We start from the raw sequence: 142,869 nt of genomic DNA on the forward strand, positions 1-142,869 counted from the left end.
ATTATTTCAAGTGATGGACAAACTCTCCATGTTCTGATTTTTCTCTTTTTATACACTCAGAAACAAGTCCAAGAGATATTGCTGACCATATACCATTTATAAGATGAAAATTTAAAACCTGACTACACATCATATCTTCATTCTGTATCTTCTATTTAAAGTTCAAGATTGCTTTGAATTTCAAAATTGATTTTGAATAGAGTTTGGGATCATGCTTATCATCCATACACTGGTTTATAAGGAAATATGTGGTCCTCAGTCACATTATTTTGGAAGGAATTGGAAGTATATCCATTTCTAATCTAAGTATCTTGGCTTTGACATATCTTGTTATGAAAGGATGTGATCTCAAACTTACATTGTGCAATCCTAAAGAAGTCTATCCCTGTTCTGTTCATATCTATTTAATGGGGTTTTCTCTAGGGAAAGCGTTTTTAGGATTGTACTGATAGTTTCAGTAAGATCTGAGTCTCGTAGTAACTGAAAGACCAAACATACTTTCAGATACATTTCTGGAGAATGGAGCTTTGACTTTTAAAACCTTATACTCTGAAAATCTGGGTGGTATTTAAGGTGCTACTGGACTCAGATCTTGCTGTTCTACTGCAGATCAACAAGGCTACCGACCTGAAACTACTGATATTTTGTGGCTTCTTTGCCTGACAGGTTCTTAATATCATCCAATATTTCTGGAATGTAGAGTAAAGTTTTGGCTTCAAAAATATTACAAACGACACTGGGCAGTCAATGAAAAGTATACTTTTAAAAGAAATAAAAAACATATATCCTCTAAAGGAAGTAGTGTTCATTTAACGTTAAGCCTGCATTGCAATGTTATGCATACATGAAGTGTGACTGTTCAACTTATTGATTTGTTCTCAGTTCCTATTGTTAGAATATGTTACAGAAAGAAGTCAGTTTTCTTACGTGGGTTTATCTGTCGACCACTGTGTGGGCTGCTCCCTAAAAGAGGGTGTTTCATGAAAGAAGAAGATGTGTGATGCAATCCCTCCAATGATAAAGTCACCTGGCTGAGAAAATTCATGAGGAATAGGAAGAGGATCTTCAGGTGTGGTGCACTGCAGAGTATGTATCTTGCATACAGTATGATCACACAGCAGCAGCAGCAGCAAAACAATCACAACCAGCATCTCTGAGCAAGGGTTGGGCCTTAGATTTAACAATGACTCCTTTGGCTACCACTTCTTCATCAGTATCTCTTAAAGATATATTCCCTCTATTTACTCACGTTGATCAACCTGAATGGGCTGCTTATTTGGATAGGGTAAGCTTCTTTAAAAAACATAGATCACACTATATAACTCACTGCATTAGGTGCAAAAAAAGGTATGCATTTTTGAGTTACAAAGGGCAAAAGAGAGTGAACTTGAAGGAATATACCTGAAAATATTAAGGGGGAAAATCACATAAAAAATCAATAACACCCTGCCGAGCTTTAAACCCACTTCTGAAAAACATGTGGGGTTTTTATAGCATCTTTCAGATATTGTTGGTCTTGCTAATAACTCCTGTCAATCTTTTTCGGAAAACAGTAATTGTGTCAATGATAGGGGAGCCAATGAACTCCCAAGCTGTTTGGCCTCTATCGTAGCAGATAATGAATGCGTTTGGAAAAAGTATTTTTTCTGATGCCAAATCATAATGTTTTTATCTCATTTGATACACAGCATGAATGAAAGTTATCAGACATACACACTGCCTGGAAATCTGGTTCTAGGAGGGTCCTGGAAAGACCAAAAACAGCCACTTAGAAGAATCTTGGTTTGTATAAACATTTGGAGAATAGATTTGACAGTGCTGCTGATATGTCTCCCCTGCAATGCTCAGCGTAATAAGGGAGGTAGTAGCTGTATATTAAAATATACTCTCTGAATAATAAGAAAAGAAACAGTGGTACTTTATAAAAACTCTTCCTTTACACTTTTTGCTCCCCATGTCTAGTGCTAAAATGAGTCTCTTCTGGACTTTTAAATTTGATGCTCTTAAACTCTACTACCCCAAAATTAAATCTGTTTTTCTCCTTTCAGAAAGAATATCCTACTGAGGAAAGGTTTGATTTCTGTTTGTCATTTTACAAAGAGAGAGCTGGACAATTGCAGACAGACAGAGCACCCAGAACAGTAAAGGGGAATGGTTTCCTTCTGATGGATATAAATGAACCTATATACAGTTTGATACTTGTTGCTGTTGCCAAAGTACCAACTCTGGCTTTGGAAATTCCTGGAGATTTGGGGGCATGGCCTGAGGGAAGCAGAACTAGGAGAGAGGAGGGAGCTCAGCTGTTAGCGGTCAGATCTGCCCTCATGATATTAAGAAGGCTTATGAATATTGGCAATATCCCCTCTTTGTATGTGTTTTAAACACAGAAATGCTGCCTAGGCAGCCAGAAAATTGAGGCCAGATCCCAGCCCGGAGCTGGAAAATTGCTAGAACGTGAGGTACCAGGCAAGACCAGCTTCTACCCCATGCCTGGCATATGTGCAAAGATCCTACAACAATAGGGTCTTCCTGGAGTTTGTGAACTGATCCCCTTAATATGCTCTATCAATCTTCTCTTAGGCCTTCTCCCATTCTGGGCTATTCAGGGCTCTGATAGTCTCACCAATTAAGTCATTGCAGGTCATCAATCAGCACTGATAACTTTAGTTTCACCCAGGAAGACTTTATCAAACCTTCCTAGTTTTACTGCCTCACCTCAGAGACAGCTTTCCAGCTTATTCTTACACCTCAGAGACAGCTCTCCAAGTCTTTGTCTCACCCTGGAGTTGACCATTAAGTTGTTGTTTTGGAGGGCAAAAGATGTAATCATGCCCCTGTATAATTGTACTGCCCTTCCACCATAGCTGTGTGCATGCCTTTGGATCCAGCATCCACCCTCAGACCTCCATCTGAGCTCCTCCTGCATTGGTGTACTGGTTGCTCAATGCTCTCTCTCATGAATGCCCTCTTTTGGATTGGTAACTATCACCCAATCCCGCAGTTTCCTCTCTGCTTTCTTGTTAACTCTGTATGTGTATGATGTGCTTTGTCTGCAACTGATCTTTTAATTTTAAATAAAAATTCCTTTTGATTGAAATCTACTTTATTGAAAGAGTTCTCTAGAGGGACAAGCTTCATATACATAGATGGAGATCTCGCTAAGTTGCCTGTCTCTTGCTGCCTCTCCTTGCATGCTAATTCCCCAACTCACATGAACCACGAACCATGAAGTTTCACAAACCTGCCTTGGTTTGTGAACTGGTTCATTTGGTTCATGAAAACGTCACTTCTGGGCCAGAAAATCACCACTTCCGGGTCAGCAGAAGGTCACTTCTGGGTCAGCAGAAGTTCTGCAGAAAGCCCATCTCCCGTTTCCTAGGAAACTGATTGATCAGTGGCAAGCTGTCTTCAGTGACGAACCGAAAAATGAACTAAATGAACCAGCCTGAAGTTCGTGGCAGTTCATCAGAAATGGGCTCTGACGAACTGCTGGTTTGCCAACCATGAACCGGCCCGGTTCGTGCTGACCTCTGGTTCATATTTCAGTTCATGCCCATCTCTAATTAATACTCAGAGTCTTTGTTATTTGTGGAGTTAGGGTTGCTATGGGATGGGAAATTCCCTCCCCCCATCCCTTTTTTTTAGCTACAGCCATTGATTCACCTTATTCCTTTTTTCCTCTTTAAGAGCAGGATTTCATTTTTATTTCTCTTTAAAGAGAAATCAAGACACCCTTTTGTAACTTCAGCCCTTGCTGTTGTTTTATGTTATATGACCCAGGGTGGTGCTCTGGCAGGAAAAAAGGAAGAGTTGGGAAGACATAGCTTGCCTCTGAACACCTATAGAGTGAAATTCTGAAATTCTGCAGAATTTCCCCTCCTGCCCCTCCTCTCTTTAAATTTCCCTTTGGTTAAAAAGGAATTGATCTGAAACTGACTCCATAATTCCTAAAAGGAGGAAAAGAGGAAGATTGTTGATTTTCTGGGAGAAACTGGGTAAAGAGGAATTAAGAGAATTTCTCTTAACAACCCTATATGTAGTGCAGCAGTGTCCCTGTTAGGCAATTGGATCTTGCTTCTAGCCTGCCCAATGGGTGAGAACTGCAGAAAAATAATAACTGAACCATTCACCATTGGGTTGTTTATCTGAGATAGTAAATTTTACTTAGGAAAGGCTGTAGCTTACTCATAGTGCATGTCCTTTGTTGAGATGTCTCCAGAATTATTTCTTGTATTTAGCAAGATATTGAGATGCTTTTTTCTTCACATTCCCTATTATTTACAAGGTAGGTAGGAGAAACATTATGTAGCTCAACTTTTCTGAATCAGAGCACGAGAGATCGTTGTCTCTGGATCATCCCAGACAGGACAACACTAAGCAAGTAATATCATCAAGAAAAGAAAGCAGGTGTTCCTTTGATTTCCAAAGCAGCTTATTAATGTGTCAGAGGCAGGAATGCTTCAACAAACTGAGAAGGGGAAAGCAGCTATCTATCTGGTGTTGCTTTATTAACATGAACCATCATTCCAGTGAAACTTGCCATGTGTTTATAGGTGAAAATCTTAATCTAGTGTAGGAGTTCAACAGCCAGGCCCGGCGCGCCCATTGAGGCCAGGTAGGTGGTGGCCTCAGGGCGCAAGGGCACCAGAGGGGCACTGGAGGAGACGGAGGAGCACGCAGCAGAGCATGCAGTGGAGCTGGCGTGACTGGGCTGAAGCTGCTGCTGCAGCAGCCAGCCAGCCCCGTGCTGCTGCCACCGCCACATGCCCCAGCCGGGTGCAGAAGCCGCAAGCCGCTGCTGGGGTGGCGTGCGGAGCATGGAGCAGCCTCCACGCACCACCCAGCAGCGGCTCACAGCTTCTGCACCCGGTTGGGGCATGTGGCGGCAGTGGCAGCAGCATGGGGCTGGCTGGCTGTAGCAGCAGCAGCTGCAGCCAGCCACGCCAGCTCCTCTGCGTGCTCCTCCGCCCCCACACGCCCCAGCCGGGTGCAGAAGCCACAAGCTGCTGCTGGGGTGGAGCATGGAGCAGCCTCACGCGCCACCCCAGCCATCCTGCGCTGCATGATGATGTCATCGCATGAAACTCTGGCACCGGCAGTGTCAACAGCTGGGAAGGATACACATTTGGCTGCAAGTACACAAGAACATTCTCAATGTTTATTAATCTATCTATACCAGGCTGGAGGCATTTTTGCTTATGATAAATCCCAGTCTGGAGTTTTAGAATGAATAGGCCTCTGATGGTGTTATTATACCCTTCCCAGCATATTAAAGTTACACAATTAATGTCTAAGTGTAAGAGAGAAATTTGTTTTATTATTTCTCCTTATCAAATGTTCCTTGTTGTTCAGTTCAGGCTTCAAAATAATGATGTAGCATTTGGGGAAAAAAATGCACCCCAGTAAACCAGCACTGGAGGCTAAGATGGAGAAGATTTCCACCGCCACCATAGATTTCCCCTTGGTGCTCAGATAGGTTGGAATAAAGCACAGCCAAACACTGCAAAAGACCAACATGCTGAAAGTGATAAACTTGGTTTCATTGAAACTGTCAGGCAACTTCCGGGCAAGAAAGGCCACCGTGAAGCTGACAATGGCCAGGAAGCCCATAAAGCCCAGGACACAGTAAAACATGGTAGCTGAGCCTTCATTACATTCCAGTATGATTTCCCCAGTCTGTGAATGCATATCCATATCTGGGAATGGAGGGAATGTACATAACCAAAAACTGCAAATACTTGCTTGAATAAAAGTGCAGGAAATGATAATTCCATTTGCCATTCTTTTCCCTAACCATTTTCTCATGCTGGATCCTGGTTTGGTAGCCATAAATGCCAGAACGACAGTGATGGTTTTAGCCAACACACTAGAAATGGCTACTGAGAAGATAAGGCCGAAAGCAGTTTGTCGGAGGAGGCAGGTCACTCTTCCAGGCTGTCCAATGAAAAGCAAGGAGCAGAGAAAGCAAAGTAGGAGGGAAGCCAGGAGAATGTAGGTGAGGCTCTGGTTGTTGGCTCTGACAATGGGAGTGTTCTGGTGTTGCACAAATATTGTAAGAATGAAAATTGTGATTAGAAAGAACGAAGAAGCCAGAAGAGCTAAGACAATCCCTAAAGGTTCTTTGTATGAGAGATAGCTTAGTCTCTTGGGCATGCACTTATTTTGATCTTGGTTGGGATATAGTTCTTCTAGACAGTTGACACAGGAATCCATATCTGGAGAAAGGAAAATCAGTTAAACAGTTTAAGACATGAATTTTGGGCTGCAAACTACTCCTATCATTTGGAGCGGCCACTAGGAATTTCAGCCTAGAATATTTAAATTTAAATTCAATAGGCTTAGACTGGAGTAACTCTGCTTACGATTGCTCTGTGTATCACTATCCTTAGCTGCCAATTCTAATATAACCATCATATTTTAACATAGTCATCATATTAGTGACCAACCTTATAGGGTCATTGCACTAGATATAGTGAAAATGCGTTTTGGATTTTCATATACTTCTAAATAAATACGAAGTATTAAAAGGGTTGTAGACAAAAATGTGATTTCTTTAATTTCAGGCCACCACGTCATATGAGATACTTATGCAAGATATACTTGTGAGAAGAGTCTTGAAGAGTATCTTTGTGTGAGGCAAATCATAGGAGGTAAACCATCAAGTTTCACAGGCCTGAGTGAGGGGTGCTATATCTTGGAGTCAGAAGATAGCCACAACTGCAGCTGGGACCTATAACACCCTCTGCCATGGAGCTTACCTCCTCATCTGCTAGCACTTCTGTTTGCACAAGGGTTCACTAAAAATAATTTATCTTTCCAAACGGAAGTGCTAATGGAAGAAGAGCACACTGTGGCAGGGGCTATGTAGCTCATGCAGAATTCATTAATTGGATCTAAAACTTTCTAGGTTATACTTCAGAACTTCATTAATGAAAGATGGGAACCAAGGAAAGAAGGTGTTTTCATCCCCACCCCAATCATAGGGTCAAGCTACACATGACGAATGACACTTGAACGGCAAGTGTATTTCTCCCTGTTCACTTGCCCTCCACTCAATCCACTTGCTGTTCAAGTGTCATTCGTCATGTGTAGCTTGGCCCATAGATTGTGTAAAATATTTTTATTACAGTTGCTGAATAGGGTATAAAGCATTTTTCTTTATGCTACATCTCCTACCCTGCTGGTCAGAGATCATTGCTTCTGGACATGGCTCACAATCATAGCAGCAAAATTTCTCTCCTTCCTTCCTTTTTCTGCTGAAGCCAGGATAGCAGTTGTCGTTGCATGCAGAACGGGGCACCGCCTGTCATAAACAAGAAAAAGTGCTTGCACCCCAGAGTGAAGACAGAAGATAGCACCAGATGGGGCAGGCTTTATTTTATGACTGATATGCATAAACAGCAAACATTCTCCTCTCTTTCACTGAGGGCCAAGCTACAAGTGACGAATGGCACTTGAACAGCAAGTGGATTGAGTGGAGCGCAAGTGAACAAGGAGAAATACACTTGCTGTTCAAGTGTCATTCGTCACTTGTAGCTTCGCCCTGAGAGAGACCACTAACAGATATCCTTAGCTGGCTATGATCATTTAATCAATGTTGGATTAGCACAGGGGAGACCATAGGGCCAAGCTACACATGATGAATGACACTTGAACGGCAAGTGGATTGAGTGGAGGGCAAGTGAACAGGGAGAAATACACTTGCTGTTCAAGTGTCATTCGTCATGTGTAGCTTGGCCCATAGTCAAGTCTCCACCTGTAATATAATTTACTGGATGACTTTTGTCCCCTCATTCTCTCTCAGCCTAACATTCCTCACAACATTTTTGTGAGAATCAAATGGATGAAGGGAGGTTAACCTGACTTTTGATAACTCTATAAAGACTCTGGACTCTGGGCCAAGCTACACATGATGAAAGACACTTGCCCGGCAAGTGGATTGAGTGGAGGGCAAGTGAACAGGGAGAAATACACTTGCCATTCAAGTGTCATTTGTCATGTGTAGCTTGGCCCTCAGTCAGTATTATTGAAACAATGAATGCAGTGTAAAAACTATTTTCTCTCAATGTTGTTTAGCCTGGAAGATAGCCTCCTATCTTGTCATGGACAACTTGACTACCTGAATCCATGCTTCACTAACATGGAGACTAGATAACAGTAAAGTATTATAAATAGGTCTGCCCTCAGAGTCAAATGGAAGACCTCAGTTGGTATAGAATGCCACAATTCATTTATTATCAAGAGTTAAGTGGAACATGCATATTATATCCATTCTGCAGTCATACCTTTGTCTACCCAACAGTTCCCATGTTAAATTCAAAGTACTGGCTATCACATACAAAGCCCTTCATGGGTTTGAACCCACAGATCTGTAGGACTACCCCTCCTCCTATGCTCTGTCACAAAAGTTTTGCTCATAGGACAAAAATCGAAAATGGCATAAATAGCCTCTGAAAGGCTGGGTGACTTAAAGTCCTTTCCCAGCACTGTCCCACGGAGAGAGACTGAAATGGGACCAAACATGTCACCCACTCCGATTGGCTGAGGAACAGAATTACCACCAATAAACCATATTGTGAGAAAGACTGATGTACAAGACATTGGCTGTTGATGTGATATGGTGATGTCATAGAGCTAGTTGTGTTGTGTTTAATACTTTCTTTTCAAAAAGTGTTCATTCTCCGGCTGTGAAAGCCTTCGACAATATGCTTTCTTTTCAGATTATTGCCTAAGAAATAAGTGCATATGCCATTAAATTACTAATGTGCTCAGAAAGGAGCCATGGGCCCACTTTGGCCTCAGAAATCAATATGTTAATTTTGTTTTTTAAAAAGGTGCAGTGACATTTTAGCAAAATTAAAGCTTGAACAAAACAAAGGTTTGGGATTTGGGGGGCAAACTTAGTCATAATAAATCAAGAAGCGAAAATTGTTACTAAGATATTTTTAAGAGGCCCAGGAACAAGGAGATCAAAAACATATTACACATGCAAATTTGGACTAGCAGAACAAAACTTTGATCTCATTTGTTTTCTTTACCCACAAGAAAAGGAGATGTGGCTTTTAAGATAATTTTATGCAGCAAAATGGAAAGCTAGGCAGAATTCTGAAATGTGTAAAATGGATCTTTTCTCCTTATATTTCATCAACTCAGATTTTTTTTCTCTGTTACCTGGTTAAAGCTTCTATGCCACACAATCTGGTCATCGTTAAGGGTTAATTCTTGGCCTTGGGGAGCCTGAGGATCCAGTCTTCCAACTTTTAGTCTTACAAAAGAGCCATTTGAGAAAGTGACCCAGTTTGTTACATCAAAACTTGAAACTAATGCTCCATTTTCATCAAAATTTACACTATCTCCAGCTGTGTTGTTGAATGAGATGCTCCTTAAGAAGCGATGGAGCTAGGTTGCAAGCAAAATATATGGAAGTGATGGCAATAATTGAAATAGTTACAATGAAATTTACAGGGGCTTCTCAGATCTTGATAAGGATTATTCTTGTTCCAGAATATACATTACACCAGTTTTATTCGGCTTAAACTGTTTCATTTCCCTTCTCTTAACTTTTTATATGAGAAACTGTTAGCAAAACCTCCAAGTTATATTACAATGGCACTCTTTATCCAGGCACACTTTATAAAGCAGAGTGAGGGCCCGATTTTAGTGGAACTGTTGAGCTCTTGCTGCACGCATCCTGTACATAAACATTTAGATTTTATCTTTGTTATATACTGCTTTCAATGAATGTATCAGTGAAATAAATCAAAACAATAAATGGGTTGCAGACAGTGACCCAAATGTCTGATTTTGGTGTTCATTTGTGTGGAGTGTTTCTTTTCATGTTTGTTGTGCTTTTAGAGCACTCAGATGAAGATAACTATTCTTGTGCTTGGGGTATGCAATGCCACGTCCATCATCAGTGATGATGTACCATAGCATGACAATTGACACAGGAAGCAGATGCTTTTTCCACATGATTTGTTCAATTCTTTAGAGCCAGTTTGGTGTAGTGGTTAAGAGCAACAAGACTCTAATCTAGAGGCCCGAGTTTTTCCCCACTCCTCTTCTTGAAGCCAGCTGGGTGACCTTGGGTCAGACTCACAGCTCTTCCAGAGCTCTCTCAGCCCCACCCACCTCACAGGGTGATTGTTGGGGGGATAATAACTGCTCTGAGTTGGTGTTAAGTTGTCCTATAAATTGAATGTTGTTGTTGTTATTATTTAATATGCTGCAATGATTAGTAAAATAGAAGAGTTCATCAGGGTAGGACGTAGTATTTTTAAGAGAAGTGATTAAAATGGGTCCGTCTTGCAGACAGTTCCTGTGAAATTAGGAAACTGAAATCTACCCGTCTCAAACCCATAAGCCATGTCAAACAACACAAATTACATGTTCCAAATCTTTGTCTAACTCATTTTTGGTTCAAACAGTATACTATATGCACAGACACAGTATCAGTATGTGTTTAAAGCTGTTATAATGAAAAGGTGTAGAAATGACAGAGAAATATTCCTCAACAACTGAGTATTTAATCTTTACTAAGCAAAGTTCCGTTGAAATAGAATCCTAAGCATGGTTACACCCTTCAAAGCCTATTGACTTCATTGGTCTTTAAAGGGTCTAACTCTATTTAGGGTTACATTGTAAGGATGATGGGATTTTTGAAAAAATGGAATTGAGTCGAGAGATGTAATTACCTTCCAGGGCTGAACATTGTGAATTTCCTGCCTCTCTCCTCCTTCTAATCTTCTGTATTTGGACTGGAAAATGTACATGGCATGCAAAGCATGTGCCAGAGCATAGGCGGCATTGTAGACATTGTAGCTGTGATCAAACATGTCCATTTCAAAAAAAATCCCAGGCAGGGTCTCCAACTTCTCCTCCCCTGTGCAGGGTTCCTTGCTCTCCTCTCGCTGCTCTGAAAATTTCAATGAACAGTTGAATGCCTTTTCCCAAAATTCTTGGATAAAATGATCTCCTTTGGCCCAGGATGGTCTTACATGTTGAAGGAATTTTTGAAATCCAGGTGGCTGACGAAAGTGCAGCGTGAAAGACAAAGCACCATGAAAGGTCTGTACATTCAAGTTTGTATGAGCCGACAGAGATTCAAAATTCCATTGAGATGTAACAAACCACACTTTACCCAAAGGTTGTGATGAAGCCATTTCTGCTACTAAAATTAACAGTCTCAAAAGGTGCAGGGCTACAGGATCGCCATATGCAAAATATACATTGGCTTTGCTCTCCAGAAGAACAGGATATTGTTCCTGAAACCTTAACAGCTCTTGCATTATTTCTTCCATGTACACCCTTTTCCCGGTTTTGAATATGAACGAATAACATATTCTATTCTGCGAAAGCAAAGGAATCACTGCCTGCAAAAATCTGTCTCCATTGTCATCATCCATAGCCACGAGTCCAATCCATGACCACCTGAAATGTTGAAATAAACGGATAGCTCCCATGTACTCATAAGCTACATTCGGGATCATCTGATAAACAGAAGGAAATTGTATTTTGTCACTCTGCTCTGGAGAAAATGATCCATAAGTAAGCTGAAAGGAAGCATGTAGGCATTTTCAGATAGTTTACAACAAAATGATTGATTTTGTGTGTAAGTGTGAAATTCTCATATATGACCATGTATATTGTTTACCTGTGGAATGTTGTAGGTGTGTAATATGGTGGCTACATTGGCAGATGTTTCAGAGCAGCAACCTCCAATGACAGATATGATACGATTTTGACTTTCACATTTGAAATTGGGGAGGAACGGCATGGAGAGGAGGCTCAAAGTGGCCTTATAATTCATCTTTGCCGTATAGTAACCAGTGAGGACATGAAATCCCAAAGTAATGTTTGGTAAGAGGTTGGGATTTTCATTTATCTCTTTTACAGCAAAAGCCAAAGCCAAAATATATTGATAGTGCTTTGGAATTGATCTGCAATAAGAATGTATCATAATTGAATAACACAAAGCAAAGCGCTTTTGTACCATTCATTCTAACACAAAACATAATCTTCATTTTTTTTCTTTTGACCATTTATCTCCTTTGTATATGATTATTATATTGAGCTGTGCTAAAATATAGCATTCAAATCATGTAACAATATTGACAGCAATTATTTCTAGTGATGGGCAACCTCCTTCTGGCCTGATTTTTGACTTCATAATCTGAAGTCTCAGCTTTAAGCATATGACAATAAACAAACAAAAAGTCACTTGTTAACATTAGTTTTAGATGGCTAGCTATCAGAAAAAAGTGTCTGTAACTTAGATTTTTGATCTAAGTTTCTGACAGATCTACACATATGTTCCAAAGAGGAAATCTTCATACTCTATACTACAATGGATGATCTTGGTTTGGCAAATACATTTTCATTAATTCCCCATGCTGCTCCAGTTAATGCCTGAATACATTTGTGTTTTAACTGTTACATATGACATTTCTGAAAAAGATTAGCCATTTAGACTAACTAGAAAAAAAGTCATTCCTTTTCACACAGAGACTGACTCATTTTATATGTGCTAAATAACAAAGGGACAATGTACAGATTTTGATTCATGCTGCTAGAGGTCTGACTGAGGTTTATGAAAAGACCACCAGAGGACATGTGCTCTTATACTTGGAGACAAATTTCAACTGTGGATGCTGGGTTATATCCATCCAACTATTTTTGCTAAGTCTTACCCAGTTCCCTCTTTAGTAACATCGTTTCTGTTCACGCAGGTCCCACAATCCCACAGTCAGTGGCCAAAGGGGACTCTCTTCTCCATGCTGCATCAGTGGAAAAGCTGGCTGGATCCAACCCAACGTCTTTCAATATCAGCAAATATGGTGGACAGAACAAGAAAGGCTCGGTTTTCTTTCTTTCTTACATGTTCTTTGAATACAGTAATTAACTGTATTGTTAAATATATCTTTCCAGTCTATATCCTTGCCAGCATTTCTGCTGGTATGGAATTTTCCCAAGTCCATTTTTCCAGTTTATTTAATAAATGGCAAATGTATAATTGGGTAAAAATAAGAACAAAGGGATTGTGTGGAACTATGGACTGCATATATCTCTGTTTTTATATCAACTTACTTTTATACATGAGTGACTGACATATATAGGATTAGTTGTGATTTGGTCTGAAGTGAAGAAGATAATTTTACTTAAGTTTATCAGTCAATCGTTCTGTCAGTTGTGCCGCGAAAGAGGGAGTATCATGAAAGAAGATGTGAGATGTTGGCAATCTCTGGAATGATAGGGTCATTCATCTGATGAAAATCTCAAGGAACTGGAAGGACATCTTCAGGTGCTGTGTAATTCATAGTATTTTTCTGGCACATAATCTGACCAGGCAATGGAGATCGCAAGACCATCCTGAGTACCAACTCTGCAGAAGGGCCCTATCTACCAGTTAACAATTGCTTCTCCTTTTTAACCTATCCAGCAACCCTGTTCTCCCACTATGAACACATGTTTTAACAGAAATAATTGGTGACTTGTACTTTTTAAAAATGAAATGAGATATATAACCTTGCAACTAAACAATATCAAAAACTTTAGGTGCAGGGGAATATGAGAATTCTCAATCAAGTTTTGCTTCAGGCTTTGTTACAAGTTCACTTCAAATTGTATGTATATTGCAACCGAAGTTAAATAATTTTTTTAAAAAAGTTTTGCTTTTTAAAATTATCAAAATAACAGATGATAATGGAGGAAGCAGAAACATTGCTTGTATGAAGCACCTGGCAAACATTTCTGCATAAGGAACATAGGGCCATATGTGTTTGTTTTTGATAGCAAGAAACAGAAAAAAAGAAAGAGACAGGGTCTGTGTACATTACTTAATACCTCTTTTATTAAAGTCTGTCTAAATTACTTTATTACTTAATAATTTGTTCCTACCTATTGTCAGAATGTGTTACAAAAAGAACGTTTCTTACATGGGTTCTTGAGTCAACTTCTGCTTTGGTTGTTCCCGAAATGTGGAAGGGTTGCGAAAGATGAAGATGTGAGAGGTCATCCCACCAATGAAAAGATCACCCAACTGATAAAATTCATGGTCGATAGGATGGAGATCTTCAGGTGCGGTGCAATGCATAGTATGAATTTTGCATACAGAACGACAAAGCAATAGAATTAGCAAGACCATAATTAGCATCATATCTTCACAAGGGCCCTGCCTTATAGTTAACAATGGATCATATTTGGTAACTGCTTGTTCATTAGTGTGCCTTAAGGATGTAGTTTATCTATGAATTCACTTTCTCCTTTAAGTAAGAATGGGCTGGTTGTCAAGCTATGTTTAATAAAATACAATACATAATTTGATGCTAATAACATCAATAACTTTGTGTGTGAGGACAAATGAGAATTCTCTATCAGATTTTGCTTGTATGAATAGTGTCACAAAACATTTGCATAAAAGAAAAATAAAGGAATATACTGAAGCTGTGTGTGAGGGGTCAGAAGGATTTGTATGGCTGTATTAGTTAATATCTCCTTCAGAGTGTACAATTTTTTATTCTAACATATGTAGACAGGGCAAGTTATCAGAAAAGAAAAATAGGTTCAGAGTTATTAAGAAGTATGCATTTGTGTTAATTTGGAATAAGCATGAGGAAACATATCCAAAAAAAGTGAGGGGGAAAATGATTGTATAAAAGACCCATAAAGTCCTCCCTATCCCTTGACCTTGGGGAAAAAATAGTTGCCGTTTTTATAGCATCTTGCAGATATAGATATTGTTGGTCTAATAGTGCCTGGAAATCCACTGCATAATAAGAAGGAAAACAATAATTGTGACAATGATAGGGGAGACCATCTTCTCCCTAATAGGTTGGTGTCTCCTGTGGTAGGTGATGAAATAATTTAGAAGGAGATTTTTCTATGAAAAAAACAGAAGTGGGGGTGTCTCCTTTGAGGGATAACATGAATAACAGTGCCATAGGGCTGAATAAGGTGAAAAAGTTATGCTGCACGCACATACGCCAGTTAACATGTTAAATAAATTTTACTATAATGGACAGTGCTTGGGATTTTTAAATAGCTGAATGCAGTACCGTACACATGGCAAATTACTTGCATTTTGGTCCTAATCTACTTCATAGTAGCTGATTCCCCACTATTTATGTATTTCTTTAAAACATTTATGTCCCACTTTTCTGCCCAGTTAGGGCTCTCAAGGAAAAAAAATTAAAAACATGAAAAACAACTTATATATATATATATATATATATATATATATATATATATATATATATATATATATATATATATATATAAACTAGCTTGATGCCCGTGCTTCACTACGGTATTTAACTACTTTAAATCGTTATAATATTTATGGGTAAGTAACATTTTTGGTTTGGGGGGGGGGTTGAGGTGGTTTTGTAGTATAATAGCATAATACCCGAACTTCACAAAAGTGTTTGAATAAAGCAAAGCATGTCGATGCCTAAAACTGATGAAGTGAATTTCAAAATGTAACATTCATTGAAGAGATTTTTAAAACGAAAAGATTGTAGTGCAGTAAATAAAGTGAAAAATACATACTGTCAGGTTCGGAATGCTCTCATGTATGTTCTTGCCTAACCGACTCCATCTTTAATCCTTTCAGTGTTTAAGTGCTCTATTCACAGGTGCCAAGGTTCCCAGGCAGCTATCTCACAGAGAAGGATTGTTTTGGCTACCGCTGTTCCACCAAGAACCGGCCTTGAGAGACTTTCGCTTTCCTAGCTTCAAAGGGGTTGTTTTGAGAACTATGGGGGGAGGTTGGGCCTGCTGGGATCTGTTACTTTGTACCTCATGCTTTGCCTGTCATTGGTAACAATGCATATGTACCATCCTGAATATTGTATTCAGGCCAGTGGACTATAATGAACTAATTTTCCAGTAAAAACCTTTTGGAAACAATGGACTGTTGTCTGATTGCAGAGGGTAGTCTGGAATAAGGACATTATCTAGCCACAGCTCTGACACATACAACCTTATTTTTCTACTGACGGACCTCTTTGTAGACCTCATTGGTGGTTCCCCCCCCCCACTTTGGAGCCCCCACTTTGTGAAGAAGCTTGTGGGTTTGGAAGCCAGGAGGGTGGAGCATGTTGAGGAACTCCACAGGGTAGTGGACCACATCATCCATTTGCACCACTGAGTCCACAGATCTGTACTCTATTTCTGCCCCTTCGAGGGAGTTAAGTTGTGTTTAATTAATGATGGCAGCCTTGTCTTCCTTGGAGGTCAGAGTGGCACACTTGCACAGCCCGTCCATGGACTTCTTCATGATAGTGATGATATCAGGGTATATCGTGGCTTTTAGGTCTGCTAGGCTTGTCACTACTGTGCTCAGGCCTACAGGGATGGTCACCTTTCCCTTGGACTCAGGACTTACTGGTACTTGGCCACCACTGCTAGGTGCACTGTAGGAGTACGATGTGCATATTTATTTGCCGCATCTCTAAGTTGCTTCCTCCTTTTAGCATCGGTGTATCTTGCACAATGTCTGCCAGGAGGTTTCTTGGCGGCAGTATGAGGTGATGGCTGCAAGACATGTGAGGTGGAGTTGGACTGAGGAAGGGGTGGTGTGGTGAGCCCTTCGGCAGGTCCATGTGAGAGGTTCGCATTGAAATTACCCCTAGAAAGGTGATGCACCATCTCCCCATGAACATTTGAAAAAACAGCTGCCATACTGACTTTTATATAAAATCCCTTTTCAGGAGTCTTGTACTGTCTTTCTTCAACTGTCTGCAGTTTCCTTGACATAATTTTTACCTCAGAACACAGTTCCACAGCTGACCCATCAGCCTACCAGCCACACAGATAAGCCAAGCCTCACAGGGAGATTGGCAACCCTAGAGGGGAAGTGCATTTTTTTACCTCAGGACACGTTCGGTGATTGGGACATCATTGACTGTGTCCTGAGTACTGTATGTGTCCTGCCTGCTGTTTAGAATGTTGTGCTGATGGCCAATCAAGGCTGCATATGCAAATAACCTCAGGGCAGAGTGGCTGAATGGGCAGTTGGTGGGGGGAGGGGGATGAGCAGCCTCCCAGCCACACAGGGCAGCTGTATCCCTATGGGAAAACACATTTGACCTGTTTTTACCCCCTTAGGGGGCGAATTTCTTAAAATCCCTTCTTAGTGAGCCTCTACACAACAAAAAGAATATCCTCCCCAAATTTCACACTTCTAGGTCCAGGGGTTTGGGCTGGGCATTGATGCGTCATTCAGGACACTTGTCTTTATATATATAGATTAAAGCAAGGAAGCAACAAGCAGCAAGGAAGGTTAGTAAAGGAATGCCAAAGATAACAAAATAGTCTTTAGTCACTAGGGGAAGATAACAATTGAGGGGGGCATATGAATCTCCCTTGGAAGGGATCTCCACAGTTTCTCTGGCCATTCATTTAGCACCCAAAGAAAGGCCCAGAAAATGACTGTAATGATTAGGCTGTTTCATATGGAAGTATGTGGTCCTTAAGGTATGCTGGTTGCAAGTAGACATGGGTCCGAACCAAAAAAAAATCAGACCATGAGGTCCATGGTTCGTGGATTTTCACGAACCAGGAACCACAAACTGGCACAGAACTGGGGCCAGTTACAAACCAGTTCGTGGATCGTCGTTCATGGGGTTTAAATGCCTCTTTCCAGCCACTTAGCAGCAGCAGGGAAAGGGGCATTTAACAGTTTAAAGGACCCTTCCTGCCTTGCAAGTGGCAGGTCCCTTTAAACTATCAGCTGGCAGGCGGGATTACCCCCCTCGCCGCTTGCCAGATGATAGTTTAAAGGGATCTGCTGGTGGCAAAGCCCTTTAAACTGCCCAAGCCCCAGCCCCCCCCAGCTCCAATCCCAGCCCCAGCCCCACACTTACCTTCCCCTGTGGCACGTGGCATCCTCCCTGTCCTCCTGTGAGGGGCAGGAAGGCCGTTTTCAGCCTCCTCCTTCCCCGTGTGGGCCCTCAGGGCAGCAGAGGAGGCCGAAAATGGCCTTGCCACCCCTCAAATGGCCATGCAGTGGCCATTTGAGGGGTAGCAAGGCTGTTTTCAGCCTCCTCCATCCCTCTGTGGGCCTGCGTAGGGACGGAGGAGGCCAAAAATGGCCTTGCTGCCCCTTGCAGGATGAAGAAGAGGAGGCTGCAGGCCACAGGAGTCATCAAGGTAAGTGTGGGGCTGGGGCTGGGGGGGTGGAGGGCTGGGGCTGGGGTTTGTGGGCTGTTTAAAGGGGCCTGCTGCTTGCAAATGGCAGGTCCCTTTATACTTTCAGCTGGCAGACGGCAAGGGGGGAATCCCCCCCTGCCACAAGCCAGCTGATAGTTTAAAGGGGCCTGCCACTTGCAAGCAGCATGGAAAAGTTTAAATGGCCATTTCCTCGGGGAAATGGCCATTTAAATTGTCCCTTTTCCAATTCGACCCAAATGAACCTGAACCAGTAATCAGTTTGTGGAAGTTCATAGAAAGGAGCTTCTACGAACCACAGTTCATGAACCACAAACCGGCCTGGTTTGTGTGTTTTTTTGGGTCGTAATTGGATTCGTGCCCATCTCTAGTCCCAAACTGTATAGGGTTTTCTAGATTAAAACCAGCACCTTGAATTGGGTCAAGATGAATGGCAGTGTAGATGAAAGAAGGTGCAGTAATATGGTCCCTGTCAATCAAAATTCTTGCTGCAGCTTTCTTTACAATTGCAGTTTCTTTCATGGCTCAGCAAGTTGAAGATTCTCCCAGTAAGAACTGGGAAGAAAAGCAGAGGGAGAGCAGAAGAATGCTTCTCAAGTGTATTGAGAGAATCCTTGGGTGGTTGTACCTTTCTTCTTGCTCAAAAGAAAGAGATACAGTCTAGTCCCTAGTCCCTGCATGACATTTTAGTAAAGATGGTAAAACTTTTGTTACACTTTGGCCCAAAGTCACCCACCATGGCAGAGTGGAAATTTGAACCTTGGTGTTGCAGATTCTAGCTTGAAACTTTTAACTACTACACCACATGCTGAGCCCTCCTTCAGAGGCCAAAAGAGCCCTGGAAAGGTCAACTGGAGCAGTTATTCTGCTCAGCTCTCTCTATATCCCAAATGACTACCCTTTCAAAGGTTTCTATAATTGCATAGTTACATGTGACACAAAGGTGGACTTAGATCTAAATTTTCCTTCAAAATTATCCATTCTATTGCTATTACCAAAGAACTTTCGCAGCTATTATGAAAGATCATTTGTGTATATAGAATAATGATGAGAAAGTCTTTTAATGAATATGGATATTTATTGCACACTAGCATTTTAAAATAGTTCGTTCATCCACTCTAGATTATAGACATTGAAATATCCATTCATTGTTCATTGATTATTATTTAAGAATCAGTCATGGGAGGGACGGAGGCCCTTTGTAGTATCCTCCAGGGGGCACCTGAAGTTTTCCTGGAATTATGACTGATTTCCAAACCACAGAAATAAAATCTCCTGGAAAAAATGGCAGCTTCAGAGGCTGAATGCTATGGAATCACATCCTTACTAAGTCCCCTTCCTTAACCTCCACCTTCCCCAGGCTCTGTCCCCAAATCTCCAGAAATATCCCTACCCAGAGCTGGAAATTCTAAATAGGTGTACCAGTCCAGCAACAAGTGGAAGTAGTATTCCTTAGGCACAGTTCATGTTTTAAGGTTGCTAAAGTGTTTGGTCAACCACATATCAGTGTTCATACAACATACGATGAATAGCCAGTTATGATTTTGGTGATAATTAAGGACCTTAACTTCTTTCACATCACTGGTTCTGGATCACCATGGAAATCTCTTTGGACATCGTGAGTCTTGTGTGTCAGAATGTTATATGCCAGAGGATTAAGGATTTATTTCATAGAGTGATGCTTGAGACATTTAAACCCCTTCCAATCTTATTTATTGTTGAAAGCTTCCTTGAAGGGCTTAACTATACTTTGGACTCCATTAACATATCCAAGAAGATAGAATAGGGACAGCATACAAAGGCAAACTTAAATTCTTTCATTCTGTTTCCTTAATAAATGTTCCTTGTTGTTCAGCTGTGGCTTCAGAACAATGATATAGCATTTTGGGAAAAAAATACAACTGAGCAAGCCAGCACTGGAGGATAAGATGGAGAAGATCTCCACAGCCACCATATATTTCCCCTTAGAGCTCAAGTACGTTGGAACAAAAGACATCCAAACACTGCAAAAGACCAACATGCTGAAAGTGATGAACTTGGCTTCATTGAAACTGTCAGGTAACTTCCTGGCCAGGAAAGCTACAGTGAAGCTGGCAATTGCCAAGAAGCCCAGATAGCCCAAGACACAGTAAAACATGGTGGATGAACCTTCATTACATGCCACTGTAATTTTTGCATTAACTGAGTGCATGTCCTTGTCTGGAAATGGAGGAAATGTAGCTGACCAAAGCATACAAATACCAGCTTGAATAAAGGAACAAGATAGGACAATAGCATTTGTGAGTCTTTTCCCTATCCATGTTTTAACCTTGGATCCTGGTTTTGAAGCCATGAAAGCCAGAACCACAGTGATGGTTTTGGCTAGCACACTGGAAAGGGCCACAGAGAAGACAATGCCAAAAGTTGTTTGGCGGAGAAGGCAGGTCAGATTTACAGGCTGTCCAATGAAGAACAAGGGGCAGATGAAGCAAAGAAGAAGGGAGATGAGGAGAATGTAGGTGAGGCTCCTGTTATTAGCTTTGACTATGGGAGTGTCTTTGTGCTTCACAAAAATTGCAAACACTAAGACTGTGAACACACAGCAAGAAATGATTAATGTCACTAAGATAATACCTAAAGGTTCGTCATAGGAGAGGTAGCTTATAATCTTTGGAATGCACTGGTTTTGTTGTTTGTTTGGATATTGATCTTCTGGACATTTGAAACAGCTATCCATGTCTGAAAAAAAAATACATGTTAAATGTACAGAGTTTCACCAGCATATATGGGAAAGGTATCTGGTTTTGTCATTGTTGCTCTTGCTCTTGTTGGTTGAAATGTATTTGCAAATTGAACTGAGCTGGTGCAGATGAATGTCTAGCAGAGTTGGCTGTGAGCCCAGTAACAATATTAAATGACAAAGTTTTAGATGCTGTGAATCCTGCAGGGCCAGCACATCAATGGAGGCAGGTCTGGCAATCGCCTCGGGTGCAGAGGCGCCGGAGGGGGTGCAGGGACACGTGCCGCAAAGCAACTGAGCAGGAGGGCTGGGAGATTGGACGCACGCCAAGCATTCCCCCCATCTCCTGTCTGTCACCTCACAAACTGGAAAGGACTGGAGGAAAAATTATAAGCTTGTTTTTGGGGACTGGGGATGGGGATGGGACAGAATAATGACAGAAGAAAGCAAAGGGGAAGGGAAAGGAGAAAGCAGGAAGGATGTAGAGAAAAAGCTGCACCTCAGGGTGTGCACTTTGAATGAGCTGCTGAAGACTCAAATCCTTCTTCCAGACACAAGCCTGCTGGACATGAGGGGACCCAAAGACCATTCCAGGGTGAGCTGCTGCTGCTCTCTCCCAAGATGCGCTCACATCGGGGGTTGGGAGTGGGGTTTGTGCCCTTTGCTTTCTTCTGTCATTATTCTGTCCCATCCCTCCAAGAAAACTTGTGCGACCCTCATCTCGTTTGGTCTGGCTCTAAGGGCGAAGCTACAAGTGATGAATGACACTTGAACAGCAAGTGTATTTCTCCATGTTCACTTGCCCTCCACTCAATCCATTTGCTGTTCAAGTGTCATTCGTCACTTGTAGCTTGGCCCTCAGTTGCCCCATGCTGCTGCCACTGCTGCTAGCACACAGCTGTGGACCAGGCGTGGCAGGTGGCCAGGGCAGTGCGGGGCAACTGAGCAGTCTGGGTGTGGGTGGCAACAGCCCTGAAGCTGCCCCCCAGCCTCAGACACCAGAAACTCTGGCACCGGCCCTGGAGTCCTGTATGCACTGTTTTCATTGGTGTAGCATTTTCTTAGGTTATAGTTCACTGAGATACTATTGCACATCATAATCTATTATAATGTACTATTTTTTCTTTGACATTTATTTTAGTCAAGACTTCAAAGGTATATAATATTATATATTGATTTTTGTATCAATCCCTTTTAATAATTTGTACAAAATCAGTGGTCTTAAGGTGGGAGGCATATCATCTCCTGCTGGATAGTTGGTTGCTACTTTTGCATTGCCTTTTGAAAAAACCTGTTGCATAGAGAGCAAGAATGCTATGTATGGCAAAATCAAATATTAGTGTTTACTCAGCTGGCCCAGGTCTTCTTTTTAGGCCATGGTAAAGACTTTGTATTGCTAGCAGTTCCTGACCTCTTTCAACTATGTCTTGACCAGTCTTCCTCTACAAGTTCTTTCCCAGTCTTCAAATTATCTCTCATATGTGCAGAGTGGTAAGCTGCAGTACTGCAGTCCAAGCTCTGTTCATGAGTGACCTGAGTTCGATCCTGGCAGAAGCTGGGTTCAAGGTTGACCCAGGGCCAAGCTACAAGTGACGAATGACACTTGAACGGCAAGTGTATTCGTCCCTGTTCACTTGTGCTCCACTCGATCCACTTGCCATTCAAGTGTCATTCGTCACTTGTAGCTTGGCCCTCAGCCTTTCATCCTTCCGAGGTTGGTAAAATGAGTACCCAGTTTTCTGGGGGTAAAATGTAGATGACTGGGGAAGGCAATGGCAAACCACCCCGTGAAAAGTCTGCCAAGAAAACGTTGTGATGTGACGTCCCCCCATGGGTCAGTAATGACTCGGTGCTTGCACAAGGGACTACCTTTACCTTTTATACCTCAAAAACTAGCAAAAATATTTCATCAAAACATCATTTTTTAAAAAACAAAGATCTCTCATATATAATTATCATAACTTCCCCGTTCTCTCTGATGGAAACTGACTTGCTACTAGGCACCAAATGCTTCCTAGAGGCAAGTATTGCTGATGAAGAAAAGGTTCCTTTAATACCTTGGTTATCTCACACCAACTTGTGAACTGCACATTGCTGAGCTGGCAAATGGGGGGGGGGGGGAAACTAGATATATAACATTATATGCAAACTTTTATCTACCTAAGAAGGCAGTTTTAGGATAACCTCTGAGGATGCACTGACTCCAAGTTGCATACTTTATATACCGTTGAAAAGTCACTTTTCACCAGTTAATGCTTCATGCTCCTCTCCTTGTATGCCCCAAACATCATCAGCTCAGTTATGTCGCATAGTTTGGTATGATCAAAAATTGCTGTACAAACTAAACTGTTGTGCTAACTTAAGTTTTAACAAAGTTTTTTTTAAAAAAAAATCTTCCATAAAGGCATTAATAAAATGGGAAAACTAGGAAAGAACCTGAACAGATTTTTAATATATAAAATCTATCTATCTATCTATCTATCTATCTATCTATCTATCTATCTATCTATCTATCTATCTATCTATCTATCTATCTATCTATCTATCCAATAATCACACAACATAGATGAACAGAAAACTGTGCTTCGGAATGACATTATGCCTTTGTCGAATGAAGGGGGTTAGTGTGTTTGGCTCCAAATGCTTGAAGAGATGGAGAATGAGGTTAGAGTTGTTTAGGTTAGGTTGCCTCAGAGACATAAACATGTCTGATTAAGAGGAGCACATATCCAGTAACAGCAGGTCCCAAGATACTGCAGCAGCAAGAGAAACGTTGTCGAGGCGGGGCTAACATGAGTATTGGTGGCACTGAGAAGAAACAGCCAGGTCAATACGAGAGACAAAATGGTGGCTGCAGATCTACCAGCATGACTATCCACAACTGAGGAAAAATAAGGTAGGACATGACTGTGGATAGATGCAGGCTGATGTTCTAAGGCCAAGTTCATTTAATTTTGACTCATGTGGTCATTATGGAGTACAACTGATGTAGTTCTACATTATATCTCCTACCATTCTTCTCCGATATCATCCCCTCTGGACATGGGGTACAATCATAGCAGCAAAATTTCTCCCCTTCCTTCTTTCTCTTGCTGTAGCCAGGATGACAGTGGTCATTGCAGACAGAAAGGGGCAGCACCTGACAATAAACAGAAAGACAGTTACCATCAAGGCATTCTGTTGTAACAAATACTGGTCAACAATAAGTGGAAGCTGTTGACATGAAGTGATTATATATCAGAGGACCCATCTAGTTTAACAGAAATCCACTCACAGAAAAATAGGAATGAAGGGACTGAGATTCAGCTAGTTGGATTCAGAAGAGTTATAATTTACTTATATATTGGTCATCATAACCCAAGAAATGTAAGGATCCAATGTGAACTTTTAATGTGATCTCCTGTGAAATACTGAAGTTGTGTATGTGATAAATACTGGTTTGGTCTAAAAAATTATCTTATTTCCTTAGAACAAGGGAAGATTGGTTCCTGTGGTCACCAGGAGCTATTTTGTCCAATAGGGAAGACACTGAGCTACTGAGTGTGACACTACCCTGCCAGTTGATAGACACTAGAGGCTGGCTTTTTAAACTCAGTACTCTCTAATTTCCTGCCTTTTTGTTGGAAGGGCTGCCCCACCATCCTTCCCTTTAATTACAGAATGAGATTATTTGGTTGATTTGGGGCCAAGATGGAATTTTCTGAGAGCCAAGCTACAAGTGACGCCTTACACAGGTTGGACACTTGTCAGTTTACCTCAAGTTTTGATGGGAAATGTAGGCGTCCTGGTTTTACAGCTTGGCTCTCCATTACAGCTGCAAGACCAGGATGCCTACATTTCCCATCAAAACTTGAGGGAAGCTGACAGGTGTCCAACCTGTGTCAGGCGTCACTTGTGGCTTGGCTCTGAGAGCGTCTCCAGTTGGCCTTAGGCCAGTCCTTTTTTCATCTGCTTCATTACAGCATATTGGGGAGGAGGTTAGAATGAAACACTCCTGGTCAGAGTAGACTGGTAAGGCTCTAAGTAAGGTGAAAGGTTTAGTATGAGCTCATTGTTACTTTATTAGATAAGAAAACACCCTCAGATGTCTTAGGGCCAAGCTACAAGTGACAAATGACACTTGAACAGCAAGTGTATTCCTCCCTGTTCATTTGCCCTCCACTCGATCCACTTGCTGTTCAAGTGTCATTCATCACTTGAAGCTTGGCCCTTAGGAGAGGTAGAGGTAATCAAATCAGCCACTTCAGGCTGACTGATCCACGTGTTTGGGAAGGGAAATCACTTGTGCTTCTGGTTAATATCCAAACCTTCATGCTGAGGAGAGATGGGGAATTGCTTTGAAAGCATCTGTCTGTACAGCTTACAGTAAGGGTGATATTGCCCAGATACTGGTGAACACATCAGATAGCTTGTTTGGGTGCCTGAACTAATAGGGTAAATAGTTGCAGATCAAGCTTTTAAATAATGAAAAAAGTTTATAGTTAATCCAACCTTGGTGTCAGTGCCTTCCTCTTCAGGTGGGGGACTGAGGAACTGATACTTTTAAAATGCATTGCTGCCCATTACAATCTAGTTGCTGAAAGGCAGGCAGATCTTTAAATTGCCTACAAAGGAAAAATTCCCAGTAATTTCAGAGGATCAAGCACCTGCAGCGACTTCTCACCTGGTTAAAGCTTCTATGCCACACAATTTGATCATCATTCAGAGTTAGCTGTTTGTCTGGAAGGTCCTGAGGATTCAGTCTTCCTACTTTTACTCTAGCAAAAGACCCATTTGAGAAGGTAACCCAGTTGGTAATATCAAAACTTGCAACTATTTCTCCATATTTATCAAAATGCACAGTGTCTCCAGCACTGTTATTGAAGAAGATTCTCTTTATATAATTGTGGAACTGGGTTGAAAATGAAAATAAGACAGAAGGCGCTATTAAGACATTTAAATCTTAGGATCCAGGCTTACAAAATCCCACTTTACCTAGATCTAGAATTATCTAGAATATATCTAGATCTAGAATATATAGACACATGTTTAAAAAGGCAACAGTTTTTGTTATGTAGCTAGAAGAATTGAATACTGTAGGCCCATGATTTTGGGCCATTTGTTTGAATGCACTAACAAAGATGTGTCATGTCCCTATGGATGACATGATGACCGGTTTGTTTTTTTATTAAGATATGTGTAACTCCCCCCCCCCCCCAGTAGGGACAAAAATCAGCTTAAAATGCTGTTTTTCCATCCTCCATTTTTTTCCTCACAGGTAAGTTAAGCCCAGTAGATGATTGACTATTAATATCAGCAATGAGCCCCTCAGAGGCCCCCATCCCTATTTCCCTTGCCTCCATGTTGCCCTTTTCAGATCTACAGTACCCACCCCTGGCAGTTTCTTGTGCACTTCATGGGCCATAGGTGACGGTCTATATTTAATAGCAGTGGAGGAATAAGGAAGTAGACAATGCAGCTGGTAAGCAGTAGACACAGTGCTTCAACGTGGTGGTATAGAGCGAGCAGGGCAATTCCAGCTAGGTACTACAGCTGCAGGTTCAGTGACCACGCTTTGTGGGCTGAGGAAGTCTGCTACAGCTCAACAGGAAGGAGAAAGACAGGTTGAGGAAGCTTTGTGAGTGGTCCCTGTTACCAAAAAGTGTCCCATGGAAGGAATAGAGTCAGTGCTTCTGGAAGACATGGGTTGTACAAAGTGGATGGGTAACATTTCTATGGGGTGGTATGTCTGGGGCCACTGTGACACTTTTCCCCCTGTCCCTTTCAGACAGCCAGTTTGCTGTTGTTAGGAAAAGACACAGTGACTAGGCAAGGTGGCCTATGATGCTTCAATGGCAGAGTCAGGACAGAGACTTTGGATTCCCATTTCCTAATTCAGTACTCTTACTACTACATGATACTTCCTCTCAATTTTTAAGAACTTGCATGTAAATACCTGCCATGGTTGTATGTTTGGGAAATCCAACTTCCTTCCTTCTATGAATATTCTGTGTTTGCTTCTAGCTCTCTGGATGTCATGTAAAGCATGTGCCACAGCATAGACAGCATTATAGACATTATAGCTGTGTCCAATTATACTCATTTCAAACAAACTGTCAGGAAGGCTCTCCAACTTTTCTTCCCCAGTGCACTTCTTCTTACTCCCCATCTGCTCATTAGACATTTTCAATGAGCAGCTGAATGCCTGCTCCCAGAAATCCTCAATAAAGCCATCTTCTTCTCCAACCCAGGAGGGTTTGATGGTCTGAAGGAATTGTTGGAATCCTGGTGGCTGATTGGAATGAACTGTAAAAGATAGGGCACCATGTAGTGTTTGAATGTCCCAATCAGTCTGAACGGAAAATGATTCAAAATCCCAGTGAGATGTAACAATCCACACTTTATTTAGTGGGGGTAATGATAAAATGTGTGCCTGAAACAACATTATTCTTAAAACCATCATAGCAGGTGGTTCTCCATATACGTAATATACATTGGTTTTTCTGTCCATGAGAACTGCGTATTTTTCCACCTGAATTAAATATGAGTCTGCCATCTCTTCTACATAAGCCCGTTTTGCTAATCTGAACATGAATGCAAAACAAATGTTATTCTCTGAGAGTATTGGTATTATTGTCTGCAAAAACCTGTCTCCATTGTCATCATCCATAGCAAGTAGTCCAATCCAATTCCATCCAAAATGGTGAAGTAAACATACAACTCCTCTGTGTTGATAGGCTTCACTAGGGACCATCTGATACAAGAAAGGGTATAGGGTTTTTTCACCCTGTGCTGGGGAAAACACTCCGTAAGGAAGCTGGAAGAAAATGGAAATTTATTTTTCAAATGGATTAAATGTGAGATTAAATTATGTGCCAGAGTTAAGAAGTCTCAGGTATACAGCATACCTGAGGAGTTTTGTAGATGTTCAATATGGTGGCCATATCCGCAGAGGTTTCAGAGAAAAGCCCTCCAATGACTGCTATAATTTTTTCCTGGTGAATGCAACTGAAGTTGGGGACCAGTTTCTGCTGAGTAGAAACCAAGTTGAGGGTGGCCTTGTAAGTCATCTTTCCAAGGCCGTAGCTGTTTAGGATATAGATACCGAATGTGATATTTGGAAGGATGCTCGAATTCTCATTTATCTCTTTTATTGCAAATGCCAAGGCCAAAATGCACTGGTAATATTTTGTGAGAAAACTGCAAAGACAGTTACAGGAAGTTTAATAAAACAGCAAAAAAGTACATTTGCAACCTATTTTTTTAAGTTCTCATTGCCATCCAGTTTGGTTCATAACATTTTCATTGTTGTTGTAGATGATTCTTCATTTTCTTGATCCCTTTCAGGCTATTCACTATTCATGTGTACCCACATTATTTATTTACTCCCCTTTGTGATTCAGATGCTATTTTCACAAAAACATGTAATTTTAAATCCTATTTATACAAAACTGATTGACAAACGTTATTGAAAAAATATATTGTTATCAGGAAATTTCAGTGGGAGGAAAGAAAAACTGATGTCAACAGAAAGATTCATACATTGAGTTTTCTACAGCAAAGTAGAGAAAACAAAAAGGGAATATCAAAAATCAAACCAGCAAGTTTACAAGATGGGGATCTCATCTCCATTGGTGATCTGACATCACCGCTCTGCATATTTTTAAGAGACACCTGCATTTATAACATCCTTGGGAAAGCAGAGGGAAGCTACTTCAGGAGACCACAGAATGGTGCAGATCTAACATCAACCCATCATTTGACACAGTATGAGTAAGATCTAAGCTTCGCCTTCTCTTATACCTTCCTCCTCAATGCAGGCAAGGTCTATCAAAATAAATGACAAGCACAGTTTCTCTTAAGCCATGAACATTGCAACTAGCCCATCTCAGGAAGACTGATTGGAACAAGTTAAAGGAAAGGATTCTTACGCAGGTTCATCAATCAGCGTATGTGTGGGGTGTTCCATGAACCAAGGAAGGTTATTCATTAAAATGACTGGAGAGGCAATCCCACCAATAAGAAGGTCCCCATGCTGATAAAATTTATGAGGAATAGGAAAGAGATCATTGTATATGGTACAATTAATAGCATGCATCTGACATACGATACGACATGACAGCACGATCAACAGCATCAATGTCAGCAGCATCCTGAAGACAAAACTTCCCTTCCAGATCCAGATTCTCATGTTTCCATCCACCATGTTACAAGCCATCAGTTTTGTCACAGTCTTCCTCTTATGGCAGGTGACTCTTCGTCCATTAACTTAAGAACTGACATAGAAGGAAACATCTTTTTGTTGTTCCTGTCTTCAAGCTTATAAAATATTTGCTCATCTGCATCTCTGTGCAACATTATCGAAATCTACTCAACTATATATATCAAAATAATTGCAATAGGGTGCAAAACCCATCAGTATATGAAAACAAAAACATTTCCAGTCAATTTGTCATTTCATTTAGAAGAAGAAGAAAACTCAGGAGTGAAGGAGACTTGATGATGGATAATACATGAAATTTTGCACATTTTTTATTCAAGAGATAATAGATTTGTTTCAGCATAAGGCTGAGTGGGGAAAAAAGAGATCTATCAGCTTATGGTAATAAATCTTTAAATGCAATGTGAAAGGAATAGATCGACACTAAGTCCTGGCTTTCCCTAGATGGAGTTCCAGTGAAAGAGCTTAGTTTTTTATATTATTTGTCAAATGCTGTTATTATTGATCTTGTTGTTAGTGACTCCGGTACTCTCATTCTGAAAAAGGAAGAAACCAGTAATTTTTAGTGTTATTATGAAGGTGATAATTAACTTCCCCTTTGAGAGCTACCTTTGCATCCATCAACAGCCAACCAGCAAACATAGTGCATGTGTATTAACTGAAGATTACAGCAGGCTTGTTTAAGGCCTAGTTCTCACTAAAGTAGACTCTAGGTGGGGCTCACATAACTGATTTCTTCCATGTAGAAAAATATTTTTAACATAGTTTAGCCATAATATTAGATCCAGAATTTCCACAGTTTCCCCTTCCTACTGCAGACTCCCTTATGATGCTCCTCAGGGTCCCCTCTATCCAGGACCAGGGCCATTTCCACATGGCTTACCTTCCCTTGGAATGACCCGGAACATAGCGCAAAAAACACAGAAGATCACCTTTTCTCGTGCGAGATTTGTGTGACGTTGTGCAAATCTCGTGCGAGAAAACGTGATCTTCCGCATTTTTTGTGCGATGTTCCAGGTCGTTCTGAGGGAAGGTAAGCTGTGTGGAAACAGCCCAGCATTTTGGGAAGGTCAGTGAGTTGTAGTTTTTTTTGGGGGGGGGGGTCAATTTCTGTTCCCATGATGGAAAATTTAGTGTAGACCCAATACCTAGACTGCACTTTTTAATGAGAAGGGGTTTTTGGGGAGGTGGGGGGGATGACCATTAATTATGTGACAAACAAGGTGGTAGAGCCCAGATAGAAAGTTACTGCCACAGTGAGAACTAGGTCTAAAGGTAGGGGTACAGGCCTATAACCTTTTGTGTTCATTCTCAAAGTGACCCTCCAGAAAAAGTAATGGCTGACTAGATGACTGGATTGCATAAAGTGGTCTTCATTATCCATTTTCACCTCCCAGTATCTCCATCACCAGGCTGACCTGAAAAATTGGTGTGCACAAATGCATCCCCTTGCCCTGATGAATGATTCCCTTAATAACGTTCACTTTGTAAACACTGTATATACAAACAATTCTTCAATTTTTTTCACCACACTACACCCATTAAAGAAAATTACAACAGTTTGGCTTTTCAAGGGAAAAGAACCCCAACCTGATTCCTGGGTAAAAGTCAGGTGGGGTGGGGACTGTGAAGGCACTGTAGCAATCCCGGTTGCATTGAAGATTAATGAAAGAGAAGCTATTTGGTTGGTCATACTCAAGGAGGAAAATCAACCCTAAAATCAGTGTAAATCACATAGTACTAAACCAGACTTCAGGCATATCATCCAGTTGTCCTATTTCAGACATGCTCTGATCTTCTCTCCACCTCTCTTTAGGCCATAGGGGGGCCTAGCCAGTCCTCAACCATATACCTAGCAGAACATCTCTGTCTTACAAGACTGGCAAAAGGATAATAAATCCTGCCAGGCCCTGGTCTCATTGGACAGAGAGTTCTACCAGGTTGGAGCCAAGACCGTAAAGGCCCTGGCTCTGGCCGAGGCCAGGTGGGCCTCCTTGGGGCTGGGGACCACCAATAGTTGTTTTCCTCCTGACCAGAGCATCCTCTGGGGTACATACGAGGAAAGGCAGTCCCGCAGATACGTTGATCCCGGTCCACATAGGGCTTTATAGGTTAGTACAGAACCTTGAATCTGATTCTGTACTCCACTGGCAGCCAATGCAGCTGGTGTAATAATGGTGTTATATGTGCATCACTCGGCACTCCGGTGATAACTGGAGCTGCTGCATTTTTAACCAGTTCTCTAGTTACATCTAGATTAGATTACTGCAATGCACCCTGCGTAGGGCAATGCTTGAAATGTGCTTGGGAACTTCAGTTGTTGCAGTATGGTGCAGTTAGGATGTTGACTGAAGTTGCTCATAGGGATCATCTCTCTCCAGTCTTGGCCCACCTACACTGGGTCTCAATTTGTTTCTGGACACAACCTATGGTGCTGGTGTTGATCTTTAAAGCCTTATATGGCTTGAGATCAGTATTCCTACCTACCACTACAGTCATCTTCTGACACCTGCTTCAGGTGCCTCTGCCTTCTGTGATTAGGAGGGTGTCAACCTGGGAGACAGCCTTCTCAGGGCCAAGCTACACATGACGAATGACACTTGAACAGCAAGTGTATTTCTCCCTGTTCACTTGCCCTCCAATCAATCCACTTGCCGTTCAAGTGTCATTCGTCATGTGTAGCTTGGCCCTATGTCATGGCACCAAAACTCTGGATCTTTCTTCCCTTGAAAACTTGTCTGTCCCCTTCTGTTGCCATCTTCTACTTGAGGGTGAAGACTTTTTTATTTATCCAGCTTCTATTTTTTCCTATTTTTTTCTGTTTTCTATGCTGCTTTTATGATTTTGTATATATGCATTTTTGTTTGGGTTTTGATTTTTCTTGTTTGGTTTTAATGGCTTCCAAGATTTTTTTTTAATCTGCTGACTGCCCTTGTTGCTCTGATGAGCTGATGCCAGCTCTTTCACTGTCAATAGACTCTTGGACTTAGCCAAATTAAGTTGGAAGGAGATAGAAGAGCTTGACTACAGAAAGTAAAGGGTAACTATGGAGGGGGAGAAAGCCTAGGAGTCAATGGTGAAGAGAAAATATATTATTTTGTAGATATGAAGAGAAAGTATATGCTCAAGTAGTTTGCTGCTGTTGTAGAGTCAATTTCTAAAATGATTACTTTCTAAAGAGAGAGAGAGAGTGAATTGAAAGGTGATGTACAAAAGTGTAAGAGATTAAGAACTTTATTTCATACATGCTCCTCCCCCAAATAAGACATGAGACAACAAAGCTGGATTAAAATATTTTATTGAATGGTTGATCAACACCATAGGCTAACTTTAATTTAAGTGGATAGGCTGAGCTTGGCAAATATTCACTGCTACTTTTATTTGGGACAGATCCACCCTGGCTCCAAACTCAGTTAGTAAATAATTACTGGCATTGCTCATCCTTAACAGCACAAGAAATAGGCTCATAGGTGCTGTGCTTCATTGCTCTCTATCCCAAGTTATATTACAACTAAGGTTTTGGTTGATGCTGCTTGATTCCAGGGCATTCCTTCCTACCCCTGTATGACAGTTCAGAAAACAACCATTCATTATAATATGATGCATCCAGGCCCTTGCCAATTCTTCCTGCTGATCATGAGCAATCTACCCTCTTCCTGCTAAACAAGGTATGGCCTGAATAATCAACCAAATTGTTCTTGTTATGAAACCCCAAACCTGCAGTAGTAGAATAGCCCAGGTAAAAAGAAGAAACCCTAAAAGGCCACTCATAGGGAACCCTCAAAATTCTTGCTCAGCCCCTAAGCAACTAGCTAACCCCATGTGGCATTTTCTTATCTACTTATTTACTTACTTAATTACTTCATTTATACCCCCACCCAAATTGGCACCCTAAGTGACTTACATTGTTCTCTTCTTTTTTTCCTCGCAACAGCCCTGTGAGGTAGGTTAGGTTGAGAGAGTGTGACTGGCCCAAGGTCACCAGTGAGCTTCTATGGTGGAACAGGATTTGAACTTGGGCCTCCTAGATCCTAGTCTGATATTCTAACTGGTACACCACACTGTATACTGACGTAGGGAGGATGGGTCATGATAAATAGGATGAGGAGGTAGGAAGCCACTTATATGCTTCTCTAGCGCAATCCCAGACCAGACGGATGCCATAACAGCTAGGAAAGAACTTCTTGAGATTTTTAAACCACTTCCAATCTTGTTTAATGGCAATAGCTTCTTTCAAGGAGGCTTTCCTTGGGGTTTAATCACACCTTAAACTCACTGGAGTTCAGCTCCAGTTTTATTTTCTTGAAGGTATTAATGATCTCCAAGAAAATAAAATTCCAGCTGAACACAATGAGAAACTTACATTCTTTTATTTTGTGTCCTTAACAAATGTTTCCTGCTGTTCAGCTGTGGCTTCAGAACAATTATATAACATTTAGGGAAAAATATACAACCCAGTAAGCCAGCACTGGAAGATAAGATAGAGAAGGTTTCCACAGCTACCATGTATTTCCCTTTAGAGCACAAGTAGGATGGAATAAAAGATAGCCAAACACTGCAAAAGACCAACATGCTGAAGGTGATGAACTTGGCTTCATTGAAACTGCCCGGCAACTTCCTTGTTAGGAAAGCCACAGTGAAGCTGACAATTGCCAAGAAGCCCAAATAGCCCAAGACACAGTAAAACATGGTAGTCGATCCCTCATTGCATGCCACAATGATCTTCCCATCCACTGCATGCATGTTCATTTGTGGGAATGGAGGGAACATAGCTAGCCAAAGAGTACAAATACCAGACTGAATAAAAGAACAAGATATGACAATACAATTTGTCATTCTTTTCCCTATCCATCTCTTAACCCTTGAGCCTGGCTTTGTAGCCATGAAGGCCAGAATTACAGTGGTAGTTTTGGCCAGCACACAGGAAAGGGCCACAGAGAAGACAATGCCAAAAACTGTTTGGCGGAGAAGGCATGTTGTTTTTACAGGTTGGCCGATGAACAGGAATGAGCAGAGGAAACACAGAAGAAGGGAACCAAGGAGAATGTAGGAAAGGCTCCTGTTGTTGGCTTTAACTATGGGAGTATCCTGGTGCTTCACAAATGTTGCAAACACTAAAAGAGCAAACAGACAGTAAGAAATGGCTAATGTCACTAAGCTAATACCTAAAGGTTCTTCATAAGAGAGGTAAGTTATAACCTTTGGAATGCATTTCTCTTGTTGGTTGTTGGGATACTGATCTTCTGGACATTTGACACAGGTATCCATATCTGAAAAAAAGATGTGTCAAAAATGTCAGGCTTTGACCCACATATATTGCAACAGAGCTTCATATTTTGAAAAAAATTTGTTCTTGATGTTTGAAATATGGTTGTGTGTTTTACTAAGATGGTGCACCATAGCAGATAGGAATGTTGACTGTGAATCAAATACTAGTAGTATGAAACAATGTGAGACTGTATATGTTGTTTTCACAAGTGCAGCATTTTTAGTTGTAATTTATTTATTTTTTATCATTCACTAAAGTAGCTACTTCCATTCTATTGTAATGAGCTACTTTTTTTTCTTTTTTAATGAATTTTACTCAGTTGTCCCAGATCCTAAGCAAAAAACAGTTGAAATCCCCATTCTGCTATGGAAGCTTGCTAGTGACTTTCAGCAGTCACTCTCTGGGTGAAGCTACAAGTGACGAATGACACTTGAACGGCAAGTGTATTTCTCCCTGTTCACTTGTGCTCCACTCAATCCACTTACCGTTCAAGTGTCATTCGTCACTTGTAGCTTGGCCCTCTCTCAACCTAATCTATCTCACAGCTTTGTTTTTACAGGGAGAAAATGGAGAAGGGCAGGATGATGTTGCAACTTGCAAGTCACTTTGTGTCTCTGCTTGAGAGAAGAATGAGATGCATGCTTGAAGCTAGAATACCTTAAGACTGCCTAATTCCATATGAATTTACCTAATCACTCTGGTCATCTTCTGAGGCCCTGTTTTGGATGACCCCATTATCTACAGTTAGATGGTTAGAAAGAACATTTCCAGTCATGTGCCCAAACTCTGGAACACCCTCCCTAAGGAGATTATTCTGTCTTCCACGATCATTGTCTTCCACCAGTGGGTGAAGACAACTTAGTTTTGTTTGGGGTTTCCTTACTAACTCTCATCAGCCTTCCTCCCTGTCTTGTGATTTGTATGTACACGTATCTGGTATTGACCTTTAAAGCTCTGTATGACTTGGGACCAGCATATCTTAAGGATTGACTTAAGATATTAAAATTATTTTAAAATGTTAGTGTTAGTGTTTTAATGTTCACTACCTTGGGAACCTATTTTGGTTAGAAAGGTGGCATACAAATGTTTTAAATAAATAAATAAATAATGCATCTGTGTTTGCATGGTTTATTTAATTCTTAGAAATAGTTTTTTAAAAATATTTATTCATTGCATTTTAGATTGTTCACTGCTAGGGGGACCCTGAGCTGGGTGGAAAGATAGCATACAAATGTTTTAAATAAAATGAATGAACAAATGAATGAACGCATTTAATTAAATACACAGAGCCTAATGAGGAGGTACAAGCTCTCCCTTCAACACATGTAGGATTTCTTTTCACAGCCACCACTTGTATATGGATTAGCGTTTTAGTAATCCTGTGTTCTGGATTCTAGCACATAGACACCATCTACAGAGGCACCAAGTTCTTAACCTCTTCAGTACCAAAAGGAATGCTATCATGGCCTGGCTAATCTAAGTACTGGTGCCACAGAAAAAAGGAAGCGGGGCTAATATGACAGAACAGTGCCTACAGACATTGGACCAATTGAGGAAGGGTAAGACAGCACAGGACTGTAGCTAAGTGCAGGCTAATAGTTAAAAGGGAAGCTTAATTCAGTTGTGATAAATCTGGTTGTTATGCAGCATGATAGATTTGTGTATTATGTCTCCTACCCTTCTGCTCAGAGATCATCCCTTTCGGACATGAAGCACAAATGTAGCAGCAAAATGTCTTTTCATTTGTCTTTTTCTTGCTGTAGCCAGGATGGCAGGGGTCATTGCACACAGAAAAGGGTATTACCTGTGCATAAACAGAAAGGCAATTACCATCAGGGAGCCTTATGGTAATAATTCCAACGCCCACTCTGAATGGTAGCAGGGAGCATTTTTGGCTGTAGCTGCCTCTCAAGAGGAATGAAGGAGATGAGGTCTGAAGCATGATGGGGGATTTGGTCTTTGAGTGTCTTGTGCACCTTGCCCAATGATGAGGGGGCAAAGGAGTGCATATTTTAAAATGCTCTTTCTCCTTAGCCAGATTTTTGTTTGGCATTACCCTCCCACCCACTTAGGGACTTAGTCCAGTGGGAATATTTTGGCTTTCCATCCGATGGGTTGGATTGGACTTTTGGGATAGCTTTTTAGATTTATTAGGCCTAGATTCAACTGATAAGGTCCTAATAAATTTGGCATCAAGTGAATGAAAAATAGGTAGGAACATTTGGAAACCACCATTAGGCACCTGAGGGTGAAGGGAATTCACCCAAGACAACAGCTTGTCTGCAATATGCTAGGTCATATGAGAAGAGGATACCATTATGTTGTACCACATCAGAAGGAAATTGGGGGCTCAGTCATGGCTTGGGACAGGCATAAAGAAGACGAAAAGTGAGACACAGTAGTTATGGTGAGCCAGGGTGCAGTTGCCATTACTCAAGAAACTTTCAGTGAGAGTCTTGAGGCTTGACCTGTTAAATTTGGGGAGCATGAGTAAACTGGGATTAATATTTTGCTGTAGATCAGTTTTAATAAACCTAGTGTCTCCAGTCTGGGTTATATAGTAACAATTACCGGTCAACAAGAATTGGGGGATGTTGACATGAAATAAGAACATCACAGAGCTCAAAGTTTGTTCTCTTCTGGAGCTCAATGTTGACACTCTCTTGGCTAATAATTGTCAGAAAAATACATTGCACATGTCAGAACTGAATAAGGTACAAAACTGTTAATGGTCAAAATGCCGTTATTGTATTATTATTCAGTGGGATGAGAAAGACTGGTAAGCTTGGCCCAGTTTGTTTATTGGAAATCAACTCATAGAAAAACAAGCAGTATAACTGGGATTTAGTTGGATGGCTTCATAAGGGTTATCATTTACCGTATTAATTATAAAGCAAGAAGTGGAATTATTGGAGAGGTAGTATCAGGGCTTTTTTTCATCTGGAACGCGGTGGAACGGAGTTCCGGAACCTCTTGAAAATGGTCACATGGGTGGTGGCCCTGCCCCCGATCTCCAGACAGAGGGGAGTTTAGATTGCCCTCGGCGCCATGGCACCGAGGGCAATCTAAACACCCCTCTGTCTGGAGACCAGGGGGTGGGGCCACCAGCCATGTGACCATTCTCTCTGAGGGCAACCCACTGAGTTCTACCACCTCTTTTCCCAGAAAAAAAGCCCTGGGTAGTATAGTTTTTGATTGCCTGATCTGAAAACCTTCCTGGAATATTGGGTTCCTGTGGGTGATGAATACAAGTTAGATCTCAATATTTTTTCCAGATTCCTTACAAACAAGGTAAAGAACTAATCTTTAATTAAAAGTGTGATGCTTCCCATCACAATTCAGTAGCTGGAAGGCAGGAAAAGGAGTGACTAAAGTGGTACAATGCAACTTTCTCAAATAATTTTAGAGATCTATGCATGTGAAGCTATGTCTTACCTGTTTGAAGCTTCTATGCCACACAATTTGATCATCATGAATTGTTAACTCTTTGCCTGAAGGGGCCCGAAGATCCAATCTTCCAACTTTTACTCTAACAATAGAGCCATTTGGAAAAGTTACCCAGTTTGTAACATCAAAACCTACAACTAATTCTCCATTTTCATCAAAATGGACAGTTTCTCCAGCAGTGTTATTGAATACGATGTTGCCTAGAAAATGATGGAGCTAGTTGAAAGAGAATATGACATAAACAGGAATAAGAAGTTGTTGAAATCATTACCCAGCGTCCTCCTGAATTACTAAAATAGTAGTATTCTTGTTTCCAATTCTATATGCAGTGATTGTTTAATTCTGTAACAGCAGCAGCAACAACAAAACTCTACCATTATTTTAAGCTGTTGTTGACATTATGAAATCATATGGATTTACAATGCTAACAGTGCAGTTCTAAGAATATTTTCATGGGAGTACTTCCAATTAAATAGACCTGACTAGGATTCTGTATTAGAATTGCTCTCTGATGGACCACAGTTTAGATGAGATAGCTTTAGAAAGAGTTGTGCTTTGCCTTTTGAGTTCTAATCAGCCCTAGATAACACGTAACTCTCCTTTAAAAAACGTATCTCAATGGTGTAACCACCTGCCACGGCTGCACATTCTGAATCTCTATCTTTCCTCCTTTTACCAGTGTCCTGGATTTGGACTTCAATATGTGCATGGCATCCAAAGCATGGGCCACTGTGTAGACAGCGTTGTAGATGTTATAGCTGTGGCCAGTCATGTTCATTTCATACACTATCCCAAGAAGACACTCCAGCTTCTCCATACCAGTACATGGTTTGCTATTTTCTTCATGGATGTCAGAGATTCTTAATGAACAGGTAAATGCCTGCTCCCAGAAGTTCTGGATAAAGCCATCTCCTTTTGCCCAGGAAGGTCTTATGCTCTGAAGGAATTCTTGGAATCCTGGTGGTTGATTTGCATGAACAGTGAAGGACAGGGCGCCATGGAGAGGTTCTATATCCCAAGTAGTTTGAATGTTCAGTGATGCAAAATCCCACTGAGATGTAGTAATCCATACTTTACCCAGTGGTGGAAGTGACAAATTTTCTGCTATAAACAGAAATGTTCTCAACACCTGGAAGGATGGAGGTTCCCCATATACAAAGAATACTCTGGCTTGGCTCTGCGTGAGAGTTGAATATTGTTTCAGGACCACTATAAAGTCTTCGGTAAATTCTTCCGCATATGTCTGTTTGGGAGTTCTTAATATGAAGGCATAACAGATGCCTTGCTCCTCAAGCATTGGTATCATTGTCTGCAAAAAATTATCCCCATTGTCATCACCTACAGCCAAAAGCCCAATCCATGTCCACTTGTAATGGAGCAGTAACCTGACAACCCCCATATACTGATAGCCTTCATTTGGAACCATCTGGTACAAAGAAGGGAACAACACTTTGTTACCCAGAGTGGCAGAAAATGATCCGTACGTGAGCTGAAATAAAACACATACTTATTTATCAGATGGTTTATGTATAAATGTTCAAGTATGTGGCATAGTTGTGAAATATGTATCCCCCGCTCCTCAGGTGCATAGCTTACCTGTGGAATGTTATACATGCTTAAAATGGTGGCCATGTTGGCAGATGCTTCAGAGACATAACCTCCAATGACAGCTATAACACTTTTTTGAGTACTACACTTGAAGTTAGGGACAAAGCTCTGATGTGTAGAAAGCAGGCTCAAAGTAGCCTTGTAGGTCATTCTTGCAAAGTAATTGCTGTTGAGAATGTGGAAACCCAGAGTGATGTTTGGTAATAACTTGGAATTCTCATTGATCGATTTGACAGCAAACACCAAGGCCAGGATGTGCTGGTAGATTTTTGGCACTGAGCTGTAATAGGAATTACAAGCTATTTGAAGGGGGAAAAGAAAGGAAGTGTATTCACACACTCCATCATCATAGCAGGGTTGCCAGTGTTTGAAGTGATCTCTCTAGTTTTCCCTAGAACAGTCATTCATTTGGTGTCAGTTTCTGGGTGAGATAATATTTTCTTCTATGCAAAGGAATACAACAAATGCCAATGTCGGCACAAAAAATGGCTGTTAAAGGCACAGTAAAAAAATGTTTTCTTTTTCTGGCCACGTGGCAACTTTATACAACTCTGTACATTTTCTAAAGCTGATTTCTGCATTGTGGGTGCCTGACAAATTTGTACAAATGCAGGTGTATCACAACTTTGCATATTTTTAAATTTGGAAATGGCTTGAAATTTAGTTTTAAAGGCATGTAGTAAAGCAGAATGAAATTATTTCAGAAGATGATATCCCCTCCTTCAATTCCAAAGAAAAGAAAAAAGGAGATTTCAAATAGAAAAATGCTTTAAATTGATTAGGGTCATAGCTGTACTTAATAAAATCCTTCCTCTACCCAATGGAACTGTGATAATTGCATAGAGAAAAAACAACCTAAAATGTATGAATTATGATGTTGGAACCAATCAATTTTGTTCAGTCTTGCCCAATTCCCCACTTTATGAGGGTTCCCCTCCCAACTGCCTTTTGTCCATGCTTGTCCCATGATCCCCAGCATAGCCTTTTGGTGGTCATTTGATGGTGCTCCATCTTTCAGCAGCAGATCAAACCCATTATTTATTTATTTTAAAACAATGTATTCCACATTTCTGTAAAAGCTACTTGTATTGTTTACGATTAATAGGTAAACACAGATGAACAGATGAACCTGGGGGGGGGGGGTCTTGTGTCATCATTCTTTAATCCTTTCACTTTGCTCACTTTCATTGTTCTTTTACAAGAACAGCTCTTTTCCCTGAGGCAGGGAGGAGAGTTCTATGCTTGGATGTTTTCAGGAGGCGTTATAGGACAGCTTTATTTGGTAGCTCATCTGATAAGGGTTGAGTGGCAGACATATTCTTTTGGAGGTTAATGGAGTTTTATTACATTATGTAGGATTTTAATTTAGAATTCTAAACTCCCTTAAGTTATAGAGAAAAGCTGGGCTATAAATATTTAAATAAACAAGTAAAAGGTGAGAAAGAATGAAGAAAAAAAGTTGCATTAACTGGAATATGGAGATACCCTTCAGTTCAATGGGGTTGTTCACAAACACATCCCAAACATCCCAACAATATCACACAAACTGCAGGGAAAACAGAATAATTGATTCACCAAAATATCTCCCAGAACGCTACTTCTCTTCAGTCAAATATGTTTATAGTCACAATCTGAAGCCATTACAGCAAGAAAAATAAAGAACATTTCTTACGCAGCTTCCCCACTCAACATTCTCCTGGGCTGTTCCTTGAAAGACAAAGGATCATACAAGAAAAAGACCTGAGAGACAATCTCACCAATGACAAGGTTGCCTGGCTGATAAAATTCATGAAAAATGGGAAGTGGATCATCATACATAATGCAATTATGAATATGTATCTTGCAGGCAATATGAGTCAACAGTACTAACAATAACATGAGTACAAGTACAACCCTAAGAACAAAATTTCCATTCCAAATGTAGGTTCCCATGATTTTTTGCCCCTCTACATATTATCAAATAGTAACCATTTTGCTGTTGCTTTCCTCAAGTGGCTGTTCTTCTATGCCTTCTCCATTTCATGGCAGAATGAGTGAGATGGCATTTATGTCAAGTCAAAATTTTAAAAAAAACTTCAATGACAGATTGTCAGTCTGACTGTTTTATAATTCTCAATTAGATTTAAAAAATAATAATAAGGAAAACCCCTTGAAAGAAATCTTTGTAAAACATTTGTCAAAAGACCATACTATGCACAAGTATGTTCACTCAAAACCATTTGATGAGGTAATTTTTTTCACCTTACAAACAGTGAGTGAAATTGGCAGTGAAAAGAGATAAGGTGCAAATGAACTGAAGGAAATAATTATATTTTAAGGGGAAACAATCATACAAAAGACTGACAGAGCCCTGTCTATTCTGCACTCCTGTGGTGAATGTGAGGAGTTTTATAATGTTTCCAGTGTCAATGTTATTGATCTTGCTAGCAGTTTCTGGAAATTCACTGGGGAGTAGGAAAAAAGCTAGTAATTTTGTCAGACTTGGGAAATAATTTCTTACAGCAATGTTTACTGTGGGATTGCACAAGACAAAAATAAAAGGTAAAGGTAGTCCCCTGTGCAAGCACCGAATCATTACTGACCCCTGGGGGGAATGTCACATCATGATGTTTTCATGGCAGACTTTTGTTATGGGGTGGTTTGCCATTGACTTCCCCAGTCATCTATACTTTACCCCCAGGAAACTGGGTATTCATTTTTCTGACCTCAGAAGAATGGAAGGCTGAGTTAACCTTCAGCCGGTATCTGAACCTAGCTTCTGCCAGGATCAGACTCAGGTAGGTTGTGAGCAGAGCTTGGACTGCAGTATTGCAGCTTACCATCCTGTGCCATGCCCTCCCCCCCACACCATTATGATTATCATCACTTTTGCAAGTCAGAAATGAATATCTGAAACATGAACTGATCACTGATATGAGGTGCTTCTACTTAGGACAAGTAGGAAATTACAGATCTGCCTTCAGCCACATGTTATTAGTAGCACCATCTTGTTTCGAGGCTCACCAGTTGGTCGGACAAACATGGCTTAGCCTGCTCCTTGACTTAAACAGCAGCTAGGTCTCCAAGAATCTAATGAAGAACTGTTTCATGGCACAAACATCATTTCTTCCAAAGTCTGCACAACTCAATCTCACACATTTTTTTCCTCCTTACTACAGTTCCCTATCATGCGTGGCTTTTGCCCATGCAGATTGAATGATCCTCAACATATGCTACTAACAGCGCAATCCTATGGCCGGCCCCAACGCCGGCGCAGCCGCACCGGCGGTGTGGCGGCGGCGCCGGGCCGGATCCTGTGCCAGCAAAGTGTGGCCGCAGCAGCGCCGGCAGCGGTGGAGAGATGCAAATTGGGAGAACCAGAAAGTGTTGTGGGTGGGTCAGATGCACGGCTGCCGCCAGGCGCAGCCAAAGGGCGCTGTTCCTGAGAAGCAGCAAGGGGAGGGGCCAGGAAAGGCGCAGACTATGGGGAGCACGCGATCCCGGCCAGGCCCCAGAGCAGCAGGCAAACCGCGCCCATGCCGGCAGACTGCCTCGGCTCGTGCATCGGGCGGGGCTCGCAGTTGGGAAGGAGAGGGGTGGGCATGGTCCAAGGAGCCTCTCCCCCGTTTGCCCAATGCAGCGCCAAGTCCGTGGCGGCCGCGTCCAGAGAGGTTGGCATGGGACCGGCAGGCACCCTGCCATGAGGAATCCAGGGCAGCAGCCAGTCTCCAGCAGCAGGGAACAGTCACCAAGTGGCGCCGAAGGGGAGGCTTGGCCTGAGGCCGCCACCAAGAGGAAGACACAGCGGGCCTGCCCCCCCGTCCCCATCCCAAGGCAAAGACCACAGACACCCGTTGCACAGAAATCAGCCTTTATTATTATATCATCCCACCTCCCCCAGCAGATGTGAGGAAGGGGAGATGTGTAGGAGAGCCGCCTGTGCAGCAGAACACCCCCCCCCCGCAAGGCGGCAGCGGCGGTTACCGGCGAGGCCGGCGGCCGGACCCCCTTGGCCATCCACGGGCCCGGCCTCTCGCACGCAACTGGGCCCGAGGGAGGGGTGCCTCTGGGGCGGGTGGAACCGTTGCAGCGGGTTGGGCCGGAGGGCCGAGGATTGCGACGAGCCGCCCGAGCAGGGCTTCGGCATGGGCTTGAGAAGCACGGAGCCCTTCCCCCACTTCCAGTACCGCAGCCATGAACTCCCGGCCGGGGTTGTTCGCCTCCTCCCATGCAGCGTGCACCTCTAGCCGCTCCCTCTCGATCGCCGCCCACATTGCGGCCAGTGTCGGGGGAAGCCGCTGGGCAGGGCGGGGGCCGCGAGCCCGTGCACCTGGAAGAACCCCCTCCATGGGCCCCTCCCCCTCAGAGGCGGAGCCAGGTCCTTCCCACACATGGCCCATGGCACCCGGGGGCGGGGGGGCTGGAGGGGATGGCGCTGCAGGCTGGGACGGCTCCTCGAGCGGCTCTGTCGACGAGGTGTCCTGAACTGGCGGAGTCTCAGGGCCACCTTCACCCTCCACCGACACAGGGAAGCCGAGCAACTGCAGGAGAGCCGCTCCGGCCGCAGAGGTCCTCCGGGAGGGTGGCAGCCCGCGCAGCTGGGCAATCACCTCTCCGCCTATCTCCAGGCGCATGGTCCCTGCTGGAGAGAGATGTGGGTGGGAAGAGGGCCCAGGGAGGGAAGAGCAGCGGCCCAACATGGGCTGCCACAGGCCACCGAGCCGGGCCAAGCACACCCATTCCAGCCGCGGCCGCAGCCCCCCATCCTGAGACCGGCCGGCGCCATGAGGGGCCTTGGATGTGTGGCCGAGGCCCGTGGCCAAGCCGGTCCCTGGCCCCACCAGCAGCAGGGCCACAGATGCATACCGTGCTCCGGATCCATGCCCCCCGACGGGCCCGGTTGAGGCTCCTCGTCGCTGGCAACAGGGGCTTGCTGTGGCGGTGGAAGGGCTGCCTGTTCCTGGGCCCCGCCCTCTGCCAGGAGGAGCACAGACCCCGCTGCCTCTGCCTCTGCCTGGCTTGGGTCCGGACCCTCAGGGGCCGTGCCTACCCACGGGAGAGGCCCTGTCACACATGTGCCACGATCCATGCGTTCCCCCACCCCTCGCCTCCCTGAATCCACAAATACTAACCGGGCAGGACCTCAACACCCAGGCCGCCCACCACCGCCTCCGGGATGACCGCTCGCATGACCGCCTCTGGGCCTGGGAGCCCCTCGTCTAGGGCCCGCTCATAAGGAACCCCCTGAGACATGAGGAGGCGCACTCGTTTGCGCGCGGGCCCGAAAGAATCATTCCAGCGCTTCATTGCCGAGTGAGCAGTGCGGGGCGCGTTGCCCACAGCCGAGACCCTGTCAGCTGCCATCTGCCAGAATGCCCGTCGTCGAGACCGGGACAAGGCACCCCTGTGCGTGCTCAGAGTGACCTCCGCATTCTCCACCACGAGCCCAAAAAGCAGCACTCTCTCAGCCTCCGTGCAGTTTGCCTGGCGCTGGCTTCCGCCGCCACTAGTGCTCTCAGCAGACATGGGGGCAGTGCCCGCTGGAATGTCCGGTCCCTGAGATAAGTGGTGGGAATCGGCCACCTAGTCATGTGCCCACCCATCCCCTCGGCAAGATGGAGGAGGGCACAGGGGGTGCAGGACCGGGAAGGGTGGCTGGGACGGCCCATGCAGCAGACAGAGGACCCGCTCCTGAGAGCCACTTGCAATGGGCCACTGAGACTGGTAGGCCTGCTGCTTCCAGGTGCGTGGGGGGGGGGGCTCAGGGTGCTGGAACTCAACCTGAGCTCCTTCCAGGCAGGACCCCGATCATCCCCGCCTGGTGCCTGCCACTGCCGCCGCGGCTCCCAGCGATCTGGACCAGCCACCTCCTGCCAGCCGTGTTTGTCCGAGCGGCCCTCAGGCGGTGCCGCCTCAGACGCCGCCGCCGGTTCCAGGCCAGGGTGCCATCCCTGCTCCTGGGCGACATGACTTGCCTGGACCGCTTCCGCCTGGACAGGGCAGCCATACAGGCTCTGTGCGAGGAGCTTGCGCCCGCCCTTCAGGGGCAAGCTGCGGCTCCCCGGGGCATCCCCGTCCTCCAGAGGGTCCTGCTGTCCCTCCGCTACCTCGCGACCGGCTCCTTCCAGGGAGTGATGGCTGAGGCCTTGGAGGTCTCCCAGTCATCCGCCAGCCGCTGCCTGCATGCCTTCCTGGACGCCCTAGTTGGTCGGATCCACGAGCACATCCACTTTCCCACCTCGGAGGCAGAGTTGGCACCCATCCGGGCAGGCTTCTCCTCCCTTGCGGGCTTCCCCAATGTGATTGGAGCAGTCGACTGCATGCATGTGGCCATATGCGCTCCCAGGGAGGAGCCGCAGGTCTACAGGAATCGGCACCGGTTCTACAGTATCAACATCCAGGCGGCCTGTGACCACCAGGGGATCTTCACGGACCTCGTTGCCAAGTTCCCGGGAAGCGTCCACGATGCACAGATCTTCACCACCTCCGGCCTGAACAGGCTCCTGTCATCATGGCCTGAGAGGAGAGGCTGGCTCCTAGGTCAGGAGATGGTGGGGGAGCTGTGAGGGGACGGGGATGGGAAGGGAGATCCTAACACCGCCTCCCCTTGCAGGTGACCGTGGCTATCCATTGCTGCCCTACCTCTTGACGCCATACCCTGCGGATGAGCCCGCCGACAGAGCCAACTACAACCAGGCCCACCGGCGCACGAGGATGGTGATCGAACGTGCTTTCGGTCAGCTGAAAATGCGCTTCAGATGCCTCCATCACACGGGCGGCCGCCTGGCCATGCAGCCGTTCAACGTCGCCAAGCTCGTGGCTGCCTGTGTCATGTTGCACAATATCGCCATGCGCCAGCAGCTCCCCTTGCCAGCCACAGAGGGCCCAGGCGAGGACCCCTGGGTGCCACCCACCGTCCGCCTTTCCCCTGACGCCCCTGCAGAGCCCCAGGAGCATGACCGAGCTGTGCGAGACAGGGTCGCGGAGCACCTGGGGCATGCTGCGCGCTGAGGGCCATGCCTGGCCATGGGGGGCTTGGCCGGCCAGACACTCGCCCTTTAAACCCCCACGGTGTCCCAGGAGGCCCCGCCGAGTCCCCGCTGCCTTGACCCCTGCATGTAGAGAGCATGAGAAAGCCGCCCCAGCCAGCAGCCACCGCCCCCCATGGACAGGCTGCACCGGAAGAGCAGTTAATGAACTTGGCTTTATTCCCAATCGATTCCAGGGCCGCATCAGGCGCCCAGAGAGCAGCTTGCCAACCCAGAACCCCGGCCTCAGCAGCCAGGAGGGTGAGGGCCAGGTAGCGCGTCGGAGCAGGGGGAGGCCAGTGGCCCCGCCACGGCGTTCCCGTTACAGGGCAGGGGCCCAGCTGGGGTCCCAGATGCCTGTGCTTGGGATGGCATATCGGCAGCTGCCCGGCCCTCCACGGGGATGGGCTCCAGCTTCGGCCGCTTCCTTCCAGGCCCCTCCACTGGGTCACCCTCCGGGTCTTCAGCAGGTGGCGGGTAGCGGGGTGGAGACCAGGCGGTGAAGCCCCTCCCAAGTTCCTCCTCATCTGGCGAGGGGCTCCGGGCGGGCTCCGCTGTGGGGGCAAGAGGTGGGGGATGGGAGCGTCAGGGCCCCTGTGGGCTCTGGGGTTGTCGTCGCGGCTGCAGGCCGCCCCACCCCACATGCCCGTGCCCCTCCTGTTGTCGAGACTCACATGGTGCCGCTGCCCGCGCCTGCTGGAATGCCCCGTGAACCCGGTCCATGGCAGCCATCCACCTGTCATTGATGGTCCCTGCAGAGGGGGGAGGGAGGGAGGGAGGGAGGGCACCCATTGGTGGCAGCCCGGCATGTGCTGCAAGCACCTGCAACCTGCGCCTCGATGGAAGTGGCTGGGACGCCTCCGGGCCCTTACGGCCTGCCCTCCGCGGCAGCAGAGGAGGCCCCCCAAATGGCGAGGACCCCGACTTACTGCGCGCGGGGCCCGCAACCACCTCCTCTTCCAGGAGGTCATGCTCCACCTCGCACAGTGCCGCATCTAGCCATGCTCGTACGAGGCGGGCCTCCTCCGCACGGCCCGGGAAGAGCTCCTCCAGGTAAACTGGCCGCGCAGTCATCGCACCCTCATCTGCCAGGAGGTCATTCCCGGCTGCCTTGGCAATGAGCTGGGCCCCGAGCCTGGCCGCCCACTGCTCCCGCCACCCGTCGCCCTCCATGCAGCCAGGACCACTGTGGGTATAGTGTTTCTGTGCTGCCCACCGAACTACACCGCCCGCCGGCATGACCTTGGAGGGTCTGAGATGTAACAATTCCCGATCTTCTGTCTGGCAGCTGCGTAGTCCATGGATAGGTTCAGCAGAGGCCTCCCGGCTCCCGCGGTGGTTGGCTTCCTATGGCCCCAGGGCCCTCGTCCCTTTCGGGGATGCTGTGCTGCTCAGGTGCATCCTTGCCGGACGCCAACCCTTGGGCCTGACCCTATGGTGTGCCGCGGGACTGGGAATAAAGCTCATCTGCCCATGGACCCGTGTCTGCCTGCGATACTTTGGCGAACTGCCAGCCATATCCTGCCCTGGCACCATGAGCGCATGACCAGGCCCGCGCTGACAGCGCATCCCTTCCAAGGGGGGGGTGCTTAGGATGCACAAGGACTGGCCAGGGGCCGCTCTGGCATATCTTCCATATTGCCCTAACGCACCTGCCCTGCCTGGCATGCCGCCCTGAGCTGGGGTGCTCACACAACCTGCCATCGGGGGGCCCTCCTGGGGCCTGGGGTGGCCACCCAGCCTGCATGGCCCGGCCGGGGGAGGGGCGCACTGTGGCAGCCAGCTGGGAGACCTTGGGCTCCCGCATTCCGGCCACTTTGCGTGGCTGGTGTGCTCTTCCACTGCCCCAGTGGGCGGGGCCAGCGGCCTTCCCTGCAGGATTGGCGGGGCTGGCAGCCTAGGAGTGGGTCCCACCCCCCAGCAGGGCAACGCAGGCAGCCACAGATGCTGAAAGCAGGAGACGGCGCTGGGCCAGAGCGGAGCCACACGCAGCCTCGGACGCACCCCTTCCCTCCGAAAAACCACGCTGTGTTGGTGCGGGAGCCTCGCAACTGGCCCACAGGATTGGATGCGAGGCAGGACGCCGCGGGGTGGAGGGTGTTGGAATGACCAATGGGGCTGCTGCAATGGGAGCGACCCTCCCCAGGCGCGCGAGACCTCCTGCCCGGGATATGGCATCCGCCTGCTGCCACCCTAGTTTCTTCACTGATGGGGCTAGGGTTCAAGCGAGCGGAACGTTTCCCCTGCCATCCCCCGCCCCCTTGCAGCGGCACCCCGCGCCACCCTCAACCTGGCTTATTGGGTGCCAGCTGCTCGCCCCACCAGGGATTGATTCCCCCTCCCCGCTGACATGCCCCACCTCAACCCTCTACCTGACCATAGATGCAGGGGGGTTAGCCATGTTAGTCTGTGGTAGCGAATTCCAAAAGAGTCCAGTAGCACCTTTAAGACTAACCAATTTTATTGTAGCATAGGCTTCTGAGAATCACGTTCTCTTCGTCAGATGCGTGGTACAGACACTGGTCAAATATAGAAGAGGAGGGGGGAGGAGAGGAGGAAGGAGGGAGGGGGTGTTACTGCGAGGGGAGGAAGGGGGTGGGGAGGCAGGACGGGGTGTGTCAGATACATTTGTGGCAATGTGCAGGTGGGGATATGTGACGGGAGTGTTGGGGGGGGGCAGAGGACAAAGTCAGGCTTGCAGACACAGACGGTAGTTGTTGTACATCTCGTTTTATTGCACTGGAAAAAGTGGGCTTGCGTTTAGGCTAGCAAGGGAGCTGGAGCATTCCACACAGCCCTCCTTCCCACTCGGAGCGGCGGGGCTGGGATGCAGGCCGCGGCGCGAAGGTGCTTCCTGGGCTGCAGCCAACCGTCCGTCAGAGATGTTTGGGGAGGGCGGGGCGCGGGAGAGCAGCCATGCCCTGGACGTGCCTGTGGGAGAAAAAGACACATGTGGGCTTTGCCTCGTTCTACTGGCGAGGCAAGCCCCACACTCCGCCATACAGGAGGATGCACATAGTTGAGGGCAGAAGCTGATGCATGACAGTCTGGCGAGGATGCACTCGGCCTTGGCAAGCCTGTACCTTTACGAGAGGGAATGAGCTGGTCACAACAAACACCTGGTCACATGTGGTTTTTGGGGTGCCTGCCTCTGAGGCGGCCAAGGGCGGCCATGGTTGCCCCCCACCCCTGCTGGGCCTCACCCAAAGCGGCAAGTGAGCAGGTGGGTTCAGGTGAATGGGTGGTTTGCACTAATCTGCGGAACGCCCCCCCTCCCCCCTCCTCCTCACTTGTCAGCGCTCTGTCGGTCATCACCAGGCGGGAGCGCCAGAGTCAGGGCACCTGCAAGGAAACGGGAGAGGCTGCAGTTAATTTGCCAAGTGTCATTCCCTTCTGTCTTGGAAAGGTTAATTTGTTTGTGCTTAGTTAGAAGCAACTAGCTTGCATGAGCCCAGTTAGATGTTGAGTCATTCTTTCTGTCAGGGTAGAAAGGGAGTTAGGCAGACATTTGCGCCCATTCCCTTTTACGAGAAGTTCCCCCGCTTTTTCGCAAAGTCCCCCAAGTGCATTCTGTGCCTGCCACCGTGAATGCCCTCACCCCCGTTTGGTGTTCAAAGGGGCAATGCCACACAGCACACAGGCAGAGCCTCCGGCCAAGTGCTCACTTACCTGGGGGTTTGGGTGGCGCTGGCCGGATGTTTTGTAGGGCGCGTTCGCAGGTGATTGGGTGCGGAGAGGGGGGCTCGTCCACGCCGGGCGCGCACGCTGATTGGTCCCCGGGATGGTTCTCATCCTATGCTCCTTCGGGCCATGGGGCGGGGCTGGGCGCTCGGAGAGGGGGCCAGTTTTTCGCCGTTCCATGGCCGCCTATGGGCTACGCCTTCTTTTTCCGTGGCGTAGCTTCTTTGCACCGCTGTGGGCGTTCCCGCTTCTGGAGGGGCTTAGGGAGCAGACTAACTCTGACCCCGCCTTGTTCCCCACCCACCCCTGCGTTGGCGTGGGGCTCTACGCCACTCCTGCGCCGCCGCCCGGGCGCTTGTGGCTTCCGCCAGTGCCAGCCCGCCGGTGGGCCGGCGCCGCATCCAAGCGCGGGCGGAGGGCCACTTACGCGGGCATAAGGCCTAGACGCGCCGTCGCAAGCCTTAGTTCAGTTCCTATTCCGTTTCCCCGCCCCTCTTAGGATTGGGCTGCCAGGAAGTCAAAGGGGATCCCACTTTTTCAACAGTGGAAAAGCTGATTGGATCCCATCCAAACTTCTTTTAAAGATCTGAATGCATGGCATGGCCAAAACAATGGAAATTCTAATATTTTCAATTTGCACTCCACTTTTAACATATACTAGAGAGCTATCTTGGTGAGGATATTACACTGTTTCCCTATGGTATTTTTGACCACCCATCTGTCAAAAAAAAAAAGCTCAAGGTAACACGCCATGTGTGCAGACATCCATTCAATAAATTTTCCTCAGTTTTGAAAAAAATCTGCCCGGCCTTTAGTTCAATGGATTTTGCATTCCTTTTCTTTCAAACTCTAAAGCAATAATGTGAAAAACTTAAAAGGACCACCAAACAAGAATGTTGTTCTTCTAACAGAAGGTTGTGCTTTTGGGACTTGGTTGGCGAGTACTGATCATGAATCTCATTCCTAAAGCCCCCATGCCCCAAACTGCATGGAACAGCATTTCCCAAAGTGTGCTCCATGGAACCCTTGAGTCCATGGCCTCCACAAGGTGTTCGCCTTCCCCAGTACAGAGTCTGTTTCCTTTGAGCTAGCATCAAGGAAAATGAAGATTCTATGCTTCCTCTTTCTCAACTCCATATGAGAAAGTTCTTGTACCCAGAAGCCTGAATGAACAGGACCTGGTTTCCCTGATACAGAGGCTGCTTAAATGGTACCAGCAGTGGAGGAAATGGAGGAGTAGGGAGCCACTGTTTATGTGGAACCTGGATCCGAATCATTGCTACCTGGTGACAGCATTCAAGTTTCACATTGCAGGGGCCTGTGCTGAGCCAACCAGCAAGGAGACATGGAGTTAAGTGGGAGGGATGGGAGTACTCAGCATCAGCAAAGCAGAACTTTAGAGAGCAGGGGGGGGGGTACCTGCCTTTGCCTTCCTTTTTCTTTTCATTCTGGGTCAGGTGGTCTCAGGGCTAGAATGCATGCTACTTTTGTTTACAAGTCATAGCTCACAGCTGAAGGTTTTGGATCGGGACCACAATAGATTATCTGAGACCTCTAGAGCAGCCCCCATATAACATTGCATTATTTTATTTGTTAATTCAACCTCCTTGAAGTTTTGAAATCAAAGTAGTGCGGCCAAAATGAGGCCAGGAGAAAGTCAGCAGCACTCTAAAGCCAGCTTCATGAATTTCAAAGTGAAGCAGCTGCATCGAATATAATTTTTAGCTTGGGAACAAGCACTCATCTATTTCATGCCTCCTCCACACCATTGATAGTAGTGTCTCAGTCATTTTATATCTTTTGTTGTCCCAAATCCGTGCAAGGATGGGCCTAATATTTTTCAATGAAATGCAAACATATTGATTTCTCAGCATGAAAATTTTATTTCCTTTAGCCATGTTTACTGAAGACAAGGGGTCAGCCTTTGACACAGTAGACCATGCCATCCTTTTGAGGTGTTTAGAGACAGAAGTGGGCATCAAAGGGTTGCTGTAGGAGATCAGCTATCTCCAGAATGGGAGCTATCTTAAGGGGTTCCTCAGGGCACAATCTTATCTCCCATGTTATTCAACCTCTACGTAAAGCCTTTAGGAGAACTCATGCACAGCTATGGAGTTGGATGTCACCAATGTACAGATGGCATCCAACTCTATATCTTGCTATCCAAGTTCCCACATGATGCAGTAGAAATCTTGGGTCACTGCTTGATAGTTGTGGTGAAATGATGACTGAAAACAAACAAATTGAAATTTAATCCAGACTGGATGGAAGTGATGCTTCTTGGGAAGGCAGAGATCTTGAAAGACATTGTACTCCACACTTTTGATGGAGTTCATTTGACCCTTGCAGACTCGGTTAAGAGCCTAGGAGTTATACTGGATCCAGTGCTACTGTTAGGGGGAAAAAGTTAAGGCAGCCACAAAAAATGCTTTCTACAACCTCACTCTAGCCTGGAAGATGGCTTCTTACCTTGACCTGGCCACCTATGATACTATGCTATGGTAACATTAAGACTTGACTATTGTAATGCACTATACATAGGTCCCCCATCAAAGTTAACTACGAGACTTGAATCGGTGCAAAATGTTGCGGCACGACTGTTATCAGGAGCAAGCAGGAGCATGAACATCACCCACATTTTGCAGTCACTCCTTTGGCTACCTATCAGTTACTGTTCTCAGTTCAACGTACAAAGCTCTTGATGGCCTTGGTCCAGCATACTATGGGACTGCCTCTCTCTCTATGTTCCTCTGTGGCAACTTCACTCATCTGAACAGAGTCTCCAGCAGGTACCACCCTGAACATAAGCAAAATCAACAGCAACCCACACACAGGTTTTTTCTGTGGTGGCCCCTTCTCTGTGGAGCAGCCTGCTTGAGGAGGTCAGGAGAGCCCCCACTCTTCTAGCTTTCTGCAAATGATGTAAAACTGAATTATTCAAAAAAGCTTTTGCATTGTAGGGAGGAGGTCTCAGATGTGCCGCTAATGAGTTAGAGACCATACATTTCACCCATAGACGTCACCACTATGTTGCCTTACATTGCATTAAATACGTGCTCCTAGGACAGTCCTGAAATTGCTTCTGTTCTGTTTCAGCATATCTTCAACCCTGTATTGGATTCTTGCTAACATTATGTCTTTGTAAACTTGTGCTTATTTACCCTATGGCATATTTTATGAAATTATCCTTGATACTGACCGTATTAATCTCACACAGTGTAATCCACCTTGAGGAGTCTTAGTGAGAAAGGCAGACCATAAGTGACATAAATAAAATAAAAAACAGTGGGTGTTGCTTCATATATACTGAGATCTATTGGCAGCTCTCAGAAAATAAGGAAGCCACTACTCCACTCTAGTGTGGGAATGTTGCGTTGGGGACATGCAAAGTACTCTTTTACAGCAGGCTGAAAGCCTTGTGGAAAATGTACAGACTCTTCTCCCAACATCTTGTTACACCACACAGGGGTCTCTAGAAAGGCTCTCAGGGCCAAGCTACACATGACGAATGACACTTGAACGGCAAGTGGATTGAGTGGAGGGCAAGTGAACAGGGAGAAATACACTTGCCGTTCAAGTGTCATTCGTCATGTGTAGCTTGGCCCTTAGAGAGGCTCTTTGTGTCCACTCTGAAGCTGTGAGTGAATTGTAAAATTGTAGTACACATTTGTGTTCAAGCATTTTAAACTTCTTTCAAGGTATACTGGATTGTATGATCTTAAACTGGAGGTGTGAATCCTGTTGTTCTGGATGACTCTGCTCAGGCCTGATCCATATATAGGCATGCACTTAAGAATCCCTCAGCATCCAGTTAGCTTCCCTATATCAGCTCATTTGATTCCTGGTAAGAGGTACACCTCTGTAATGTTTTAGGTCCATTGGGAGGTGTAGTACACAAGTAAATAATATCAGAGAATCTCTTGTTTCCATTCTAAGCCTTTAATAAAACATAGATATTCACTGTTTTCAACATTAGCTAAATCAACACAAAATCATACCATCCATCATTGCTACATAAATAATTAAGGAAGACCAATTACATGAATCCAAGAAAATGTCTTACTCCAAATACAAGCAGGTCACCAGTAAGGCGCCCCTTCTAAAAAGAAGCTTACAATCAATTCCATTTCCCATATTTAGTGGATTTTAGCATCATTTTTTAACAAAAGCTAATTGTCCCACTTGATAAGGGTGCACTTTCTCAGCTAACTACTTATTTCAACCAATATACCCATCCTTGAATCATATCTTTTGTGAACTGTGTGAGCAAGATACATCATAGATGTCACATTCACAGTGATCACACAAATATTACAAGAGACTCAATGAAGACTGAACCCCGGCATTTGGAATCATTCTGTATAATTTTGTCTCCTATCAATGAACAGTAATATAAGAAAGCATTCTTCACAAGGGGAAATCCATTCGTGCCTCTGACAGAGCCATGGATGACATGGGCTGCCTCCACACATGTTGGATAATCCACTTTCAATACTCTTTAGTGAACATTTGAAACTGATTTTCCATGTGTGGAACAAAAAATCCACTTCAAAAGGATTGTGAAAGTGCGTTGAAAGTGCATTATTCAACGTGTGTGGAAATGGCCCTTGTGTCTTTCAATACGGCATAAGATTTCATTGGTCTTGCTAAATTTGCATGTTCATAATAGATATCTAATAAATTTTTTTAAAATCACACATATAAAGCAAGAATAATTCTAGCTTTATCTCTCTTGTGTGTGCCTTTGTAATGGATGGAAAAGATTGTCACTGTGATGCCTAATACAACTTGCCTATGTTAAAGATTCTCATTCTTTGGGATGGAAATGATTGTCACTGTGATGCCTAATACAACTTGCCTATGTTAAAGATTCTCATTCTTTGGGATCTAGATGCCTTCTTTGGAATCTAATCCTGCCATGCTTGGTGACCACTGACTTTCTTTTTTCTGTAAGAAAAAAATATCACCACCCAACATGACCCACAAACCCAGGAAAGATTCTCATTCTTTGGGATCTAGATGCCTTCTTTGGAATCTAATCCTGCCATGCTTGGTGACCACTGACTTTCTTTTTTCTGTAAGAAAAAAATATCACCACCCAACATGACCCACAAACCCAGGAAAGTTTGCTACACCTGGGGAATATTGGAAAGTAGTCAACATGAGTTTCACCCTCCCACCATCACTACAAAAAAACATAAAGAATAATATTGAAAGGTACTATGAAATCCTTTGAAGAATATCTTGTACTAACCTTAAGTAACCTTATTATAAAACCCCATAAAACTTTAACCTGAAGAAAAAAATACTCTTTGTTAAGACTCTGTCACAGAAACAGGGTCTTGTTCTCCGATCTTAAATCTGGACTGCCACCAAGCTACTAAAAGAGGGTTGTGATTAGAGATGGGCACGAACCAAAATACGAACCAAAATAAACACAAACCAGGCCAGTTTGTGGTTCGTGAACCACAGTTTGTCAGATCCCATTTCTGATGAACCGGCACAAACTTTTAGGCTGGTTCGTTTGGTTCATTTTTGGTTCATCACTGCAGACAGCCTGGTGCCAATTAATCAGTTTCCTAGACAACAGGGGACGGACTTCCTGCAGACCTTTTGTGGACCCAGAAGTGAACTTCTGCTGGCCTGGAAATGACCTTCTGCTGACCCAGAAGTGATGGTTTTCTGACCTGGATGTGACATTTTCATGAACCAAACGAACCAGTTCGCGAACCAGGGCAGGTTCATGAAAGTTCATGGTTCGTGAAATCTGATGAACCACGAACCACATGGTTCATTTTTTTTCCAGTTCGTGCCCATCTCTAGTTGTGACTGGCAACACCAGGCAGTTGGGAGGAAATGAGATCCTTGTTGCAAGACAGCAATTGGCTGATATTTTCACATTTTCCTAATTATCTGTTCCCGCTTGTTCATCTCTGGCCTCAGCAAAATGATGTAGCATTTAGGGGAAAAGATGCAACCCAGCAAGCCAGCAGCAGATGCCAAGATGGAAAAGATCTCCACGGCTACCATATCTTTCCCTTTGGAGCTCAAATAAGTTGGAACAAAAGACAACCAAACACTGCAAAAGACCAACATGCTGAAAGTGATAAATTTGGCTTCATTGAAACTGTCAGGTAACTTCCTGGCTAGGAAAGCCATAGTGAAGCTGAACACAGCAAGAAAGCTCAGATAGCCCAAGACAACATAAAACATGGTGGGTGAGCCCTCGTTACATTCCAGTATGATAGTCCCTGGAAGTGAGTGCATATCCTTATCTGGGAATGGAGGGGAAGTACTTAGCCAAAGAGTACAAAGCAGTATTTGAATAAAGGACCCAGAAAGGACAATAGAATATGTCACTTTTTTGCCAACCCATTTCTTTGTTCTGGATCCTGGTTTGGTGGCCACAAAGGCCAGAACCACAGTAATGGTTTTGGCCAACAAACTGGAAAGGGCCACACAAAAGATGATAGTAAAAGTAGTTTGGCGGAGCAGGCAGGTCACCTTGCCTGGCTGTCCAATGAAGAGCAAGGCACAGAGAAAACAAAGAAGGAGGGAGATGAGGAGAACGTAGGTGAGGCTTCGATTATTTGCTCTGACAATGGGAGTATCCTTGTATTTCGTGAATATTTGAAGCACCAAAGCTGTGACCAGAGAGAAAGAAATAGCCAACAGAGATAAGATTATCCCTAATGTCTCTTTGTAGGAGAGGTAGCTTGTGACTTTGGGAATGCATTGATTATAGTCTCTGCTGGGATAGAGATCATCTGGACATCTGACACAGGCATTCATGTCTGAAGAAAAAATAAAGTATTTCAAATGTGACCAACATCCCAGAGATAATTGTACATAAGCTAGAGAAGAATTCTGCTTACTTTTGCTTTCTATATAGTACATTTAAGGTCACGGTTATAGCTCGTGCTATAATTAGCACAGTGTTGGAGGTGGTCCAGTCAGGTAGCCTGCCAAACACTCAGTACAGAGGTCTGAAGAATCTCTTTCTTCCTCCTCTTTCCACTGGACACCCTGAAGACATTTCACAGAGGGCTGGAGTTGTAACTTAAGTTTCCACCATAATACTCTCTGGGAAAGACAGGTAGAAGTGGTAGACTTGGTCTCTATCTGCAACACTGCATAAAGTGAACAATGCCCACCACCATAATGGCTAAGAACTCTACTATTTTAAAGTATGTAAGAAGGGAGGAAGGGGGGAAAGAACAAAGGAAGAGAAGAACTCCTTAGAGAGTTGTCAGCATTTTCATGTTGAATTACCCAAGAAAAAACTCTAGATATGCATTTCCACACACCTAATAAGACACTCTAAATTTTCAATTATATTAGTTCTGTGTGGAATTGTATATTTATGCCATCTATGTTGACAAAGTTCAACTGACACTGTGCATTTAAAAGGGTGGCTTATGCAATGAGGACAAACCTCTTAGTATGAACAAAAGGGTGAGAGCAGAAGAGCTCCTGGCCTGTAGTTCTTAGCCTGGGGCACACAACTGGGATGCAGTCATTACTAGGGGTGTGCATCTACAAAATTTTGTTGTGGTTTCAGATTGATGGGTGTTGAATGGAATGTTTAACATGATTGGGTAGTTTCCCATTAGGATGTTGCTGGGTTGGGGTCAAAATTTTCAGGGGCTTTTCTGCCCTCCTGATTTCTGTGATGATTGTTTTCAGAGGGGAAGGAGAGAGAGACCAAATGGAGGTTCTTTGACAGCTGTTTTTGCACTTAATGGCACCAAAATCATACAGAATTTATATGTAGATTTGCAACAGTAGTTCAGGCCATCCTGGTGAGGTGTTTGAAACTAGAAGTCAGTATCAAGGATATGTCTTACACTGGTTTAAGTCATTCTTCATGGAACAAAGTTAAAGGGTTGCTGTTGGAGACCAGCTATCTTCTGTTTGGGAATTATCTTGTGAGACTTCTCAGGATGCATTCTTATCAGACCCATGTTATTCAACCTCTACGTAAAGATTTCAGGAAAACTCATTTGTAGGTATGGAATTGGATGTCATCAATATGCAGATGATACCAAGTTCTGTATATCAGTATCCAAATCTCCTGTTGATATAGCAGAGGTCATGAGTCTGCCTGAGAGTTGTGGCAAAATGGCTGAAAGCTAACAAATTGGAACTGAACCCAGACAAGACAGAATTGATGCTGGTTGGGAAGATAGAGATCTTGAAAGACATTGTGCTCTCCACTTTTGATTGGGTTCAGTTGATCCCTGCAGACTTAGTTACAAGTATAGGAGTTAAACTGGATCCAGTGCTACTGCTAGAGAAACAAGTTAGTGCAGCTATAAAAAAAAATGCCTTCTACTAATTCAGTCTGGACTGCAAGATGGCCCTCTACCTTGACATGGCTGGTCTTGCCATCCATATCCATGTCACCGTAACATCGAGACAAGCCTACTATAATGCAATCTACACAGGTCATCCCTCAAATTCAGCTCAGAGACTCCAGTGGATGTAGAATGCTACAGCTCCTTTATTATCAGGAGCTATATGGAGCATGCATGTTACTCCAATTCTGCAGGCTTCCCATCAGTTACAAGGCTCAATTCAAGGTATAGGCTAGCATATACAAAGGCCTACAAGGTTCTTCATATCTCTGAGACCTCATACCTCTCTCTCCCAATGCTCTGCTACAGCAGCTTTAGTCATCAGAAGACAACTTTCTGAAAGTGCCACCTTGTACATGGGCAAAATCAAAACTGCCTGTACATGTGCATTCTGTGGGCCAAGCTACACATGACGAATGACACTTGAACAGCAAGTGGATTGAGTGGAGGGCAAGTGAACAGGGAGAAATACACTTGCTGTTCAAGTGTCATTCGTCACGTGTAGCTTGGCCCTCAGTTTTGGCCCCCACCTTATAGAATGGCCTGCTTCATGAGGTTATGAGGCTCCTCGTCTCCTGGCTTTCTGCAAAGTAGGTAAAATTGAATTATTCAGGAGGGCTTTTTTATACAGATGGGAAGGCTGTTCTGTAAAGAAATGGTTCAAAGGGATGCTCTGGTAAGGAGATAATCTGTAAACTATATACTGCATACTGTCTGTTGCTGTAAGTGTAATCCTGCTGGATAGCTTCTGTGTTGTTTAATATGTCATGCTTAGTTGCTTATTTTCTGTTCCAGCATTCTTTCAGCTCCGTATTGGATTCCTGCTGCTTTTCAAACCTTCAAATTTGCATTCGCATACCTACTGTATTGTTTATTGAATCTTCCAGATATTGATCATATTGACTTATACTGTGTCATCCATCATGGGAGACAGTTGTAATGTAATGTAAATAAATGACTGAATGAATGACTGAACGAATGAACGAATGAATGAATGAAAGATAGCTGCATTTTTAGAGGCTATGTTGGCTATGTTTTAAGCATTATTGGGGCCTCCAGTGTTGCTCAGGTGATGGTGTTTCATTATATGACAGAAAAAAGCAGCAACACCTGATTTCTGCATATCAAATGACAAAATAGCAGACCTGGGCAGATGTTTCTTTGCCTAATACACAAGAATATTTTAAAGGATGCCTCCTACCCTTCTGCTCAGAGACCATCCCCTCTGGACATGGAACACAATCATAGCAGCAAAATTTCTCTCCCTCCTTCCTTTGCTTGCTGTAACCTGGAAGGCAGTGGTCATTGCAAACAGAAAGGGGAAGCACCTGCCCATCAATGGAAAGGGAGGTTAGCAAAAGACAAGTAATTGTTGTTTGATAATGCTATAAAGAACATGCTGCTACAATTTTGGACAATTAAATTGGAATATACAACATTATTTTTAAATGTCTTTTAAGTGGCTTACATAGGCAAACTTGGTCAGAAACCAGTAAGTAAAAAAATGATGATAATAATAATAATAACATTTGATTTATATACTGCCCTTAATGGACAACTTAATGCCCACTCAGAGTGGTTTACAAAGTATGTGATTATTATCTGCATAACAATCATCAGGTTATAAAATGTAATGTAATCTCTTCTCGGGTGATGGAAAAGTGCTGGGGAAGATATAAAGAATTGGTAACCAATGTATCATTAAAGTTTTAACTAATCAACTTCAAACTCCCAACTTGTCCAGCTCATGATCTTCACACTGGTTGCAAGGAAGGAGCACTCTTTTGGTGATACGTCTTGGATATGTCTGTTTGCATTACACTGCTTTCTCATTTCATACAGCATTCAGAAAGCAGTGGCCTCATTCATTGTTCTTGTCTGCCATCACTGCCATTATTTTTACATTGTGCATAGTAAAAATGGAGGGCGGCACCCTTAAAGCATGATGCTTTCCAGTTGGCAGACTCCTTAGATGTATTTTTGGAATCTGCCTATGAACTCAGCTAATCTTGGGATCAGTTATCGTGAAGACGCGACTGACTGCACAGGTGCAAATAGGGGTCAAAATAAAAGGGACTGTCCTTTATACAAGTCAGTCAGTTTAATGATTCAAACAACAATGCCATGGTGGATACTGTCTCTTCTCATCATTAAAAACATTACAACCCACCCCCAACAAATTAACCCCCCCCATAAGCCTACCTCCACCAAAATTTACCTGCAATTTATACCCCATCAAAAGCCATGGCAAAGAAAATGGGCTAGAAATGCTTCCTAAAGTGTTCTAAAGATGACCCCCCCCCCTCACCTCTTCAGGAAGCCCATTCCATAGTGTGGAAGCAACAATGGCAATGCATGACAGGTGGGCAACCTTAAATGGAGAAACTGCCAGTATTTGGCAGCCTGAGGACTGTAACTAGTGCAGAGGAATGTATGGAAGGAGAGAGTCCTTTAGGGGATGAAAGTTGGGATATAATAAGGTAGTTTTCAAATGAGTTTAAACAGCTTTTATGGAGCAATTTCATCATAAATATAAATGTACAAATATTGGATCAGGGTTTTTTAAAGATGCATTCAAATAGAAAAAAAATATTGTGATATATCTCTGACAACAGTAGAAAAACAGTACAAAAATTCTGGAGAAGTATGTAATGTTCCCAATCCCATGGAGGTCTCTATCTGTTCTTGGTTCATTCCAAGCCTATTAACCCTCTCTAGCCAATCAGACTCAGTAGTCTGTCACTGTACTTTACTGCCTCACATTCAGGATGTGAACCAGAATTCATTTGGAATCTGGGGATATCCCCTGACTGGCCATCTGTCTGAGTTTTATGGCCAGAAAGGGCCCAACATCGGGTATCATTAAGGGGGTCTCATGCTGTCGTTTACAACAAAGAGCACATTCAATTTCAACATTTGTGGTCATTCCATATTTTAAAATGCAGTGTGTTTATGTGCAAAAGAAGGAATGATGTTTATGAAATCAAAGAGCTATTGCTGCATCTCACCTGGTTAAAGCTTCTATGCCACACAATTTTATCCTGATCGAAAGTCAGCTGTTTGTCTGAAGGGGCACGAGGATCCAGACTTCCCACTTTTACTCTAGCAAACGACCCATTTGAAAATGTAACCCAGTTGGTAACATCAAAAACTGTAACTAGTTCTCTATCTTTATCAAATTGCACAGTTTCTCCACAACTATTATTGAACAAGATTCTCCTTAAAAAGTTGTGCAACTAGATTGGAAAATAAAACAGAAGGAACAGTTACAGTGCTGCATGCTTCACAGCCAGTTTTACAAAGTCCCTGAGATCCAGATTCATAGTTTCAGACTACACACTAACATGCAGAGAGAGAGAGAGAGAGAGAGAGAGAGATTTTAAATTTTTTAAACATTTATTATGTCGCTGGAAGAACCGGATTTGCAAAGCTGAAGGAGATCTTATATATTTAGACTTATAATGGAAGAGTTCTGTTTATCTCAGGATAATATGATGGCCTGTTTGAAAAACTTCTGTACCTGCCATGGCTGTAAATTCCAAATGTCCTGCCTCCCTCCTTCTATGGCTCTTCTATGTTTGGATCGAGATATGTGGATGTTGTGCAAAGCATGAGCCACAGCATAGACAACATTGTAGACATTATAACTGTGGCCAGTCATACTCATTTCAAACAAAATCCCACGGAGGCTGTCCAGTTTCTCTTCCCCAGTGCAAATTTTCTCATTTTCCTCCTGCTCATAAGAGAATTTCAATGAACAACCGAATGCCTGTTCCCAGAAGTCCTGAATAAATCCATCTTCCCCAGACCAGGAAGGTCTTATGCTCTGAAGGAATGTTTGGAATCCAGGTGGCTGATTGGAATGGACTGTAAAAGACAGAGCACCGTGGAAGGATTCTAAATCTGAAATCTTTTGGATAGAGAATGCCTCAAAGTCCCAGTGGGATGTAACAATCCACACTTTACCCAGTGGAGACAATACTACGAAAAGTGTGATATAAAGAGTGATACTTAAAACCATCATAGCTGGACGTTCTGCATATACATAAAATGAACTGACTTTTCTGTCCATGAGAACAGAGTACTTTTCAGTCTGCATGAAAATCAAGTCTGCCATCTCATCCATATACGTCAGTTTTGGTAATCTGAATATGAATGCAAAACAAATGCTATTCTCTGAGAGTATTGGTACTATTGTCTGCAAAAACCTGTTTCCATTGTCATCATCCATAGCCAGGAGCCCAATCCAAGTCCATTTGAAATGATGAAATAAGCGTACAACTCCCTTGTACTGATATAGTTCATTGGGAACCATTTGGTATAAGGAAGAAAATTGATTTTTGTCACCCTGTGTTGAGGTAAATAATCCATGAGAGAACTGAAAGAAAATGCATTGTTATTTTTCAAATGGATGAAATCAGAAAGTTAAACTATATGTCAGAATTGTGAAGTTTCTGTACCCCCATGTTTATAGTTTACCTGTGGAATCTTGTAGAAGTTTAGAATGGAGACCATATTGGAAGTGGTTTCAGACAAAAGGCCTCCAATGACAGCTATAAGATTCTCCTGAGTATTGCAGCAGAAGTTAGGGACTGGCTTCTGCTGTGCAGAAAGTAGGCTGAGGGTGGCCTTATAAGTCATCCTTCCAAGGTTATAACTGTTGAGGATGTAGAAACCCAAAGAGATGTTTGGTAAGAAGGTAGGATTCTCATTCAGTTCTTTTATAGCGAATGCCAAGGCCAAGATGTGCTGGTAGCTTTTTGTTATTGACCTGCAAAAGGGACATTTAACAAAGCAACAAAAATTGCATTTTCGATGTTTATCCTTACAGCTGAACTTCCAATTTATGAATTAGTTCCTTAAGTTGTGCTTTTAAAAGCGCTTTGCTTGCATAAATACAATACCAGAGAAAACTGCACAAGGAGTTCTAAAGGATTCGAGTAGCTTGTTTTTCTTCCACTTGGGATCTCTCAACTGCAAGAATTCCATTTTCATGTCTGTCTGATTTTATACCAATTAAGCTCAAACTTTACCAATATTTGTCATCAGTTTTTTTTCCTATCACTTTCCAAATGGTTTTAGATGGTTGTTTTTTTACATAATGGTCATTTTTATATTATTCATTTATTTATTCCAAAATTCTATAAGCATGCTGTCTTCAGAAAGTATTTTAAATATTAGTTTAAAATTCATAGAAACAAGAGATTGTGGATTTAAAATGATAAAAAATGTACAGCTTTTTAAAATTCACAAAGAAAAATCTATAAAGACTCCAAGCCAATCATAAGGCTCTCTTCTTGCTTATTCCAAGGCAGAGGAACAGTCATTAGTTCAGATTTTTAGACTTTTAGAGCTACCTACATGTCTTTTGTAACAGCGTGAGCAATACAAATTTTATTCCCCTTTAGGAGGCTATTGTAATCTTTTGAGCAATTGGAAAATGTTGCCAGATAGGGAGTTATCAAAGAAGATCTCAAACTGTCCTAGAGTTGGTATGAAAAGAGAAAATGTGCCAGGGTTTCAAGTACCTGAGACCGATATGAGGATATCCTTTGTCCACATGGGATACTGGAGAATCTACAATATTGACTTGTGATAGGAACTGCATTACAAGATGCTAAATAAAAAGGGAGACAATACAAGGGGACTGTGACTAAATATAATACTTATGCACAACAAAAGATGATGAGAAAATAAAATCCAAATGCACCAGGGAGCAAATTCATTTGGCATTTGATAAAGATATTTTCAGTCACAAAATCCAGGGTGTATTTTAATGAAATTATAAACTCTATTATCCTCTGACTCAATTCATCCTGGGATACAGAAGCCTACATGTGAAATTACAGACTCCCCAGCTCACTCCAAGCACTACTGCAGGATCCAGAGAGCAGCCAACCCTCACTCTACCATGGAAGCTTGCCGGGTGACCGTGGGTCAGTCACACTCTCAGCATCACTTAACTTTCAGGGTCATTGTGAGGAGAAAAGGAAGAGAAGAGAACAATGCATGGCACTTCAGGTCCCCATTGAAGAGAAAGGTGGGATATAAATGAGTTAAATAAAGTGCAGTCAAAAGTAAATCTATTGTTGTAGGCATGGAGCTGGCACACCACACAGTCTACATGCTAACTCTTTACATTCCTGCATTCTTGATTCCTGGTCGATTGGCACACCACCCAGGAACCAGGAAAGCAGTGTCAATATGTTTCATCTGAGCATAGTAAGTCTCTTATCCTTCTCAGAGCACAATATTCCCATACACTCTTAAGTAATATTCTTACATGTCTTAAAGGTCCACTGTGTTCCTCTCGCTATGTTTCATAGATAAGGCAAAAGCCTGATCACAGCATATTTGCGTAGTTGGCTGTGACTGGTTCTGGAATGTGTAACTGTTGCTACAATTGTTGCTATAGACGGCTTCTTAATAAAACTCTCGCCTCCATGTTGGGGGGGCAGACTTTGCATCCAGATCTCGGTCTCGTGTCGTTACTACAATTGTTACTCACACACGGCCTCACTACAACAATCAGGACAAATTACAGAAAGAAAAAAGATCCTTACAAAGGTTCATCAATCACCATACGGGCAGGGTGTTCCTTGAAAGATGGAGGGTTATTGATGAAAGCAACTTGAGCAGCGATCCCACCAATAACAAGGTCCCCTGACTGATAGAATTGGTGAGGAATAGGGAAGGGGTCATCGTAAACGGTATAATTCATGGGACGCATCCCACATACTGTACGGCACAGCAGCAGCAGCAACAGCAGCAGTACCACCAGCATCCTGGTAACAAAATTTCCATTCCAGATACCGATTGCCACTTTGCCACCTACCATGTTATATCACATCACTTTTGTGTCATGATTCCTTTTGTGGCTGATGATTTTTGGGATCCGTTCTTTGAAAAATGGACATAGATGGAAATTTTCTGCTGCTCTTAATGAATATTCATTTTCCAGCAGTATTTTGGTGGACAAAATAGATCAATATTGGAAAAGAGTTCTTAAAAATGTTGGTTCATTTATAAGTAAAATTAAAAAAAAGTCTTCACATAGTAGAAGAGACTTAATAATAGCCATCACAAGGACAAATGTGTGGCATTTCTAATGCCTTGAATGTTGCTGTTAGCTACCCAATGTTTCAGATTAAGACATCAGAAATGGTGAAAAATTGTTTAAAAGAAAGAGGTACATTATTGTGGATTTTTTAAAAGAAAATGTCTAAGAGCAACAGCTTAAAGAAATGTACTATAAAATATAATGAGGAAAGTGCATTCAAATGGCCATTGGCACCCTATCTATCTCTAGATGCAGTTCTGGTGGAAAAGTTACCATTTTAAATTATTAATCGGATGGTCTTATTATTTACCCAGCTGGTCCCTCTGGAAAATGCATTTCAAACTAGGAAGAAACCAATAATTTTGACAGTTTGGCAGGAGATAATTGCATCCCATGGTGGCCCATACCTGCCGAACTGAAAATGAAAGGCACATACTGGAAAATGTGTAGTCTCTGAGTTCTAACAGGCTAATTTAATTTACTTTTGCTAAATGGATAAATAAGTCTCTGGACAATATTGATTCAGTCTGGGTAGGGGTTTATATGACTCATATTTTCTACCTGGAAAACTGTCAGATACCTCCCCCCACCATTTACTGGTGCATGTGTGTCTATGAGTGAAAATTAATTGATGTGTCAAACCACATTTTTAAACTGGAAGCATCCAGACACACTTACTTTCTCCTAGAATACTATGCCTTAGGGGGAAAGAAATTACACCAATCCCTATAATGTTGCCCAGATCAGGCCTCATGCCTACCTGTCACATCAGAACATGGATATGAGATATACTGGCTTGGAATATACCCTTGGAATTCTGACACAGGATAGTGAGTGCAATCACAAAATGGCTGCCACAGAAGGCAGAGCCAACCATAAAATGTCAGGGAGTGAGATTCTGCATGTCACTGATAGAAAGCATTCAATATTTCAAGCAGAAGCTCTGTTTAATGGAATGCCTTTTAAAATTAATGTATTGTTTTAAAATATTTTCTCGCACACAGACACAAATAAATATCCATATTGAGCTAAGAAACATTCATTTGGCAGTATCTGCCTTCATTTTACAGGTATATAATATACATTTGAAAAACAAAAAGAACAAAAATGGACTTCCTGGATTTTTTCACCTCATCTCTCCCACCCCCACCTAGGGAGGAAGAGGCAGCCACAATGACAGAGGAACCTTACTCAGTGGTGGAGTGGCTGGGGCCGGTGGAGACAGCGTTCCCATCCTCTCCAACAGAGAAGGGGCTGGCGGTGCCAAGCAGGAGGCAATGAGGCTGGAAGTCCTCCCAGCTGCACAAGCAGCACAGTCCTCACCTCCCTTGCTAGGCCAAGTGACCTCATTCTGGAGAGGCCAGGACTAGAGATGGGCACAAACAAAAACAAACAAACATGATGTTAGTTGTTCATTGCCATCCATGAACAGGGATTCATGAACAACTATGAGCTTGGCCCTGTTCACAAACATGTTCATGGTTGGCTGTTCGTGGGGGCTAGCAGGCTCTCCTCCAGCCATCATCCAAGTCAAGATCCCTACTGCACCACTCCCAGAAACCTGACCTGAGCGGCCACCAAGAAAGGTAGCAGTAGTAAATAATAGCTTGTCCCCAGAGCCTAGCAGCAGCCGTGGAACTTGAAGCGGTAGATCCCTACCGCACCACTCCCAGAAACCTTACCTGAGCAGGCAGCAGGAAAGATACCAATAGTAAATAATAGCTTGGCCCAGAGCCTGGCATCAGTCCTGGAACTCAAAGAGGTAGATCCCTATCCCACCACACACAAAGAAAATTCAAGCTCCAATGCACTCTATCAAAATGCCAACAGAAACTGTCTCTCCACTGACTGCAAACTAAGCCAGAGCTGGGAGTCCCCCTCCCCCTTGCTCTTTGCTCTCTTGTAACAAATTTGGAGCTCCACACTGGAAAGGACGACCTGCCTATCAAACTAAATTGGGCTTAGATTGAGGGTTCCAGGGCAACAGCAGGAGTTCAGACAGAGTTCAGACAATCCCTGCCTAAGTTGCCAAGGGAACTGATTGCAGGTGCCAGACTGTCTGGCTTGACGAACAGCAACGAACAGCAATGAACGAGGCTTGCAACGACCACCTGTTTGTTTAGAATGGGGCCTCACGAACAGCTTGTTCGTGAACAGCATATTGGGCTGTTTGTGGCTTTTTTTTGTTCGTATTGCTGTTCATGCCCATCTCTAGCCAGGACATGAAGTTCAATGCCCAGGAATGAGGGAATGCAAAAGGGTGGGAGCAGGCTGGAGAGGCAGGTTCCCACCCAACTGGTTCACTCCAGCCCCTTTCCAAAAGAGGAGTGGTGGACAAGGGGGATAAGAGTTGATTGCACAAGGATGGTGACTGAAGGATGGGGACATAAAATGGAGAAAGTCTCCACAGCCCAGGGAGGAAAAATTTGTGTGTGACTGGGAGAGAACTAGCAGTCACAGTCCTGAGGCGAGAGGAGGAATAAGGTGCTGTTCTCCTCCCTTGTCCTTCTGAGACCTGGGGAAGTTCTCCCTTAGCTTCCAGCAGGATGGCAACAGGTCGGCCAGAGAGAACCAACATTATGGGGGCTCACATAAAGCACTAGCCTCCCCCCCAAAAAAAACTCTCAAAAGAAAATAGGTTTATATTAACTGAGGTTTATATGCACTGAGACAGCATTGAGATATCATTTGCCCTGAAACCCATGTAACATGATAAAATAAATATTTGGCATCAGAATCTAAAGTGTATTCAAGACCCTATTTGAAAGGGCTCTAAAACAGTTAAAGAGAATTCTGATTTTGTAGCTGTGTTTCAGTACAGGACAAATTTTCTTGTATATCTGGGAACTGTTTTGAAGTTCAATGGGTGACACAATTTAGTTCCCATCCCACAGGACTGAGGTGCTATTTTATGCATGTCCCAACTTTAAACAAGGCATACAAATGCTATTGGCTCATGAGTAGCCATTGGTTGAAGAAGCTACTTGGAGGTGTGCACACTAAAAGAAATGGGAAATTTGTGTCTGGATTTCAGGAATCCCCAAAAAATCTAGGATCCCTGAAATCCAGGAAAAATTCTCTGATCCTATTTGGCAAGATTAGAGAATCCTGGATTTATCCGGTTATTCCCTCCCATGAAAATTATCCAGGGGCTGTGGGGATTTTGCAAGCAAACACCATTACATTTTGGGGGAACCTACTCCTAACTATTCACTAAAGAAACCCAGGTTTCAGGAAGATAGGACACTGGGGTCCAGTTCCGTGGGTCCCTGAAGAAGATACCAACAACCATTCTCCATTGTTTCCTAAGTGGGAAATATTTCCAAGCAGAGTCTCAGACAAAAATATCACAGGAGCAAGGCAGCCACTGGCCAAAGGCCAATTTAGAAGCAGAATTAGTTAATATGAGGGGCTTTCCAGATTCTCTAAATGTCTTTCACCTTCTGAATGACATCCTGCCTAAAACCACTGAGAATGTAGCAATGTTCCTCTATATGGCTATACAATTCCATCAGGAGTGGTTCCAGAAGTAACTCTTGTTTTTCTGTTTCCTGTATTGTGAATATTGTGCCAACTGATGCCAATAAAGGTTAACTGAACTGAAGTGAACACTGGCCAAAGGCACACTCCCAAATGCAAGAGGCAGCCCAATAGAACCAAACTGAAGTCCTCCAAAAACCAAAGTGCCCCCTGATCAAGCTGCTCTTGTTGTTTCTTATTGTGGGAAAAATTCAAAGCTAGCTCTTAAGCAGACACACAGAAGTGAGGTAGCCACTGGCTGGAGACACACTCCCAAATGTGAGCTCAACCCAGACAAAGCCCAACAGAACCAAACTGAAGCAAGGGAATGGAGCTTTAAACCAGAGAATCATGTCAAAACAGCAAATTCCTCTCAAACCAAACCTAAACAAGGGGCACTGAGGGCCAAGCTACAAGTGACGAATGACACTTGAATGGCAAGTGGATTGAGTGGAGAGCAAGTGAACAGGGAAGAATACACTTGCCATTCAAGTGTCATTCGTCACTTGTAGTTTGGCCCTGATGCAACTAATTCCAACTGAACCAGTGTCACTCACCAAGCAGACAAGGAGAGCTCCTGCAGAGGTGACCACTCGCTCCTCCCTCCCTGCTTCACTCTGCCTCCCTTCTGCCTCAGTCTCCTCCCCCTCCTCCCCTTTCACTCTTGGAAAAAAATGCAGGAGATGCCAGGGAAACAGCCAGGCAAAAAGGAGAAGCCATATTTCCCGGATTTACCAGATCAACATGGATTTATCCAGAGGTCTTGATCCCGAGCCCAGATTGGATCTGGAACACTTTAATTTGATTCAGAAAAGCCAGATTAACAAAACCCCATCTTATTTACCCAGGGTGAAGCTACAAGTGACGAATGACACTTGAACAGCCAGTGTATTTCTCCCTGTTCACTTGCGCTCCACTCAATCCACTTGCCGTTCAAGTGTCTTTCGTCACTTGTAGCTTGGCCCTCAGTTCCTGGACCTTGGTCACACACCCTTAGTGAGCATGTCATCCATCCAGAGAACTTCCCACTGAAAATAATCATCCTATTTGAATCTTCTGACCTCGGGGTTTGTACAAATTCCTGAAGGGCTTTCTGGTTCAGTGTAATCATGGGTCCAGTTCTGAATTGTTCTGTTTTCTGGGACTATGTGCTTTTTACTGAGGCAAAGGACACACCTTTCTTGTATCCACTGATAGCCAAGTCATATGGGAAGGGGACAGAAGCACAGAAAGGGCAGCTTTAATCCTCAACGACCCAAGTGGTAAATGGCACTGTCAGCCTAGCTGTTCTGCAGAAGGTAGAGGTAAATAATCTCTTTAGAACTGGTGGTATGGATGGAACACTGTAGAGAACAAGGGACATGTGCCCAGGATTCCTACCATGGTAACAGCAATAGTCTTCCTGACAAGCAGGCAGATTTGAACAGGTATATTGGGAGAGGGATAACAGAGGTGGTAGCTCTGCACAGTAAAACAAATCTGACTTGCACAGCCAATTAGCTGTACAAATCAGCTTAGCTAAATTCTTCCTATTGGTGGTGCTTGAAGTGTTTTACTCCATCCATGCTACTATGTAGGAAGCTTGATGGACTGAGGGGAAAGATTCCTGCCAAAAATGGAAAGCACCAAGATAAGAGAAAAGATTTGGCTGCCCTCACCCATGTGATTCATTGGACAAAAAGCCAAACTTCATCACTTAGGATCCAGACAAAGGAAGGACTCAGGGCCAAGCTACACATGACGAATGACACTTGAACGGCAAGTATATTTCTCCCTGTTCACTTGCCCTCCACTCAATCCACTTGCCGTTCAAGTGTCATTCGTCATGTGTAGCTTGGCCCTCACTGGTATGCCAATTAGTTTGCATCACGAAAATTAGAAAAATGACTACTATCTGGCTTGACCTGAAAACTTGATTATGTGCATAAATTAGGATGCTTTAATTGTTTAATATGACCCTGAATAAATGATATGAATTTACAACAGCAGGAATAATGAAGAAAACATTCAGCAATATATTTATTAAAACAAAATATGGCAATTGCACAGGTTTGATTAACAGAGGTCATTTAACATCTAGTATCTTAGCTGAATGGATGCACTGAGAGAAAAAAACCTATGACCTGGAATGATTGCATAACCTATAACTCCTTTAAAATACTGACAAAACAACTGCGCATGGGACATAGTCTCTATCATCTCTGGACCAAGAGAACAAAGTCTTTTGAAGTGAAGTAGTTGTAATTGGCCTTCAAGCATTGTTGACGACAAAATATTATGACACAGTAATCTCTAATCTCTCCTATATTTTGATATACTTAAGGATTTTTAATAGTCTACCTATTTCTGAAGTACTGGAAAGTTTAGATCCAAAGATGTGTGTGAGGTCTGTGAGCCACAGAATTGCATATTCTGGTAATTTACACAGTAAATCTTCTCCTTGACTAATGCCCAGGCACAATATTTTGTACAAAACCAACCTCCACCCCAATGTTGACAATATATGAATTGATTTTACAGGGTTCTGTCATACTTGCAAGGAGTATTCTGGATTTTTTAAAAAAATAACTGTCACCACGGAAGAGGTCTGTTTGGGTTATTTTGGACAGTACCCATCAGAAGTGTCATACTGCCCCTTCATAAAGCTAGTAGAAAATAATATTGAAATAGGTTTTCTTAAAAATCTAAACCTTAATGAACAGATGAACTATACATGCACATTAGTTATCAGATAACTTTTCAACAAGAACTATATTGTGAAAAGAAAAACAGATTTTGAAGTTTCATCTGGAGGAAAACTTTCCCTTTGTTAAGGCTATGACCTTTGAAACAGGCTCTTGTTCGCCTTTCTATACTGCTGCCAAGCTACTGAAGCGGGATTATGACTAGTGACAGCAGGCAGTAAATAAGAAATGAGAGATCCTTCTTTCTTCACTGACACAGCAATTGAATTTCAGACCACATCCAGTTTTGATAACTGCAGATGGCTGAGATTTTCACACTTTCTTCATTATCCATTCCCTCCTGTTCAGGTCTGGCCTCAGCAAAATGATGTAGCATTTAGGAAAAAAGATGCAACCCAATAAGCCAGCACTGGAGGACAAGATGGAGAAGATCTCCACAGCCACCATGTATTTCCCTTTGGAACTCAGGTAAGTTGGAACAAAGGAAAACCAAACACTGCAAAAGACCAACATACTGAAGGTGATAAATTTGGTTTCGTTGAAACTGTCAGGTAACTTCCTAGCTAGGAATGCAACAGTGAAACTCACAATTGCCAGAAATACAAGATAGCCAAGGACAGAATAAAACATAGTAACAGAGCCCTCATTACATTCTAGTATGATTGTCTCCGGCACTGAGTTCATATTCTTTTCTGGGAATGGAGGGGAAGTACTTAACCAAAGAGTACAAATCAGTGTTTGAATAAAGGAGCCCGAAAGAACAATAGAATATGCCATTTTTTTGCCTACCCATTTCCTTATCTTGGATCCTGGTTTGGTGGCCATGAAGGCCAGAACCACAGTGATGGTTTTGGCCAATACACTGGAAAGGGCCACACAGAAGATGATGCCAAAAGTCGTTTGGCGGAGAAGGCAGGTTATCTTCCTTGGCTGACCAATGAAGATCAAGTTGCTGAGGAAGCAAAGGAGGAGGGAGATGAGGAGAATGTAGGTGAGGCTTTGGTTGTTGGCTTTGATGATGGGAGTATCCTTGTATTTCACGAAGGTTCCAAGCACCAAGGTTGTTACCAGAGAGAAAGTAATAGCTAACATAGCTAAGATGCTCCCTAAAGTCTCTTTATAGGAAAGGTAGCTTGTGACCTTGGGAATGCATTGGTTATTGTCTTTGCTGGGATGACGATCATCTGGACATTCAACACAAGTATCTATGTCTGAATAAAAAAGAAAATATTTAAAGGTGTGACCAATATCCTAATATATAAAAGGCAACCCATGTTACTGACAACTCACTTTTTATCCTGGCACAGGCACAGTGAGTCGTCAGCAACATTGCACCTGCGCCAGGATAAGCCTGGAGAAGCAGCCCTCAGAGAAGGCCTTCTTCATTGCTGAAAAGCCTTGGGAGAGGTATCTTTGCTTGCACACCAGCAGAAGGCCCAGTAAGGCAGCATGGCCCTCCAGTGGCTGGGAAGGCTCAGAGCAATGGGAAGGCCCAGCCACGACCCCCCCCCCACAGGTTTGGAGCGTGATGGGCGGCTGCAGCCTTGCCTCAGGCCCTCAAGCTGGCAGGGGCTGGCTGGAGAGTGGCACCCCTCCTGGCACCCCTCTGTCCCAATGGACACCCCAGCAGTTCCCAGAAAGAGAGGATCACCATGGCTGGTGGAGAGGGACCTGACGTGGCTTCCAGAAGGAGCATGCAGAGAGGCCCTCAGGAGGAGTTGGCAGGCTAGTTGCAACTAGCCTCCCTCCATCTGGCCCAGGCCCTGCACTGGGAGATTCTGTGAAGGAAAGGCCTCCCTACTGGTCCTGCTTGCCTGCCACTCTCCATGGACATGGCATGAGCAGGAGTACTGTTTTCTAGAGCCCATTGTTTTTACGACGGGCTTGGTTCCTAGTCTTGGAGATAATTGTCCATATGCTTTCTACAGAGCACATGTATATTCCTGGCTTTAGTTAATACTTTACCTTGAAATATGGGCCAGTCAGATAGCTTGTGAAACAGCCAATTCATATGCTGGAATAGTCTGCCTTTCTCCTCCCTTCCCTTTACACAACACAGAATGAGGACATTTCACAGAAGACTCTGTTTGTATCTCCGGTTCTACCATAACATTCACTGAGAATGGCAGGAAGAAGTGGGAGGTTGGGAGAGATGAAGAAAGACAGTCTCTCAGGGCCAAACTACAAGTGACGAATGACACTTGAACGGCAGGTGTATTACTCCCTTTTCACTTGCCCTCCACTTGCTCTCCATTCAATCCACTTGCTGTTCAAGGGCCAAGCTACACATGACGAATGACACTTGAACGGCAAGTGGATTGAGTGGAGGGCAAGTGAACAGGGAGAAATACACTTGCTGTTCAAGTGTCATTCGTCATGTGTAGCTTGGCCCCAAGTGTCATTCGTCACTTGTAGCTTGGCCCTCATTCTACCCATACAGTGACTGACTGTATCTATCTGCAAGGCAGACAACAGCAAACAATGTGAGGCACAGCAACCGCAAAGAACAATATCATCAAAAGGCATATGGGAGGGAAGAAGGGGGAAGGGAAAGCGAATAAATGGAAAGGGAAGGAATGACATTTCAGAATAATATGAATCAATGAGCTTAATGCATAAGAGCTTGAACTATCTGCCTACTTTTCATTCAGATAGGTTTGTGTAGCCAACTTGGCAGCCCTGGCAGCCTGGGCCACCCCCAAGGACCATGTGTGAATGAGCAGGTTACCTGGTCTGAGGCCTGGCAGTGGCAACAGTCAGGTTTGCCAAGAACAATTGATTTAGTAGGGGCTTCCATACCGCTAATCAGATTCTGTAAATTTAAAATGTGTTAGTTCTGTGGGGAATGGTGTCTAATGGTGTCTAAGCACCAGTGGGGTTGCCAGCATTACTAGCTGATGGTGTTTATTTCTCCTCCATAAAAAGCTGCATCTCTTTATTTCTGCATATCAAATGGCAGGACAGCAGGCCTGGGCACATTACTTTTGCCGATTGGACCAGAATTCTTTGCAGCTTGCTTCCTACCCATCTGCTCAGACACCATCCCTTCTGAACATGCGATGCAGTCATAGCAGCAAAATTTCTCTCCCTCCTTTTTTTTCTTGCTGTAGCCGGGATGGCAGTGGTCATTGCAGACAGAAAGGGGAAGTGCCTGTCAATCAATGGAAAGGAAGGAGAGAATCAAGTAATTTTTTTCTGATACCAATAATGGGGTTGTGGCAAGAAATGGTGACATCAGAGAGAACAAATCTGCCCATGTACAAATTAGACAGTAGTATATCATGATGATTGGTGCCAACTAGATCACAGATGTGTGATTAATTAAAATATGCATAACATGGCTAGACAAGCTATAAAGGGAGTGAGAAACTCAGAATAGAATACCCTTGGAGAGGGGCATGAAACAAAGGAGTAACACAATTATGTGTGGTCTTGTGTAGATCAGAAGAACCATCTAACCCATATCGATATATACTATGTGTTGAGGCCCAGATGCAGAAAGCATCTGATAATGGCAAGAATGTCTACCTTCACAGAACTGAAGATATGAGTCAAGGATGGGTCTGTTGGTCATCATGAGCCAAAAGGATATTCATATGTATCAAAAATTTGTAATCACTATTTTTACATACACTGTATCTGAATCAAACCATACCAGAATCATCTGGAAAGTTGTGACAAAAATGCAAAAAAAATCCCAATCTTCTGAAATGTTCAAATATCAAATTGTTTTCAAGTTTAGACAAGGAAGAAAGCATTTTTAAGGAATGTGATAAAATCTGAGAACTGAATGGATAATTATGCTAACCCTACCACCTCTTTTCAATAATTTACTAACTTTTACTGGAACTTGAACATGAATTAAAAAAAAACAGAAATAGAGGTAAATGGTTGCAGGATTTGAAACAAAATCTTAGACCAGGACTTTAGGAATTTCTGTGTTGTAAGAGAGTTCTGTTCACCACACAAATTGGGGACTCTTAGGCATTACAAAAAGCATCCCCTTGAGAAATCTGTGCAGCTTTTCATGTTTGGGTGTATTTCAATCTGTGGTGGGGAGGGAGAGGGGCTTCTCCTTCCATTTTTGCTGTCATAGTTCCTTTTGGATTCATAGTTCCTTTGGTTAGGCCACCACTTCCAAACATATATTCTGCTTATCTCATAGTAATGAGCGTATATTCTGCTGATCTCTGTTGTATGTGTAATTACAATTTTTAAACAATGTAAATATGAACATATTATCAGATATTGGTAATATTTTTTTTATTTTTATTCAAATATTTAATTCCCAACATTTCTCATGTCTTTCAAATAATGCCTATAAGCCTTACAATCTAAAAATAACTAAACAAATCCCCCAATAACTCTCTCCACACAAGAAATACTGGCAGGTTATACCCATTAAAAGCCATGGCAGAGGAAATTTAAGCACATCACAAAGTGTTCTAAATCTGGTCCCCACCTCCTCAAGTAGCCTGTTCCACAGCGTGGGAACACCAATGCATGGGATCTCTCTGATGCTGAGCAAGCAACTTGAGTGAGGGAACTGCTAGCAGCTGGAAGCCTGGGGACTGGCACTTCTGCACAGGAATAGATGAAGGAGATATGGATGTAGGGAATTAAAGCTGGAGTATATTGAGGTAATTTTCATTCGGGTTTAAAATAGCCTTTATAGAGTATTTACATCATGAATAGAAATGAAGAGGAGAACACAAGTTTTTAGAAGATACGTTCAAAGGGGATATTATAATCTATAAGGAAAGAACAGGAAATGCAAGTGAAGAACATGTGGTGGAATTTCTTAATCCCTCAGTTTATAAAGAAGGAACTTGCTGTCTTACAAAGGAATTGAGGTTAAAGAACAGAATATTTTTTCACTATGCCTCACCTGGTTAAAGCTTCTATGTCACACAATTCCATCATCATTCAGAGTTAGCTGTTTGTCTGAAGGAGCATGAGGATCCAGACTTCCCACTTTTACTCTAGAAAATGACCCATTTGAGAACGTAACCCAGTTGGTAACATCAAAAACCATAATTAATTCTCCATCTTTATCAAACTGCATGGTTTCTCCAACACTATTATTGAACAAGATTCTCCTTAAAATGTTGTGGAACTAGATTGGGGGGAAACACACACACACACACACACACACACACACACACACACACACAAAGAGAGAGAGAGAGAGAGAGAGAGAGAGAGAGATTTTAAAAAGTATAAGTTGATTAAAGTACTGGATTTGCAAAGTTAAAGGGGCACTTATATAATTAGACTTAAAGAGAAGAATTCTGTCCATCCCTGGATGACATGATGACCTGTTTGACCAACTTCAATACCTGCCAGGGCTGTACATTATGAATGTCCAACATTCCTCCTTCTATCACTCTTCTATGTTTGGATCCAGACAGGTGGATGTTGTGCAAAGCTTCGGCCACAACACAGACAGCATTGTAGATATTGTAGCTGTGGCCTGTCATTCCCATTTCAAACACAGTCCCAGGGAGGCTGTCCAGTTTCTCCTCCCCAGTGCAGATTTTTTCATTTTCCTTCTGCTCATGAGACTGTTTTAATGAACAGCCAAATGCCTGTTCCCAGAAGTGCTGAATAAAACCATCTCCTCCAACCCAGGAAGGTCTTATGGCTTGAAGGAATTTTTGGAATCCTGGTGGCTGATTAGAATGGACTGTAAAAGACAGAGCACCATGGAAGGATTCTATATTTTCAATCCTTTGGACAGAAATTGACTCAAACTCCCAGTGTGATGTAACTATCCACACTTTGCCCAGAGGAGGCAATAAAACAAATGGTGCTGAATAAAGGACGAGTCTAAAAACAATCATGGCTGGAAGCTCTCCATATATATAACATACATTTGCTTTTTTGTCCATGAGGACTGGGTACATTTCCCACTGCAATAAAGCCAAGTCTGTAATCTCTTCCATATAAACTTGTTTTATTAATTTGAACACAAATGCAAAACAAATGTTATTCTCAGAGAGTATCGGTATTATTGTCTGAAGAAACTTTTCTCCATTATCATCATCCATAGCCAGGAGCCCAATCCAAGTCCATCCAAAATGCTGAAGCAAGCGTACAACTCCCCTGTATTGATAGATTTCATTGGGGACCATCTGATACATGAAAGGGAACTGCATTTTGTCACCCTGGGCAGCAGAAAATGATCCATGAGCGAGCTGAAAAGAATGCATTGTTATGTTTCCAATGGATGAAATCAACAAGTTAAATTATATGTCAGAATTGTGAAATCTCTATATTCCCATGTTTAAAGTTTACCTGTGGTGTCTTGTAAATGTTCAGAATGGAGGCCATATTGGAAGTGGTTTCAGACAAAAGGCCTCCAATGACAGCTATAAGATTCTTCTGAATATTACAACTGAAGTTAGGGACCAACTTCTGCTGTGTAGAAAGCAGGTTGAGGGTTGCCTTATAAGTCATCCTTCCAAGGTTGTAGCTGTTGAGGATGTAGAAACCCCAAGTGAAGTTTGGTAAGAAGGTGGGATTCTCATTCAGTTCTTCTACAGCGAATGCCAAGGCCAAGATGTGCTGGTAGTGTTTTGTTACTGACCTGCAAAGATGATATTTAATAAAGCAACAAAAATTGCCTTTCCATGTTCATCCTCCCTGCTGAACTTTCAATTTATGAATTATTTCCTATAGCTGTACTCTAACATGTGCCAGCTTGTATAAAAACAAATGCTTAGTTTTATTGAACAACAAAGAAAACTGTAACTGCGCCCAATTAGAAAGAAAGCCAGGAGAAGACTGGCTTGTTTTTCTTCTTTTTTACTTGTTCAGCCTCAAATGCAAGAATACTATTTTCATGTCTATTTGTCTTCTTATGGTATCATTTTCATTAATTTTTTTCCCTATAATTTTCCAAGTGATTTTCTTTGTTTTATTTATACATTACTCATTCATATTCAAAAAGTCTGTGCACCACACTGGCCTTTAGAAAGTATGATATCGATCAATTTAAAATTCACAGGATCAAGAAAGACAGCATTGGAAAGATAAAAGGAGAGAGAGATGTATATATTTTTAAAAGTAACATTATTTAAAATCAGTAATGACTCCAAGGTAATCATCAGGCTTACTTCCTATTTATTCCAAAGCTAAGGAAATGGCATTAGCTTGAATTTTAGAGCTACCTAAATGTATTTAGTGACTGTAAGAGCAATAGAGTTTTTATTCCCAGTCAGGAGATTGAGTATATCACAATCTTCTGAGCAGTTGGCAAAAGTTATGTATGTATGTATGTATGTATGTATGTATGTATGTATGTATGTATGTATGTATTTATTTATTTATTTATTTATTTATTTATTTATTTATTTATTTCGAACTTCTGTTCTACCCTTCCCACACCACGAGCAGTCTCAGGGCAGATAACAACCTATTAAAACATTAAAATATCATCTGTATGTTGTCAGGTAGTGTGTTATCAAAGAAGCTCTTAAACTACCCTGGAGTTCTCATGAAAAGAGAAAATATGCTAGTGTTTCAGGTACATGATTCACCTGTCACATCCTTTGCTGGAGAATCTACCATATAGACTTGTGATTCTTACTGTATTACAAGAGCCCAAAGGGGAAAAGTGACAATGCAAGGGGACTACAATAGAATATAAATATTATTCACAACAAACAGTGATGAAAGCAAGAAGTTCAAATATACTGTGGAATAGATTCGTTTAGCATCTGATACATGGTCATATGGTCCAGTCATATAATCCATGCTGGTTTTTAAACAAAATTCTCTTTCTGATCTCTGACTCAATCGTGCCTGGGATAGAGGAGCCTAATTGTACAGTTGTGGACTTCACAACTGGCTCCAAGCAAGGTGCAAGAATAATTTAAATGTTATGGTAGCAAAAAAAAAAAGCCAAGTATAGCTAGGTGTTTCATCCCAACTTCTAGGGATAAATTTGATGCAGCCACACATCTGGGGATGCCAAACGGTGCATCAAGGACAGATATTTGAATTATTTCCGTATTGGAACCACAGACTGGGATCTATATGGGAACCCCATAGTGGAGTTCAGCTGTAACTTTTGTGTGAAAGACCTGTCAAGCTCATGAGATGTATTGCCCTCCATTAAAGATAAAGAGTCTATGAACTGCTGCCACATTGGTTCAAGTGCTTGCTAAGATGCATAATTTATGGCTACATGCCATTTTGGCCCTGCTTATAGATGGTTTGCCCTGACCTGGATAGCCCAGGCAAACCTGATCTGATCAGATCTTAGGGCAAAGCTACAAGTGATGAATGACACTTGAACGGCAAGTGTATTTCTCCCTGTTCACTTGTGCTCCACTTAATCCACTTGCTGTTCAAGTGTCATTCGTCACTTGTAGCTTGGCCCTTAGAAGCTAAACAGGGTCAACCTCGGTTAGCAATCGAATGGGAGACTTCCAACGAAGATTAGGATTGCAGAAGCAGGCAATGGCAAATCACATCTTTTAGTCTACTTGCCTTGAAAATCCCACCATGGATTCCCATAGGTCAGATAGACCTGACGACACTCTCTACCACTGTACACTGTAATTACACTGTAATCTAAGAAATGCTTCATTGCAAGCCCATTGATTTTAATAGAGATATAAGGGGGTAACACTGCCCAGAATTGCACTGTTACATGACTTTTCCTCTCAAATGCCATTTTAACAGCATTTATATTCAATAAATTCATTATAAATGTTGAAAACACGCATATATTTTGATGGGAATATTAGGAATGAAGAAAGAAAACTGTTGCCAACAGAAAGATTACTTTCTTACAAAAGAAACTAAAAATCAAAAAGGAAATATTCAGTTTGAAATAAGAAATTTGCAAGATTAGGTCCCCTATGTATGATTTGTTATCACCACTCCACATATTTTTAAGAGAGGTCATGACTGATAACAATGGAGAAAAAACAGGAAGTATGGAGACTAGGGTACGACACAGACCTAGCTTCAAAGCACTATTTAACACAATGTGAATGAGATTTATTTGGCGGCTTTTCTAATCCCTTTCTGTTTACCTCAGACCATTTGAGTCATCATCAACAACAAAAACAACAAAATGAAAACCTAGAGTCTCTTGGAATTCTATTTGTCCTATTATTACTTAATAACTGCCTGACTACAGTGATCCAAGCAAGTTACAAACTTATCTCACAGGATGGTTGTGATAAAGAGGAAGAAGGAAAAGCAATGCAAGCCACTTAAGGTCTCCACTGAGGAGAAAGATGGGCTATAATGAAGTAAACAAACTACCCTGAAAAGGAAATCAATTGTTACTTACATGCTGCCTCACTACAAGAATCAGAGCAAGTTATAGAAAGAAAAAGATCCTTACAAAGGTTCATCAATCAGCATGCGGGCAGGATATTCTTTGAAAGACGGAGGGTTATTGATGAAACCAACTTGAGTAGCGATCCCACCAATAAGAAGGTCCCCCATCTGATAGAAACTGTGAGGGATTGGGAAAGGGTCATTGTATATACTGCAATTAATGGAACTCATCATGCATGCCATGTGATATGGCAACAGCAGCAGCATCAGCACCCGCAGCATTCTGATAATGAAACTTCCCTTTCACATAAAGATTGCCTCTTTTTCATCCACTGTATTATGTCACATCAATATTGTCTCATTACTGTAAAATATAATGGGGAAAGAATGTACAGATGCCCATATGAGCCGTATCTATTTCTAGATGCAATGAAATCATTGTTTTAGATTATTTATCAGATGCTCTTATTATTTCCCTTGCTAGTGAGTCCAGCAAAACAATTCCAAACTAGGAAGAAAGCAGTAATTTTGAGAATTTGGAGGGAGATAATTGCTTCCCACTGGCCCCACACCTGCCAACCTGCAAACTCCGTGCAGCACTAGTATAATTTGTTGCCTCTGAAGTTCTAATAGGCAGTTTAACCTCTTTGTGTTGGTGGTAGATGAGTCTCTGGACAATATAGATTCAGATTTGGTGCAGGCTTATATGGCTGATTTCTTCCATGTAGAAAACAGTCCAAAAGTTTAGCTTTAACTTTGGCCTTTGCTTCTTAAATTGAAACCACATCGTGTTAAACTGGTAGTATCCAAACACAGTTACCATCTACTAAAGTACTAGGCTAAGAGGTAGGATCTGAGACCAATGCCTCTAACATTTCACAAATCAGTCTGTGCCAAGTCTATCATATCAGAGTATGTATACTTTAAGTCAAAGAGATCCCTTATCTTTTCCAGCCTGACACAGGATGGGGGATGCAACTACGGCATGGCTTTCACACGAGCCAGAGCCAAAATGTCCGAGAGTGAGATTATGCATCATAATTCTGACAGTAGTTCTTCAGTATTTCAAGTAGAAGCTCTGCTTAATTGAATGTCTTTTTAAAATTATATATCTTTTTTTAAAAATTGCATACACAGAATAAATATGTGTATTGAGCTAGCTAAGAAGACCTCAGTGGGAAGTATCTGTCTTCATTTTGCAGGCATCTAACAGACAAAAGGAAATGGAAGGCATAGATCTGTGAGAAGCTCAGAGAGCCTCCTGGGTTTTCTCCTTATCCCATCTTAGTGTTTTTCTTTTCCTCCAGACAACTCCCCTGAAACAGATGCTATTGGGGTCATGTTAGTATGTGTCAGAACCACCTTGGGGTTGCTTTTGGCCAACTTTGTTGAATCTGTGCATGCACGCTTGAGAGACTTCCTCCCTAGACCCCTTTCTCTCTGACACAGCTGTCTGGTTTAGCACTATTTTCCTGGTGAATCTGTGACCAAGAAAGATAAAGTTAGCTTTTTCCAAGAGGTCCATTCCCAAATCCAGAAGCCATGTTTTTAAACCTTTATTGGCTAAACCTGCATTCTAGAAGGAAAGTTACTTGGGAACAATATAACAATACTTCAGAAAACGTGTAAAATAACGAAAATTCAGTTACTACCTAGGCTTCCTAGGCTTACTTGCAATGATTAAATTTCTCTTGCTTCTTGGAGAAACCAGTCCAAGTTTCTCCCCTTACTGTAAACGTGTAAAGCTTCCTATGGCTTGCAAAATTTGGTACTATATTCTTGTCAGAAGTAGCTGATGGATGTATCTGACAAACAGCTACACCTTGGGCTGTGGCATTCATGCAGTTTTCCTCTAGTATGGGAGTTCCTTCCTTGGACCAGTCAGAACATGAGATACAACTTCCCTCCAAGCTGACTTTTGACCAGTCAATTAAAATAATATATTAAAGGGTGTTATGCTCTTTATCAAAATGAGTGCAATGACCAAAACTGAAGTGCTGTGGGCAGAGAGGTGAAGGCCTGGAATACTATATCAAGGCAATGACAAGATGGCCAAACTGGCAGAATTGACATGTTGATTGTATCACACTTCTTCCCCACTCGTCAGAGTAAAAGTATCCAAACCCTTTCTTTGAAGTCAGCTCCCTCTTTTCAGCTTGTTTTGTCCTTCTATCTCTATATGGTCTCAACAACCCAGACTCCACAATCTGAAAGAGAAAGTGCACTATTCCCACAAATGTCAGTTAAGCCTCAAGGTTAGGGTTCCTCTCCCCACCTAGCTCAGCACAGAGGCGGCATAATCCTCTTTGGCTGTGAGAATATTTTCTGTCACAGTAACTGCAGACTCTGCATAAGATTCTACAGCCTGCTGTGTTGTGATGAGTGAGGCTGTTTATTACGCTGAGATGCTTCCTGGACTTTACAGCATTCTTGTTGTCTTATTGTGTTATATAATCTTACTAGTGGCCACTGCTTCATGTACAGTGAGATCTATTAGCAGTGCTAGGAAACTTACACAGCCCCCACTCCATTGTAGTGTTGGAATGCTGTGCTGAACAGGAATTCCACATACCCAAATAGGGACTTTCCTAATTAGTTGGGGAAATTTGCTTTAAAGGAGACAAGAAAGAGGGGATAACTGGAATTCTCCACCTTTGTTTACAGGGATTATTCCCTTAGAGAACTCTCAAATAAATCAGGCAAATATTCAACCGGAAAGGTTTCTTTTATTAAAAGAGAAATAAAAGGACAAACATACAGAAAACAACACATAACAGCACACATACAAGGCTAACTAAGAAGAAATCAGGGAGAAAAATGGGAGAAAGCAGTTTTGGGGAAAGTGATAGTTACCAGTCTCACAGATAGGGGTCCACGGAGGCAGCAGCAAAACAACCAGAATTTCATGAAGAAGAGAAGAGAAGGCCTAAACCAGTATGGATATATGTATCGATCCACATACTCACTAGTCCAGATATAAGCAAAATGCTCCGTGGGGCAAGCTGACATATCTGCCCCCAAAATAATGACTTAATGGGTTCCTCCAGATGGGAGAGGCTAAATGTGTTTACCTAAGGTGGACAATAACTGTAAATGGTGTTCAATGACCCTTTGTGTGTCAAATGCAAAAAGCTACTAGGTTTGCTGAACAGCTTGGGTGTTAGGCTAAATAGGAGATGGGGAGTGAGGCTGAGTGTTGACAAGATGAGTCATGATATTCCTGGTAATCTGTCCTAAGTTATGCATCTCTCTGGGGCAAAGAGGGGGTATTTAGTCAGCCAGCCGCTCATTTTGTTTTATTTCAGGCCAGGCAGTGCCTTACACTTATGCTATATGAGGATTTAGGATTTTATTTCTGTAAACTGCCCCTCAGAGGGAGAAAGGGTCTGACTGCTAACAATGGGGGCAGCCAATTTTTTTTGGGGGGGGGCATGTGAAGCACTCTTTTACAGCAGGCTGGAAGCCGTGTGGAAAATAAGCAGACTCCCCTCCCATCATCTTGTAACATCACCTAGAACTCTAGGAAGGTTCTTTGTGTCCACTCTGAGGCTGTGAATGAAACATACAATTAAAGTAAATGTTTGTGTTCAAGTATTTCAAATTTTCCTGCAAGGAATACTGGATTGTGTGACCTTGAACTAATGATGTAAATCCAATTGTTCCAAGTAGTTTACTAAATTAAGCAAAGTTAGATTTTCTAACTAAAGATATATATGATGGACATTTGAGAATATACAGATATACATCCATGCATTTAAGAAGCCCTAAGCAGTTAGCTTTCCTATATTAGATCATTTAATTCCTGGCAAGAGGTACACAATAACCTTTTTAGGTCTATTATTCAGTGTAGTACACAAGAAAATGCTATTAGAGAATCTCTGTTTCCCCTCTGAGCCTTATTGAAACATAATTATTCAATATTCTGAACATGAGCTAAATCAACAGAAAAGCATACCATCTATCACTGCTACAAAGATAGACCATATGAGTCTAAAAAAGCATCCTACTCCAAAGATAAAGAGGTCACCAGTAGAGATGGGCATAAACCACAAAAAAAACCCTTAACCATGAGATTCGTGGTTCGTGGGTTTTCACAAACCAGGAACTATGAACTGTCATGAACTGGGGCAAGTTTACGAACCAGTTTGTGGTTCGTGGGGTTTAAACGCCCCTTTCCGGCTGCTTAGCAGTGGCAGGGAAAGCAGCATCTGACAGTTTAAAGGGCCCTTTCCTGCCTTGCAAGTGGCAGGTCCCTTTAAACTATCAGCTAGCAGGCAGCGAAGGGGGGGGATCCCTTTGCTAGCTGATAGTTTAAAGGGACCTGCTGCTTGCAAATGGCAGGGCCCTTTAAACTGCCCAAACCCCAGCCACCACCCCCACTCCCAGCCCCAGCCCCAAACTTACCTTGCCCTGTGGGCGCGGTATCCTCCCCCTCCTCCCGTGAGGTGTGGGAAGGCCATTTTTGGCCTCTTCTGCTGCTGTGTGGGCCCGCAGGGTGACGGAGGAGGCCAAAAATGGCCTTCCTGCTCCTCAAATGGCCCGCAGCATAACCATAGAATGAAAGGAATATGACTATGTGAGTGTAACTGAGAATATGATTTAATCTCTCTCCCTCTTGTCAAAATGGCCTGGCTTTCAGTTTAAAATACAAGAAACAGAAAAGTCCTTTGTCTGCATTTTCTCACCTTTGTAAGCCAGCATGAGATGCTTGCAAGAACTGAAACTGCATTCCAGAGTTGTAAAAGCAAACTGGCAAATTGCTCTCTTTATACTGCATAGAGATTAGATATCTACAGGCCTCTTCAAGGCCTGCAACGGAAACCCAATTGCTGCTCTTGACACCATGGTAAAGATAAATGGTCAGCATCCTGCCACAAATTGGGGTGCTTGCAGATTCAAAGGGTAAAATATCAAAACTATTGTCTTAGAAATGTTTGGGCGATCACCTCCTCCAAAGTACCTATATCATCTAATGGGACAGATTTACAGTGGACAGTTGTCCTGCTTGTTATGCTAAAGAATGGGAACAGTCACTGACTAGAGATGGGCACAAACAGCAATATGAACCAAAAAAAAGCCACAAACAGCCCAATCTGCTGTTCATGAAAAAACTGTTTGTGAGGCCCCATTGTAAACGAACAGGTGGTCGTTGCAAGCCTCGTTTGTTGCTGTTGGTTGCTGTTCGTCAAGCCAGACAGTCTGGCACCTGGTTTGCAAACCCCGAACCAGGCCGGTTCGGGGTTTGCGAACCAGGGTTTGTGGAAGCTCCTTTCCATGCTGGTTTGTTGGGTTGTATTTACAGGGCAGTTTAAATGGCCATTTCCCCAGCCCCAGCCCCACACTTACCTTATCCTGCAGTGCATCATCCTTCCTCTCCTCTCAGGAGGGGTGGGAATGTCATTTTTGGCCTCTTCCGCCACCCTGGGGGCCTGCAGGGTGATGGAAGAGGCTGAAAATGGCCTTCCTGCCCTTCAAATGGCTTCTGCGGCAGGGAAGCCGGTCAGGTTTCTGGGAGTGGTGCAGTAGGGATCTACCCCTTCAAGTTCCAGGGCTGCTGCCAGGCTCTGGGGCCAAGCTATTACTTATTATTGGTACCTTTCCTGCTGCCTGCTCAGGTCAGGTTTCTGGGAGTGGTGCAGTAGGGAACTTGACTTGGATGATGGCTGGAGGAGAGCCTGCTGGCCCCCATGAACAGTCAACCACGAACATGTTCATGAACAGGGCCATGTTCGTGGTTATTCATGAGTCCCTGATCGTGGATGGCAATGAACAAAGAACACCATGTTCATTGTTTTTTTCTGTTCATGCCCAACTCTACCACAGACCAGCCTTGGAAATGGTACACATCCGCAGGATAGTTACTTTATTGATACCAGGGGTGCCAGAGAAGAAATGTTTGTTCTTTGAAATGACAAACCATTGCTAACTGTGAGAAGATCAAGCCCATTTGTAACTGGCCAATGAAATTGTACCACATCATTTTGGGATGCCACCTTTTGAGCCAGTAATGTACTTTTTATTATAATTTCTGTTAATGATATGCAAAGTGTAAGAGCCCCAGTCAGTGGTGAAAATTTCTGAAGAGCCGCTGGTTTCTAGGGTGATTTTAACCATGTACTAATGCTCCTCCTTGTTTATATAAACAAAATCTCTCTCTCTCCATCACTGGACTTCATCCATGTGTTCATTTCAATTGGGCCTGAACACACAGGAATGCAAATATGTGTATAAAAAAACCAAGAAGCTTTCATAGTTCTCCTCTGCTGCATTTTATGCTCACACGACAACTCTATGAGGTATGTCTGGCTAAAAGTGTATCACTGGCCCATATTTCCATGGCAGAGAGGGGAGTTTCAACATGGATCTCCTTGGTCCTAGTCTGACATTCTATCCACAGCTGTGATAGGCCAGGTAGGATGTTTTTTCAGAGAGGCAATATTTCCCCCACATCTAGCTGAGCTGACAGTAAACACTGACTTCTCTTGAGTAAATCTTTGCTTCCATTGCAAATAACAGAGGGCTGTTCTGGAACTAATTTGTTCCAGGATATTCTGATTCCTTTCATTTTTGACACTGCAAGTCTCCCAATCACCCTGAAGCTGGTTACCTATTTTGAAGCTGTTACCCAAAGTGATAGTGTTTCCTCTTGCAAGTTTTGTTGGGGAATTTAGCAGCAAGGACAGGCTTAGCAAGAGGAGGGTAACTATGGGATCTTTTAACCAGTGTATAGCAGGACTACTTGCCTCTGGAGAATTCTTTAATAACTAGGCAGATGTTCAACAGGAGTGTTTTTTATTAAAAGCAGTAAAAGAGCAATTGTATAGAACAAGCACAGCACACACACACAGATACGAATGAGAAAGCAGTACAGAGAGAAAGCCATAGTTACCAATCTTGAAGACAAGAGGGGTCCACAGGGAAGCATCTTGGAGTGCCCAGCACATCACAGCAAGGAGAGGGAAAAGGGGCTCAGGCCAGAAGTCCAAGGATGTGCAATGGAAATGCACACATGCACACATAGGCTGGAAGCAGCCCTTTTTATAGGAAAAATCCATCCTTTGGGGCAGGATGCAGACTTTTGCTTAAAACAATAATTCAGCAGGTTATCTTGGCATTGTGAAGCAATAAAACCAGAGAAAGTTTGACCAAGCATCTCTGAGGAAACAATCATAACCAAAAGACTGATTGATAGCTTGCTGAGCATGGGACAGGAAGACGCTCTCAGATTCCTGAGTGTCATTAATTAGGGAAGAGGTGATGGGGGAAGATCAGAGGATTCAGGAACTCAGAAAGATCACTTCTTTGATCTGTAGATTTTGCACAAACTCCAGAGGGCTGTGGGGCTGTAAGCCCATCATTCCCATGACCCACAGTTCAGTACTTTTCCAGTCTCCTGGCCAGGAAATGGCAACTGTGCTCCTGTCTTGCCAGGGTAGCATGTGTGGGCCTGGTAGATGGCTTACAAAGCCACTAGCTTTATTTTCTGATGAGTTATGCCTACCACAGATAGCCATAGCTTCCAATGCAAAAACTCAGGAGGGGTGGGTTCTTTGAGCATTACATAGGTCAGGTTGATCTGCTTAGGTCCATGTTTGGCACTGCAGTTCCCATGATCCTCCAGAAACCAGTGGCCAAGTTTGAGGCTACTAGCTTTGTTTCTGGATGAGTTGTGCATGCTGCAGTTTTGAGGCTCCCAGTTTCAGTTTTGGATGAGTTACACTTGCCAGAGACAATCATAGCTTCCAAAGCAAAAAGCAGGGGAGTGTGGATTTCTGGGGATCATGCAGTGATTGTTCCTTCATGTTCAGCACTGCAATTCCCATTACCATCTAGAAGCCAGTGGTTATTTTTGAAGATACTAGATTTATTTTCAGATGAGTTATGCCTGCTATGGATATCCTCAGCTTTCATTGTCAATAACACAGCATAGGGGCCTTCTATGTATAATCTGAGACAGGATCTTTCAATTGCCATCCTTCTTGGGAATGCCATTCTATCACCAGCCTGAACATGGCACATTTTCAAATGCCTAGCTGCATGTGGGACAACGACTTCCAAAGCAAAATGCAAGGGGAAAGAGGGTTGCTTTCCCCCCAATTATGTAGGCCATGATGTTCCTATTCCCTTCATGTTTAGCATTGCATTCCCATCACTATTCTGAAGCAGTTGGCCAATTTTGAGACTCCTTCGTCTTCTGAGGATTTGTGTGTGTCACATTGCCAAACTACATGAGATGCTAGACATGTGATCTTCACATGTTGGGTTTGCAAGCTTACCTGGGAGGGGTAGTTTTAAAAACAATCTGGCCACATGATGCTATTCTCAGCTGGGGAACATGACAACCAGAGGGACTCTCTCTCTCTTTCCCTCTTTCAACAATCCTCCAGGAGCTCAGGATGGGGGTGGGAGGTGGGGAGTGGAGAACAATGTAACAGTAGGCATGAAAAACGCTGAGAAGTTTTACACTTGAAGAGGAATCCCAGTCCCTCCCATTGTTCTTCTCCCAGCGGGGAATTGCAGCGCTGATTTTCTCTCCTCTTTTTTTCTTGCCTCCTGTTACGTCCCCTTGCCCCGTTTCTGAGCTCCTGAAGGAAAACCGAGCCAAGTGGATTTTTTGAAGAAAGAGTCTCTCCAGGCTTTTCCCTGCCTCCTGTTATGTTGTTCCCCACCCCTGTCCTGAACTCCTGGAGGATTTTTGAAAGAGAGAGAGAGTCCCTCCGGTTGCGATTCTCCGAGGCTGAGAATCACATTGAGCAGCTGTTTAAAACAGAAACAAAAAACCTACGCTTCCCAAAGAGCCTTGCAGGACCCGCAACTCGCCCGTGCATCTCGTGTAGTTCCACTCACAGACAGATGGATGGAAGGACAGATGGGTCTTTTTATTTATACAGATTATTATACTCAATAAACTGCATCTGGGAGAAAGCTTTCATTAAGCTCTCATTAAGACTATGATCACTTGAACAGGGTCTTTTTCTCATTTCTAAAGTATGTATTTCCATTAACTCTTCAAGTGGAATTGTGAGTGGCGACATCAGGAAGTTAGGAAGAAATAAGATCCTTTATTCTTCACCAACACAGCCATCAGCATTCAGCCGAAATCCTGGTTTCAAGGCTTCAGGTGGCTGAGATTTTCACACTTTCCTAATTAGCTGTTCCCTCTTGTTCAAGTCTGGCCTCAGCAAAATGATGTAGCATTTTGGGGAAAAGATGCAACCCAATAAGCCAGCACTGGAGGACAAGATGGAGAAGATCTCCACAGCCACCATGTATTTCCCTTTGGAGCTCAAATAAGTTGGAACAAAGGAAAACCAAACACTGCAAAAGACCAACATACTGAAAGTGATTAACTTGGTTTCATTAAAACTGTCAGGTAACTTCCTGGCTAGGAATGCCATAGTGAAACTGACAATGGCCAAGAAGCCCAGATAGCCAAGGGCAGAGTAAAACATGATAGCTGAGCCCTCGTTACATTCCAGTATGATTCTTCCTGGCACTGAGTGCATATCCTTATCTGGAAATGGAGGGGAAGTACTTAGCCAAAGAGTACAAATCAGTATTTGAATAAAGGAGCCAGAAAGAACAATAGAATGTGTTGTTTTTTTGCCCACCCATTTCCTCATCCTGGATCCTGGTTTGGTGGCCATGAAGGCCAGGACCACAGTGATGGTTTTGGCCAACACACTGGAAATGGCCACACAGAAGATAATAGCAAAAGTAGTTTGGCGGAGCAGGCAGGTCACTTGTGAAGGTTGTCCAATGAAGAGTAAGGAGCTGAGGAAGCAAAGCAGAAGGGAGATGAGAAGAACGTAGGTGTGGCTTCGGTTGTTGGCTTTGACAATTGGAGTGTCCTTGTATTTGATGAAGGTTCCAAGCACCAAAGCTGTGACCAGAGAAAAAGAAATAGCCAGGAAAGCTAAGGTGACCCCTAAAGTCTCTTTATAGGAGAGGTAGCTTGCAACCTTAGGAATGCATTGATTATGCGCTTTACTGGGATAGAGATCATCTGGACATTCGACACAGGCATCCATATCTGAAGGAACAGAAAGAGGTGTTTAATTATTTCAAGGTTGTCACCCATATCTAGGACAAGATGATGTACATGCACTAGCAAATAGTCACTCTTCTTTCTCCCCTTCCCGTTCACTACATACAAGGAGACATTTTGGGATCATGGTACATCTGATTGTGTTGGTGGCTGGCTGGATAGGCAGCCTGTAAGACAGCCAATGGACAGGCATGAAGAGTCTCCAATCCATCCTTCCTCTTTCACAATACAGTCTGAGGTCTACACTTCAAAAACATTCACTGCAAAAGGCAGATAGAAGAGGCAGGTGAGGAAGGAGGCACGGAGAGATGCTCTCTCTCCTCACTCTTATAAACTGGCAGTATCTAGTTGCAAGACAGAATACTGCCATCAGTGCCACTCACAGCCACTGCCAGGAGTACAATCACGAAAGAAATAATGACAAAGACATAATGAGGACAAAAGTGGAAGGAAATTGTACTGAGTTGTCCTGAGCTGAGATCTGCACTCTTGGAAAACTAATTATCTACCAAATTTTGTGTTCAATGTATGTCGGAATTCTCACGAAGGATTTTCATTGGGGCTGAGAGGGCCTCCCCTCTAATTGCATTCTTTAAACTTGCAAATGTACTGGTTCTGTGGCAAGTGGTGTTTGAAGAGATTGCATTTTTATAGTGGATGTTTTTGTTGTAGTTTAAAAATGGTTCTCCAGCATTAACTCAGGTATAATTTTTAATTCTGTGACATGAAGAAGATAATTTTTGCAAGTGAAAGGGATGATTCCCTCCCCCACCTATAATAAAAGAACAAGCAGAGGAACTGTAAGGACTTCTGAGGCGCATCTGATTTTCCCCTCCCGCACTAATCTAACTTTATCTCGCTCCCTCTGTCTCTTCAGCTTTCCCTACCCCCCCCTCCCCTCTAAGTCTCTACCTGGAAAACTGTGACCAATTATCTAGTGTGGATTGCAGGCTGTGTCCAGATGTGCAGTGCCTGCAACCAGTCTGGCCCAGTTGCACGTTAGAGAATTTCAGGGACTTGTGGGGGGCACCTCATTTTCTCCTCTATTTGTCTCCCCACATTCTTTCCCTCCTTCTGGCAACCCCATATCCTCACCTTCTCCTGTGTATTTCTCACCCATCTGTCAAACTACCTTTTATCTACTCCCCATCTTCAGCTATAGTTATGAATACGATTAACCTAATTCATTTATATCCTACTTTTCTCCGCAAAGGTAAATTAAAGGGGGTTACATCATTTTTCTTATCTCCTTTTTATCATCACAACAACCCTGCAAGGTAGGTTTGATTGAAAGTGGGTGGCTAGCCCAAGGTTACCCAGTGAGCTTCCATGACAGAGTGGTGATTTGAATCTCTCTCTCCCAGATGCTAGTATGAACTCTAACCACTTCACTAAACCACTGACTTTCAAGTAGTGGCTGCTGCTGAATAATAGCAAGCAGCCAGTCCTAGGTGACTTATGCAAGTCTCATGGTATTATGTTGCCTTTGGGTTTCTGCTGGACTTTGTCTCTTAAAGTCCCACCTTAAAGATGAAAATAGGCATGGAAAAGACCCTGCTCACTCCTCTTGTCCCTTACTGACAGAAACCAAGGCTCAAAGGCTGGGAATTTTGTTACAGTTTCCTAGGAGTGGCCACTGAGTGCATCCGTTTCTTAAAGCTACAGGCATTCCTTTTATCATGGAGGGAGAACTTTAACTCCTCAATTTTTTTTTTAAAGATTTCAGATTTTTCTCAAACTTGAGGCATTTTTCAGGTTTCTAAAAAAAGATCTATCTTGTCTGTCCATAGCCTCAGTCTCTGGATTTAAGTATCTACAGATCTGGCCACAGTGAAGTATTACAGCATATCTCCTACCCTTCTGCTCAGAGACCATCCCTTCCAGACACAGAGCACAATTATAGCAGCAAAATTGCTCTCCCTCCTTCTTTTCTTTACTGGAGCCAGGCCAGCAAGCATCATTGCACACAGAAAGTGGCCGCACCTGTCCATAAATGGAAAGAGAGGTTAGAGAATTTTTTTTAATAATGCCTGATCTACTGAAAGTGTTTTTAAAGCTTTATTTTAAAAAGAAGGAACATACTTCCTGATAAAGCACCCACAGCTAAGTCTCACCTGGTTAAAGCTTCTATGCCACACAATTTGATTGTCATTCAGTGTTAGTTCTTTGTTCGAAGAAGCCTGAGGATCCAGCCTTCCCATTTTTACTCTAGCAAATGACCCATTTGAGAAAGTAACCCAGTTAGTAACATCAAAACCTGCAACTAATTCTCCATATTGATCAAAATGTACATTATCTCCAGCACTATTATTGAAGGCGATCCTCCCTATATAGTTGTGGAACTGGATTGACAAAAAAAACCAGAAGAAACAATTAAGGCATCAAAAACTTAGCAGTCAGGATTACAAAGTGTCACTTTATCTAGATCTGGGTTCACACAGGTGCACACACACACACATTGAGAATCGCCAGTATTTATCACATGGCTTTGGGTTTTGAAAGTCAAGGGAACGTGATCTTGGAGCATTTATGGAAATAAACATACAGAGAGAAGTTGTATCCATCACTAGATTATTTCTTTCCTACCCTACAGGGCTAGAGTACTGCTCTGTGCCACTTCCAATTTTAAATAATTCATCAGAGCACTATTGGCTCTTAATGAGCCATTTGCTGCCTCTTGTTGGGCAGCCAATCAGAAGGGTGCAAGATAATCCACGCAGAAACATGGATTTGGAACTCTGGCTCCTTGTACTTGATGGGGCGTGCTTATACCGACCTCAAGAGTTAGGAGCCTGGGGGTGATTCTGGATGCCTCCTTGAAAATGGAGGCCCAGATCATGGCGGTTGCCAGGTTGTCATTTTTCCATCTTCAACAGACCAAAAAACTCGCCCCCTATCTCTCAACACATGACTTAACTACAGTGGTCCAGGCAATGGTCACCTCTAGGCTAGACTACTGTAACACGCAGTACACAGGGCTTCCTTAGAACTTGATCCGGCGGGTTGCAACTGGTCCAAAATGCAGCAGTGCATGTCATCACCAGAGTGCCTTGTACTGCACACATAACACCGGTATTGCGCCAGCTGCATTAGTTACTGGTGGAGTACCGGATCAGATTCAAGGTTCTGGTATTAACCTATAAAGCCCTATGTGGACTGGGACCAGTGTATCTACGGGACCGCCTCTCCCTGTATGAGCCCCAGAGGATGCTTTGATCCAGTGATCTGCTGCTGTATTGCTTTGTTGTGCATTTTAAATATTTAAGGACTTTTATTGGTTTTTAAAGGTACATGTATTTTATATTATTGTACAAATTGTAGTCCACCCTGAGGCTGCTGATGCAGGGAGGGCAGAATACAAACCGAATAAAATAAATAAACAAATAAGCTATTGAGCTCTAGTGCGCTCTCTGCAGCAGACTTTTTGCTGGGATTTCTTTTGAGGAACACAAAGGGTGTGTTTTGTTTTGTATTTTGCTTGCTGCACAGTGTTCTTGTTACTGGTGATATTGGCTCATTAAGCCTCATCTTTTCACATAATGAGCCATAACTAGCTTTTAGCAAGAGTAGTACAAGTTGCTACAGTATAGGGAGGTCTACTTGGCAAGCAAACTGAGCCATCTAAGACCAAGTTAGTCCATGACAGGCTCAAACAACTGAGTAGGCTAGGCAGGAAAATCCCCTTGGTGGCTGAGTAGCATCAACTGAGATTTTAGCAGCATTTGAGGGGAAGTAGATGAGGGTTGATACCACTGAGTTAGACATAGAGGTGAGGATAAATAAAATCCAATGATAACTTTAGCTAGTTTTTGAGCTAAAAAGTTTACTCAAGATGCTCATAGCCATAGTAGGCTGCCTGTTAGCAGCAACTTGCACTAATTTATGAATTGTAAGTGTGCTAGATAAGTCATTAATAAACTAGTTAACTGGCCTATTGGTGTCTGATGGGGTAGTGATACAATGTGACGACATGTTTCGAGAACTTTTGTGTAAATACCTGCCATGGTGAAACATTCTGGAAATACATCTTCTCTTCTTCTACCACTTTTCTATGTTTGGATTTAGATATATGGATGTCATGCAAAGCATGAGCCACAGCATAGACAGCATTGTAGACATTGTAGCTGAGGCCACTCATATCCATTTCAAACATAGTTCCAGGAAGGCTATCCAGTTTCTCATCCCCAGTGCAGGTTTTCTTATGTATCTCCATCTGGTCAAGCATTTCCAATGAACAGCTGAATGCCTGCTCCCAGAAATGCTGAATGAAGCCATCTCCTCTGTGCCAGAAAGGTCTTATGGTTTGAAGGAATTGTTTGAATCCTGGTGGCTGATTGGAATGGACTGTAAAGGATAGAGCACCATGGAAGGATTCCATATCTGAAACCCTGTGGATAGAGATTGACTCAAAGTCCCAGTGTGATGTAACAATCCACACTTTACCCAGAGGGGGCAATAAAATAAAGTGTGCTACATATAGAAGTATTCTTAAAGACATCATGGCAGGAGGTTCTCCGTATATATAGCATACGTTGACTTTTCTGTCCATGAGAACTGGATACATTTCCCACCGCAATAAAGTCAAGTCTGTAATCTCTTCCACGTAAGCTTGTTTTGGTAATCTGAACACAAATGCAGAACAAATGCTATTCTCAGAGAGTATTGGTTTTATTGTCTGAAGAAACTTTTCTCCATTGTCATCATCTGTAGCCAGAAGCCCAATCCAAGTCCATCCAAAATGCTGAAGTAAGCGTACAACTCCCCTGTATTGATAGGTTTCATTGGGGACCATCTGGTACAAGAAAGGAAATTGCATTTTGTCACCCTGTGCTGGGGAAAATGATCCATAAGTGAGCTGAAAAATATTGCATTGTTATGTTTCAAATAGATTACATTGAAATGTTAAATTATGTGCCTGAAGTATGAAGTCTTCCTGCCTCCATGTTCATAGGTTACCTGTGAAAACTTGTAAATGTTGAAAACGGTGGCCATATTGGCTGAGGTTTCAGACAAAAGTCCTCCTATGACAGCTATAAATTTCTCCTGGATATCACAGCTGAAATTGGGAACCAGCCTCTTTTGTTTGGAAAGTAGGCTGAGGGTGGCCTTATAAGTCATCCTCCCAAAATTATAGCTGTTGAGGATGAAGAACCCCAAAGTGATGTTTGGTAAGAAGTTGGAATTCTCATTCAGTTCCTTTACAGCGAATGCCAAGGCCAAGATGTGCTGGTAGTATTTTGTTACTGAACTGCAAAAAGGATATTTAATAAAGCAACAAAAATTGAATTTTACTGTTCAACCTCTCAGTTGAACTTTAAATTTATGAATTAGTTCCTATAGCTGTACTCTAACAAGTGCTCGGCTTATATAAATACAAATGTGTAGCTTTATTGAACACCAGAGAAAACTGTGACAGCAGAATTATAAAGAATTTGAAAGACATTGAAGAAAGCAGATTTGTTTTTCAATTTTTTTCTGCCTTGACTGTAACTAAGGATTTCACACATGCTGAATAATAAACTGTTGACCCACTTTGCTACTTTGCATGAAAGAGGAAAATACACTTGCAAATGTTTACTCACACACATTGAAAGTGGGTTGAATTGCATTATTCAGCATGTGTGAAAGCAACACTGTCACCAGATGTGGTCCCTGTCATTTTTGTTGCTACTTTAACAATGCAGATTTACTCTAGTCTTAGCCATTTAAATCAATGGGCTTACTTACACCAGGGTAACTCTACTTAGGATTGCACTGTAATTGGTTCTTTGATTTCTTTCCATTTAATTTAATTTAACAAAGTTTTAGAAATTATATGGGCCTACACACCTGTGTCAGAATGAACATTAAATGCCAGGATTAGAGATGGGCACGAACAGCAATACGAACTAAAAAAAGCCACAAATAGCCCAATCAGCTGTTCATGAACAAGCTGTTCGTGAGGCTCCATTCTAAATGAACAGGTGGTCATTGCAAGCCTTGTTCATTGCTGTTCGTTGCTGTTCATCAAGCCAGACAATCTGGTACCTGCAATCAATTCCCTTGACAACCGGAGTCAGGAACTGCCTGAACTCTGTCTGAACTCCTGCTGTTGCCCTGGAAACCCCAATCTAAGCCTCATTTAGCTTGATAAGCAGGTATTCCTTTCAAGTGTAGAGCTCCAAATTTGTTACAAGGAAGCAAAGAGCAGGGGAGAGGGGTCTCCCAGCTCTGGTTTTGCAGACAGTGAGGGAGAGACAGTTGCTGTTGGCATTTTGAGAGAGAGACAGGGAGAGTTCATTGGAGCTTGAATTTTCTTTGTGTGTGGTGGGATAGGGATCTACCTCTTCAAGTTCCAGGGCTGCTGCCAGGATCTGGGGCCAAGATATTATTTAATATTGGTACTTTTCCTGCTGCCTGCTCAGGTAGGGTTTCTGGGAGTGGTGTGGAAGGGGTCTTGATGGCTGGAGGAGACCCTGCTGACTCCCACGAACAATGAACAATGAACATGTTCGTGAACAGGTCATGTTTGTCAATGTTCATTGTTCGTTTTTCGTGGATGGCAACAAACAACGAACACTGTGTTTGTTTATTTTTCTGTCTGTGCCCATGTCTAGACAGGATTACCAACTGCTGCATCCAGAGAGAGGAAGATAAAGGGTTAAAACAACAACCTGAAGGGAGGATGATTGGCATACTGCCCTCCCCCCCAAAAAAAGAATTGGCCAGCAAGAAGGTAACAAATTGCAGCGTTGTGTCCTGAAAGAGTGTTAGGAGGGAGCGGAAGCTTGGAATCTCTCCAGGGAGAGTCAATTTGAGATTCCTCTGTGTGAAGAAAAGGAGGGAAAAGGTTTTCTCTTACTGTCTCAGTTTATGATTGATGAAAAGCATTTAAGTGAAGAACTAAAGTGAGAAAGCCAGTACTACTATTACTTGTAAAAGCTAGAACTGGGAGTGAGGTTGGCAGAGGAAGTGGGTAGTAAAAGGAGACTCTCTTTCAGCCAAAAGACCTAGGCTATGTCTTTAGTGAAAGACTAATTCCTGTCCAATGTCTGGAAAGGTATTTTTTTTAATCTGTAGAGTACCCTGGATCTGCAGTAAAAGGAAAAGAGTGCTGTGAAAAGGTCTCTGAGCTTAAGCTATGAAGTAAAAGCAGCGAAGGAACTTTATATTAAATTGTCTGGATCTACCAACCTCTCACATTTAAGAGCTGTAAATATTTGAAACTAAGCTTTAAGAAGATTATTATGCCTTATGCTAGTGAAGTGTTCTGATCAACAAACTAAACTTAACTCAATTTTCCTTTCCCTGTCTATCTTCATACCAACTCTGCCTGTTGAATAAATCTGCTGTTATCTTTTTGACCTTTTCTTAGCGTCTAGTGCCATTTCATTTTAAAGGCTCTTGGGCTTTTGCTTTTCCTTTACTTAAATTTGCGCTGGGTAATACACGAACTATATATACGTGCTTGAAGTGTGAGACAACAGGAATTCTAAGTTTCACCCAAATACATGCTATCAATGGCTTCTCAACCACAGTAAACAACCTTGTTTTGGAATGGAAATCTACCTCACAATGGGGGAGGAGCACAGACGGCTAGAGCCAGGCCAGAGTCAGGCAGTGTATGCTATAACATCATTTTACTTCACTTATATATGATTTTTTTTCTCAGTCTGATTCAAAGTTATATTCTTGTAAGCCCACTAGAGGATTTATAAAGGAGTAACTGAACTTGGCTTTGTATGGATAGATAATATTTCTGCACACACACACGTCATTTATTTGGAATGGATTCAGAAATTAAATTTAAAAAGTATACTTTTAAAATAGGAGTTATGAATGAGGAAAGAAAAACTGGCAAATGAAGTCTTGCAGGTTACTTTCTTACAGTAATCTCATTCATCTGATGAAGGGAGCTGGGCAGCCCAATCCTAAGAAGGGCACGGAAAGTGAACAGGAACCGAACTAAGGCTTGCGAGGGCGCATCTAGCCCGTACGCCCGCGTAAGTGGCCTTCCGCCCGCGCTGGGACGCGGCGCTGGCCCGCCGGCGGGCCAGCACCGGTGCAAGCCACAGGCGCCCGGGCGGCGGCGCAGAAGTGGCGTAGAGCCCTACGCCGACGCAGGGGGGGGCGGGGAGCAAGGCGGGGTCGGAGTTAGTCCGCTCCCTAAGCTCCTCCAGAAGCGGGAACGCCCACAGCGGCGCAAAAAAGCTACGCCACGGAAAAAGAAGGCGTAGCCCATAGGCGTCCATGGAACGGCGAAAAATCAGCCCCCTCTCTGAGCGCCTCGCCCCGCCCCTATGGCCCGAAGGAGCATAGGATGAGAACTATCCCGGGGACCAATCAGCGTGCGCGCCCGGCATGGACGAGCCCCCCTCTCTGCACCCAATCACCTGCGACCGCGTCCTACAAAACATCCGGCCAGCACCGCCCAAACCCCCAGGTAAGTGAGCACTCGGCCGGAGGCTCTGCCCGTCTGCTGAGTGGCATTGCCCCTTTGAAAACCGAAACGGGCTGAGGGCATTCACATTGGCAGGCGCAGAATGCACTCAGGGGACTTTGCGAAAAACTGGGGGAACTTCGCATAAAGGGGAAGAGGTGCCTAACTGCCTAACTCTCTTTCTACCGTGATAGAAAGAATGACTCCACAGCTAACTGATGCATGCTAGTTGCTTCTAACTAAGCACAAACAAACTAACCCTTCCGTGGCAGAAGGGAATGACACTTTGCAAATTAACCGCATGCTCTCCCGTTTCCTTGCAGGTGCCCTGACTCTTGCGCTCCCACCTGGTGATGACCGACAGAGCGCTGACAGGTAAGGAGGAGGTGGGGGGGCATTCCGCAGATTAGTGCAAACCGCCCATTCACCTGAACCCACCCGCTCACTTGCCGCTTTGGGTGAGGCCCAGCAGGGGTGGGGGGCAACCATGCCCGCCCCTGGCTGCCTCAGAGGCAGGCGCCTCGAAAACCACATGTGGCCAGGTGTTTGTTGTGACCAGCTCATTCTCTCCCTTAAAGGTAAAGGCTTGCCAAGGCCGAGTGCATCCTCACCAGACCGTCATGCATCAGCTGCTGCCCTCGACCATGTGCAACCCCCCCCCGGATGGCGGAGTGTGGGGCTTGCCTTGCCAGTGGAACGAGGCAAAGCCCACACGTGTCTTTTTCCCCCACAGGCACGTCCAGGGCATGGCTGCTCCCCCGCGCCCCGCCCTCCCCAAACATCTCTGACGGACGGTTGGCTGCAGCCCAGGAAGCACCGTCGCGCCGCGGCCTGCATCCCAGCCCCGCCCCTCCGAGCGGGAAGGAGGGCTGTGTGGAATGCTCCGGCTCCCTCGCCAGCCTAAACGCAAGCCCGCTCTTTCCAGTGCAATAAAACGAGATGTACAACAACTGTTTTCTGTGTCTGCGAGTCTGACTTCGTCCTCCGCCCCTCCCCCAACACTCCCGTCACATCTCCCCACCTGCACATTGCCACAAATGTATCCGACACACCCCGTCTTGCCTCCCCGCCCCCTCCCTCCTCCTCCCCCCCTCCTCCTCTGTATTTGACCAGTGTCTGTACCACCCATCTGCTGAAGAGAACTTGATTCTCAGAAGCCTATGCCACAATAAAATTGGATAGTTTTAAAGGTGCTATGGGACCCTTTTTGAATTCGCTACCACAGGCTAACACGGCTAACTCCCCTGCATCTATGGCCAGGTAGAGGGTTGGGGCGGGGCATGTGAGCGGGGAGGGGGATCAATCCCCGGTGGGGAGAATAGCTGGCACCCGATAAGCAAGGGAGAGGGTGGTGCGAGCTGCCGCTGCAAGGGAGCGGGAGATGGCAGGGGAAACGGTCCACTCGCGGGAATCCTAGCCCCCACCAATGGAGAATCCAGGGTGGTGGCAGGCGGATGCCATATCCCGGGCAGGAGGTCTCGCGCGCCTGGGGAGGGTCGCCCCCATCGCAGCCGCAGCCCCAGCAACACAGTCCCATGAGCGGCCGCCTCCCAGAGTGGGTCCAGCCCCTCGGGCGTCTGCAGCAGCCCCATTGGTCATTCCACCCCAGGGCGTCCTGCCTCGCATCCAATCCCGTGGAGCAGTTGCCAGCCTCCCACGCCAACAGGCCATGGTTGTTGGGAGGGGTGGGGTGTGTCCGAGGCTGCGCGTGGCTCCGCCCTGGCTCGGCGCCGTCTCCTGCGTTCAGCAATTGTGGCCACTCGCGTTGCCCTGCCGGGGGGGGGAACCACTCCGAGGCTGCCAGCCCCGCCAATCCTGCAGGGAAGGCCGCTGGCCCCGCCCACAGGGGCAGTGGAAGAGCGCATCAGCTGCGCAAAGTGGCTAAAATGCGGGAGCCCGAGGCCTCCCGGCTGGCTGCCACAGCGTGCCCCTTCCCCGGCCGGGCCATGCAGGCTGGGTGGCCACCCCAGGCCCGGGAGGGCCCCCTGATGGCAGGTTGCGTGACTGCCCCAGCTCAGGGCGGCATGCCAGGCAGGGCAGGTGCGTTAGGGCAATATGGAAGACATGCCAGAGCGGCCCCTGGCCAGTCCTTGTGCATCCTAAGCCCCCCCCCCCTTGGAAGGGATGCGCTGTCACCGCGGGCCTGGTCATGCACTCATGGTGCCAGGGCAGGATATGGCTGGCAGTTCACCAAACTATCGCAGGCAGACACGGGTCCATGTGTAGATGAGCTTTATTCCCAGTCCCACGGCGCAACGTACAGCCAGGCCCAAGGGTTCACGTCCCGCAAGGATGCACTTGAGCAGCACAGCATCCCCGCAAGGGAAGAGGGCCCTGGGGCCATAGGAAGCCAACCACCACGGCCCCCTCCCCTCCAACCCACAGGTCTGAGACGGGGGGGGGGGGGCCTGTGCTGAACCTATCCATGAACTATGCAGCTGCCAGACAGAAGATAGGGAATTGTTACATCTCAGACCCTCCAAGGTCATGCCGGCGGGCGGTGTAGTTCGGTGGGCAGCACAGAAACACTATACCCACAGCGGTCCCGGCTGCATGGAGGGCGACGGGTGGCGGGAGCAGTGGGCGGCCAGGCTCGGGGCCCAGCTCATTGCCAAGGCTGCCGGGAATGACCTCCTGGCAGATGAGGGTGCAATGACTGCACGGCCAGTTTACCTGGAGGAGCTCTTCCCTGGCCGTGCGGAGGAGGCCCACCTCATACGAGCGTGGCTAGACACGGCGCTGTGCGAGGTGGAGCATGACCTCCTGGAAGAGGAGGTGGCTGCGGGCCCCGCGCGCAGTAAGTCAGGGTCCTCGGCGCCATCCAGGGAGCCTCCTCCGCTGCCACAGAGGGCAGGCCATAAGGGCCCGGAGGCGTCCCAGCCACTTCCGTCGAGGCGCAGGTTGCAGGTGCTTGCAGCAGATGCCGGGCTGCCACCAACGGGTGCCCCCCCTCCCTCTCTCCCCCCTCTGCAGGGACCATCAATGACAGGTGGATGGCTGCCATGGACCGGGTTCACGGGGCATTCCAGCAGGCGCGGGCAGCGGCACCATGTGAGTCTCGCCAACAGGAGGGGCACGGGCATGTGGGGTGGGGCGGCCTGCGGCCGCGACAACAACCCCAGAGCCCACAGGGGCCCTGACGCTCCCATCCCCCACCTCTTGCCCCCACAGCGGCGCCCGCCCGGAGCCCCTCGCCAGATGAGGAGGAACTTGGGAGGGGCTTCACCGCCTGGTCTCCACCCCGCTACCCGCCACCCGCTGAAGACCCAGAGGGTGACCCAGTGGAGGGGCCTGGCAGGAAGCGGCCGAAGCTGGAGCCCGTCCCCGCAGACGGCCGGGCAGCTGCCGATATGCCATCCCAGGCACAGGCATCTTGGACCCCAGCCGGGCCCCTGCTCTGTAACGGGGATGCCGTGGCGGGGTCGCTGACCTCCCCCTGCTCCGACGCGCTACCTAGCCCTCACCCTCCTGGCTGCTGAGGCCGGGGTTCTGGGTTGGCAAGCTGCTCTCTGGGCGCCTGATGCGGCCCTGGAATCGATTGGGAATAAAGCCAAGTTCATTAACCGCTTTTCCCGTGCAGCCCGTCCATGGGGGGCGGTGGCTGCTGGCCGGGGCGGCTTTCCCATGCTCTCTACATGCAGGGGTTGAGGGAGCGGGGACTCGGAGGGGCCGCCTGGGACACCATAGGGGCGTAAAGGGCGAGTGTTTGGCCGGCCGAGCCCCCCATGGCCAGGCATGGCCCTCAGCGCGCAGCATGCCACAGGTGCTCCGCGACCCTGTCTCGCACAGCTCGGTCATGCTCCTGGGGCTCTGCCGGGGCGTCAGGAGAAAGGCGACCGGCGGGCGGCAGCCAGGGGTCCTCGCCTGGGCCCTCTGTGGCTGGCAAGGGGAGCTGCTGGCGCACGGCAATATTGTGCAGCATGACACAGGCAGCCACGAGCTTGGCGACGGTGAACGGCTGCATGGCCAGGCGGCCGCCCGTGTGATGGAGGCATCTGAAGCGCATTTTCAGCTGACCGAAAGCACGTTCGATCACCATCCTCGTGCGCCGGTGGGCCTGGTTGTAGTTGGCTCTGTCGGCGGGCTCATCCGCAGGGTATGGCGTCAGGAGGTAAGGCAGCAATGGATAGCCACGGTCACCTGCAAGGGGAGGCGGAGTTAGGATCTCCCTTCCCATCCCCGTCCCCTCACAGCTCCCCCACCAACTCCTGACCTAGGAGCCAGCCTCTCCCCTCAGGCCATGATGACAGGAGCCTGTTCAGGCCGGAGGTGGTGAAGATCTGTGCGTCGTGGACGCTTCCCGGGAACTTGGCAACGAGGTCCGTGAAGATCCCCTGGTGGTCACAGGCTGCCTGGACATTGATACTGTAGAACCGGTGCCGATTCCTGTAGACCTGCGGCTCCTCTCTGGGAGCGCATATGGCCACATGCGTGCAGTCGACTGCTCCAATCACATTGGGGAAGCCTGCAAAGGAGGAGAAGCCAGCCCGGATGGGTGCCAACTCTGCCTCCGAGGTGGGAAAGTGGATGTGCTCGCGGATCCGACCAACTAGGGCGTCCAGGAAGGCATGCAGGCAGCGGCTGGCGGATGACTGGGAGACCTCCAAGGCCTCAGCCATGACTCCCTGGAAGGAGCCGGTCGCAAGGTAGCGGAGGGACAGCAGGACCCTCTGGAGGACGGGGATGCCCCGGGGAGCCGCAGCTTGCCCCTGAAGGGCGGGCGCGAGCTCCTCGCACAGAGCCTGTATGGCTGCCCTGTCCAGGCGGAAGCGGTCCAGGCAAGTCATGTCGCCCAGGAGCAGGGATGGCACCCTGGCCTGGAACCGGCGGCGGCGTCTGAGGCGGCGCCGCCTGAGGGCCGCTCGGACAAACACGGCTGGCAGGAGGTGGCTGGTCCGGATGGCTGGGAGCCGCGGCGGCAGTGGCGGGCACCAGGCGGGGATGATCAAGGTCCTGCCTGGAAGGAACGCAGGTTGAGTTTCAGCACCCTGAACCCCCCCCCCCACGCACAGCAGCAGGCCTACCGGTCTCAGCGGCCCGTTGCAAGTGGTGCTCAGGAGCAGGTCCTCTGTCCGCTGCATGGGCCGTCCCAGCCACCCTTCCCGGTCCTGCACCCCCTGTGCCCTCCTCCATCTTGCCGAGGGGATGGGTGAGCACATGACTAGGTGGCTGGTTCCCACCACTTATCTCGGGGACCGGACATTCCAGCGGGCACTACCCCCATGTCTGCTGAGAGCACTAGTGGCGGCGGAAGCCAGCGCCAGGCAAACTGGACAGAGGCCGAGAGAGTGCTGCTTTTTGGGCTCGTGGTGGAGAATGCGGAGGTCGCCCTGAGCACGCACAGGGGCGCCTCGTCCCGGTCTCGACGACGGGCATTCTGGCAGATGGCAGCTGACAGGGTCTCGGCTGTGGGCAACGCGCCCCGCACTGCTCACTCGGCAATGAAGCGCTGGAATGATTCTTTCGGGCCCGCGCGCAAACGAGTGCGCCTCCTCATGTCTCAGGGGGTTCCTTATGAGCGGGCCCTTGACGAGGGGCTCCCAGGCCCAGAGGCGGTCATGCGAGCGGTCATCCCGGAGGCGGTGGTGGGCGGCCTGGGCGTTGAGGTCCTGCCCGGTTAGTATTTGTGGATTCAGGGAGGCGAGGGGGGGGACGTATGGATCGTGGCACATGTGTGACAGGGCCTCTCCCGTGAGTAGGCACGGCCCCTGAGGGTCCAGACCCAAGCCAGGCGGAGGCAGAGGCAGCGGAGTCTGTGCCCCCCCTGGCAGAGAGCGGGGCCCAGGAACAGACAGCCCTTCCACCGCCACAGCAAGCCCCTGCTGCCAGCGACGAGGAGCCTCAACCGGGCCCGTCGGGGGGCATGGATCCGGAGCACGGTATGTATCTGTGGCCCTGCTGCTGGTGGGGCCAGGGACCGGCTCGGCCGCCGGCCTCGGCCACACATCCAAGGCCACTCATGGCGCCGACCGGTCTCAAGACGAGGGGTTGCGGCCGCAGTTGGAATGGGTGTGCTTGGCCTGGCTCGGTGGCCTGTGGCAGCCCATGTTGGGCCGCTGCTCTTCCCTCCCTGGGGCCTCTTCCCACCCATGTCTCGCTCCAGCAGGGACCATGCGCCTGGAGATAGGCGGGGAGGTGATTGCCCAGCTGCGTGAGCTGCCACCCTCCCGGAGGACCTCTGCTGCCGGAGCGGCTCTCCTGCAGTCGCTCGGCTTCCCTGTGTCGGTGGAGGGTGAAGGTGGCCCTGGGACTCCGCCGGTTCAGGACACCTCATCGACAGAGCCGCTCGAGGAGCTGTCCCAGCCTGCAGCACCATCCCCTCCAGCCCCCCCGCCCCCGGGTGCCATGGGCCGTGTGCGGGAAGGACCTGGCTCCGCCTCTGAGGGGGAGGGGCCCATGGAGGGGATCCTTCCAGGCGCACGGGCTCGCGGCCCCCGCCCTGCCCAGCGGCTTCCCCCGACACTAGCCGCAATGTGGGCGGCGATCGAGAGGGAGCGGCTAGAGGTGCACGCTGCATGGGAGGAGGCGAACAACCGCGGCCGGGAGTTCATGGCTGCGGTACTGGAAGTGGGGGAAGGGGTCCGTGCCTCTCAAGTCCGTGCCGAAGCCCTGCTCGGGCGGCTCGTCGCCATCCTCGACCCTCCGGCCCCACCCGCTGCAGCAGCTCCACCCGCCCCAGAGGCACCCCTCCCTCGGGCCCAGTTGCGTGCGAGAGGCCGGGCCCGTGGACGGCCAAGGGGGTCCGGCCGCCGGCCTCGCCGGTGACCGCCGCTGCCGCCTTGGGGGTGGGGTGGGGTGTTTTGCTGCACAGACGGCTCTCCTACACGCCTCCCCTTCCTCACGTCTGCTGGGGGAGGTGGGATGATATAATAATAAAGGCTGATTTCTGTGCAATGGGTGTCTGTGTTCTTTGCCTTGGGATGGGGACGAGGGGGCAGGCCCGCTGTGTCTGCCTCTTGGTGGCGGCCTCAGGCCAGCCCTCCCCTTCGGCGCCACTGGGGGGCTGTCCCCTGCTGCCAGAGACTGGCTGCTGCCCTGGATTCCTCATGGCAGGGCGCCTGCCAGTCCCATGCCAACCTCTCTGGACGCGGCCGCCAGGGACTTGGTGCTACATTGGGCAAACGGGGGAAAGGCTTCTCAGACTACGCCCACCCCTCTCCTTCCCGACTGCGAGCCCCGCCCGACACACGAGCCGAGGCAGTCTGCCAGCATGGGCGCGGTTTGCCTGCTGCTCTGGGGCCTGGCCGGGATCGCGTGCTGCCCATAGGCTGCGCCTTTCCTGGCCCCTCCCCCTGACGCTTGTCAGGAACAGCGCCCTTTGGCTGCGCCTGGCGGCGGCCGTAGATCAGACCCGCCCACAACACTTTCTGGTTCTCCAAAATTGCATCTCTGCGCCGCTGCAGGCGCCGCTGCGGCCACACTTTGCTGGCACAGGATCCGGCCCGGCGGCGCCGCCACACCACCAGTGCAGCCGCGTCGGCGTTGGGGCCGGCCATAGGATTGCGCTGTTAATCTCAAAAGCTTTTATGCTTGAAATTTTGTTTGTCTTTAAAGTTCTACTGGACTCAAATCTTGCCTTTCTTACAGTGGATAATGGAAATCAAATTGTGGACATTCAAATTAAACAGGGAAGCTTGAAAGATTCCATCTTATTCATTTAGGCAACCTGACATCACCTCTCCATATATTTTTAACAAGTATCAATAGTGATAGCAACATAGAGAAAGCAGAAGTTATTTTAGGAGACCACAGAATGTTGAAGACCTGGCTCCAAACCGTTATTTGACACATATGAGTGAGATCTATATTTGTGGTTTCCCCTTACCCTTTTCTTCTTGAGAGCAGTCAGAATCAACCAAAATAAATAGTAACGAATTTTCTCTGAATCAAAAAGAGTCCAGTAGCACCTTTAAGACTAACCAATTTTTAAAGGTGCTTAAAGGTGCTACTGGACTCTTTTTGATTTTGCTACTACAGACTAACATGGCTAACTCCTCTGAATTTTCTCTGAGAATGCTATTTTCTGACTGAAAATCACCCAATAATCCCTTCTCCAATACAATGACAAGAAGTTACAGAAAGAAGGAAAAATACTTACATAGGTTCATCTATCACTGTATGTGTGGGGTGTTCTGTGAAACAGGGAGGATTATTCATGCTAACGACTTGAGATGTAATCCCACCTATGACAAGGTCACCTGGTTGATAAAACTTGTGATGAATTGGAAATGGATCTTTGTATATGGTGCAATTAATAGAACACACCCTCTGCACTATGCAACAGGGTAACACCAGTAGCATCACTAATATTAGCAGTATCCTGATGACAAAACTTCCCTTAAAGATACAGATTCCCATGTTTCCATCTACCACATCATCTCACATCTGTTGATTCACAAACTTCCTCATATAGCACATGGATCTGTTTTAACAACTGTCAAAAATGGGGTTAACGTACTGCTCCTGTCTTATGAGTCCAAAAGGTTGTTTCTTTCCCACCTGCATTTCTATACAGCATAAAGAAATCTTCTGCACTCTAGATTTCCACAGCCAGTGCCTTAGCGTGAAAAATCTATAGATGGAAAAAAAGAAATCCTATAGAATTTCCAGTCATTTTATAATTTAGGTCTCTCCTGGACATGATTTTTCATAGTAAGAAAACAGAAATGATGAAGTAATTTGGAAAATATTACACACAGATGTGGATTTTGAAATGTAATGAAGTCAGAGAAGATCATCTCAAGGAAACCTGCTGCAAATTTGCTGTGAAAATAGAGCATAAAATATAATGGGAAAGAATCATACATATGACTAGCTGAGCCAGAATGCTTCCCGGATGTGGATCTTATGAAAACAATAATAGTTTTATACCATTTGCCCCATGTGTTTATCACTGTCCTTGCTAGTGCCTCTAGCAAACCCATTCAAAACTACAAAGAAACCAATAATTTTGGGATAATTATCTCCTTGCTGATAACTACTTCTAGACTACACAACTGACAGCTGGCAAACAAGGTGTGTAGAAATCATCATTTGTTGTCATGGAACATGACAGCAAGCCAATTTTAGTTCTTGGCCTCATTAAAAATGTAAATAAGTTTTTGGGCAATATAAATGGTTGCCAACCTCCATGTGGGGCCTGAAGCTCTCTTAGAATTATAAGTCATCTCCAGACTACAGAGATCGGTTCCCCTAGATAAAATGGCTTCTTTAGATGGTGGAATCTATGACATTATACCCCGATGAGGACCCTCCCTTCCCCAACCCTGTTCCCCCTAGGCGCTTTATGATGTTCTCTTTGTTAGTAATCAAACCTTGTAAGAATTCAGACTCTATAACCCGCTACAATCGGTGTTTTTCATACTGGAACACCTCCTGTATGTTAAGTCATGTTTTTGATGATAATATCTCACATCATAACTCTAGGCAAGTGGTGTCTTATATGTGTTGAGATGAGTTGGTAGCCATAGGCAAATATAGTCACAAGCCCACTATAGTGCTATAATACATTATTTGATTGGAATTCCACATGCTATCGAGTGCATCCAGTGTTTATGTGTAAAAAAATATGAAGCTAAGATTTACTGTTCCCTGTGTATGGATGTGAAAGTTGGACAATGAAGAAAGCTGACAGGAAGAAAATTGATTCATTTGAAATGTAGTGCTGGAAAATACCATTAATGGCCAAAAAGACAAATAAGGGGGTTCTAGATCAAATCAAGCCTGAATTCTCCCTAGAAGATAAAATGACAAAAATGAAATAGTCATTTTTTGGTTACAACATGAGAAGACAAGATTCTCTGAAAAAGTTAATAATGCTAGGAAAAGTGGACGGCAATAAGAAAAGAGGAAGACCTAAAACGAGATGGCTTTACTCGATGAAAGAAGTCACATCCTCCAGTTTGCAGGATCTGAGCAAGTCTGTTAATGATAGGACTTTTGGGAGGTCTTTCATTCATAGGGTCACCATAGGTTGGAGGCGACTTGATGGCACATAACACACACATAGCTATCTGTGTTGGAAGTGGACCAGTCAGACGGCCTGTCAAGCACCCAATACAAAGGCTGAAACACTCTCTGTTTATCTCAATTTCCCCCCTTTCTTTAATAAATTCTTTTAAATTCTTATATTCTGGCTGCTCTTCTTTGTACTGCATAGAATTCCACCAATTGGACAGATTAAAACAAGGGCTATGGAAAAGAGAGTGGCCTGTCAGTAAACTGCTAACTCCCCAGGTGTGTGCAGGTGCAGATGCAGTCCCAGAGATAACGAGAGGCTGGCTAGCAGGAGACTCAGTCATGAAGCAGACAGCTATGAAAATGGAAATCTTAAAAGACATATCAGAATTAGAAACTAAGATATATACATTATTATTAGTGAAAAGAAAATTGTTAGAAACAATAGAAAAAAATACAAAGAAATTTAATCATTGTACAACAATGATACTGGCAAAAATCAGCTAAGACCCTGAAGTTACTCACATGGAAAGTTTTGAGGGACTCCTTAGTAAAAACTGTCACAGCTCCCAAGGATATAGTAACCACATTGGCACAGTATTACCAACTCCTGTATAAAACAAAAAGCCCCGATATGGAAAAAAAATGATACTTATTTGAAAACAAATTCTTATTTGGCACAACTCTCTGAGGCCCACAAACAAATTTTAGAGGAGCCAATTACTTCCTTAGAAATTCAGGACACAATTAAAAATCTAAAGAATAATACTACCCTAGGAAATGATGGACTGCCCTCAGAGTTTTATAAATTATTCAAAGTTCATTTTGCCTCTCCATTAGTAGATGTTTGTAATAACATTCTAAATTTTGGTAATATACATAATTCATGGAAGGAAGCCACTATTGTGGTTATCCCCCCCCCCAAAAAAAACCAGGATAATAAAATTTTTACTTTGATACTTGCAAATAGATTCAAGAAAATCATTTGAAACTGCATAAATATGGATAAGACATATCCATATCCCTGGCCGTGCGGAGGAGGCCCACCTCATACGAGCGTGGCTAGACACGGCGCTGTGCGAGGTGGAGCATGACCTCCTGGAAGAGGAGGTGGCTGCGGGCCCCGCGCGCAGTAAGTCAGGGTCCTCGGCGCCATCCAGGGAGCCTCCTCCGCTGCCACAGAGGGCAGGCCATAAGGGCCCGGAGGCGTCCCAGCCACTTCCGTCGAGGCGCAGGTTGCAGGTGCTTGCAGCAGATGCCGGGCTGCCACCAACGGGTGCCCCCCCTCCCTCTCTCCCCCCTCTGCAGGGACCATCAATGACAGGTGGATGGCTGCCATGGACCGGGTTCACGGGGCATTCCAGCAGGCGCGGGCAGCGGCACCATGTGAGTCTCGCCAACAGGAGGGGCACGGGCATGTGGGGTGGGGCGGCCTGCGGCCGCGACAACAACCCCAGAGCCCACAGGGGCCCTGACGCTCCCATCCCCCACCTCTTGCCCCCACAGCGGCGCCCGCCCGGAGCCCCTCGCCAGATGAGGAGGAACTTGGGAGGGGCTTCACCGCCTGGTCTCCACCCCGCTACCCGCCACCCGCTGAAGACCCAGAGGGTGACCCAGTGGAGGGGCCTGGCAGGAAGCGGCCGAAGCTGGAGCCCGTCCCCGCAGACGGCCGGGCAGCTGCCGATATGCCATCCCAGGCACAGGCATCTTGGACCCCAGCCGGGCCCCTGCTCTGTAACGGGGATGCCGTGGCGGGGTCGCTGACCTCCCCCTGCTCCGACGCGCTACCTAGCCCTCACCCTCCTGGCTGCTGAGGCCGGGGTTCTGGGTTGGCAAGCTGCTCTCTGGGCGCCTGATGCGGCCCTGGAATCGATTGGGAATAAAGCCAAGTTCATTAACCGCTTTTCCCGTGCAGCCCGTCCATGGGGGGCGGTGGCTGCTGGCCGGGGCGGCTTTCCCATGCTCTCTACATGCAGGGGTTGAGGGAGCGGGGACTCGGAGGGGCCGCCTGGGACACCATAGGGGCGTAAAGGGCGAGTGTTTGGCCGGCCGAGCCCCCCATGGCCAGGCATGGCCCTCAGCGCGCAGCATGCCACAGGTGCTCCGCGACCCTGTCTCGCACAGCTCGGTCATGCTCCTGGGGCTCTGCCGGGGCGTCAGGAGAAAGGCGACCGGCGGGCGGCAGCCAGGGGTCCTCGCCTGGGCCCTCTGTGGCTGGCAAGGGGAGCTGCTGGCGCACGGCAATATTGTGCAGCATGACACAGGCAGCCACGAGCTTGGCGACGGTGAACGGCTGCATGGCCAGGCGGCCGCCCGTGTGATGGAGGCATCTGAAGCGCATTTTCAGCTGACCGAAAGCACGTTCGATCACCATCCTCGTGCGCCGGTGGGCCTGGTTGTAGTTGGCTCTGTCGGCGGGCTCATCCGCAGGGTATGGCGTCAGGAGGTAAGGCAGCAATGGATAGCCACGGTCACCTGCAAGGGGAGGCGGAGTTAGGATCTCCCTTCCCATCCCCGTCCCCTCACAGCTCCCCCACCAACTCCTGACCTAGGAGCCAGCCTCTCCCCTCAGGCCATGATGACAGGAGCCTGTTCAGGCCGGAGGTGGTGAAGATCTGTGCGTCGTGGACGCTTCCCGGGAACTTGGCAACGAGGTCTGTGAAGATCCCCTGGTGGTCACAGGCTGCCTGGACATTGATACTGTAGAACCGGTGCCGATTCCTGTAGACCTGCGGCTCCTCTCTGGGAGCGCATATGGCCACATGCGTGCAGTCGACTGCTCCAATCACATTGGGGAAGCCTGCAAAGGAGGAGAAGCCAGCCCGGATGGGTGCCAACTCTGCCTCCGAGGTGGGAAAGTGGATGTGCTCGCGGATCCGACCAACTAGGGCGTCCAGGAAGGCATGCAGGCAGCGGCTGGCGGATGACTGGGAGACCTCCAAGGCCTCAGCCATGACTCCCTGGAAGGAGCCGGTCGCAAGGTAGCGGAGGGACAGCAGGACCCTCTGGAGGACGGGGATGCCCCGGGGAGCCGCAGCTTGCCCCTGAAGGGCGGGCGCGAGCTCCTCGCACAGAGCCTGTATGGCTGCCCTGTCCAGGCGGAAGCGGTCCAGGCAAGTCATGTCGCCCAGGAGCAGGGATGGCACCCTGGCCTGGAACCGGCGGCGGCGTCTGAGGCGGCGCCGCCTGAGGGCCGCTCGGACAAACACGGCTGGCAGGAGGTGGCTGGTCCGGATGGCTGGGAGCCGCGGCGGCAGTGGCGGGCACCAGGCGGGGATGATCAAGGTCCTGCCTGGAAGGAACGCAGGTTGAGTTTCAGCACCCTGAACCCCCCCCCCCCCCACGCACAGCAGCAGGCCTACCGGTCTCAGCGGCCCGTTGCAAGTGGTGCTCAGGAGCAGGTCCTCTGTCCGCTGCATGGGCCGTCCCAGCCACCCTTCCCGGTCCTGCACCCCCTGTGCCCTCCTCCATCTTGCCGAGGGGATGGGTGAGCACATGACTAGGTGGCTGGTTCCCACCACTTATCTCGGGGACCGGACATTCCAGCGGGCACTACCCCCATGTCTGCTGAGAGCACTAGTGGCGGCGGAAGCCAGCGCCAGGCAAACTGGACAGAGGCCGAGAGAGTGCTGCTTTTTGGGCTCGTGGTGGAGAATGCGGAGGTCGCCCTGAGCACGCACAGGGGCGCCTCGTCCCGGTCTCGACGACGGGCATTCTGGCAGATGGCAGCTGACAGGGTCTCGGCTGTGGGCAACGCGCCCCGCACTGCTCACTCGGCAATGAAGCGCTGGAATGATTCTTTCGGGCCCGCGCGCAAACGAGTGCGCCTCCTCATGTCTCAGGGGGTTCCTTATGAGCGGGCCCTTGACGAGGGGCTCCCAGGCCCAGAGGCGGTCATGCGAGCGGTCATCCCGGAGGCGGTGGTGGGCGGCCTGGGCGTTGAGGTCCTGCCCGGTTAGTATTTGTGGATTCAGGGAGGCGAGGGGGGGGACGTATGGATCGTGGCACATGTGTGACAGGGCCTCTCCCGTGAGTAGGCACGGCCCCTGAGGGTCCAGACCCAAGCCAGGCGGAGGCAGAGGCAGCGGAGTCTGTGCCCCCCCTGGCAGAGAGCGGGGCCCAGGAACAGACAGCCCTTCCACCGCCACAGCAAGCCCCTGCTGCCAGCGACGAGGAGCCTCAACCGGGCCCGTCGGGGGGCATGGATCCGGAGCACGGTATGTATCTGTGGCCCTGCTGCTGGTGGGGCCAGGGACCGGCTCGGCCGCCGGCCTCGGCCACACATCCAAGGCCACTCATGGCGCCGACCGGTCTCAAGACGAGGGGTTGCGGCCGCAGTTGGAATGGGTGTGCTTGGCCTGGCTCGGTGGCCTGTGGCAGCCCATGTTGGGCCGCTGCTCTTCCCTCCCTGGGGCCTCTTCCCACCCATGTCTCGCTCCAGCAGGGACCATGCGCCTGGAGATAGGCGGGGAGGTGATTGCCCAGCTGCGTGAGCTGCCACCCTCCCGGAGGACCTCTGCTGCCGGAGCGGCTCTCCTGCAGTCGCTCGGCTTCCCTGTGTCGGTGGAGGGTGAAGGTGGCCCTGGGACTCCGCCGGTTCAGGACACCTCATCGACAGAGCCGCTCGAGGAGCTGTCCCAGCCTGCAGCACCATCCCCTCCAGCCCCCCCGCCCCCGGGTGCCATGGGCCGTGTGCGGGAAGGACCTGGCTCCGCCTCTGAGGGGGAGGGGCCCATGGAGGGGATCCTTCCAGGCGCACGGGCTCGCGGCCCCCGCCCTGCCCAGCGGCTTCCCCCGACACTAGCCGCAATGTGGGCGGCGATCGAGAGGGAGCGGCTAGAGGTGCACGCTGCATGGGAGGAGGCGAACAACCGCGGCCGGGAGTTCATGGCTGCGGTACTGGAAGTGGGGGAAGGGGTCCGTGCCTCTCAAGTCCGTGCCGAAGCCCTGCTCGGGCGGCTCGTCGCCATCCTCGACCCTCCGGCCCCACCCGCTGCAGCAGCTCCACCCGCCCCAGAGGCACCCCTCCCTCGGGCCCAGTTGCGTGCGAGAGGCCGGGCCCGTGGACGGCCAAGGGGGTCCGGCCGCCGGCCTCGCCGGTGACCGCCGCTGCCGCCTTGGGGGTGGGGTGGGGTGTTTTGCTGCACAGACGGCTCTCCTACACGCCTCCCCTTCCTCACGTCTGCTGGGGGAGGTGGGATGATATAATAATAAAGGCTGATTTCTGTGCAATGGGTGTCTGTGTTCTTTGCCTTGGGATGGGGACGAGGGGGCAGGCCCGCTGTGTCTGCCTCTTGGTGGCGGCCTCAGGCCAGCCCTCCCCTTCGGCGCCACTGGGGGGCTGTCCCCTGCTGCCAGAGACTGGCTGCTGCCCTGGATTCCTCATGGCAGGGCGCCTGCCAGTCCCATGCCAACCTCTCTGGACGCGGCCGCCAGGGACTTGGTGCTACATTGGGCAAACGGGGGAAAGGCTTCTCAGACTACGCCCACCCCTCTCCTTCCCGACTGCGAGCCCCGCCCGACACACGAGCCGAGGCAGTCTGCCAGCATGGGCGCGGTTTGCCTGCTGCTCTGGGGCCTGGCCGGGATCGCGTGCTGCCCATAGGCTGCGCCTTTCCTGGCCCCTCCCCCTGACGCTTGTCAGGAACAGCGCCCTTTGGCTGCGCCTGGCGGCGGCCGTAGATCAGACCCGCCCACAACACTTTCTGGTTCTCCAAAATTGCATCTCTGCGCCGCTGCAGGCGCCGCTGCGGCCACACTTTGCTGGCACAGGATCCGGCCCGGCGGCGCCGCCACACCACCAGTGCAGCCGCGTCGGCGTTGGGGCCGGCCATAGGATTGCGCTGTTAATCTCAAAAGCTTTTATGCTTGAAATTTTGTTTGTCTTTAAAGTTCTACTGGACTCAAATCTTGCCTTTCTTACAGTGGATAATGGAAATCAAATTGTGGACATTCAAATTAAACAGGGAAGCTTGAAAGATTCCATCTTATTCATTTAGGCAACCTGACATCACCTCTCCATATATTTTTAACAAGTATCAATAGTGATAGCAACATAGAGAAAGCAGAAGTTATTTTAGGAGACCACAGAATGTTGAAGACCTGGCTCCAAACCGTTATTTGACACATATGAGTGAGATCTATATTTGTGGTTTCCCCTTACCCTTTTCTTCTTGAGAGCAGTCAGAATCAACCAAAATAAATAGTAACGAATTTTCTCTGAATCAAAAAGAGTCCAGTAGCACCTTTAAGACTAACCAATTTTTAAAGGTGCTTAAAGGTGCTACTGGACTCTTTTTGATTTTGCTACTACAGACTAACATGGCTAACTCCTCTGAATTTTCTCTGAGAATGCTATTTTCTGACTGAAAATCACCCAATAATCCCTTCTCCAATACAATGACAAGAAGTTACAGAAAGAAGGAAAAATACTTACATAGGTTCATCTATCACTGTATGTGTGGGGTGTTCTGTGAAACAGGGAGGATTATTCATGCTAACGACTTGAGATGTAATCCCACCTATGACAAGGTCACCTGGTTGATAAAACTTGTGATGAATTGGAAATGGATCTTTGTATATGGTGCAATTAATAGAACACACCCTCTGCACTATGCAACAGGGTAACACCAGTAGCATCACTAATATTAGCAGTATCCTGATGACAAAACTTCCCTTAAAGATACAGATTCCCATGTTTCCATCTACCACATCATCTCACATCTGTTGATTCACAAACTTCCTCATATAGCACATGGATCTGTTTTAACAACTGTCAAAAATGGGGTTAACGTACTGCTCCTGTCTTATGAGTCCAAAAGGTTGTTTCTTTCCCACCTGCATTTCTATACAGCATAAAGAAATCTTCTGCACTCTAGATTTCCACAGCCAGTGCCTTAGCGTGAAAAATCTATAGATGGAAAAAAAGAAATCCTATAGAATTTCCAGTCATTTTATAATTTAGGTCTCTCCTGGACATGATTTTTCATAGTAAGAAAACAGAAATGATGAAGTAATTTGGAAAATATTACACACAGATGTGGATTTTGAAATGTAATGAAGTCAGAGAAGATCATCTCAAGGAAACCTGCTGCAAATTTGCTGTGAAAATAGAGCATAAAATATAATGGGAAAGAATCATACATATGACTAGCTGAGCCAGAATGCTTCCCGGATGTGGATCTTATGAAAACAATAATAGTTTTATACCATTTGCCCCATGTGTTTATCACTGTCCTTGCTAGTGCCTCTAGCAAACCCATTCAAAACTACAAAGAAACCAATAATTTTGGGATAATTATCTCCTTGCTGATAACTACTTCTAGACTACACAACTGACAGCTGGCAAACAAGGTGTGTAGAAATCATCATTTGTTGTCATGGAACATGACAGCAAGCCAATTTTAGTTCTTGGCCTCATTAAAAATGTAAATAAGTTTTTGGGCAATATAAATGGTTGCCAACCTCCATGTGGGGCCTGAAGCTCTCTTAGAATTATAAGTCATCTCCAGACTACAGAGATCGGTTCCCCTAGATAAAATGGCTTCTTTAGATGGTGGAATCTATGACATTATACCCCGATGAGGACCCTCCCTTCCCCAACCCTGTTCCCCCTAGGCGCTTTATGATGTTCTCTTTGTTAGTAATCAAACCTTGTAAGAATTCAGACTCTATAACCCGCTACAATCGGTGTTTTTCATACTGGAACACCTCCTGTATGTTAAGTCATGTTTTTGATGATAATATCTCACATCATAACTCTAGGCAAGTGGTGTCTTATATGTGTTGAGATGAGTTGGTAGCCATAGGCAAATATAGTCACAAGCCCACTATAGTGCTATAATACATTATTTGATTGGAATTCCACATGCTATCGAGTGCATCCAGTGTTTATGTGTAAAAAAATATGAAGCTAAGATTTACTGTTCCCTGTGTATGGATGTGAAAGTTGGACAATGAAGAAAGCTGACAGGAAGAAAATTGATTCATTTGAAATGTAGTGCTGGAAAATACCATTAATGGCCAAAAAGACAAATAAGGGGGTTCTAGATCAAATCAAGCCTGAATTCTCCCTAGAAGATAAAATGACAAAAATGAAATAGTCATTTTTTGGTTACAACATGAGAAGACAAGATTCTCTGAAAAAGTTAATAATGCTAGGAAAAGTGGACGGCAATAAGAAAAGAGGAAGACCTAAAACGAGATGGCTTTACTCGATGAAAGAAGTCACATCCTCCAGTTTGCAGGATCTGAGCAAGTCTGTTAATGATAGGACTTTTGGGAGGTCTTTCATTCATAGGGTCACCATAGGTTGGAGGCGACTTGATGGCACATAACACACACATAGCTATCTGTGTTGGAAGTGGACCAGTCAGACGGCCTGTCAAGCACCCAATACAAAGGCTGAAACACTCTCTGTTTATCTCAATTTCCCCCCTTTCTTTAATAAATTCTTTTAAATTCTTATATTCTGGCTGCTCTTCTTTGTACTGCATAGAATTCCACCAATTGGACAGATTAAAACAAGGGCTATGGAAAAGAGAGTGGCCTGTCAGTAAACTGCTAACTCCCCAGGTGTGTGCAGGTGCAGATGCAGTCCCAGAGATAACGAGAGGCTGGCTAGCAGGAGACTCAGTCATGAAGCAGACAGCTATGAAAATGGAAATCTTAAAAGACATATCAGAATTAGAAACTAAGATATATACATTATTATTAGTGAAAAGAAAATTGTTAGAAACAATAGAAAAAAATACAAAGAAATTTAATCATTGTACAACAATGATACTGGCAAAAATCAGCTAAGACCCTGAAGTTACTCACATGGAAAGTTTTGAGGGACTCCTTAGTAAAAACTGTCACAGCTCCCAAGGATATAGTAACCACATTGGCACAGTATTACCAACTCCTGTATAAAACAAAAAGCCCCGATATGGAAAAAAAATGATACTTATTTGAAAACAAATTCTTATTTGGCACAACTCTCTGAGGCCCACAAACAAATTTTAGAGGAGCCAATTACTTCCTTAGAAATTCAGGACACAATTAAAAATCTAAAGAATAATACTACCCTAGGAAATGATGGACTGCCCTCAGAGTTTTATAAATTATTCAAAGTTCATTTTGCCTCTCCATTAGTAGATGTTTGTAATAACATTCTAAATTTTGGTAATATACATAATTCATGGAAGGAAGCCACTATTGTGGTTATCCCCCCCCCCCAAAAAAAACCAGGATAATAAAATTTTTACTTTGATACTTGCAAATAGATTCAAGAAAATCATTTGAAACTGCATAAATATGGATAAGACAGGCTTCATTCTAGGAAGACAAAGGCATTTGATTGTTTAGAAATACCTTTTCTTTACTCAATTTATGAGAATCCTTCAGCACAGGTTAGAGCTAATGGCCTTCACTCTTTTAAATTCTCTCTCTCACGTGGCACACAACAAGGATGACCTCTATCTCCTCTATTGTTCGCACTTGCCCTAGATTCCCTGGCAGAGCCTATACGACAGAATACCAATATACAGAATGTCAAAATAGATAATAAAGACGAACAAAATCAGTCTATATGTGGATGACATAGTTCTTTACGTAACTAACTCCATTATTTCATTACCGGCAATTCAAGACACTATTTCACAATTTAGTCAGTTAACAGGTTTGCAAGTTAACCAATATAAAACATTTATTTCCAATAGTTTTATTTGAGAAAACATGTTCTACTCTTAAGCAATTATATCAATACAAATGGGTTCAAACTTCTGGGAGGCACCTAGGGATACATGTTCCTCTCAATTTATCAGGTATCAAAAAACTCCATTTCCAAAAGCTACACCAAGATATTTTTTAAAAAATTGAAAGAATGGAACAAGATGAATCCATCTTGGCCCAATCATTTACATTTAATTAAAAATTTTATTTTACCAAAATTTTTATTTCTGTTTTGAATTCTGCCCATAATGCTCTCAGATAAAAAATTACAGCAATGGCAGAAAACTCTGAATGACTTTGTGTGGGCATATAAAAAACCATGAATTAGAAGCCAGATTTTGTTCCAACCGGCATCTAGAGGAGGCCTAGACTTTGCAAACCTGAAAAACTATTACAAGGCCACAAATTTAACTAACATAATCATGATGTTAAAGAGAAATCATTCTGAGAATTGGATACAAAAAGAACAGGAAGTGGCCAAACCACGGTCTTTACTAGAAACTATATGGGCCAAGTCTTGACTCCGAGTGACCCAGATAAAAGATAGCCCATTTCTACACACTTCCCTACAAATTTGGGATGCTAAAAGAAAAATCTTGGCTTCAGATATTTCAGTTATTTCTTCCTTTTATAATTAACTCCGGTTCCCACCAGGGATGGAACCAGATGATTTTTTAAAAAGGAAACAGGCTGGAATTTATTGTATACAGGATCTGACACACAAGTGTTGTTTACTTGGAAAAGTCCAATTAAAAATAATAGTAAAATGTCCTCTCCCTTGGCTTCAATATTGTTAAATAAACCACCTATTTGTAGACATTAAAAAATCAGGGATGTTTAATAGTCAGTTGACGGAATTTGAACTTATGCTTAAAGACAGTGAGGATGCTCCTAAGGGGGTCCTCTCCAAAATATATAAAATCTTAACCTCACTAGATAACACAGTGACGTTACTTGCGATACCAAAAACTATGGCAGAAGGACCTCAAGAAAGAACTCCCATATGACATCTGGGAAGAAATTTGGTCTTCACCAAACAGCAAGTTGAAAACTTTTAATATTAGATTTCAATATTTTAAATTAATTTGGCACTTACCCGGCAGGCTGGAGGCCTTTTAGCCGGGTGCCGTCATTTCCTTCCTGGAAGGATGGAGGCAGCGCCGGCTCCTAGGCTGCTGGGCGGGGCAGAGAGAGAGGGAAGAACGTGCTCTGCCCGGCCCAGCTTCAGTCGCGGCTCATCGCTTGGAGTGGGTAGACGGATCTACCCTGGGCGAGCGATGGTCGCGGCGGCTCTCAGCGGCGGCGGTGGTTCTCCGGCGGCAGATTTGGCGGCGGAGAGGTGGCGAGGCTGTGGCAGTGTCCCGGCAGCAGCGTGTTCAGCGGCGGGGGCGTCTGCGTGGCGGAGCAGCGTCGGGAGCCGGGAGTCTTGCCGCAAGCGCGGCGCGGAGCGGCGCTTTCAGCGCGGCCGTGCTGCGGGCCGGGGCTTTCTAGGCGCGGTGTCCTTGCGGCCCAAGGCCGTTTCTGGGGGGTGGGGGGCGGCCTCCCTTGGGGCCGGAGTTGTGCCTAACCCCCCCTGTTGGGCCGTACAAAGCGGGGCTCTGTTGGCGCTTTTTGCGCTGGGAAACTCAGGCCCAGGCTCAATGGCGCCGGGTCGGTACGGCGTGGATTAGGAAGGAATAAGGGGCCGCTGGGGATTAGGCCCTTGGCAGTGGCTGCCTGAGCAGCGTGCTGGTGTGGCTGTGGGTCTTCTGCGCTGGGGAGCCCCCCTCCCCCTCCTAATTTTTCCCCTCTGGGGAGGTAGTTAGTGCCCCCCAAGTCGCCCTTAGCTTGGGTGGTGGGTTTTTTGGTGTTGGTGGGTGCGGTGTTGCCCGCCTCCTAGGGCCTACAGTGGGACTCAGGCTGCAGTAGGCCCACTGGCCATTTTTTCTCCTCCTTGGGTAGCCATTTTCTACAGGCAATTTGGTGGGGCGGCCATTTTGTGGCTGGCTCATTGACCTCCTGCATTGGCATTAGCCTTTTTTGCCTGCTTTTCGTGGTGGTGTTGAGGGTACAACATGCCGCCTAAAAAAGGTAGCGGACCCCCCAAGGGGAAACAGCCGGTGGCGAAGCAAGCAGCCAAGAGGCCTTGTCCAGTTTTGTCTTCATCTGAGGATGAAGGGGTGGCTGACCAGCAGGATATTTTGAAGCGCCTACGCGCTTTGGAGCAGGTGAAAGGGTCTGTAGGTGTCCCACCACAGGAGGCTGATTCAGCGAGGCCTGTACGGAAGGTGTCTAGAAACACAGTTAATAGAGATATTTTACGGCGTTTATCTCTCTTAGAAGGGGCAGCTGGAGGAGCAGCTGGTGGAAGCAGCAGCAAGAGCGGCGCTGGGCCTACGGACCCTCAAGAGACGACTGGTGACGGGGAGCAAGCGTGGCAGGATGATTCTTCCCCTGTGGCTGTTGCTGTGGAACCCGTGGAGTGTGGAGGTAACGACACTACACCACAATCAGCTAGTCCATGGCCTTGGGGGCCGTGGGGCCAAGCAGTGGCAGGCCCTGTACCTGCTCTTCCACAAGGGGCTTGCATGCCTTTTGGGGGGCAGATAGCCGGAGGTAGTCAGGCTGGGACGGCAGGTGGTGCTGGGTCCCCACTGCAGCAGGCAACACCCGGCCCTTCAGCTTGGGGAACTGGAGCTGCTATGCCCTTCCCCAGCCCATATTTGGGGTGGCCTGGGTGTACAGGAACCCAGTGGGGGTTTTACCCTCATCTGGCGTTGGCATATGGACAGGTCCCCTTCAACGCTGTTCCATTTGGGGACACAGCATTGCTGTTAGGCAATCACCTGACCCAGGCAACCAGAGATAAAATATTGAAAGGGGAGTATGTGGACCTTTTCCCCTGCTTTTTAGAGAGCTGGAGAAAAAGAGTAAGGACGAATTGGATGACAGAGACAAGGAGAGGCTCAAGAGGAGGAAGGTTGATAGGACGTGGAATAATTGGCTGCCCGGTTTTTTAATCTATGCGGGGGTCATCGCCAGGGCTCAACCTAGCCGGGCTATCCAACTATTTCAGTACTTGGATATTATATTCAAGGGGTATACAGGCTTCTCAGGTGCTGCATGGATGCAGTACGATGAGGAGTTCCGTATGCGGGCTGCCATGAACCCGAACATTCCTTGGGATCGGGTTCATCAGGAACTGTGGCTGCAGGTTATGTCCCTGGCCAAGCCGAACGTGTTTGACAGGTCAGACAGTGGGCATGTTGTGCATCGGTCTTCGCAGGCCACAAGCTCCCGCGTTGCTGCGGGTCAGCCGGTTCAACCCCGGCTCCTGTGTACAAGGGTTCCTGTATGTGGAAGCCTTGCTGATTTAGACATGAGTGTCCCTCCTGTGGGGGTTCCCACCCATACAATTCATGTTCCAGGGGTAAGCCAGGGTGGGGTGGGAAGAAGCCGGGAGGTGGCAGTACAGGGGGTCAGCACCCCCCTGGTAAAGGGCCCCAGCACAGTAAGGTTGAGGGTCCTTAGGCTGCTTTTACAAGATTACCCCAAGCAGGAGGACGCAGCTTATTTGTTTCAAGGGTGTCGGGATGGATTTAGAATTCCGTTTCAGGGTGCCAGGGCACCTTTTATGTCTGACAATTTACGTTCAGTTTTGGGAAAAGAGGACATAGTTAGGAAGAAGATTGATAAGGAGTGTGCTGAGGGTCGAGTGTTGGGGCCATTTTCTGCCCCTCTGACCCCCAACTTCAGAGTATCTCCTCTGGGGGTTGTGCCTAAGAAGGTGCGAGGGGAATTTCGCTTGATTCATCACCTGTCATTCCCTAGAGGGGAATCGGTGAATGGTGCCATTCCTGAGCAGTTATGCTCGGTCCGGTATACCACGTTTGACCAAGCGGCCAGGGTGGTCCGTAGGTGCGGGGTGGGGGCTGAGATGGCGAAATGCAACATTAAGTCAGCCTTTCGTCTTCTACCAGTGCACCCTAATGATTTTGAGCTTCTTGGCTTTGCCTTTAATGGAGAATTTTACATGGATAGAGCATTGCCAATGGGCTGCTCCATTTCGTGTGTGGCCTTCGAGCGTTTTAGTTCTTTCCTTGAGTGGGAGGTGTGGCGTAGGGCCGCCTCTCGTGATACGGCTCATTATTTGGATGATTTTTTGTTCGCTGGGCCGGCGGGGTCAGGACAGCGTGCTCGGCTTATGGCCACTTTCATGGCCTTAGCGGAGGAGTTGGGTGTGCCATTGGCGCATGAGAAGACAGAGGGGCCTTCTCAGGTGCTGACTTTTGGGGGGATAGAATTGGACACTGTCCAGCAGTCCTTTAGGTTACCGGCGGATAAAGTGGAAGAGCTTAGGTCCAGGGTGGTTAAGATGCGCTCTCAGCATAAGGTATCCCTGGTAGAGCTACAGCAGCTGGTGGGTTACCTTAATTTCGCCTGTAAGGCTATCGCTCCTGGTAGGGCTTTTTTGCGTCGGTTATGCAACACTATGGCAGGTTTGCGGGCACCTCATCATAGGTTGCGGGTTTCAGTGGGCATGCGTGCAGATTTAGCAGTGTGGGAGACCTTTTTGGCGGAATTCAATGGGGTTTCTCTTTGGCGAGAGGTTCTCTTGCTTGAGGCGGAACTTCAGGAGACGTCGGACGCGTCGGGATCCACTGGTTTCGGAGTTTACTTCCGGAATCATTGGTGTGCAGAACAGTGGCCGCAGGATTGGCGGACATCTGCATTAGTGAGGGACCTCACCTTTTTGGAATTCTTCCCGCTTTTGGTGGCGGTGCACCTGTGGGGGCAGGAACTGGTTAATCACACAGTACATTTTTGGTGTGATAACCAGGCAGTAGTTCAGGTGGTTAATGCCTTAACATCCAAGTCCCCCATGGTAATGCGGTTGGTGAGGGAATTTATTCTGGTGTGCCTCCGGAGGAATATTTTGTTCAGAGCCAGGCATGTTCCTGGGGTGGATAACGGTAGGGCGGACGCCTTGTCTCGCCTACAGATGGAGCGTTTTTGGAACCTCGCTCCGGAGGCCGATCGGCTCCCGGCTCGGATGCCACCAGAGCTATGGCAGCTTGGGAGACCGAAGTATGTCAGGCTAATCAAGCAGCCATCGCACCCAGCACACAGAGATCTTATCAGCAAGTGGTAGGCCAGTTACGGGAGTTTAGGACGGCTGAGGGTTTGGCCCATAGCTGGCCGGTACCAGTAGAGCATTTGTTACGATTTTGTATCTGGCAACAAGGTAAAGGGTTGGCGGTGCGGTCCATCAGGGGGCAGCTGGCAGCGCTAGCGTTTGTTAGCAAAGCCCAGGGGTTGCCTGAGGCCACGGGCGACTTCTGGGTGAGGAAGATGTTAGAAGGCTGGGCCAGGGAATGCCCCAGGGTTATGGATTCGCGGGAGCCCATTTCCCCAGCAGTCCTAAAGGGGCTGAAGGTGGCATGGAAGGAGGTTTGTACGTCGCGGTATGAAGCAATGCTTTTCCATGCGGCCGCTTTAACTGCCTTTTTTGGGGCCCTTCGGATCAGTGAGCTGGTTGCTCAGTCAGGAAGGGATTCCTCTGGTCGTGCCTTGATGGCCAGGGACTTGAAGTTTGAAGGGGAAGCCGTTACCCTTTCGATTCGTTGGTCTAAAACAGACCAACAGGGAAAGGGGGCTGTTGTGCGCTTGGGTCCCTGTGCCGATGCAGAGTTGTGCCCAGTTAAGGCATTGAGCAGGTACTGGAAGGTGAGGGGGGATGGTGAGGGCCTGCTTTTCTCTCACCAGAGCGGTGCCCCGCTTACGCGTTTTCAGTTTTGGGCGGTGACAAAGCGAGCTTTGCATAAATTGGGGTTGAAAGGGGTGAATTTTGGCACCCATTCGTTCAGAATTGGGGCTGCATCCACCGCGGCAGCCATGGGGTTTACTGGGCAGATGATACAGCAGGTGGGTAGGTGGAAATCGGCTGCTTACCGTTCATATGTACGTCCTCTTTCGCATATTTCGAACGTTGTTAACGGATTGTTTCTTAGGTTCTGGAGTGCGCGGGGCCAGGCAACGGATCCTGATCTGCGGCCACAGTTATGTTTTTTGGGCAGCCCATCAAGCAAGACGGACTTCTGTGGGGTCGCAGCTTGGATTGAGCGAGAAGGCTGTGTTGGAGTGGCAGGGTCGCCGTGGCCTCAGGTGGTCAGGACTCTTGCCCTTGCTGTTTGGATTGGGGTGCGAGCCCCCCCATATCCTAGTTATTCATTTGGGTGGAAATGACTTGGGGATGCTCCAGGGTAGGGCGTTGTCTGCTCAGGCGGAGGCTGATTTGCGCCTTATTGCCGAGCGATGGCCGGGGGTGCTGATTATATGGTCAGCAATGGTCCCTCGTTTGGTTTGGAGGGAAGCTGGGTGCCGACAAGCCATCGAGAGAGCGAGGATGAAGGCCAATCGTGCCATTCAGAAGGCTCTGGAAGGATGGCTAGGGGTGTATTTGCCTCATCCTCAGATAAGGGTCGAGGTGCCGGGCCTCTACAGAGGTGATGGGGTGCACCTTTCTGAAGTGGGCAACCAAATATTTTTGGATGACTTGCGGCAAGGGCTACAGCTGGCCCTAGGTTATCAGTGGGGCGCCAAGACCTAACCACAGGCTTGGCCTTGGCGTTGGCAGGTTTTGGGGTAGTTAGGGTGCGGGCCGGTGAGCACCCTTGGCGCTTCCCCTTTAGTGGGAAGAGGGGCCTGCCTGAAGGGCTGGTACTGCTTTGATGGCTGCCAGTTGCAGGGGCAGGCTGCCTTTGGAAACCCCAGCTTGCGAGTCCTTACCTCACTGCTATACGGCTGAGGTGTTAGGAGCTTGAGAAGGGGGTGACCACGTTGCCTGGCCGGCCAGGTCCGCACCATCCTAGGGATGGGTCACACTCGGGGCTTCGGGGCTTGCCCAGACAGGTCAGGGCGGTGGTCCAGGGGGATCCCGTGGCCTGACCTGTACCACTTTAGGCCCTTGCCGCTGTGTGTGTTATATGTTAATATATATAGTTAATAAAGTGGCCCTTAGTTCCAACTTGGTGTCTGCCTCTTTATTCCAACTAGGGTGGCAATTCGGCACTTACCCGGCAGGCTGGAGGCCTTTTAGCTGGGTGCCGTCATTGCCTCCCTGGAAGGATGGAGGCAGCGCCGGCTCCGCCCTCCTTCCTGGGTTTAGGCTGCTGGGCGGGGCAGAGCGAGAGGGAAGAACGTGCTCTGCCCAGCCCAGCTTCAGTCGCGGCTCGTCGCTTGGCCCACCCTCCTCTCCCAGTATTGGTGCAGGATTAGCCGGCTGCTGTGTCAGAGTCAGGTAGGAATTTTTTCCTCCCCTCCTGAATTGGCAAAGTGGAGAGGGGTTTTTTTGCCTACCTTGCACCAGTAAGTGGGATTGAGGAATATGGCTGAATGGTGGTGCCTGTTAGTTTGTCCTGGCAGGTTTTGGGGTAGTTAGGGTGCGGGCCGGTGAGCATCCTTGGCGCTTCCCCTTTAGTGGGAAGAGGGGCCTGCCTGAAGGGCTGGTACTGCTTTGACGGCTGCCAGTTGCAGGGGCAGGCTGCCTTTGGAAACCCCAGCTTGCGAGTCCTTACCTCACTGCTATACGGCTGAGGTGTTAGGAGCTTGAGAAGGGGGTGACCACGTTGCCTGGCTGGCCGGGTCCGCGCCATCCTAGGGATGGGTCGCACCTGGGGCTTCGGGGCTTGCCCAGACAGGTCAGGGCGGTGGTCCAGGGGGATCCCGTGGCCTGACCTGTACCGCTTTAGGCCCTTGCCGCTGTGTGTGTTATATGTTAATATATATAGTTAATAAAATGGCCCTTAGTTCCAACTTGGTGTCTGCCTCTTTATTCCAACTAGGGTGGCAATGACTAGATGGTATTTAACCCCAATGCATTTACATCAAATAAACTGCTCCAACCCAAATGAATGTTGGAAACAGTGCGGTTTATCTGGAGATTACCTCCATTGTTGGTGGAGTTGTAAAACAATAAATACTTTCTGGAAACAAATTATGGAACAAATTAGGATAATTACGGGAGCGGCATTGCTGTTTACCCCAGAATCAATGCTACTTTATTATTGGAAAAACTTAAAAATAATAAAACAAGAAAGGAACTTTATTGCTATTCTGCTGGGAGCAGCCCAGTTAACTATTTCTTCTCAGTGAAAATCCAACCACCCATTATATTTAGATGACTGGCACAGGAAAAATTAGGTTCAGATTGCTATAGAAAAAATAAATGATAATCTGAAACTATTAGACTATGAAGATTATCAATCTGATTTCGAATCCATCTGTCTTCCTGTTCTGAAGTATATGGCTGAACAAAATATTATTCCTCTTAATGTGACCTATAGGAAATTGTTGTGTTTATGAATGAAACTCTGACTTTGATTATAAAGACAATTATGAATTGAGATAGATGGTCCTAATCTTTGTATTTGGTAATTGGATAAGGATATAGTTCTCTGTTCTGGGAGAATGTATACGTTATTTATGTTGTATGTTGTGGAACGTATATTTTATTTACTTTGTATGTTGTGGAGGTGTGATAGATTTTACGATTCTTGTTGATATGTGTCTTTTTTTGTGAAAAATAAAATTTAAATTAAAACAAAATGAAGCAGGGCCTTAAAATGATAAGCCTACACAGCAGAATTGGGATTTTTGGTGCTCTCAGTTGTTAATTCCTACAAAGCCCAAGTCATGGTGGTGGTTTACTGAAAGGAGGAAAGAAAAGTCTGTCCATGAAATGGGTTAGCCAGAAGAGTGACCTGTTTCCAGACAGAGACTTGGGGTGGCCGCTGGGGCCTACACGCTTCAGAAGGCAAAATAGAGCAGTGCCCTACTGGGCAGTGAAGCTATTCTGCTACATGAAGTAATGGTCATATGACTACACTTGGAGCCAGAAGTCCTAATTATTCACTGGGTGACTTGATATTTACTGGTGACTTGTTATTCACCGGTCTGAAACCTACATGCTGTGAAGTATTTGGTAACATGGTCCCCTCATACATATATCGTTCTCCTTTTGCAGGTGTGGAGATTGATTCTCAAAGAATATTGGCTTCCCTAAGGCTATCTTCATGGTTCATGGTTGAAAGATTTCAACTGAGTGCATTTTCACAGATAGGAAGATTGAATGGAGTTGTAATGCAGCAGTTACAAAGCACAAATATTCATTCACATTACAAATGCCTCTCATTTTCTACATTCACAGTGATCACACTCTGAATGGAGTCTTCTGCAAGTACCACCTTGCACATGGGAAAAATCAACAGCTGCCTGCATTCTCTGTGGTGGCCCCCACTTTATGGAATAGTCTACCTGAAGAGGTTAGCAAAGCTCCCGGTCTCCTGGCTTTCTATAAACTATGCAAAACTGAATTATTCAGGAGGACTTTAATTCAGATAGGAAGCTGCACGGTATGGAAGTGGTCTCCATCAATAAAGGGATAGGGAGGGACCATAGACTTTACTACTATTGCTGTAAGTATGATAGACCATAGATTCTACTACTATCGCTATAAGTATGCTCCTCCTGGGTAGTTCCTATGTTGTTTAATATGTTGTTTAGTATTAGAATTGTTTCTGCTCTGTTTCAGCATTTCTTCAGTTCTTTATTGGAAATCTGCTGGTTTGAAAGCTTTGCCACTTTGAATGTATATACTCATTATATGTTTGTTGAAATATCTTTGAAATTGACTGTACTAACTCACACCGTATAATTTGGCTTGTCTCAATCAGAAACATAGACTATAAATAATGTAAAACAAAATAAATGTAAATTTTAAAATGGTGATGGAGAGTGCCATCAAGTCATAGCTGACTTATGGCAACCCGTTGTGGGGTTTTCAAAGCAAGAGAGGTGGTTTGCCATTGCCTGCCTCTGCATAGTGACTTTGGTCCTCATTGGAGGCCTCCCATCTGATTACCAAGGTCAATCGTTCTTAGCTTCCTACAAGACTGGGCTTGTCTGGGCTACTCAGGCCAGGGTAAATAAAAGAAAGAAATAACAGTAAATAGATGATGACTGAAAACTCTGGTATGAGAATGCATCCTAAATGAAGAAAAAGAGTGAAACTCTTCTGCATCATTCAGCAATGCGGCAGCTGTACTCAAGGGATTGAAAGGTTGGTCTCTGCTTGCAACATGTACCTATTCAATAATCAGCCACTTGACAATGATAATTCTTAAGTTAGTTGATACACCTGATGACAGTGTTTATTGCTTTTCAGAGAGTCTTTTGTAATTATACCCAATTTCAGGCTTGTGGATTTCTTTTTTCATTTCAAAGACATTCTGGATGTTGACATTCATGGCCAATACATGCTTCAGTAAATTATAGATTACTGTCAATTCCACTCACTGAATCAGAACAGAACTTTGGGATGCTGATTTAATACAGACCACAAAAACTTGATTAGGAGTTCCCCAACTCTTTAGATCCCATGAGGCCATTCAGATGTGAGGGCGATCTGGCTGCAACATCTGTCATCCCATTGATTGCCAGGGTTGATTAGGCTGATCTGGCTGGCTAGGCAGTTGTCCCTATTTTCTTCTATCTGGGATGACCATCCCAGATAGAAGAAGTGTACCATTCTTTGGTCAAGAGTATACGATAGCTGTTAGTTAATCAAAGTGATAGAGAATACACCATTGTACTGGCAAATGCAATTGTTTTGTTTTTTCCATTTGATCTGCATCCATTTCTCCATATCACCCTCATAAAAAGGGGGGGGGAGTTCCAGGACTACTGCAAACAATAGACTTGTTTAGACATTTCATTTGGCACACCAATTGCATGAAATAAGTCAGATGCCTTGACACAAACCTGCCAATACCCACAGTAAGTGTTTTGGATGAAATGTAGCTTCGCACGTATTTTTTCATGCATTAAGGGAACATTGGAGGATTTTAGAAGAAACCTATTTGTAAACACTTAATCTGTACCCACATAGAAAATACGCATGTTGACTCTTTTTTACACAAAACAGTGGCCATGGGTGTTAGGAAGATTGGGTAACATACACTCCCATCATGTATGGATGAAATGTCAGAATCAAATATCTGAGGCTACCACCAGGAGAAGGCTAGCTGAGACCTCTGTCTTTTGCGTGGGAGTATACTGAAAGATGCAGTCCAAGGAGGTTTGCATGTCTAGTAGCCAGAGAGTTGCTACAAATGTATTATTTGTTATAGAAGGCTATTTCTATTTGCATCTGGAATGTACCACATCAGACTATTGTAGGAGAAGGAAGCACTAATAAAAAAAGATCTCTCCACAAAGAAAGCCACATGTCAGACATAAAGCTTATAGACTAGCCCCCTTCAACGCCCGTTGTTGTTGTTTTTTTTGTTCAATGGGTTATTATTTTATAGAAAATAATAAAGAGTGTCAATGAAAAATCTTAGAGATTCGTTTGAATCCCAACTTTGCCAGGGAAGCTTGCTGAGTGAGCGAGGCCAGTCACACACTTCTAGTCTAACCTAACTCACAGGATTGCTGTGAGGCTAAAATGCAGGATAAAGGAATGATGTAAGTTGCTGTAGGTTATCATTGGGAAGAAAGGCAAGACATAGACAGACAGACAGAACAAATCTGTTCAACTCTCATACTTTTTAAAGTGGAACATGTTCAATGTCTCAGTAACAACTAGACTATGAGGTCAAGATTGAGATTGAGATTTGCTGCCAAAATATTACTAATTCCAATCTGTTCCAACACCATTTGTACCACCCCATACTTGAAGTCCCATGTCTTCATGCCAGTGTTAGGAGTTCAACCTTAAAACTCATTGCTCTATGAACCCTGGTAGAATTATCAGCTGCCACCCCTAAGATGTCTTAATTATGGTTTTTATATCATTATTAGACCAGCCTCACTTCTGAACTGGTTGTTCTGTTGAACTGGGCTCAATATTGAAAAGACTGCTCCTAGTCAGTCTGTATATTTCCAATTAGAATGTAAAATAATAACAACTGTGCTTATATACGATTTTTCTACAAAGATTAGTGTCCCACCCAGAGTGCTGAATAACTTAGTGTTATTATGATCCCCACAATACAGCTGGAGAGCTGGGATCGAGAGGAGTAGCTTACCCAAGGCCACCTGGTAAGTTCATGGCAGTAGTGGGATTTGAACCAGTAGAATGCTGATTCATAGCCGAATCATTTAGTATGCCTTTCTCACTGAGACCCAAGGCTGATTACACAATGTGAGATTAGTACATTCAATATCAAGAGCACTTCCATAAACAATGCTATAGGGTAAATAGATACAAATGTATAAAGATATAGCATTAGCAGGAATCCAGTGCAACATAGTGGTGAAGTCCATGGTTCCTAACTCATTAGTGAAGCATCTAAGACCCCCTCCTTACAATCCAGCCTTCCTATCTGAGTAGAAAGCCTTTTTGAATAATTCAGTTTTGCATCGTCTGTGAAAAGCCAGGAGAGATGGGGCTCTCCTGACCTCCTCAGGCAGGCCATTCCACAGGGTAGGGGCCACCACAGAGAAAGCTCATGTACGGGCTGCTGCTGATTTCACCCATTTGCAGGCTGGCACCTGCAGCAGACCTTGTTCAGATGAGCGACGCTGCTGTGGGGAAGCATATGGAGGGAGGCCAGACCAAGGCCATGGAGAGCTTTATATGTGATAACCAATACCTTGAACTGAGCATGGTAACTAATAGGTAGCCAATGGAGTGTCTGCAGGATGGGAATGATGTTTATGCTCCTGCTCACTCCCGATAACAGTCAAGCTGCAGCATTTTGCACCAATTGTAGTTTCCTACTTAATTTAGGTGGTAGACCTATGTATAGAGCATTAAAATAGTCAAGTCTTGATGTTACCATAGCATGGATCCAGGTGGCCAGGTTGACCAGCTCGAGGAAAGAGGCCATCTTTCAGGCTAAGGAGAGGTTGTAGCAAGTATTTTTTTGCAACTGCCTTAACTTGCTTTTCTAATAGTAGTGCTGTATCTAGTATTATTTATTTATTTATTATATTATATTTTTAGTCCGCCCTCCTCGTTGAGCAGGCTATTAACTGAGTCTGCAAAGGTCAGATGAACTCCATCAAAAGTGGGGAGTACAATGTCCTTCATGATCTCTGCCTTCCCAACAAGCATCACTTCTGTCTTGTCTGGGTTCAATTTCAATTTGTTCATTTTCAGCCATTTCATCAGAGCTGTCAGGCAGTGATCCAAGATATCTACTGAATCTTGTGGGGACCTGGATAGCGAGATATAGAGTTGGGTGTCATCTGCATATTGGTGACATCCAACTCCATAGGTGTGAATGAGTTCTCCTAAAGGCTTTATGTAGAGGTTGAATAACATGGGAGATAAGATTGCACCCTGCAAAATCCTGCAAGATAGCTCCCATTCTGGAGATAGCTGATCTCTGACAGCAACCCTTTGATTCTGTTCCATGTGAAACAAATTAAACCAGTCCAAGGCATATCCTTTAATGCCCACTTCTGTCTCTAAACACCTCAACAGGATGACATGGTCTACTGTGTCAAAGGCTGCAGATAGATCCAGGAGAGGCAATAAGGAGGCATAGCATTTGTCTATATTCAGGCGAAGATCATCTACTAATGCTACTAGTGCCATCTCTGTCCTATGCCCTCGTCTGAATCCAGACTGGAAAGGGTCCAGAGCACTAGTGTTATCCAAGAATGAACATGTGCATTGTGCTTTATCTATACACCTTTCCTTTCAATAACTTAAAGTAGAATAATGAGAAAAGCACTGAGGCTCCGTGAGCTGTCCTCCTAGCTCTCCACCATTTTAATAACTGATGACTGGAAAAGACATAAAGCCTCTATCTTATGTGCTTCATGCTGCAGTAGCAAGCTGCCCAGCTGGACAAAATGTTGCCGGCTCCTGCCTGGGAGACTAAAATATGCATGCTGTGTGAATGAAATGCTGAGTGATTAGGTGCCATTGTCTACTTCCTACCTATGCCTTGGAATACACAGCTCTTTGAGAAGAAAGGTACTTGAGGGTTTATCCTATCCATACCCCTCGGACATTCCAATCACCTTTATCCCTCTGATTGCAAGCCTGGCAGAAACCCTATCCAGAAATCAAGGGTCATCAATCAGCTCTGATAAGTTTAGGTTCTTCCTGGGAACATTTAATCAAAACTCTAAATTCATCGTCCAGCCCCAGAGACACTCAATTAAAGCTACAGTTTCTTTGTCAGGAACCAGGAACGGCCAAGCTACCTCTTTTGTCACAACCAGGCTTGACAATCAAAGTTATTCAAACCTTTTGTGCATCCCAGGAGACAAACATTAAGGTCTTTGTTTTGTGGCCTGAAGTCACTCTCCAGCCTCAAAGCTTGTTTTGCCCTATAATTACTCAGGCTTTGTCCCAGCCAAAGTGTGCACAGTTTTTTCCCATTGCTGATGGAGATCCTTCTTAAAGACACTGAAGTATAATATTGAAGGTGGTATTTTAAAAAAATTGAACCTTAATGAACAGACTAAAAACTTTGGTTCCCATGAAACCTTCCAAGAAGTATATTATACAAAGAAAAAAAATCAAACCCATTTTAAGCTTCATCAGGGGAAAACTTTTCTTTTCATTAAGACTATACCCTTAAAACAGGCTTTTGTTCTCCTTTCCTAAACATGTACTGCCATCAAGATACTGAAGCAAGATTAAGACTGGTGATAGCACTGACACATTTGCAATTTTAGTCCAAATGTAGGTTTAATGAGTGCAGTTGCCTGAGATTTTCACACTTTCCTCATTATTGGCTTCCTCCTGTTCAGGTCTGGCCTCAGCAAAATGATGTAGCATTTAGGAGAAAAGATGCAACCCAGTAAGCCAGCACTGGAAGCCAAGATGGAAAAGATCTCCACAGCCACCATGGATTTCCCTTTGGAGCTCAAGTAAGTTGGAACAAAGGAAAACCAAACACTACAAAAGACCAACATGCTGAACGTGATAAATTTGGCTTCATTGAAACTGTCAGGTAACTTCCTGGCTAGGAATGCCACAATGAAAATCACAATGGCCAGAAAGCCCAGATAGCCAAAGACTGAGTAAAACATGATAGTTGAGCCCTCGTTACATTCCAGTATGATTGTCCCTGGCACTGAGTGCATATCCTGATCTGGAAATGGAGGGGAAGTACTTAGCCAAAGAGTACAAATCAGTATTTGAATAAAGGAGCCAGAAAGAACAATAGAATGTGTTGTTTTTTTGCCTACCCATTTTCTCATCCTGGATCCTGGTTTGGTGGCCATGAAGGCCAGAACCACAGTGATGGTTTTGGCCAACAAACTGGAAAGGGCCACACAAAAGATGAAGCCAAAAGTAGTTTGGCGGAAAAGGCAAGTCACTTTTGAAGGCTGTCCAATGAAGAGCAAGGAGCTGAGGAAGCAAAAAAGAAGGGAGATGAGGAAAATGTAGGTGTGGTTTTGGTTGTTGGCTTTGACAATGGGGGTATCCCAGTATTTGATGAAGGTTCCAAGCACCAAAGCTGTGATCAGAGAGAAAGATATAGCCAGCAAAGCTAATATGATCCCTAAAGTCTCTTTATAGGAGAGGTAGCTTCTGACTTTGGGAATGCATTGATTCTGGTCTTTGCTGGGATAGAGATCATCTGGACATTTGACACAGGCTTCCATGTCTGTAAAAAAAAAGAAAGTATTTCAAAGTGTAAACAATATCTCAGACATAAATGCTAGGAAGAATTCCCCTTACATTTTCTTTCTGCATAGTACACGTATGGTTATGAGTTTAGCTGATAGTATAGCTAGCTGTGTTGGAGGTTGGCCAGTCAGACAGCCTGTCAAGCACCCAATACAGAGACTGAAACACTCTCTTGTTATCTCTTCTTCCATTTCCACAACTCTAAGGACATTTCAGAGAGGGCTTGGGTTGTATCTCTCTTTCATCCAGAACATCCTCTGGGAAAGGTAACTAGAAGTGGTGGACTGGGGGACACTGAGAAAGGAAGTCTTTCATTCTACCCTCACATCAACTGGCTGTGTCTATCTGCAAGCCGGCACATAGTAAACAATGCCAGCTGCAGTAACCATCAGGAACACTACCATTAAAAGTCATATAGGAAGGGAGAAATGATGAAGTGGAAAGGGAGAAAAGGAATAAATCTTTAGAGTCACGCTGATTTGAGAGCTGGGCTCACATGAATCCAAATTACCTGCACCTTTCCCATCAAATAGGCTACATTTCTCCAGAAAAATTCTTGATTGACCTAACATGCATTTACATACCCTAAATTTACAACTATAATAGCTCTTCATGGAATGGTATCTTTAGGGCTATGATGGAAATCTATGTCATTTTCATATTTCTGTTAGCTATCATGCTGTGCTTAAGCACCATTGTAGTCCCCACCATTGCATAGATTATTGTGCTTTATTCTATGTCTTGAAAAGCTGCAGCTCCTGATTTATGTATATCAGATAGCAGAACAGTAGGCCTGGACAGAATATTTTTGTCTATTAGACAAGAATCTTTTACAGCATGCCTCCTACCTTTTTGCTCAGAGACCATCCCCTCTGGACATGAAGTACAATCATAGCAGCAAAATTTTTCTCCCTCCTTCCGTTTCTTGCAGTAGCCTGTATGGCAGTGGTCATTGCAGACAGAAAGGGGAAGCACCTGCCCATCAATGGAAAGGGAGGTTAGCCTCAAGTAACTGTCTTTTGATAATGGATTTGCAGCAAGAAATGATGACGTCAGGCAGTAAGCAGTTTTGTGTGATGATTGCCACCAGCCAACTGACAGAGATGTGATTAATTTGAAACATAAAGCAGAGGCAGTATCCAAGTGCTGTACTTCTGTGATGACAGGAAATGTGTTTCTTTTATTCAAAACATTTATATGCTCTCATTCCACCCAAAAAAGCATCCCCAAGGCGGTAAACAACCAATAGTGAAAATGTTAAAATAACACTAATAATGCATGTATAAATACTACTACTACTACTACTACTACTGCACTTATATACCACTCTTCTAGACAGATTAGTGCCTCACCCAGAGCAGTGAACAAGTTAGTGTTATTATTATCCCCACCGTACAGTGAGGAAGCAGGGGCTGAGAGGAGTAGCTTACTCAAGGCCACCTGCTAAGCTCATGGCAGCAGTGGGATTCAAACCAGTAGAGTGCTGATTCACAGCCGAACCACTTAACCACTGTGCGTACAGATGTATAAACAAACACACACAACCAGTTAGAAGGGCCAATAACAGTTTACTGGGGAATGCCAAAAGAAACAAAGAAGACTTCACCCGCTGGTGGAATACAATGACATAGGGAGACAGACAAATCACCCTGGGGAGCAAGTTCCAAAGTTTCAGCACCCAAATGAGACCAGCATATCTGTGGTCTATACAACCTGACTCAAACAATGACAGCTGAATGGAAACTATTTCTTATATGATACATTAGCTCTTACTTTTGACATAAGTAACTGCATATTGTATCAACCAAGAAGCTACAGGGCACGCAAAACCTTACTTAGCATAGTGGTTTGCTGAAGGTGAACTTCCCCAGGATATAGTTTGATGATCTGATCAGGACAACACTTGAAATATAGAGAAGGGTGTTTGAACGAGGTACATAACCTCATAATTGTGTTCATTGTAGAGATTCCAGCAAGCCTAATTTCATCTGTTGAAGTCAATGTAAAAAGTGGCCTAAATTCCCATCTTCCAAAATGTTCAAAAACCCATTGTTTGCAAACTCCAAAAAGGGACAAAACATTTTAAAAGAACATGACAAAATTAGTGAAATGAATGGATAATTATGCTAATCCTATCTCCTCTTTTCAATAACTTGAACATGAAAGACAAAAAAATTAATGTAAAGAAATGGTCCGAGTATACAAAATGTTAGACAAGGATTTTAGGAGTTTCTATATTGGAAGAGATTTCTATTCTCTACCAGCCTGAAAATGTACAATAGAAACACATTAATATCTTAGCCCATGGATAATACGAAAAAGGAGATCTGCTAATTGTGTTCTTTGACAGTAAACTCCTGGCCACCTAGTAGCTTTGAAAAGGTACCAATGGCATCCATTTGTCAGGTAATAAAATGAATATGCTTTAGTTGAGTATTTTCTGATGCTTGAACATTCTCCCAAATAAACTGGGTTGATTCCTAAATACAAGCAGTAGTGTACATAGTTTGTCATGATACCACTGAAATCCTAAAAAGAAGCTGGGGTACTCAGAAGAGCACAGCAGACTGTAATTCTAGCTTTAACTCTACAATCTACATGTGGTGAAAATGTTTTAGGACTAAACCATGTTGCAGAACAGTGGCTGATACAAACTTCATAGTGCTGAAAACAGACATATCTTTCCATCCAGAATTCTTCAACTGTGTAGCAGATAAAACTATCAATATTAAGAATGTGTCAAATAACTGCTACGCCGGTATCTTCAAGGTACAGGAAAATACTGGTTTTCCCAAGCATTGGTGGATTTCATAACAAAGTCTAGAGAAGTTATGAAGCTGCTTTAATCAGGGACATAATGAAAAATCATCTATGGTTTAAAATAGGTTTTATTTAAGAATATTCTGCTGATCCTTTGTACAGATTTTTTGTGTGGCAGTATAGGCCCCAGTTGTCCTATGCTGTCACTTACAACAATGAACAGGTTAGAGTTCAACTTTTTCCCATTTCTCTTTTTTAAAGAAGGAATTTGCTTGTCCATAAAAGAAGAAAATCATTTAGGAAATCAAACTTCTTTCACTATATCTCACCTGGTTAAAGCTTCTATGCCACACAATTTGATCCTCATTCAGAGTTAGCTGTTTGTCTGAAGGGGCATGAGGATCCAGACCTCCCACTTTTAATCTAATGAACGACCCATTTGAGAAAGTAACCCAGTTGGTAACATCAAAAATGGTAACTAATTCTCCATGTTCATCAAACCGCACAGTTTCTCCAGCACTATTATTGAACATGATGTCCCTTAAAAGGTTGTGAAACTAGATTGAACAATAAAAAAGAAAGAACAATAACAATGTTGATAGTCACACCTAGTTTTACATCTGGAAAGCCAATTTGATGTAGTGGTTAAGAACAGTGGGACTCTAATCTGAAGAACCAAGTTTGGTTCCCCACTTCTCTGCTTGAAGCCATCTAGGTGACCTTGGGTCAGGGCCAAGCTACAAGTGATGAATGACACTTGAACAGCAAGTGAACAGACTCACGTGTATTCCTCCCTGTTCACTTGCCATTCAAGTGTCATTCATCACTTGTAGTTTGGCCCTCAGTCACAGCTCTTCCAGAGCTCTCTCAGCACTACCCACCTCACAGGGTGATTGTTGTGGGGATTATAACAACACACATTGTAAACCGCTCTGGGTGGATGTTAAGTTGTCCTGATGGGCGGCATATAAATGAAACATTATTATTGTTGTTGTTGTTGTTGTTATTTCAGACTAACACTAACACACACAGAGACAGAAACAGAGAGAGAGAGGGATAGAAGTTTAAAAGGTATAACCTTTTATTATGTTCCAGATGGACTGGATTTGCAAAGCTGAAGGTGCTCTTATATAGATAAACTTAAAGAGAAGAGATCTGTCTGTCTCTGGAAGATATAATGGCTGGTTTGAACAACTTGTGTACCTGCCAAGGCTGAACATCCAGCCTCTCTCCTTCATCTACTCTTCTGTGTTTGGATCCAGATATATGGATGTTATGCAAAGCATGGGCAACAGCACAGACAGCATTGTAGACGTTGTAGCTGTGGCCAGTCATACCCATTTCAAACATAGTCCCAGAGAGGCTGTCCAGTTTCTCCTCCCCAGTGCAGATTTTCTCATTTTCCTCCTGCTCATTGAACTGCTTCAATGAACAGCTGAATGCCTGTTCCCAGAAGTTCTGAATAAAACCATCTCCTCCAGCCCAGGAAGGTTTTATGCTCTGAAGGAATTTATGGAAATTAGGTGGCTGATTGGAATGGACTGTAAAGGATAGAGTGCCATGGAGGAATTCTATATCTTTGGTCCATTGGAAAGAAAAGGACTCAAAGTCCCAGTGAGATGTAACTATCCATACTTTACCCAGAGGAGGCATTAAATCAAAAGGTGCTAGATAAAGGCTAGTTCTTAAAATAGTCATGGCTGGAGGTTCTCCATATATATAGTAAACATTGGCTTTTCTGCCCATGAGAGCTGGGAACCTTTTAGCCTGCATTAAAGTCAAGTCTACCATCTCTTCCAAAAAAGCTGGTTTTGACAATCTTAATATGAATTCAAAACAAATGCTATTCTCAGGCAGTATTGTTTCAATTGTCTGCAAAAACCTGTTTCCATTGTCATCATCCATAGCTAGGAGCCCAACCCAAGTCCATCCAAAATGCTGAAGTAAGTGTACAACTCCCCTGATCTGATAGGATTCATTGGGGACCATCTGGTACACGAAAGAAAATTGGCTGTTGTCACCTTGTGTTGGGGAAAATGATCCATGAGTGAGCTGAAAGAAAATACATTATTTTTCAGATGCGTGAATTTGGAATGTTATGCTAGAATTGCAACGTCTCCACACCCCCGTATTTATAGTTTACTTGAGGAGTCTTGTAGATGTTCAAAATGGCAGCCATATTGGAAGTTGTTTCAGACAAAAGGCCTCCAATGACAGCTATAAGTTTCTCCTGGGTGGTACAACTGAAGTTAGGGACCAGTTTGTGCTGTGCAGAAGGCAGGTTGAGGGTGGCCTTATAAGTCATCCTTCCAAGTCCATAGTTGTTGAGGATGTGGAGACCCAAAGTGATGTTAGGTAAGAAGCCAGGATTCTCATTCACCTCTTTTACAGCAAGCATCAAGGCTAAGATGTGCTGGTAGTATTTTGTTGCTGCTCTGTAAAGGGGATATTAACAAAAGAAGAAGAAGAATTGTATTTTTAGTGTCCACCCTTGTTGTCATATCTGTGCCCCATCCATGCCACTACTTAATGCTGACCTGTTGTTTGCTGACCTGTTGTTTCTGAATCAATGTTTCATGCTATAACTTTATGTCATATTGCCAATGCCGTAACTGTTTCCTTTCACAGGCTTATTGAAGCTGCAGGTGCCTTATCTAATGGACTGTAGAAACTCTCAGTGCTTATGACCTTGGATACTTTTCACTCCCATGCACTGCTATGTCTCAACTTTAATCTCTTGTTTTCTCAGTGTCTCGACGTTATAGTACAAATATGTGAGACAGTCTCAGGACGAGTTCATGCCAAAAGTCCTGTTATACTATTGGGAGGGGGAAGGAGCAAACGTGTGTGTTAAGAGGAAGGATTTTCCCACAGGTTACCATTCCTGTCAACCTGTTCTTACTGCTTAGATGCTTGCCTTACTTCTGAGTAATTCTATGGACATATCTGTGGAAATGATTTGATTTCTGAATAAAGCCATTTAATCAAGAGCTTGGATTTCTTGCTGCAATGGTACAGGGATCTATCTGCCATAGCCTGACATCCATAGGCTGACACTTGTAATGTTTTGCATTTAAATAGTATTCAAATATTTCTGCTTGTGCTTGTTAATGTGGGTTGTATCCTAGGGGAAGAAGTACAGTAGTTTCTGCTTAAAGAAATGGTTCATTCTAGGCAAAACAGGCAAGCTGAGTGGGAGCCTTAAAAGGGTCTCATTCTGCCAAGTTCAGTGAAACTGTGTAGTGTTCTTTTGAAGTCAGACATACTGGGAAAGAAATTAGTCTAAGCCAGGCAAACTGTTTGTGTGCCTGAGAAAGAGTCTATATATCTGAGTGAGAGATTGATCTATCTAAGCTAGGCAAGCTGTATTTGAGTCAGTGTCAATTGTATATATTTGAGAGAGAAACTAACCTAGCTAGGTCAGGCAAGCTGTGCGGAAAGGCCTGAACGAATCTATGTCTGTGTGGATGTGAAAAGAGTGAAGACCTGCATGGAAAATTACTTTATATTTCTGAATCTATGAAAATACCTTTAAGAAGATAAAATTAAATTTGAAACTGCCAAGTTTAAGAACTATCCTGAAACCAATATACTTATCAAAACTCTGCAACCATAATGCTTATATACTTATAAATAAATTAATTATTTCCTTCTTTCTTAAATTTTTTTTTATCTTACATCCGCCCTCATGTGCTGGCTGATCTGTCGAACTACAAGGCCTTCCTCTATATTACTAGTTAAGCAGAAGAGCTCTAAGGCAAAAATCTTTAGTGGCAGTAGAAACCTTTGGGGGAGGCAACAATATATAGCTCACACTCACACACAAAAAAGGGAAGGTGTTATGAAGGTATAAGCCTGGGTAAAGTAGAGAATACCTCAACTTTGTGTGAGTGGAATTAAAAAATGTGTTGGCATTAGGGCCATCCTGGTAAGTTATGTTTAAAGTAACTTAAGGAGGAGCTGAACTAAAAGTCCAAAGGCAAACGTTTTAAAAGGTTAAAAAACAAATGCAAATCATTCCAGGATGGTATCAAAACTAAGCAAAGTTTTACAACTTTCCCAGCTGAAGTGTTAAATTTCTGAATTGGTTCCATTAGTCCTGGTTTAGCAAGCAATTGGCTTGGCAAAATAAAAGTGATAGATTTGTTTATATACCAGAAAAACTGCGCAAGCGGAAGAATGGCTTGTTTTCCTTCTTTTCCACTTCTGTTGCCTTGATTGAAGCCAAGGGTTCCATTTTCATATCTGTTTGAATTCACGTGGTATCATTCTCATCAGTTTTAGTCCCTATCATTTCCCATATGATTTTAGACTGGTTTTTGTTGTTTTTCAAACCAGCCATTTACAAATCAGTTATTTCTGCACACCACTTTAACCCTATTTATACAAGCTTCACTATGCAATCTAATTCAGAAGCAGACTGTTGTAACCCCTTTGTCTTTGATGGAGTTCTTAGAGATAACTCTACTTAGATGCCTTTTCTACAGCCATGTCATTTTAATGTCATTTACATGCAAAAGACTCACAAATGATGTTGGAAACTGCACATAATTTGATAGGAAAAACTAGGAATGAGGAGCGAAAAACTGGTGCAAATGGAAGAGAGAGAAGAGACCAGAAATCAACATGTGGATATTCAGTTTGAACTTGCTCTCCTGCTTGGTCCTCTGCTTTTAATCTGACATCACCTCTCTGAGTATTCTGAAGAGAGATCACTATTGATAATGACAGAGAGAAAGTGGATGGAAGTTATCTTAGGAGACCATGCCAAAATGTAGGCCTAACTCCAAACTTTTGCTTGGCACAAAGTGGGTGACATCTATGTATGTGGCTGCTCAACTCTGGTACTCGGTCAGCCAAAATAAATGGCAAACCCAGTATCTCTCCGAATACCGTTTTTCCTATTGTTACTTAATAACTGCCTTACTACAATGATCAGAGAAAGTTGAAGAAACACAAAATGAAATAGCCAGCATAATATAGTGGTTGGAATATTGGATTAGTATCCGAGAGACCCCAGTTCTAATACTCATTCTTCCATGGAAATTTGCTATATGATCTTGGCTCAGCCATGTGCTCTCATCCTAACCTATCTCAGAGGACTGATGTAAGGATAAAAAGGAAGAAGGGAAAACTTTGCAAGCCACTTTAGGTCCCCAGTGGGGAGAAAGATGGACTGTAAATGAAATAAACAAACTACACTGAAAAGTAAATCAATTGTTACTTACCCACTGCTTCACTACAATGATTAGAGTAAGTTAAGGAAAGAATAAAAAAATCCTTACATAGGTTCATCAATCACCATACGGGCG

At 45.1% G+C, this 142,869-nt stretch overlaps 8 protein-coding genes and 1 long non-coding RNA gene across 9 annotated transcripts in view; 1 reads left to right on the forward strand and 8 right to left on the reverse strand.

The window, feature by feature from the left end:
• LOC129339457 (vomeronasal type-2 receptor 26-like) overlaps nt 1-1,151 on the reverse strand; it is a 7,700-nt gene extending 6,549 nt beyond the window's left edge. The window contains exon 1 of the mRNA XM_054994037.1: nt 928-1,151. Within this exon, the coding sequence (XP_054850012.1) occupies nt 928-1,151 (224 nt within the window). The remainder of the gene's footprint in view (nt 1-927) is intronic.
• A 4,132-nt stretch (nt 1,152-5,283) lies between these two features.
• Nucleotides 5,284-17,886, reverse strand: LOC129339458 (vomeronasal type-2 receptor 26-like). Its single transcript, XM_054994039.1, has 5 exons — nt 17,865-17,886; nt 10,771-10,915; nt 9,172-9,265; nt 7,177-7,303; nt 5,284-6,215 (listed from the first exon to the last, which is right to left on the reverse strand). The coding sequence occupies exons 1-5, from the start codon at nt 17,884-17,886 to the stop codon at nt 5,284-5,286; spliced, it is 1,320 nt and encodes a 439-aa protein (XP_054850014.1).
• A 2,089-nt stretch (nt 17,887-19,975) lies between these two features.
• LOC129339459 (vomeronasal type-2 receptor 26-like) lies at nt 19,976-27,936 on the reverse strand. Its single transcript, XM_054994040.1, has 3 exons — nt 27,775-27,936; nt 23,900-24,026; nt 19,976-20,736 (listed from the first exon to the last, which is right to left on the reverse strand). The coding sequence occupies exons 1-3, from the start codon at nt 27,934-27,936 to the stop codon at nt 19,976-19,978; spliced, it is 1,050 nt and encodes a 349-aa protein (XP_054850015.1).
• A 5,510-nt stretch (nt 27,937-33,446) lies between these two features.
• On the reverse strand, nt 33,447-38,620 carry LOC129339460 (vomeronasal type-2 receptor 26-like). Its single transcript, XM_054994041.1, has 4 exons — nt 38,480-38,620; nt 37,792-38,019; nt 36,034-36,160; nt 33,447-34,357 (listed from the first exon to the last, which is right to left on the reverse strand). The coding sequence occupies exons 1-4, from the start codon at nt 38,618-38,620 to the stop codon at nt 33,447-33,449; spliced, it is 1,407 nt and encodes a 468-aa protein (XP_054850016.1).
• Nucleotides 38,621-51,210: 12,590 nt separating this feature from the next.
• On the reverse strand, nt 51,211-65,240 carry LOC129339461 (vomeronasal type-2 receptor 26-like). Its single transcript, XM_054994042.1, has 5 exons — nt 65,020-65,240; nt 62,936-63,227; nt 59,658-59,784; nt 55,999-56,893; nt 51,211-51,346 (listed from the first exon to the last, which is right to left on the reverse strand). Exons 1-5 carry the CDS (start codon nt 65,238-65,240, stop codon nt 51,211-51,213), a joined length of 1,671 nt encoding a protein of 556 aa, XP_054850017.1.
• A 6,791-nt stretch (nt 65,241-72,031) lies between these two features.
• Nucleotides 72,032-78,052, reverse strand: LOC129339462 (vomeronasal type-2 receptor 26-like). Its single transcript, XM_054994043.1, has 3 exons — nt 78,017-78,052; nt 74,744-74,870; nt 72,032-72,930 (listed from the first exon to the last, which is right to left on the reverse strand). Exons 1-3 carry the CDS (start codon nt 78,050-78,052, stop codon nt 72,032-72,034), a joined length of 1,062 nt encoding a protein of 353 aa, XP_054850018.1.
• A 12,101-nt stretch (nt 78,053-90,153) lies between these two features.
• Nucleotides 90,154-95,280, reverse strand: LOC129339463 (vomeronasal type-2 receptor 26-like). Its single transcript, XM_054994044.1, has 4 exons — nt 95,065-95,280; nt 93,194-93,409; nt 92,924-93,059; nt 90,154-91,052 (listed from the first exon to the last, which is right to left on the reverse strand). The coding sequence occupies exons 1-4, from the start codon at nt 95,278-95,280 to the stop codon at nt 90,154-90,156; spliced, it is 1,467 nt and encodes a 488-aa protein (XP_054850019.1).
• A 3,948-nt stretch (nt 95,281-99,228) lies between these two features.
• On the forward strand, nt 99,229-100,397 carry LOC129340710 (uncharacterized). Its single transcript, XR_008598046.1, has 3 exons — nt 99,229-99,489; nt 99,810-99,861; nt 100,220-100,397. It is a non-coding gene; the product is annotated as an uncharacterized LOC129340710 (long non-coding RNA).
• Nucleotides 100,398-133,875: 33,478 nt separating this feature from the next.
• LOC129339464 (vomeronasal type-2 receptor 26-like) lies at nt 133,876-134,772 on the reverse strand. The gene has a single exon (XM_054994045.1). It carries the CDS (start codon nt 134,770-134,772, stop codon nt 133,876-133,878), a length of 897 nt encoding a protein of 298 aa, XP_054850020.1.
• Nucleotides 134,773-142,869: the final 8,097 nt, after the last annotated feature.

Source organism: Eublepharis macularius, chromosome 12 (assembly GCF_028583425.1).
Source record: "Eublepharis macularius isolate TG4126 chromosome 12, MPM_Emac_v1.0, whole genome shotgun sequence".
Classification (NCBI taxonomy): Eukaryota; Metazoa; Chordata; class Lepidosauria; order Squamata; family Eublepharidae; genus Eublepharis; species Eublepharis macularius.

Coding starts and splice junctions, on each gene's coding strand:
- LOC129339460 (XM_054994041.1), bottom strand. CDS start 38,620: ATGGAGAAGCTGGAGTGTCTTCTTGGGATAGTGTATGAAATGAACATG. Junction 38,020..38,479: donor AGTCCAAATCCAGGACACTG/GTAAAAGGAGGA, acceptor TCTTTCAACTAG/CTCCATCATTTTCTAGGCAA. Junction 34,358..36,033: donor GATGATCTCTGAGCAGAAGG/GTAGGAGACATA, acceptor TCTTTTTTTCAG/ATATGGATACCTGTGTCAAA.
- LOC129339462 (XM_054994043.1), bottom strand. CDS start 78,052: ATGGCCTCCATTCTGAACATTTACAAGACACCACAG. Junction 74,871..78,016: donor ACATTTACAAGACACCACAG/GTAAACTTTAAA, acceptor ATTGATTGACAG/GCACTTCCCCTTTCTGTCTG. Junction 72,931..74,743: donor GATGGTGTCTGAGCAGATGG/GTAGGAAGCAAG, acceptor TTTTTTATTCAG/ACATAGATACTTGTGTTGAA.
- LOC129339461 (XM_054994042.1), bottom strand. CDS start 65,240: ATGCTGGTGGTACTGCTGCTGTTGCTGCTGCTGCTGTGCCGTACAGTA. Junction 63,228..65,019: donor ATGGTGATTGATGAACCTTT/GTAAGGATCTTT, acceptor TCCCTTTTGCAG/GTCAATAACAAAAAGCTACC. Junction 59,785..62,935: donor ACTTCTACAAGATTCCACAG/GTAAACTATAAA, acceptor ATTGATGGGCAG/GTGCTTCCCCTTTCTGTTTG.
- LOC129339458 (XM_054994039.1), bottom strand. CDS start 17,886: ATGCCACGTGCCACAGGGGAAG. Junction 10,916..17,864: donor GCCACGTGCCACAGGGGAAG/GTAAGTGTGGGG, acceptor TGAAATTTTCAG/AGCAGCGAGAGGAGAGCAAG. Junction 6,216..7,176: donor AATGATCTCTGACCAGCAGG/GTAGGAGATGTA, acceptor TCCTTTCTCCAG/ATATGGATTCCTGTGTCAAC.
- LOC129339463 (XM_054994044.1), bottom strand. CDS start 95,280: ATGGAGATACATAAGAAAACCTGCACTGGGGATGAGAAACTGGATAGC. Junction 93,060..93,193: donor ATCAAATTGTGTGGCATAGA/AGCTTTAACCAG, acceptor TCTCTTTCCATT/TATGGACAGGTGCGGCCACT. Junction 91,053..92,923: donor GATGGTCTCTGAGCAGAAGG/GTAGGAGATATG, acceptor CTGTTCCTTCAG/ATATGGATGCCTGTGTCGAA.
- LOC129339459 (XM_054994040.1), bottom strand. CDS start 27,936: ATGACTTACAAGGCCACCCTCAACTTGGTTTCTACTCAGCAGAAACTG. Junction 24,027..27,774: donor ACATCTACAAAACTCCTCAG/GTATGCTGTATA, acceptor GTTTATTGTCAG/GTGCTGCCCCTTTCTGTCTG. Junction 20,737..23,899: donor GATGATATCGGAGAAGAATG/GTAGGAGATATA, acceptor GTGTGTTCACAG/TCTTAGTGTTTGCAATTTTT.
- LOC129339464 (XM_054994045.1), bottom strand. CDS start 134,772: ATGGAAGCCTGTGTCAAATGTCCAGATGATCTCTATCCCAGCAAAGAC.